The 144,179-nt window shown below is 40.4% G+C and overlaps 2 protein-coding genes across 7 annotated transcripts; one reads left to right on the top strand and one right to left on the bottom strand.

The window, feature by feature from the left end:
• Positions 1 to 32,282: 32,282 nt before the first annotated feature.
• On the bottom strand, positions 32,283 to 87,086 carry GMPS (guanine monophosphate synthase). 4 transcript variants are annotated; one of them, XM_023621172.2, is made up of 16 exons: positions 86,469 to 87,086; positions 68,921 to 69,102; positions 65,747 to 65,861; positions 58,912 to 59,009; positions 56,303 to 56,406; positions 49,035 to 49,228; positions 48,373 to 48,538; positions 46,027 to 46,178; positions 45,409 to 45,582; positions 43,728 to 43,833; positions 41,691 to 41,806; positions 39,195 to 39,320; positions 37,514 to 37,629; positions 34,559 to 34,689; positions 33,482 to 33,654; positions 32,283 to 32,405 (listed from the first exon to the last, which is right to left on the bottom strand). In XM_023621172.2, exons 1-16 carry the CDS (start codon positions 86,493 to 86,495, stop codon positions 32,304 to 32,306), a joined length of 2,082 nt encoding a protein of 693 aa, XP_023476940.1. In that variant the 5' UTR covers positions 86,496 to 87,086; the 3' UTR covers positions 32,283 to 32,303. The 4 variants fall into 4 exon arrangements, with proteins under 4 accessions (XP_023476940.1, XP_023476941.1, XP_070095313.1 ...); XM_023621173.2 differs by lacking the exon at positions 86,469 to 87,086 and adding an exon at positions 85,406 to 85,902; XM_070239212.1 differs by lacking the exon at positions 65,747 to 65,861 and having other exon boundaries at positions 86,469 to 86,830.
• Positions 86,914 to 143,492, top strand: SLC33A1 (solute carrier family 33 member 1). 3 transcript variants are annotated; one of them, XM_070239213.1, is made up of 7 exons: positions 86,914 to 87,380; positions 112,401 to 115,554; positions 130,509 to 130,699; positions 134,732 to 134,916; positions 135,186 to 135,303; positions 137,352 to 137,567; positions 138,693 to 139,694. In XM_070239213.1, exons 2-7 carry the CDS (start codon positions 114,768 to 114,770, stop codon positions 138,858 to 138,860), a joined length of 1,665 nt encoding a protein of 554 aa, XP_070095314.1. In that variant the 5' UTR covers positions 86,914 to 87,380; positions 112,401 to 114,767; the 3' UTR covers positions 138,861 to 139,694. The 3 variants fall into 3 exon arrangements, with proteins under 3 accessions (XP_070095314.1, XP_023476939.1, XP_070095315.1); XM_023621171.2 differs by lacking the exon at positions 86,914 to 87,380 and adding an exon at positions 140,212 to 143,492 and having other exon boundaries at positions 114,177 to 115,554; positions 138,693 to 138,888; XM_070239214.1 differs by lacking the exons at positions 86,914 to 87,380; positions 130,509 to 130,699; positions 135,186 to 135,303 and having other exon boundaries at positions 114,361 to 115,554.
• Positions 143,493 to 144,179: the final 687 nt, after the last annotated feature.

Here is a 144,179-nt window from a genome sequence, read left to right as displayed (position 1 = left end):
ATCTCATTGTGGTTTTGATTTGCATGTCCCGAAGAGCTAATGACACAAAGAAATCTTTGTTTTCTTCTAAACATTTTCAAATTTTAACTCTTACATTGAGGTTTATGATCCATTTTGAGTTGGTTTTTGTGTATGATAAAAGGTAAGGTCTAAGTTCACTTTGTTGGGGTTTTTTAATTATAAATAACCAACAATCCTAGCACCATTTGTTGGAAAGACTATTATTTCTCCATTGAATTATCACGGCACCTTTGTCAAATATCAATTGACTCTAAATTAAGGATTTTTTCCCCATTGGTCTGTATGTCTATTCTTATGTCAGTGTTGTGCTATTTCATTATTCCAGTTTGTAGTAAATCTGAAAATCAGGAAAGGTAAGTCATCCAACTTTTTTGTTCTTTTTTCAAGATTGTTTTAACAATTTGGGGTCCTTTCCATTTCCATATGAATTTTAGGATCAGATCATCAATTTCTAAAACAAAAGGCTTGAATTTTGATAGGGATTTTGTTAAATCCATAGATCGATTTGGGAAATGTTGCCATATTAATAATATTAGGTTCATGTGTCAAAAGACCCAGATCATCTTCAAGGGCTCTGCATTTGCCTTAAGATAAAATCTATACACAACAGGCCTTACGAGGTCCATCTGGATCCAGCCCCTAGTTAACTAACCAGCTTCCTCTTTTGCAGCATCCCCTCCCATCGTCAACTCAAAGCACACCACCAGCCACAGAAACCTGCCATCATTTCCTTAAGCACACGATGCTCTCTTCCATCCAGGTCTTTCCTCGCTCACATATGCACCACATTCCCTGTGTCCCACACCTGATTCACTTCTTTTCCATCATATATCAGCTTACTTTTCACTTCCTCTGAGACTCATATCCTGAGATGCTCAACCCCCCACAATCTTCCTTATTTACCTTTCGTTGCACTTACATGGCAGACTTTAGGTTATTTGTGAAAAACAGGGTAGTCAAGACCTCAAAGTGGTTGAAATGTCTGACACCACTGGTCCCTATTTTAAGCAGTATTAGAAATGTTTGCAGTTTTACAACCGTCCATATGTCTTAAAATATTTTATTACTTTTCATACAATTTTCAGGATTTTTTTTCCTAACATTTCTTCCACACTATTCTACCTGCTCATACTATTTATAAGGGTTGTTATTGACTGAGTGATGCCCCCTCAAGGTGTGCATATCTTAATCCCTGGAACCTGGGAATATGTTAGACTATATGGCAAAAGGGACCTCACAGATGTAATTAGGTTAAGGACCTCAAGATGGGAGACGATCCTGGGTTAACCAGGCAGGCCCAGGATGTCATCCCAGTGTTCTCATGAGAGGAAAGGAGAGCGAGACTCCACAGAAGAGAAGGTAAGACAGCAAGAGCAGGGACTAGAGCTCTGGCAGCCTCCTCCCCATGGAGCCCCTGGAAGGAGCCAGCCCTGCTGGCATCTCGACGTTAGCCCAGGGAACGTGGTTTCAGATTCCTGACCTCTGGAACTGTAAGAGAATAAATTTGTGTTGTTTTAAGCCACTAAATCTGTCGTAATATGTTACAGCAGCAATAGGTAATACAATAGTAATGACTTAGAAATAACCTAATATCCAACTAAAGGGACTGGTTGGAAACAACCTGGATCTCCAATAAGAGGGGTTAGTTGGAAACAACCTAAATGTGTACAGGATGGAATTGGTTATATAAATTCTGATAATTTTCAAACGAATAGGTGTGATCTGATCATTTTTTTAAAAAGTATTTAAAATTATCTGGAACGCTATCTACCAAGTTATTAAAGTATATAGAATAATGGGTATTCTTTATTCTAATCTTTTTGGGTTTTTTATCTGCAATGGGCTTAAGGCTGCATTGTTTTTGTAATAACAAGGGAGAAAAAGCAATAAAATAAACTTAAGCAATGAAAGAAACAGGAAGATAAAAGGAAAGGATTTGGAAATTTTTTTCTGAGGAAGACTGGCCCTGAGCTAACATCTGTTGCCAATCTTCCTCTTTTTGCATGAGGAAGACTGTTGCTGGGCTAAAATCTGGGCCCATCTTCCTCTATTTTATGTGGGATGCTGCCACAGCATGGCTTGATGAGCGGTGCTAGGTCCACGTCTGGGATCCAAACCTGCAAACCCCGGGCAGAGGAGCTCAACCGCTTCACCACCAGCCTGGCCCCTGTATTTGGCATTTCTAGGAGCTTGATTGGATTTGATTTCTTAATCCCTAAGTTATATGCCTCCAGCTTTTCCTGTGTTATTTGTTCAGTACTGTTTTCAAGAACTTTTCCATCTTGTCAAGCTTAGCATCTTAGCAACCTCAGCATATATTATTTTCTCTCCTTGTTAAGTTGAGAACTTTCACTTGTCACATAAAGGAAGCACTTTACGGCTTCTTTGGTAACTTCAGATTGCTGGCATCACTACTCCTGCACTTTGGGGCCATTATTAAGTACAATAAGGGTTACTTGAACACAAGCACTGTGATACCATGACAGTCAATCTGATAACTGAGACGGCTACTAAGTGACTAACGGACGGGTGGTGTGTACAGCGGATCTGCTGGACAAAGGGATGACTCATGTCCAGGCAAGATGGAGCAGGACAGCGCACAATTCCATCACACCACGCAGAACAGCATGCAACTTAAAACTATGAATTGTTTATTTTTGGAATTTTCCATTTAATAATTTCAGGCCATGATTGACTGTGGGTAACTGAAACTATGGAAAGTGAAACTGCAGATAAGGGGGAACAACTATACATACCCCTAGAGATGGACATCTAGGTTATTCCTGACCTTTGTCTGTTAGAACAAGGAAGACTGCCATGAACATTCTCATATGTCTTTCTGAGGACTTTTTTTTTTTTTTTTTTGGTGAGGAAGATTAGCCCTGAGCTAACATCTGTGCCAGTCTTCCACCACTTTGTATATACGTCACCACTTCAGCATGGCTGATGAATGGAATAGGTCCGCTCCTGAGTGTGAACCTGCAAACCAGAGCTGCCAAAGCTGAGGGCATGGAACCTTAACCACTCGGCCACAGGGACGGCCCCCAAACTGAGGGCGTCTTTTTGCAAAACTCTATGCCAGTGGTTCTCTGGATGTCAAAATTTCTCTGGGCATAGAATTTCTAGGCATTGTATACACAGCCTCTTAATTTTGCTCTGGACTGACAAGATAGCCCACTGGAATAGCTGTTTATACCTCCACCAGCAATATATGGGAATTCTCATATCCCCACATCTTTAGCCAGTATTTGATGTTAATGACTTCGTAATTTTTGCCAACTAGATTGTTGGAAAATGGAGTCATTTTACTTTAAATTGTATTTTTCTGATTATATTCATTTAAGATATTTAATAATTATACGTTTCCCTTTCTATTAATTACTTATTAACAGTCTGTGTTTTCTGACTTTTCTTGCTATGAGTTAAAATAATCTTAATGAATTCCTTGAAAGTTCTAGATATTAATTTCTCATTGGTTTTATACACTGAAAATAGCTTTTTCAAGCTCTTTTCCTGTACGTTGCTTGTCTATGATCACCTTTGTTGACTAAGAATCTTTAATTTTGATAAAGATAAATTTTTATGTATAGTGTCGACTATTTGGAGTCTTGTTTAAGAAATCTGTGTCCTCAAACTGCAGGACCAAGATCTTCTCCTGCCTTTTCTTCCGTAAACTTTAAAGTTTCATTTACCATGTTAAGGTCTTTAATCCACCCAGATTCCGGGTGGAGCACTGGAGATTCCTGCTGTCTCCCGAGAAGACGAAAGCAACACAGCTCCACCAACTTGGCCAAATCCAGGAATGTTGGCAAAAATTGACAAATCTTTCCATTTCTCAAGAGAAGCCAGAAATCTGGATTTTTTTTTTCTATGTAACATTTCCTGACATTTAAAATATAGTATTGCCCCCCCAAAAATACATATGGCCCAGACTCTTCCTTGTGAGCTGCCAGCTGTGACCTTTGAGTCACAGAATTTCCCTTTAACATTTGGACCCGATTTCTGATGCCTTGTACTGTAGTTGTGGTCAGAACAACCATTTTCGCCTTCACTGCTTTACCTTTATCTACCCGTTTATTTAACACAGCTCAGCTCTCCCTAATCAGCTGCCAATCCTGCCCATTCAGTCATTTTCTCCCCGTCTCTGTACAGATGAAATAACTGACCTTCACCCAGTCAGCACATCTCCTTATCACTTCACAGATGCAACCTGATGGCAACAGGGGTGTCTGCCACCTGCTTCTCAGAACCAAACTCTGATGGAAGGGACTCAGTCTCAAAGTAGGTTGGAGGTGGCCAATAAAAACTCTGCAATCACAAAATAATAGTAATCATATTCCTGGAGCGACTTAGATAAAAGAATTCTAAATACCCAATACACAATAAACTAAGAGGAACTTGGTAGAACCATGTTAAAAATACAGTAGGCCCCAAACAGAGTTGCTTATGCTAAGCCCCACGTCACCAACTGAGACTTAATTACAACTTCAGCTCTCCCAGAAATGGAAGCTCAGACCAGTCCATCGGGAACCGTCTGACCAGCGCAGGTTAGCTGATCTGCCTGACGGACCCCTGCAGCCCGTGGAGGAAAGTGAGTCTGCAGTAATCAACCTGCTCTCTGGCCTAGCGTACCTTACCTGTCCCCGCTCCCCTCTGCCCACAAAACTCTTCCACTTTGTGCTGCTCCTCGGGGCTCCTTCCTCTGCTGGATGGGATGCTGCCCAATTCAAGAATCACTGAACAAAGCCAATGAGATCTTTAAAATTTACTCAGTGGAATTTTATTTTTTTAACAACCTATATGGTAAATTGTATTAATATTCAGCATATTTGATACCCCTTTCTGCAGGTGGACTGCGCCCACAACAGTGATGTCCTGCGTGGCCATGGAGCCCCACTGCTGGACTCTGAGCAGCATGCGGCGAGGTTTGAGAAGTGTGAACACAGGTGCTGTGGGCCTCTTCTGAACAATCACTCCTCTTCTTCTCTGACAGGCACATCCCAGAGAGAGCCACGCCTGCAGCCTGAGACCAGAATAAGGTGGCGTGGCGCCCCCGAGGGCACGTGGCCTGAGGAAAAGCAGCCCTCTCCCGTCACAGCCGCGAGACCTGGGCTGTCTGCTGTCACAGCACATCTTAGCACGGGCAACACTCGCTGCGGCAAACTCACAATACTTTGCATTTTAGACACTTTCCCTCCAAACAATTCATAGTGCTTAATGTTCTCTCGCTGTCTCTTAAAAGCAGTCAGTGATTTTGCCTTGTTTGTGTTGAAATCGTCTTTTAATAAAAACGGTCACTATTACCTTGCCTCTGCCTCCCAACACAAGCACTCTTGTCACAGGACCGCCAAGCACCGCTCGATGCCCAGAAAGTGCTTTGCCAACTCAGGGGTGAGTTAAATGCCAAGTCTTAATTTTAAAGAGCTCTATGAAGTCCTGCTTTCAGTTTCTGATCCGGCTTCTAAGCTGCTTAGAAGCTGCCACCCCATCCTAACAAGGAAACAGCTGGACAAACGGAAAAACCAACAACTCTTCCTGGATCCATCAGAAAAGAGGGGTCACAGGGCAAACTGCTGCCCCAACTGTGGAGACAGGCAGGCAGACACAGAGAGTGGCGACTTGGACCTTTCCTCTTTTCCTTCAGGAACATATGCCTTCCAACGTTGTCCCGCACCTGTGACAGTTCCAGGTCTCTCTGGAGGAGACAGGACATTTGGAGCATGACTGATCCTTTTAAAGGAAAAGAGGGGCAGGGAGGCACACCCAGAGGTGAGTGACCATCTCCACAAGCGGAATATGCTACTAGAACAAGCCAGACCTGCTCCCTGCACAGTGAAAGCAAAGCTCAGCCAACAGAAGTGCATGGGAACCAGCACAGGGCAGGAAAAACCTGAACTGCAGCTGACGAATGGCTGGAGGCTCCCGGGGACCATCTGAGAGTTAAAACCCTGGGCCACCAAAGTGGAATGTGCAAACTTAACCACTATGCCACGAGGCTGGTTCCTGTACAACTATTTTTATATCAGCATTGGTTATGATAGCAAAAAACTGGGAACACCCAACTGCACCACTGACAACGGATAAGTCACGTGGTGTATTCACAGAATGGAATACTATCCAGCATTGAAAACGAATGGATCACAGCTACATGTAACATGAATGATTCTTGGAAACACAAAGTTGACTGAAAAAAAAGTTTTAAAAGACTAGATGCAGTACAAAAACAATTGTATAAAGCACAAAAATAAAATATGTTAGTGATACCTATGTATATGATAAAACTATTTTTTTAAAAGCAAGGGAACAATAAATCCAAAATGTAGGATAATGTCTGCCTCTGGTGGGAAAGGCACAGGGATAGAAGAGAGGAAAACACCTATGGTATAAATGGCATCGCGAAGTTCCAGCTCTTACACTGGATTGCAGATTCATCAGTGTTCATTTTATTATTATCCCTTTTAACTTACATCTGTGTCCTATACGTTTGTATATAAGTAAACTATAAAATAATTCTTTAAAATATTAAACTGATTTCTGATTGGCAGTCATCTGGGCTCAGGAAAATTCAGGCTGAAGCTGAGTTCTGGAAGATCCCCATGAAGTAGGGCAGCTCCTTGGTCTTTCTTTACACAAGACTCTAAGAGCTTTGACTCTCAAACATGTTTTATATAAGACATGTCGCCTGCCACCTGCAATCTGAATCTTGATTGCTGAGGGTGTTAAGATCTACTGCTAAGGTAAGAAGTTTAATTTTTTTCTTTGAAAATTCTATTTTACTTGGTGTTTTTATGGATAGAGGGTGACTTGTTGGCCTCTTTGTTTCTGTGTTTGGAGGATTTTAATACATCTGTTTCACATGGGCCGGTGGCCCATCACACATGTGTTCCTGCTCTGAGAACATAGTTTGATCTGTTTGATTAGAGGCTCACTCAGGTTTTTGCTTTTCCATGAGAAAAGTTGTCTTAAAATGTAGTTTTCAGATCCCTGGGAGGACCACGACCCTTTCAAGATTTCATGAGGTCAAAACAGCTTTCACAACAAGCTGGAACACTGCTTGCGCTCTGAAGTGTGCGGACGCGCGGACTCTGGCTCGCAGGGCTGGGCCTGGGGGGTCTCCTTGAGAGTGCCCTTGAGAACCGTGAGAGTGGCGACAGTCAGTGACACTTACTGCCCTGCTCCTGGAGGCCCAGCCCGTGCTGTGGCACCCGTGGGCTGTGCATGGGTCCCAGAGCCGCTGGGTGGCTGCGCTGCCTCCCACAGAGAATCCGTTTTTACTTGAAGGAACGGCTGGGAAAGAAACTAGGTTGTTCAGATCTGGGTTTGGTAGACAGACATTTTCTCAAAAGTGAAGAAAGTGAGCCTGTCGCTTCAGGAAAACAACTGACAGTGTTTGTTGCTAGTAATAAAATTTAAGTTTTAAGGGTGAAATTAGAAGTTTTGAAAACTTGTGCTCAACACCACACACTTGAGAGTTTGCTGGTCCTCAAGCCTTTTCTGAGGAGATCAGTGGGATATTAGCACGTGATTTACTTTACTCCATAATGAAACGAGCCACATGTGGAAGCTGTGTATAACAGCAAGCCTGTATTTTCCAAATGACCAGTGCATGACATTGTAAAATTATGTGTGGGTAAAGGTCAATTCAAATTGCAAAATAGATTATTGAATTTTAAAGTGACAGAACAGGAAAATTAACAAGCTTGTGAATATTATCAAATTATCCCTTACCAAATCAGATTTTTTTTTCCCTAAGGGAGATTAGCCCTGAGCTAACATCTGTGCCAATCTTCCCCCACTTTATATGGGAGTCACCTCCACGGCTTGGCTGACGAGTGGTGTAGGTCTGCACCCAAGATCCGAACCTGTGAACCGGGCCCGCTGAAGTGGATCATGCTGAACCCAACCATTACACCACAGGGTCGGCCCCCTACATCAGATTGTTTTAACAAATTTAACAAAAAGTTCTCTCTCCTCTTTATAACTCTCGGGGAGAGGGACATTCTCTGCTCCTCTTTTGCAGACTCCTTTGGTTAATAATGAAGACTTATTTTTTTTAGGGATCTTAGCACTTATAAACCCAAACCAGGCCTGTAAGAAAACCACAGTGACAAAGAGCAGATCAGCAGCTGCCTGGCCCTGGGGTGTGACGGGCCAGGAGGAACTTCGCAGGATAAAGACCTGCTCCATGTCTACATTATGGTGACGGTTACATGATTTTGTACAACCACCAAAAGTCATCAAAATAATGCCTTAATAAACAATGAGGGGGGAACAGGCCTATAGAGCTCAACTTTACTACAGAAGTGGAGAAGGAGATGAATAGGTTTACTTAATACACATGAAATAAGGAGCACACAGCATTTTTCTTCCAGAGCTGGCTGGTCTATCCTGGAGGTGGTCTGCAGAGTGGTTAGAACTTCAGACGCAGGAGTCAGACAGTCCTGAGCTTGAAAAGTGGTGTTGCCACATGCTCCCTGTGTGGCCTTGGGAGCCTCTAAGCCTCACTCTCTTCATCTGTGAAATGGGGATCAACTCAGCACCTACTTCGTTATTTTAAAAAGTAAGTAAAATAATGTGTGCAAGGTGCCCGGCCCCTAGTAGATGCTCAGTAACATTTGTAATCACTTCACTGAACCATTCAGACACTGACTGCTGCGTGCACATCCCTTAGATGCTGTTAGGGTTGCACTGTATCCCCCAAAAGACATTGAAGTCCTGACTCTCAGAACATAACCTGATTTGGAAAGAGAATTTTTACAGAGGTAATCAAGCTGAAATGAGGTTATTTTAGGGGTAGGCCCTAATCCAATATGACTGGTATTTTTATAAAAAGGAGAAATTTAGGGGAGCCAGCATGGTGGCACAGTGGTTAAGTTCACACACTCCACTTTGGCAGCCCAGGGTTCCCAGGTTTGGATCCCAGGCGCAGACCTACACACCGCTTGTCAAGCCATGCTGTGTCGGTGTCCCATGTACAAAATAGAGGAAGACTGGGCACAGATGTTAATTCAGGGTCAATCTTCCTCACCAAAAGAAATGGGGGGGGGGGGCGGAAATTTGGACACAGATACAGACACACAAAACAGGAGATGCCATGTGAGGACTGTCTCCCCACGCCAGGTGGGCACCACTTTCCCTCACTGCCTCACAATCAAAGCTGCTGCTCTGTGCCACCATGCTGGGTGCCCGTGGCTCCAGGAGGTACCTAGCCCTGCCCCCAGCCACAGCACCTCCAGGCCTACCCACCCTCTTCTCCCCAAGCCCAAGGCCCTCTCCTTCCCAGACACAGCACAGTTGGTCCTCCAGACACTAGTGGGCAATGCAGATCTTAAATCCAGTCCTGTCCAGAGCAGTTCCATTTCTGCCACAAGCCTGATTACCCTAAACCGAAACAGTGCAGCCCCGCTGGTGTAACAGACGTTCACAGGGTGCCTGGGCACCCTCTCAATCTTCAGGGCTGTGACGGTGGACACGCCAGGCACTGCTGCTGGGGCTTAGTCTGTTCGCGACCAGAGGGCAGGTTTCAGGCAGGCTTCACTTTGCTAGAAGAGGGCACTGGGGACACTCACCCTGAGAAGCTCACCCCCAGTCAGCTGCCAGAGAGCACTCAGAAATGGGCATTTACTGCACGTGGTCCCGGGGCCCTGCATTAACATGGCCTCGGCTACTTCTCTGTCCGACTCCTGGAGTCTCCGCATCCTCCTTGCCTGGGACCGGCCCTCCCAAGACACGCGCGACTCTCGTCCTTCACTTCATTTCAGGTCCTGGCTCGCACACCACCCAACCAGAGAGGCCTTGTCTGGCCAGCCTATAAAAACGGCAGCTTCCTAGCCCCTCACTCCACTTTAGTTTTCTTCACAGCAAGACATCTCCACTGTGAATTTTTTCATTTGCTTATTGCCAATCTCTCACTACTAAGATGTAGGACCTTTGTTTCCTCACTGCTCACTGAGGTGAAGACAGAATAATGCCCCAAAGATGCCCACGGCCTAGTCCCTGGAACTGTGAATGTGTCACCTCACAGGACAAAGAGACTCTGCACGTGTGGTTCAATGCCACGAGACGGGAGGTAAATCCGGATTAATGTGATCACAGAGCTCCTTACACGTGAAGGAGGAGGCGGAAGAATGAGAAAGGAGATGTGACGACAGAAGCCAAGGTCAGAGGGATGTGACAGAAGAAGGATTCAACCGGCCGTTGCTAGCTGAGAACGCGGAGGAAGGGCCAGAGCTGAGGAATGCAGGTGCTAGAAGCTGGAACAGGCCCAGGGATCGGTCTCCCCCAGGAACTCCAGAGACAACACAGCCTGACAATGCCTTCATTTTTGCCCAGTAAAACCCATTTTGGACTTCTGATCTCCAGAACTGTAAGAGAACAAATCTGTGTTGTTTTGAGCCACTAAACCTGCAGTAATCCACTACAGCAGCAATGGAAAATGTCTCCACTAATACCCCAGCAGCTAGAGCCAAAGCACGAATAAGAGTTTGAAAGTGGCTGGGGGAAGACTTTCCAGGCAGAGGGAGAAGCGTGTGTAAAGCCATGGAAATGAGAGAATGTCGTGCTTTCAAAGGAAGTAAAGGGCGTACATGACACGGCGTGGCTTACAGCGCACTTTCACGTGCAGTTTCTCATTTCTTCTTCCAGGCTCATCTTCTCCATTGAATAGATAAAAGCAAGTTATGGCAAGTTTGAATTCCTTGCTCTAGAACCCAGAGGAAGTTAAAAGCAGCCAAAGAACCCTTCTACAACCAGAAAAGCCTGAGTTCAATGGCATATTTGCAAGCATGGAAAGTCGTGGGATCTCACAATGAGTTTCTGAGGAAGGGCTCATTATACAACTGGGGCTTGGGCTGGCGTGTGGGGGAAGATTCGGTGAGCATGATTTGTTCTGGATCAGGTGCCGTCAGGCAGCGGGGGCAACTCCATACCTGGATACCTTGATATTTGCATCCGGTAGACAGGAGGAGCCTAGCAGGCTGGTGCTACAGCTGGTAGAGAAGGGCTCGCGAGAGCCAGGGTGATATCTGGCACCTTTGCACTTTGCACCGTGTGCTTATTTTGTCTGTGCTCAGATGTGATCAGAGTGGTCTTGTTCTTGTCTCCCTCCACTGAGGACACAGAAGGACCTTGTCAGATACTGACGCTTTGTGACACTGTTTACTTCTACAGGAGGCACCCAGCCTGCCAGCGAGCGCCAGGTCCACTCCCGGTCCACAACTCCCAGGGGCTGCTCTCTTCTTTCTCACTCAGCCGGGGCTCAAGTTCCCATCTCCTGGTGGCAGGTCCTGTGCCCTCCTCCTTCTCGGCTCGGTCGCCAGGTCCCCCCGGTCTGTAGAGTCGCAGCAGTTCCAAGGCCTCATCTGGCAGTTCTAATCTCCTTTCCTTCTGTTCCAATTCCTTCTCTCAGTTTCTTTCATTTTATTTTCTGATTATATTGTATGTTTTGCATAACTCAATGAAAACTGTAATCACAAAGGGAAAACAAATTTGTTCAATAGAATCACGTACGAAGCCGCCTCCCAACACAGCACATGGCTCAGGTTTGTATTCCCTTCCAGATCTGGTCTGCAAGTACCCACGTTTTTATCCAGGCATGATGACAGAGTAAATATAATTTTGTATTTTGCTTTCATCATTTAATGCCATACAAGAACCTTGTTTCCTCTATTATGAAATTACATAGCATAATGAAGAATACCTTTGAGTAACAGTGTGTCCTTTCAAAGTATCCACTCGCTTTAGGTGGCTGTCAGTGGGTTCCATACCCAGGATGAAAAAATGAGAGGAGAGGAAACAGGTCTAGTGAGTGGGCTGAGCAGAGCTGGCGACTGACTGAACGACCTCCACATTCCCACACTTTGGAGATCCCAGGACTCCATAACTGTTTTCCTGAGCACTATCCTATGGACCCCGGAGCACCTCTTTGGGAAAATGAGAGGCTCCTAGAGGCAAGGTTAACCTGGGGATCTTGTCTCCTGGCTTAGAGAACAGCAAAAGGGAAGCTTAAACATGACTGCTCCCCTAACACCAATCAGAAGAGACTGAACAGACCCTGAAGGAGCCTGGAGTAGGACCTCTGCTAGGGACTCCGCAGGAGTGGCCTGGCGGGTGAAGGTGAAGTGGAACAGAGTCGTGGGGTCTGCCGGAACCCAGGAGCCAGAGGAACTGCACCCTGGGAACTGAAGGCCTGCATTTTAGAAGCCAGCTTTTCAAGAAAGTCCTCCCAGAGGGCACTGTGAGGTGTGTGGGGGCTGATGCCACGCCTCACGATCATCTCCAGAACCGCGCTTGGTACCGTCCCCCTGTGTTTGCTGCATGAACGAAACTGAGCAGCTGGCTGAGGAAAGCAGCGACTAGAGGCAGCACCAAAAAGGCTTCTGACGAGTGAGCTGAGCTCCCTTCGGACTCGGACAGGAAGCCTGGAGCCTCTGCCTGGGAGCTCTGGAAACCCCTGACAGGCAGCTTACACTCTGCTCAGAAGCCAGGAACGGTGGACAGAAACTATAGGGTGGGGACTGACGCAGCGCAGTGCTGGGTGTCTCTGGAGAGCTTCCCAGTTGCATTTCTAGGAAATATGGGAAAACAGAAGGGGTAGAGATTACTGAATTCTTTCTAATCAACAGATGATGACGACAAGGGAGGCAGCACATCCAGGAAATGTTACGGGGTTTGGGCTGATAAAGGTGGTTGGAACCGGATGCAACGTGGCTGACCCAGACCCACAGGGTGCAATGAAGACTGTTTCAGAGGGAAAGAGATTCACGGAAAATACTGAATTCATTGCAAAGTATTCTAATGTTAATTCACTCCGTAATCCATGTGTCTATGTAACCGTCAACTCCTTAACTACTGCTTTGTCTCTGGCTGCAGTAAAAGATACTTACCTCAGAGATCTAAGATTTCCAGGTGCCTCTTCTCTATGCGGGAAAGAAAAATTCTGAGGGCTGAGCTGGGTATTGAGAGAGAAAGAAAAATGAGACACTCCACATGGAGTAAAGTAGCTCCTCCCTCCCGAGGAGGAAAAGTGTTACCAGCCTTAGGGCAGGGCACAGAGGACTAAGGCTCCAGAATCTTAGTTTCTCCTCAAGAAGGCAGAGCTTCTCAAGAGTCTGAGGCAGCTTTGTGGAATGGAAGGGCCACAGGATAACCGCAATGCCCTGGCAGGGGGCTGGGTCAGGAGGAGAGACGGAATGTCTTTGCTTTTTCGTTGCTCGTGATAAAGAGAAGGTAAGGGGCAGGGTGGGGTGTGGAAAAAGGCACATGACTATCAAAACCGTAAGAAATAGTTGAAGCACAAAGCAGCCCAAGACTAACTTTTGGAGAGCTGCCACTTCTTTCTAAGGCTGGAATCAGAGCATCAGGAACCGTCCTGGAGCTGTAGGAGAGCAGCCTCGCTTTGCTCTCGTGGGAGGGATTCCCTGGCGTCACTTCTCCACCTGTGTAGACCACAGAGGAGGAGGTGACAGTGCCAGAAAGCAAGGAGATCAGAGGGTACACAGAAAGAGAGAAGCTGCCAGATGGGGGCGCTCAGCAAGACTCTAGTGCTGCCCCTTACTGAGTGTCACCTCTGGGGCTACCAGGAGGACATCCAGCAGTCTGGAGTCCAAGCCAAATCTAGGAACACTGGACTGACCATTGTCAACACTGGCGGGGTTATTTCTGAGCATGGAATGCGTAGGATTATAAGAACAGAGGCTGTGCTGTTGGACAGGGAGTCCTCTCCAGCATGTAGAGAACGTGGATCTCAACTGGGCAAAGAACAGGATCCTGGAGTTGCCTCTTTATAAGAGTGGGCTTGAACCCAGAGAGCCAGGTGAGGCCCACACTAGTGAAAATGTTGGCTCTCCTGCTAATGATAATGCATAAGAGACTATAAAGGAGCATAAAAGAGCATAAGAGAGACTATAAAGGACGTGGAGTGAAATTGTGGCAGGACAAAACTTGTGTGACCAATCTTTGTTAATAGGGACAAGCCAGACAGGGATCACATGGGGTGAGGAGCTGGTGCTAGAGAGTTACCTCTTTGCGTATGGTATCGGAAGAGCTTTACAACGCCTACTGAGGAGCCTCAGTGAAGTATCTGGTAAGAAAAAACAGCCAATTTTTATTCATAGGGACAATCCTGGTCATGTTCACATTGAATGAGGAATAGAGCACCAGAAAACCTTGGTTCCTTTGTAGATGGTAATTGGAAGAGCTTTAGGGTGACTACAGAGTAGCTTAGGGAGAAACTGGGTTAGGTGAAACCTAGATGGCTAAGTTGGATTCAAAGGACAAGGTTGGAAAAGAACTAATTTCTTAAATCTATTGGGTCAGTGAGCCCTGCCCTGGGGAGGGGTTAAATGAAGAGGCTTCCCATGAGGTCTGATTCTTATAGTTAAAAAAAATTTCTTTTTAAGATAAGAGGGTGAGACGGACCAAGAGTCTGTCACACAGTAAGAGGAAGCTCCAAACAAAAAGAGTTGAAGTCGACATTGAGAATAAAAAGAAAGAAATACAGATATAGGGAGAGAGAAGAAAAAGGCATACCAGGATAAATACAGGTGGCATTGAATCACAATGGGAAGGGCAAGGACGCAAGAGACAAGCATAGCGTTAGATCCTCTATTTTCCTAATTTTCAATGAAAAAATAGTTCTGTGGACTAGAGAAAATGGTTTCTCAGATTTTAGGAACCAGAAGTTTAATTTCATAGAATATACCCTTGTCCTGCAATCCCCTAAATTCTAGACTGTTGTTACAAAACACTTTGGAAGTACATTTTTGTCTACACACGAGGGCCAGCTCATGTTGAGCCAAGGTGGAGAACAGATGGGGACAGTCTACCCCCAGCTCCCGCAGTCCTAGTCACCAAGCTTGGAATCCCTTCACGACTGTTTACCAAGGACGTGCACCATCGAGTGATCAACAACAACTGAGGGTCTGAATGTAATGACTAGTCTGGTAAAGAACTTGACATTAATCATCTTTGATTCCTCAGAGGCTGGAAGATTCACAACAGACAAGGTCACAGACACAGTATGGTCCTTCAGTGCTCCTTTTAGTGGATGCATTTAACTCTTATCTAGAACTTTCTATAGCCCAGGCTCTGTTCTAAGGGCTTTGCACTCTGCCTGTTCCCTGTCTATACACTTCAGGTAATAATAACAACACTTACTTCATAGAGTTGTCACGGGGTTACATGAGGTTAAGTGGCCCCTCCGAGGCCACATATCTAATACCACACTTCGCCTCCTTGACAACTGGGTCAGCTCTGCTTCCCGTCACTGCTGGCTTGTTCATTCTCCCAACTGACTGCAAAGTGGTGAGGTGAGGTGTGACCTAAAAGTCCTATTCAACACCCTTTTTACTCATCTGCAAGTTTTTCAGCACTTGTTCTTAATGAGTACTCAGTTGAAATTTATGATAGAGAAAAATATTTTTATATATTCACTTAAATATTGATTTAAAATCTCATAAATACAAAACCCAAATGAAAAAGAAACTAATGCATTTTTAAATAATTTTGAGAAATTATGAAAGCTTCCTCCCTTTTCTTTAACTCTTAATCGGACAATAAAATTAGGCTTAGGTTGATTTGGATCCATTGAAAACAGCTTGTTTTTCTAAATAAACTTCATGGGTGAGGGCAACTATTAACCACATGTTAATTAGTGACAGTGATCCAATATTAAAACTCAGGAAACAAAGATAAAACAATGCATGTCAAAGCATGAGATTATGTAAGCCCCACATTCATTCCTCCTCATGTGCACCTGCAAGAGCCACTGTTTACCTTCTGTGGACCAGCCTGAGCCATGTCCCACAGGCAGGTAACTCGTGTTCCCTCTCAACCAGGCCCCTCACTGTGTAGCTTCTCGCTACAGACTGACATTTGAACAAGATAAAAACATGGAGCTCATGTCACCTCACAAGGCCTCCGGCTCCTGGGCACACAGTTTCAAAGACCCAGCTGACAAGGGCATCAGGTCTTGACTACAGGCTGGGGTTCCTGTTAGGCAACTGCTTTTCTGTAATTATTTTCACTTCTTGGGCTTTCAGGGAAGGCACGCTCCCTTGCCAAGTATCAAAAAGTTTTGCTTTCACAAGACTTGTCCTTTCCCACAGTCCCCCAGGTCTGAAAACCACTTCTAATCCACTTATTTAATTTAAAAGCGTATTCCTGGTTTCTTCAGCTAATGGTTAAGCAAATTTATGGTCTAATTAAAGAACTGTTACCCTTCTTGTCAGAGGAGTATTTACTTTTGGGGAGAATTTTTTCTTACTGTGCAAGTAGCACGTGTTAGAAAATTCAAACAAAAAAGGGAGAAATTTAGAATTCCCTCTAATCTCATCATCCTGAGTTAACACACCCAATAACATTTTGGTGAATATCCTTACAATTTTTCCATATGCATAATGGGCTCATTGAGTACATAATATTTTGTATACAAAAAATATGTCATGATTGCAATTTTCCATAACATTAATTTTAATGATCATATGGATGTGCTTTAGTTCATTTAACCAATATGCTGTTGTCCTCCGGTTACCAGAGCCTGAGGACTTGCACCAGAAGAGAATGGACCCACCCAGGGACCCAGAGAACGAGGCCCCGCGTGTGATGGGAGCTGTCTTCTGTGGGGATGGTGAGAGTGCATGTGTGGTTACATGCGGGACAGGTTATCAATATCAGCAGAGGATTCCTGGGCACTGCTTCCATTTATAAAACAATGGTTCTGTCTTGCGCTAAGAAGCTATGGTGTTTAAACACTAAACTTCTCCTGAGGTGTCTGCCCATCTCACAGTGTATTTCTTTAAAATTGATCTTACTTCAGAGTGATGTTTAGCATTAGATACAGAAACATACCAAAATAGTCACAGACACGTATGTATGCATGGGCTAATTCACACACATATATTTCCTAGCTTTGTCCCCTGAGAGAGCCTAGAAACAGTGACACACACCCTGGTAGCAGCGAGCACACAAGGCATCCAGATCTTGGTTTCTAAGATAGCATGCGCCAACAAAAGAAACCAGCCTCCTTGGCAATGGCTGATCCTAGAGCTGGAGCAGGGAATACTACAAGATGAGCCATGAACATCTTATCATGCCAGAAAGAAAAGGCTTGGGGGGAGTGGGGGTGGCATGTCAACGAGACACAAACAGGAGCCAACCTTAAAGAGCTGGAACACTCAGCAACAAATCACACATCCCCAAAATATAAAATATCCAAAGTATAAAATAAATATACTGATATAAATTTATGACTGAATAGGAGAAAAGAGCCAAATCTCCTATACAGAACTTCAAATAATTTGTGTAAATACTCCCCCCTTGCATTCCCCACCCCTACCCCAACTGCTTCCTCAGAGTAGGGTATAGAAAGGAGAGGAAAAGTAACCTCACAGTGAGAAACCTGGCAGACACAGCCTTGGCCAGGTGCCCGAGGTCAGGATCACCAGTGATAAGTCACACAGACAGCATATGCTCCTGGATGTGTTATCATGAGGCACTTCACCTCTATGATCTTCCTCAAAAGAACCCATAACTCCATTCTAAGTAGAAGAAAAACATCAGACAAATTCAAATTAAGGGAATATTATTCAGCCATAAAAAGGAATGAAGGATGAACACACCCTGCAACACTGATGACCCCTGAAAACACTATGCTAAGTGAAAGAAGGCAGTCGTGAAAACATAGTCTGTGATTCCAGTTATGTGAAATGTCCAGAAGGGCAAATCCGCAGAGACAGGAAGCAGACTAGTCGTCAGTTGGGGCAGGGGTGTTTAGTTACAGTAACGCACAGCGTCAGCTCCTGTGTGGTCAACACAGCTCACAGTGATGCACTTGGGTCTGAATCCACAGTCCATGTCTGAACAGTCAACGCCCTGCTCCTCTCAGAGCCCCACCTGTGGCAGCTGGGCCTTGTTCCCACTCAGCTGCTGCAGTCTGGCATCACCTTCCCACACTGAGGCCTGGACTCACAGACACGTAGGGATTGGGAACGGTCCTTACCCCTGCCCTGTCTCATCCAGGCCTACTACTGAGATTCCAGAGGTCCTCATCAAAAAGCTGCATGAATTTAAAAAATAAACGTCACTACCTTCATAGCTCCATCTAGAGACAGATTAAAACATAAAGCAGAATCAAAGCATTGGAGAACCATGCTATGGTTCTCTTCTGTTTAAATGTCATGAGATGCTTTGAGCATGGAGTGGGCATGCAAATGTTGACTGAATAAATTATTAAATGAATTCGCTTTTGAAGGCATTAAATCTTTTCTTCAAACACTTAAAAAGTTAAATTCTGCTTTCCACAGACCTCTAAAGATTGAAAAATTAGTCTATCTGATCTCATACAAATTAGCTTGAGTTAAAGACTTTGCAGGTCATGGTTCTCGCCTGCTAAAAGGCCCCTGGTCCTGCTTGCAAGAAGGAAGCAGGATGGGTTTCTTAAACTAAACTTGACAGGGAGGCCCAAAGGATGCTTCAGTGACCCAAGGCATAGACCCTTGCTCTCAGGTATGGTGGTAGGGGCTGGGAGGTGACCATTGGGATCTGAGGGGCTGACAGACAATCTGATAGAGATTAGCGCTCCCTGGATCGAGTGCTTGGCGCAGCTCCACCTCTAACCAGCTGGGCATCTTCCCATCACTGGAGCTTGAGTTGCCCTTTGGGATAAAAAACAACTGCATTTCCAGGTCTTTCTCAATCCCCATCCTTCTATAAGTCAGAATGACCTAGAGAGAAGCGTTGAATAAACTTGAGGCCAGTACTATTCCTCCCCCACTAAACTTCTTTATAGGCTGAAGTTATCAAGAAAGGATTAACTAGTTTGTATTTCTATGCCATTGATCAAGATGACAAGTGGTGAAAAGACAGGGAGCCAAGGGTGTGAATAATGAGGCCTGCATAGCTGAGGGATGGAGAGGTATCAAGAAGCATTTTACGCTTAACTTATAATTGGATCAAGTCACACTATATTAAATCCAACAGCCTGCGCCCACCAATTTGTATACCCGATTTGTGGTTTTCCTAGAAGCCAAAAGGCTCCAGAAGATAAATGATAATTGTTTAAAACAAAGAAAAACTGAATTCACATCGGTTTTTTTCCAGACATCTGGTTGCAGACATATTTTCAATTGAGAAAGGCTGACTTCTGGATGAAAAGGAAAAGGGATCAATTAGAACAGGAACTCTTTTCCAGGATGAATGAGAAACTAAGCGGGAAGGAGTTCTATGCCTTTGTCTGGGTGGGGCAGGGAGAGGGGAGCTGGCGATTGGGGGAGTGCTTAGCCCTTGTTGTGCAAAGAGGACTCAGACAAACCTTAACATTATTTCTGAACTATTAAACCAGGATGGATGGATTAGCCCAGAGTTTCCCTGCCTAAACAGCAAAACTGAATTAAATTTTTTTTCCCTTTGTTGCTCAAATATTCAACACTTGCAGCATCATTTTGATCATTTAAGTTTAGCTGCAAATTGTATAATCTGTGGACCCCTGCTCTCTGGCTCACTTGAGTCCTAGTGCCAAGCTCCTGTCCATAACTGTCCAGGGAACTACCAGCTCTGGTGCCCCAAGCGACCACAGTTGAGCCTCCCGGGGAGAACAAAGATGCTCCTGTCGTGACTCCCCAGTCACCCAGAGTCCTTGGGGCAGCTGGACCTGGAGATCACATTGCAGACAACTGCTTCGGTAACTCCGTCTGGAGAAGCAAACCAGGCGTCAACTCTGCAGACTCTGCGTGAGCCTGCCCGGCCAGCCGGACAGTCACAGCCCTGAGAGAGGAGGGAAGAGCAGCAAAGCCTGTACACCACACAATGCCACCTCTTGATGCCACCTCTTCCGTCTTCTGTGGCAGGATGCTGAGGGCCACTCATACCTTCTGGACAACTACTAAGAGATACTAAGAACTGAGTCCACCATCTCTCTCTCTCTACCTACCTCTATCTCTACCTCCAACTCTCCATCTCTCCCCCTGTCGCCTTCTTCCCCTGTCTCCATCTCTCCCTATCCTCCTCCCCACAGTACCCCTGCCTTTTCTGTGCATCTCTTCTGTTCTGACTTAACCACCTTCCCTTGCTTACTCAACACCTCACCTTGCACAGGGCCAACACAGCCTCTCAGGACCCAACTCTCATTTACCTTTAGTTCCCACACTCCTACATAATTCAATCTTCCAGAATCCCCTAGTTTAAACTCCCAAGGCAGGAGCAATGACCAACTCTATCTGGGAGAAGCCCTTCATGCCAGGCCATGTCTCAGGCCACTGGCCAATCCTGAACAGGCTACCCTTGTCTGCTCCTGTCAGTTGAAGCTACAAGTGTGTAGGGTCACACAGAACAAAACCAGCCACCTGAGCAGCACAGGCTACAGGCAGAGCAGCGGCGCGTGCAAACGACCGCCTGTGCTGAGACACTGTTCCACGGCAGCATTGCGCTAGGGCTACATCTAAGATAAAAGTTTTTATTAAAAAAAATTTAGTCCTTACAACAATCTGAGTAGGCAGGTAATACTTTCATCCCATTACAAGGGAGGAAAAAGGCTCAGAAAGATTAAAAGTAACTTGTCCAAGTTACCCAGCTGGGAGGCGATGAAGCTGGAGAAACCACCTCAAGGAACCCATATCCCCACCCAACGTGACGTCCACTCTGCTGATCTGCTCGTCACGCACAAACCACCTTCACCTTCCTCCCCAACCCCTATGAGTCTGGGTGATGAGTCCACCTTCCCCTTGAAGCACTGACACTGGTAATTTATGGAAACAGTTTACCGACCAAAAGGCAAGCAATTAAAAACACACATAAAGCACAGAACTCAACACTGACAGGCATTTGCCAAGCACCTGGTGCAGGACAAGCACTATTATGGTGTCAATGGGACACAAAAATCAAGGCTCATTCTCCCTCCCTGCAAAGTTCACAACCGAGAATGGAAAGCAGGCAGAGAGCTGCAAAGCGAGGCAGAGGAGGAAATGCTGTCAGACAGGTGCACGTCACGTGCCACAGGAACGGAGGAGTGAGTCACTGGCTTGAAGGAGCGGAGGGAGGTTTCCAGGAGAGAACTGAGCGAGGCCTAGAGCTTCCTAGCATTGGGTGCCACACCAGCCGAAGAGAGCACAGCCTGGACACACAGCAGGGGCAGAAAGATGCCTCAAGTTTGAGCAGATGCAGTGGCTGGAGGAGAGTCTTAGAAGATGAAGCTGGAAGAATATAACTATGTGAGTAGTCTGGGCTTTAGTCCACAGATGTAGGAGGTTATTGATGGGTTTTGAGCAGAATAAGGTGACCAGAACTTTCTATGAGTCCATGAGCTTGAAGAGGGAAGAAAGCTGGAGCAGAGAAAACCCCTGGGTTGCCACTGCAGTGAGATAGCCGAGGGTCCGGACTGTGGTGGAAGCTGGGACTAGAAAGGAGCAGACTGAAGAGACATCTTGAACGGAGGAGCAGTCGTTAAGAACACACGGGATATCCATGTGGAGGGCTGGGATCAACTACATGAGCTCCTCCAGGCCTAGAGCCTTGTTCCCTGGGGTCCAGCTCAGTGCCAGGCACAGAGCAGGTGCTCAGCCAACAGCTACTGCCAGGAATGAACTCGAGTGCATGGGGTGATGAATGTCCTTCCACGCACCTTCCCCTTACGAATAAACACAAAGTGCTCAAAGCAATTGTGATGATAGGTAATACATCTCTCTGGCTCTCCTACCATCAAACCACAAAACAAATGCAGCCTATGGCTGCCTCACATCCACCGGGCCACTCAGTAGCATATTAGTCTTCAAAAGTAAACCTCATAAGATAAACACTACTTCATGTGGAACTAAAGAGAGTTCCCCACAGGCAAAGAAGCTAAAAACAACATTGAAACACTCACTGAGATTTAACTGCCAAACCCGCTCTCCTGAAACTCTGCTTTGTCTCTGTGAGCGTGCTCACCAGATGTCCAGACAGGAGCAGCTTCTACAGGAGACTGCACTGCCCACAGGGAAGTCCAGCCATCAGCAACACAGCACCGTTCAGACCTCCTCAGGTCAGCACCACCACCCCACTGCTTGGAATTCTGTGGTTTTCTGCTTCCCAGACAGGGAGGCCCTTAACCACCCAACCTCATTAAAAGACTGGGCAAACCACCAATAACCGCATGCTATGTATGTTCCATTCATATTTTAATTTACGATTCAAACAGAATTTGCCAAAGAACCAGACTGTCTGCCTAGCATTAAAAAAAAAAAACTAATTTAAAACACACAGCCCTGCACTTAGGGCTGTAAAAGGCAGAAGCCACACAGATGGTGAGTCCCAGTGTGGAAAGGAGGGCACAGGCCCGGTCTCCTGCCTGGGCTTAGCTTCTTCACTTCAGCGTCAGACACTTGGAATTCTACAATTAGACATTTATTCTTTTGAAGTAAGCTTTGTCCTCTTCTTGCAGGTCTTTTTAAAAAAGCATTCCATTTTTACATTTTATGAACCAGGCTCCGAGTTAAAAGATGAGCAAATCATTGGCCCTGCTTCGACAAGTTTAGTCTGGTTGAAGAAAATATAAACAAGTAAAACAGAAATAAGACAAATAGAAGAGATGGTCACAGGACTCCTCCACACGCAGTGGGAGCTTAGAGAGAACACTTACTCTACAGACACGAGGATGGACTGCGACGTTTTCAGAGGTGGTCCTCACAACGAGCACTGAAAGCCAACAGTTTGCAGAGGGAACAAGGGCCCTGCGCTGGCACTCCAGGCAGGGGTGAAGGGCAAAGGAGAAGTGGAACAGCAAGGAGCATGGAGACCACAGGTGGACCCCACTGGCTGCATAGGCAGCGGTAGCCAGACCACTGGGTGAGAGTTAGGCTGCAGGGAGCCTCTGAAGCCGTACTAAATGCTTTTCTCAAACATACAGCATGTCCCTGAACCACATAAACAGCAGGGGAAAGTCCACGTGACTGACAGGCTGTGCTGCTCAGAGACCTTACTGCAGCAAGAAGGGCTGTCCCCCTTCTCACACGGCCACCACAGGGCAGAGTTCTCCAGCTCTGTGGGCTCACCTAGCACCCAGTACCCACTCTCAACCAACACAGTGCAGTCCCTGGCTGAACCACAGCCCTCCACAGCCCTCCTTTTGCACCAACTACCCTCAAACAACCCAGGCTGGTCAGTTTATTCACTTCTAGTTCCTTCTGGCCTCCACCCATCTGGACTATTCTGCACTTTCTACCTCTCCAGTCTGCTTCCAGACTCGGCTCCAGTCCAAGGGGTGACATAAAGCACATGAACACCATGTGAGCTTGAGGTGTTTCCCTCCCCTCAACATTTTATGGAAAGTGTTACCTGAATATTCTATTCCACAACTGCTTGCATGCTGATTTACCACATCTATTACGGTCCCAAACTTTGTCCCCAACTATGAGACTGGTAGAGAGAACAATGTTCCATTATTATACACACTAGTAGAATCAGAACAGAAAGGAAACTGGACAATTTCTAATTTTTGTACTTTGCAAGTGCAAGGTTGGAGTCAAGAAGACAGGAACCAGTTGAGCTCTGTTCCCTGTTGGGATTAATATCGTGTGCCGTAAATTTCATCAAGATGCATACACAGGCCTTGAATGGCTGAAAGCAAGTTATCCCACCCACCCGCAACATTTGGAGATCTGGCATACAGTGAATTCCTCTGTATTGTCCCAGCTAATGGAGCACAATGGGGCTATGAATCCCACATCAGCTATTTCATCTGCCCTGCCATCTGTTTTAAATAAGAGCTTATGCTTACAACAGCATTTTACAGAGTATATTTTTGTAATGCAATCATTTCCACACATTCTTTCCCTTGACCCACACAGGTAGTATTCTTCTTGCGTTACACGGAGGAGGCTGGTGCCTCGCCCAAGGTAACAGAGCCACATGGAGTCAGAGTCAGAAATCATCAAGTTTACTAGATTTCAGGCTGATGTTGTATCAACAAAATCAGAAACAAATACTATTTCTAAGTTACATTCCCAACATTACACCCAACAACTGAACTACGAATCCTAAGATTTCATGGTAGATTCTTATTCCTGTTTCTCAGAAAATTTTTACGTTTTCTACAACGGTTCTCCTCTGAGATTCAGGGTAAAGAAACCACACATAGGTGAAGCGATATACGAGACAGCCGTGCTCCATTAGTTTCACGTTCAATTTATTCCCAAACTAATGTCAGCAGTGCTGAACGAGGTCTCTAAACTCCACACACACATTCAAGGCATGGCCGTCACTGTCCACTTCACAGAAAGGTTTTCGAGTGTGTGTGCTGAGACTGTTTCCCCTTGTTTTATGTAGAGAAATCAATACAGTAACAAATGTGTAGACGGTACATTTGGCATTTTGTAAATACAGTAAGTTTTCACTTCTGTAGTAGAGGTCTAAAATGTATGGGATGGTTTTAAGCCTCTGTAGAAACAACAGTCACCTGACAAAGCAGCTCCAACGTGAAGGAAAGTGGATCTAGGCACATTTTGTACACCTACAGGCAGACGCCACACCACAACATTCAGTCTGTGATGGACTACACATGACAGGGGTCCCCTAAGATTAGCACCAGAGAGCCCATGTGAGTAGAACACCATCTAGGTCTGCGTAAGCACACTCGATGACGTTTGCACAACAATGAAATCCCCTAAGAATGCATTTCTCAGAACGTGTCCCCACTGTCAGGCGGAACATAAGACTACGTGCTTTATGTAATATACGGCATATCTGTTACTCCATGCCTAGGAAGATGCATTGAGATTTTTAAATATCTATATTTTTGCAAAATATTCCAACTCTTAAATGTCAAAACCAAGAAAGATAACTCGTTCAATATAAAAGACACAGATGTATTTCAGACGTATCCTTCAAAGTTAAGACAACTAAATTGAGAAGGAAAAAAAAAATCAAAATACTCAGACACCATGGTTCTCAAACTGTTCTCTGAGGCACCCCAAGCCCTGCAGCAAACTCACACAGACACAAGGTGAACTACGAGCTTGTGGTGGGTCAGTTTCAACAATGGATCATGCTAGATTCCTTTCAATGATGTCCTAAAGTTGAGTTTTCAGTGGCTGCTGTGATAAACAGTACTGTGCAAAAATCAGCACAGAACAGGAAAATAGGATGGCATTGTTCAATCTATTCCAATGTTTGATAAGTTGTGCAGTGCCCAATAGCTGCATCCATCCCATTGGTAATTAACTCTAGCCATTTAAGAATGAAATAAGTTTTTTCGTTCAATGTATATATATTTTTTCAAACAGCTACTACATTGTTAGGACATAAATACTTTTTAAGTTGTTTGAACATTACTGTCACTTAGTAAATGGAACTATTAGATACTTATTTTGACCTAGGGTAGCTATAAAATAAAATTACTAATGGAATTGTGGAAGGAGAAAGTTTGGGAACCTCTGTACTAAATTCACATCAAAGGCTGACCACAGAAGGGAAAAAAAAAGTAAAAATGTTTTCTACTCAATGATAAATAGTTTCTCTTCAAGCAAAAATCTGACAGAAAACAGGCTAGGACAGCAGCATAAACACTGAATTACTTAAGGAAAAAATACTCTACGATGTCTCACTTATTTAAAAATCTCTGGGGGCCGACCCTGTGGCCGAGTGGTTAAGTTCGTGCACTCTACTTCGTAGCCCAGGGTTTCGCCAGTTCGGATCCTGGGTGTGGATATGGCACTGCTCATCACACCATGCTGAGGCAGCGTCCCACATGCCACAACTAGAAGGACCCACAACTAAAAATATGCAACTATGTACCGGGGGGCTTTGGGGAGAAAAAAGGAAAAATTTAAAAATCTTAAAAAAAAATCTCTGGGTACTTATTCCCAACTTCTGGGAAATCCCAACTACATGCCACATGGCTATTCTGTCATGAAGGAGAAGGGCTGCCCAGATGCTGGAATCTGAGTTAACAGGGACACGGACAGGTGCTGGCTGCACAATTCTACTTTTGTGTTTGCTTGAAAAATGTAAGGAGATTGTTGAACATACAACAGTCATGATCTATATAATTCTTGGTACTTTTTTCCCCCAAAATAAAACAAGTTCTGTAAACAAGAAGTTCAATTCATTACATCCTCACCGCCCAACACCGTACAGAAGTTGCTTTCCAAAAGAATCACAAGACGGAGTTTTCTTGAACTCAGTTAAATACTTCTTTAATCCATTGAAACCTTTTTCTTATTTAGAGCAAATACCAATCATCCTAACACAATCGTAACACAATCTTGACAAAAGGCTCTCATGTTCCTTACTATTTACTGTAGCCACATTAAGTGGAAATTTTTTAAATATAGTCTTCTCTATGGTGTTAACTTTTTAAGAAAAGAATGTGTTGGCAGGTTACGTATTGTCTAAAAGAACAGAAATACAAAGCTGCATAAGGAATAGCATTCTGAAATATGAAAAAAGCATTTAAATAGAATTTGACACAGTATTTTGACAACAGTGGGGTTAAAGTGGGATTCCTTGCTGCTTTTCTTAGTATCTAATGTATACAACTCATTAGAATAACTCACTAACAATCTACCAAAAACAAAATTAGCTACGGTGTGAAATATAGCTTTTGATGAAAGTAGTATTTTTAAGAAAGGCAGAATGACAGATTTTTGAGAGTCCAAGATAAAAACTATTTTTTTGTTTGTTTTAAAACAGTAATAAAACTACAAAATACATTTTCAGGTAGCAGAAGTCCAGACCACGTCACGGGTCTGAATGGAAACATACCAGAGCAATGAAGCTACCTGAAAGTAACTCCTGAATTCAGTTTCTGTACATAGTTATCGCCTCTAATCTTCACACTGGTAACTCACTAATACAAACATTTATTTTGATGTATTCCATCAACTCGGATAACATAGTTCCAAACAATGTAAAGAATCCAACTTTTCTATCAAACTAATAAAGGTAATTTATATTTTAAGAAATTGAGAACAGATTTGACCAAATATAAATACGTAAGAAGTCAGGTAAGTATGTGTATATAATTTTAGTGTGCGTGTGACTTTAACTTTTGAAACACACACCCCTTTGGCTAATCACTTAAATAAGCTACCCAGTTATTTTATGTCTATGCACAAAACACTGACGCCTCCTATAGACTTAAGGGAGAGAGATTCAGTTTATTATCCAAAAACCCGACAGCGCATGCAATTTCTTATTCCCACGTCCTGGCAGGTCTGTCCTCCTTGCTCTTGCTTCTCTGACTTTCTCACAAACACCGAGGCTGTATGAAAAATTATGAAAGTCATCATTTCCTCCTTTATGAAGTACATTAAAGACAAAAGGCATTAAAGTCACTTCACACTAATTTAGCAAAACTATTTTATGCCAACATTACCTTAACAGACATTTCAATAGAACATGAACAATTACAGTGATTTCACAACTACTTACTCCAATTAACAAAATATTGTATAAAAACTTGTTCAAAAGGTTACATTCACTTCCTCATTTTGATATCACGTGGTTTTAACAATGGTTCCAACAGATTCAGAGACAGAAAATTACTTACCTCAAACATGTATATTCTCCAAAGGCATACACCTGACTTGGATTACTCAGGGCTCAGGTTCCCTAACAACTCAGAGGATTTGGGAGCTTAGTATACCCAAACTTCCCAAAAAGGCTCATGATTTTACTCATCAAGGGGCCCTTAACAAGGTGAGAAGATGCCACAGGATGCACCAGCGAACAAAGGCCCTAGAGGGTCAATTAACATTCTCAGTCAGGGAACTCAGGCAGGTCCTCTCTCCTGTCTAGGGCATGTCCACTGACACGGCTCCAGAAGGATCTCCCAGTGGGTGCCGTCACAGCTCAGTCTGCTTCATGATCTGGCTTGGGTTGGATTTGAAGCGCTGGCTACACAGGGGTAGATTTTTTCCTTTGTGATGCAAAGCAAAAGGACGACGAAGAAGCAGGGTGAAACAGAGATGCCCATGTAGTTGCTGCAGAGACTTTCACAGGGGCAACATCTGGGTTAGCTGCCCCAAATCACCCAACAGGCCTGAGTGTCTGACCTAAAACACAGTAGCAGCAGAATCAGTTCCAGTCTGGTCCTCGCTCTGAACAATTCAGCTCTGAGATCTTTGGCAAGACAGCATCCACAGCCTTCTCTTTTCACCTACGGGTTTGACTACGATTTTCAGCAATAACTAGATAGGTTAATAACAATTTACTCCAGCTGAGATTTAAAACTGTCAATGATAGAGCCCCAGCAAGATTCTTAATTTATGTGATGTGACTGTGGGGTCTGGGTGTCATACAGACTTAACTCCTCAGGCAGTGACACGGGCATCCATGTTCACAAAGTGAGAGGTGGGTGGAGTACCTGGGACTCTTCAATATCTAAGACCAGGGTGGGAGCTGGCACTCTGGCACTCTTGGAGGCATTCCAAGGCTCTGGTCATTAAGTGAAATGTTCAGGAATCTAAGAGCCAAGGATGCCATCACTACTGCTGTCAAAGCCCCACAGTGGTGAGAAAGGTACCCTTGTTCCCTCCATCACCTGTGTGGCTCAGTGAGGACTAAGGGGGGCTTTCCAAGGGTGGAGACATCCCACGTGTACTCAGTTCCCTTACACATTCTGAATTTGGGCCAATGAAGAAAGCATGCATTAAGGTAATAGCTATGGTGTATCCTCACCACATCCCAAGGAGAGTTCAGGAGATGGGGAAGGGCTGTGGGGAGCAGTGTGAGGAGGCAGGAAAAAACGGGTACAACACTGGGCATGAGAGTCAGATAAGTTCTGGAAGACAGTACTATCTCCAGAAACTGGTCATTCGGCTGTTGTTAAGGAAGGAGATGACTGATGCTCTGGACGTGCATTTATCCCTGATGGTCCTGACGCACTGAGAACTCCCCGTCAAGCTGTGCCACGAGGGCCAGAGCATTACCACTCCAGGGTGGGGAGCAGGAGGCCTGGATCCAGCTCCAGGTCTGTCAACAACCAGCTGTACCTAACTGTTTATGGGAGGCTTTTCATTAGTCCCAAAGCCAAAGCAGACTCTTTGTCAACTTTTCCAAAAACACATAGCAGAGACTGCCACCGGGAACACATCGGTGGGTCTTTTCCATACCAAGTATCATAGTCACAACAGAAGGATTCTCAAGTGGCCTAACCTTGCCTATCTACACCAGTTTTGAAAGAAAGGTAATTAATATTTGATTTCACAATGTATTGCGATGTTTACCTTTGGGTCATATCCGATGTTAAAAGAACTTAAAAAAAAAAAAATTATCCCATTTCTCCATTCTGTCTCACGCTATGCCTTTTATTGCTACTTGTAAGGTAATTCAGGGCTGAATTTAATGTTGCAAATTTAATCCGACTGCATCATCTTACAGATATGGAAAGAGAACTGACTTGACCAGTTCACACAGCTGTCTACAGCAGGACAAAGCACTGAAGATGGACAGCCCCCTACCTAATGTGAATGCCCTCATTCTCTCTCGGTCTCTGACAAGTTCTTCAGGACAACAGGCCATTGGGAGGGAAGTGTCAACACAGCAAGGACGCAGGCTTTCGTGGCACCTGCTTGGCTACATGCACGCAGCTATCTCAGGGAGAAGGGGCAGCAGAGACGGGGACAACTGTGGCCCTGCCTCCCAGACTCACTCCAAGACCTGCCCTCAAAATGACCTGGCTGCTACTTCTCACACAGCTGACGACGATGGATGGGCCCACTCCAGGGGACTGGTTATTTGTTCACGAAAATTCTGTCATGCCTGCCAATCCCATGAACAAATGCCATCTTCACTCATCCGCCTTCCTCCTCCCAAAAGGTAGAAGAAACTAAATACAGGTAATTAGACAGCCAGGCGTCCAGGCAGGCGGTGAGTGATGAGAGCACAGTCATCATCCACCAAGGATTATGCGTAATTCTGGAACTCGTTAGGAAATCATGACAAAGTGAGCCTGTTTCCTTAACTGTAAAATGGGACATGACTCCCCTCAGCTGCTCGGATGGAACACTGTGAAGCTATAGACTAATACTGTATGGCACAAAGTGCTTTGCAAAGGAACAGAGGGCACTAAACATTAGGGAATTTCTGAATTCCGTTTTAAAAAAATTTTTTTACTATATCACGTCAAGGTGTGTTTTGGAGAAACCATTTCCCCAGTATTAAGATGGATTATATAAAAAGGGGTTTAGTGGACAACTATCAGGAAAATATTAGGTTAAAAACAGTTTTAACAGGGCTGGCCCATTAAGTTCATAGCGGTTAGGTTCTCGCACTCTGCTTCAGCACCCGGGATTGGCAGGTGTGAGTCCTAGGGGTGGACCGACCCACTGCTCTGTGACGGTGTCCCACATACGAAACAGAGGAAGACCAGCACAGACGTTAGCTCAGGGACAATCTTCCTCACACACACACAGAAAAGTTCTCACAATCGTTTTTAAACTTAAAATTCCTCACAGCTTTGAACATAACGTATACTGTACATCTCCAAGGTGGAAAGACAAGTGAGCAGCACTTTCCAGACTTCCACGACCACCCAGCCCTTTTCACGTGGGCCATCTCGGTGGAGCAGTGTTCTACAGAACATACGTTAGGGAAAAACACAATATATATTCTCCCTAGATTCCTATTATTTGCTTGAATACAAAATCGTAAGACACTTTTGCTAGAAGAGGAATTTCTTCACATAAACAATGTTTATCAGCCTTTTATAAGTCACCTGTCCCAGCTCTAAAGTAGCTCCAAACCTGTTAAGGCCAGATCACTAACATACCCTCTTTCCAAGACCATTACGAACACTTCATCATCAGGACAGAGAACGGACCCTTCGAGTTTTGTAGAAGTCAAACACGCCTTTGTCTCGGGCAAAGGTGTCTGTTGCAACAGACAGCAGCTCTTCCCTTGCTGGTCCAGCAACACAGTCTTCTTGTCCTCTGGGCCAGCCAGAAGAAAGGGAAGCCTTCTGCCACGAGTAATTTAATTGTTTACCTAACACTGAATTCCAAACAAAATTCTGTACCTGATTCATACAAAATATTTTGAAAATAAGAGGCAGCAACCTGAGACGGAGTTGGTATGAGAAAAACATGGACACCTGAAACTAATACGGTATTATGGCACTCACACCTCAATAAAAAAAAGAAAAAAAACATGGTACTGTGCTTAAATAGCAACATCAACTAAAATATTGAAAGAGATGGCTGTAAAATTTAGTCTAATGGTACCTATTTTTATGGTGTTGACTGTTACAAAGAATCTGGTAGGAACTGGTGGCAATGCAGTGAGTCCTACACCAGCTCCTGAATCTTCTCTTACAGCTGGTAGAAGCATTACAAGGTTTGGCAACACCTTGGCACGGACCAAGATGGGTCAGTCTTCTCAACAGTGGGCAAGAAAGCTATCTACAGATTATGTCTAAGAGTTTACTTTACAGCCCTTCACTAGATGATACAAGCTGCAGAACCCACAGTCGCTTCTGTGATCCCAGAGCTGCCCCTGTGCCACATGACGTGAGATGCTCAAACTCTGTCTCTGCTGCACCAGAGACGGTCTCTTCTGGGGAGAACAGACACCTCTCTGCAGGCTGTGGGAGCTGGCACTGTGAGGCAGGGAAGACAAAGCTCCTCACTAGTGAACAGGCTGACAGTGAGCCACATGGCATCTACATGGACACGACGTGAAAACATTATACACCGAGACCACTCAGTTTCTTCCTCCCGTGGCTGTGAAGCATAAAATTCTAAAGTACTTCAACAAATTCCTGGTGCTTGCCATCTTCAGGTAGCTGACATTTTACCACCCCGACTCCCTGTAACAGTGGCTGGGAGGGCCCACCTGGCCCTCCATCTGATGGTTCATCCCTTCCCCCAACCTTTGTAGGAATAAGGCTACTTAGAGGGAAACTCAGATTCTCCAAAAGGAGCACACTCTAAGTCGCACTGGTAAATGACGGCGTTTTCCAGCAGCTCTCAGAAACTGGCAAGGGACAGAGCCCATTACCACCCCCACACTCGCCCACCTTCACACGTCTTGCTGACAGGGACACGGCTGGCAACAGTGAGTGTACACACAAGAACAAGTGATCAGGCGTGGATCTGCGTGAGTGCTGGCCGTGGAGCTGACTCTACTGCACAGGCTCTTCAGGCCCTGTCAGCTCTCCCCAGCTCAGCCCTTACGCCGTCGATTTCTGCTGCAGAGAACTCAGATGTGATGTAGCTGCTCCAGGAACTCTTTTTCACAGGACTGCATGTCAGTACTGGGGATGGTTTCTAATCAATTTAAACTGCACACAGGACTTTAACAGAACAAGAAGTTTATTACTCCCACTCAGTAGTTCCTGGGGGCTTTGAAGTTAAGTCATACATAATTCGAGAAATACCAGGAATCTTCTTAATCTCAGCGACCATCTTTAACACCACCTGTTATAAAACAAACATTATAAATATAAGAGCCAGGACCCACTGCATGTCCAACAGGCCTAGAGGGCTTGCATTTGCAACTCGAAATTAAAATGTGACCTATTTTTACGATTGTCCTCTATGTAAATGGGATAATCTCTGATGACTTTTATGTAGTGAACCCATTTCCCCCTGTTTTTTAAGTGACAAACTCAGTATTACTCAAAGTGCAGCCTGCAAACAGGGCCAGTCTGCAAGTTGTCTGTCACTGGTCTATAGCAAGTGTTTAGAACATTTACAGCAATCTGTCACTGCTGTGCATCCAAGCATGTGACCTTATGAGTTTAAGCCAACACTTCACAAATTATCTGTGGCTTAAACACACAACTCTGAGGCCACCAAGGTGACGCATAATGCACTGTAATAATAACCACTACCAAGTGTACAGGAGGAGAGGGAGGCCTGGTCACTTGACTGGACAGATTTTGGCAAATTTGAGCCTAAGGGGAAACTGACTCTAAGCCACATTCCCCACCTTAGCCATGCAGCTATGACCAGAGCCCTGTGTCAGAGTACTGGAGCAGGGGTCCAACTAACACAGTCTCACTTTGATTTTCATTTGCTGTTACGAAAACAGCTCCTTTGGTGAAGAGTTAACAGGAGAGGGAGACGCTGATCAAAGATGGAACCGGTAGTAAGCAGAGCATTAAGCAATTCATGGGTATCTGGCCGTAATGCCATCAAATTTCATCTTTATTTCTAATAAACTCTTCTCCACTCCTAGGGTTTTCTTCTTTACTTGGAGAACGCTGTTTGCCAAGTAAGAGCTGGCAACGTTAGACACAATTATAGCTCAGAGCTGGTTGCTCCCCACACAGCAATCAGACATCTGGAGGGTGTAGCCAATTTAAGGCCTTTTTCTACTACAGTGCATTAAACAATCAATCATGTGGAGATAAAAAAAAAAAAATAAGAGCCTATCTTATGAACAGAACACCAACCCCAGAAATGTCAACATTGTCACAGCCTGTTCCAGTCACCAAATTATAAAATGTATGGTACTGAAAATGTACATTAGAAAAAAACACCCAAATTACCTCTACAGGGATCTCACTGCCAGGTGTTGCAGGTACACCAGTCATGAAATCACTTGTAATAAAGGTTCGGATAACCACAGATCTCTGGCACGAAGGCTGCTTCTGAAGTGGGTCTCGATCAAAATGTAACGGTGTTAGAATCACAGGCATCTGGCTGATCTTCCCAGCATACCCTGGAGAAAGGAGGTCACCACACTCAGCTCAGGTAAACCCTCCCAGACAACATCCCCGATCACCCACGCACACCACAGTCTGGACCGTGGCCGTGCGCTGTGTCCACCCCTCTCAAGGCACTGTAAGTGAACTCAGCCAGACACAAATAACAGAATTTGAGGACTACAGCGATATGTCACAGTGACGTGAGACAGTGAGTCGATTCCTGCTGTTAATGGCAGTTACTCCACAAGCAGACACTGAATGAGCGAGCACTGAGCCACCGGCCCAAGTGAATCACGGGGTTAGGGTCCCCTGAGCCTCTGCTCACATTTTCACCAACCCATCAATACAGAACCTTGTTTTGTGTGTTTCTGTTTAAAGACACCTCATTTAATATTCACTGTAGCTTCATTAACACTGAACTCATGGCCAATAGTCCTGTAACTCATCCCCGAACGACTTCCCGTCTGACTCACGTATTTTCTCCACAAGGCACATCAGCCTCCCTGCGCTTAGGAGCCTGGACAGCACCTCAGCACCATGCTTGGGGGACATTTTAAACAGTGAAATGACCAAGAAAAAGCACAAAAACAAAAACCACAGCACAGAATAGACTCTCAAAAGGACACTTCTTTACAGCACAAGAGCTAAACAAGGAGGCAGGGCATGGCCTTGTTCAACCTCAGCTGGGAACGTGCAAGTCAGGCAACTCAAACTTCTGCCATTCTGCACATCCAACAATGACCACGAAGGTGAAAAAATGTAATACAGAAGGCAGTATCATGGAACTAGCCATAGAAATGAGTAATAAAAATGAAAGCACCTAAAAATTAGAAGTTGCATCCTCCCACTAGAAATCGTCATGCCAGGCTTCCACACTCTAGTTAGAGCATGCAGTGACACACAAAATGAGCAACTTACCAGACTCCCTGAGAATGTTATGGGCCTCAAAATCAGCTTGGCGTAGAGTACTGAGCACCCCTGTTGTCAGGAAAGTGGGAGTGACATCCGTAGGAGGTTCCTTAACTGGCGGGCCAAATATATAGACCACTCTACGAGGACGGAGGCGAAAATCCCAGAGAAATTACTTTTGAGCATAAGAAGCAAGTCACACAGATGAACGCTCTTTTTGTTTCTTCTTAGGCCCCTCTCCTGCCCACTCCAAACCCCAACATGGGTAGGACACAATACAAGATTATAGAGGGGTCTACAGTCTGTGTACCTTCCTCAGAGCATATTCTCTGGAATACTAGTATCTCAATGTGCAAAGATACTACGATTATCACAATCCTCTTTTCATGGTATGTACTAGGTTAAAGAGTGTGCCCCAAACTTCATGTCCACCTAGAACCTTTGGGTGACAACAGGGTCTCTCTCTGCAGGTGTAATCAAGTTAAGACAAAGTCATAACGGATCAGGGCGGGCATTAACCCAATGACTGGTGTCCTCCTAAGAAGAGGGAAATCTGGAAACACAGACATACACAGAGGGGTGAGGCCATGTGAAGATGGAGACAGAGATTGGAGGTACCCTGCCGCACGCCAAGGACTGCCAGCAGATACCAGAAACCAGGGAGGGGCGGCAAGGACCCTCCCTGAGAGGTTCACGGAGCATGGCCCTGCCCACACCCTGATTTCAGCTTTCCAGCCTCCAGAACTGTGAGAAAATAAACTTCTGCTATTTTAAGCCTCCCAGTTTGTGAGGATGTTATGGCAGCCCTTGGAACTAACACACACAAGCCTGGGGAGACAGTGAATTGAACAAATAAATAGGGTGTTTTATGACAAAACATCACGAACTATAATATGCACCAGAAACCTCCTAGATGAGGCTACAGAGGATTTCCCGAACTTACCCGACCACTCAATCTTGTTTTTTCACTTTAGGAAACATGGATCTGAAAGGCAGATTCTCATTTCCACTTTATTAAATATGTCACCAAAATAGAACTTGGTGTCCTTCTATTTCCTTCCAGAAGGAATGACTCACGACTGCTTTAAGTGAATACCTATTTGAAAGCTATCAAGATACAGGACAGGTGTTGCTAAGGGTTCAGAACAGAGCCTGAGGAAGCTGGGGTCAGGTCACGACACCTCCAGGGGAGCCCCCACTGGGTGGAGGCTCTGTTCACAACCTTCACCCAGAGAACAAGAAGCCATCAAGGCCGAGACGAGGGCCACCTGCTTCTCCCCACTCCAACTCCAGCCAGAAGGCAACTGTCCTTTTTCCTTGGCCCTGTCTTCAGCAACGAAAATAATCTCCCTTATTAAACTTCACCATGGTAGTTGCTAATGTTCTTTTTTCTTACTATGTACTTAGAATAAAACATAAAGGAAAAAAAACAGCATCAGATCAAAACCACCACTACTACCAACGACTTCACTGCCTCCTTCCAAACAGACGGTAAGAGGAAGAAGGTTTTTTGTCCTGTAGAAAGGAAACCACGCTTCTAAACAACATAGTTCCTAGAGCTCCTTAACGACTCAGAGGAAAAAGCAACCAGGCAAGAGATTCCCACGAACTTGCTCTTTTTGTTTTATTTCTTACAACCAAGAGTGAGCACAGCAGGCACAGGGATAGGCAGTCTTCCACATGGCAGAGAAGAGTGAAACTGGAGCAGTGCCTCTCTATACAAAGATTCCATCATGGAAATTAGGGGGAAAAACTTGCAAAGATGGAACTTTTTTTATTGTTTAAATTCCAATTCCCAAAAGGACCTGGAAAGAAATCTAAAATGTATCAAGACTCTTCCAAGGGCTTACTAGGTTCCTATTTAAAAATCTAGCTTTTTTGTTTGTTGGTTATTGGACTTTTCATTTTGGGGGGGAGGGAGGAAGGGTTAGGAGAGGAGGGAGAGACATATGGAAGTGAAAAAGAGAAGACAGAGAAACCAGGATATAAAAGGACAGAGATAAAATTTACACAAGGGTGAGTGCCCTTCAGCAAAGAAAGAGAGATGGAACTGTAAGAATGTTGTGAAATGAAAACATAATAATTACACAGTAAAAGCAGTGGAGTCAAACTGGGGAAAGGGGATTCTCTGTGTGACCTACATAGTTTATTTAGGTATTAGCTAAATTACGAACCATTGTTTTAACCAAGATAATTATCTCCATTCAAAACAGGAAATTAGAAATTTAGCATTATTTATTAATAATTCACTTTTTTCGGTGTTTTAAAGGTGCTCCTGTATTTGGGGGCCTTAGGTTCAGCTGAGAAAGCCTTTCAACGGGAACGTTCCCATCAGTAAAATCAGGTTCCCCATGACTCTTCTCAAAGGCCACACCAGCAGGCAGTCACACACCCACATAAAGACACTGCCGAGCGAACACCAGCAGGCAGGTTTCTAATTTCTGCAGCAAATGAGAGTAAACTGAAACCTCAAGTAATTCTTTTTAGCTGTTAACTGTCTAGTACCCATGAAGAAAATAGAAAAGAGTGAACAATTGTGAAATAGAGCATTTAATTAACAATTAGTAAGAAAGTGAGGTGGTGGTGTTTCCTGATGAGAGAGATTGGCCCTGAGCTAACATCTGTGCCAATCTTCCTCTATTTTATGTGGGACCCCGCCACAGCGTGGCCCAACAAGTGGTGCTAGGTCCACGCCCAAGATCCAAACCTGTGAACCTTGGGCCACCAAAGTGGAGCGCGAGAACTTAACCACTACACCACTGGGCTGGCCCCAGAATAATTTTCTTACATAAGTAGATGATGGCACTGTGACGAAGGAACAATCCAAGGTATCATTAAATGTCTGCCTACCTGTGGCCTGAGTGCACACCTCTATCTACACTTGAGCCTTTGGCCTCTCAATAGTGGGAAGACCTTAAAAACACATCCTTCTGTTAAGCTCACCCCTGCCCCTGGAGAACATACCTGTTAATGTTGTGACACATGCGCGGTATAAGCCTGGCCAGGAAAATAAGAGACTCCCAGTCAGGCTCATCTCTACTGGAGATTCCACACACGTAACTGTAGGAACGACAGTCACCCTGAAAATAAACATACAAATGATAATTTTTAATGGTTTCATACAAAGTCAAAAGATGAACTGGAAACTATTTCATGCATGGTGACACCATTAATAGTAACTTTTTCCTGTTTTTTTGAACAAAAACATATTTGAATAAAAGTATATATAAATACTTTTTTAATGATAACAAAAAAATCCTACATTAAAATCACATATTAAATTGTACATAAATCAGTTCAGACATAAAGTGTTAAGGTAATTTCAAGAATTTTTTCAACACATGCCAGAGGCCCATTGGAATTTCATTCCAAACACCTGCCCAACTGTGGCGGCCAGCACACTTAATTTGGCAGGCAAGAGCTGTCCATGTTTATCAGGTGGATAAAGGGTTCTCAAGTTGGAGATAAAAATAATTTCATGAACATTTACTTATTAATTTCTTTAAGCTAAAAAAGTTAACTTAAAAATAAGTTAATGAAACTAGTAATAGATTCCCTTTCCCTTTTATCCTGTTTAATACATGTAATTTGCTTTTTAAAAAAAAATCAAACTAAACCAAAAAGCAATTTAAAAAGGTTCACCAGATAACTAGTGAGGAGGAAAGAGTTCTTGACCTAACAGCTGGCCCTACCATTTCCATGAACCAAAATATTTCAGTTTAGTTTAAAAGTAAAAATGAAATTTTTATCATCTTATTTATAGACAGAGCTATACGAATCCAGAAGGAGGAATTTAAACTGATGGCTCAGATTCATATATTTAGAAAAAAGAGTACATTTATTAAGTTCTAGATAAATAATCTCTAAAACAGAGTCAACTTCTTTCCATACATAATTCTACTAAAAGAAGCCATTACAAACACATCAACCCAATAACTGGCAGTCATACCATTTTGAGTTCAATTACTGACACCTTTTCTCATTGTCATTTACCTGCACACCTTAAATAACAGAAAAGAAACCCTCCTCTTCCGTACTCTCCCAAGCTTTCTTTCCCCAGAAACTCACATGAGGTTCATATGAATAAAGGGTGACTTAAAATAATCTATTTATGAATAGCATTTGAAAAGTGAGAACTATATTATCCTCACATGCTTTTACAACTGGAGAGACAGAACAATAAATACAAAAGATGTTAGCTGTACACATTCACAGCTGGAAGAGAGAAGCCATGCTGAAGAGCAGAGAGCGCTGGCTTAATACGCCAGCTGAGACGAGAGCTAAACGGTGTAACATGCTCATTTGAGGGCTTCCTGCCATTAAAGACTTCTAAAGCCACAGGATATGTCACACCAAGAAGGATAAATGAGGACACGACCTCCTGGGATCTGCCCTCAAGGCAGAAGCAGAATCAAGCCAACCCTGAGCATAACATCCTTTCAACTTTTACTTTTGGTTGGAGATGACAGTTATTCCGAAACTACAATCTCAGCCTGAATGTTTCACCCCATAAGCATTCTATAAAACATTGCCTTCTTCATTTCTAAACTTGGTATATACTTTCGCACTTCATTTTCCTAAGTCATCCCCATATCACTACTAGAGGAAAGAGCTAACCCCAGGGCAGTGACTTCACATGGCTCACCTGCACCCCCACAGTTTTGATGGGCAGCAGGAAGGCACTCAACGAATGCAGGCTGGTGATTTGCATCAGCTTCTCCTGATCCTCTTCCGTCGTGCAGGCTTTGACTCTCTGTAACAGTGTATGCGGCTGAGAAGATCAAAGAGACATTTATGTTTCTCAAGGTTTCAAGAAATGTTATCTACTCTTTTGGTACTTATTACCACCTTACATATACAGCAATAGATCCTATTTGGTACTTCTCTTTGACTTGTGTGTGCTATGCAGTAAGTCAGACTTCCGTTCCTGAGGGCTAGGGCTATGAGAAGTTAAATATCTTAAGATAAGAAATGCAGATTAGATTTACACACATCCAGGATTTAATACAGTCACCAGCAAGGTGACACACCTCACATGAGTCAAACCTTCTCCTTATCTGAAATAAAAACTTTTCCCATAAAGTCAACTGTGTCTCAAATTAATATATCTCCACCTATTTGCTTTTGGTTCACTTGCCTGGTACATGTTTTTCCGTTTTTCACTTTCACTCCTTCTATCCCTAAGAGACTATAAACAGACTATAGTTAGATTTTACTTTTTCATCTAGTTTGACAATCTGTCTTAACTAGAGATATCAGTCCTTTTAATTAATTGTGGGTTAATGATATGGTTGGATTTCATTCTACCATTTTATTTAGTAGTTTCTATTTGTTCCACTTTTTACATTTCTTTCTCCTTTCTTACATTCTTCTCAACCAATGATTTCTCCCAGTTCATTTATTTCCTCTTTACTGGTTTTGAAGTTAAACTTTCTATTTTTATTCTTTGGCAGTTCTTCTTAAGTGTTAACATAGATATTTAAAAGAAAGCAATCTCTGTCCTCCTGGCAAACAACACAAGCATTTCCAAATGCTTTTTAACGCCAATCTCCCTTGTGGCTTGTACGCTATTTTAGCTACACATTACTACAATATTTGTTTAATAAACACCAAAAATTAGAGATTATTTTTATTATACAGTCTATGTTTGTTTCAATTTTACCCATTTACCATTTTCTTTGCTTATCATTCCTTTCTGTCTCTCAGTCAGTGGGTTAAAACAGTGATTCTTCACCCTAGCTGCACATTCAAATTACACGGTAAATAATAAATTCTAAAAGAGGCCCAAGCACAGCATACTTCAGAAGCTCACCCAGATGAAGCTAATACACAGCCAGGGCTGAGAACTACTGCCTCTAGTTCCTTAAGTAATGGGCCACCGGTAGTAAATTCTGCTTATCTGACAATGTCTTTATTTCGCCCTGGTGCTCGAAAGACAGTTTAACTATTCACTACTATTCACGATTAGTCTCTCTCGGCACTTGAAGTGCTTTTGCTCTTACTGTTGCTTTCAGTCTAACAGTCTTTGCTGTGCAGCGTCTTCAGTCTGCTCTGCAGCTGCTTGGTCTCTGGCAGTCTGCAGGTCTGTGCAGTACACCTCCTGGGGTCACATTCTTGTCCTTTATCCCGATGGACGTGTTATGTTTTCCTGAACCTGAGGCCTGGTATCTTTCCCCAGTGTGGAGAGACTCAACTCCTTTTGACTATCACCTCCTTCTGGACACATGTTAAAGCTGACCTTCCCATTCTACCTTAACCTCTCCTATCCGTATTTTCTCTTGGATGCTTTGTTCCCATTTCTGGATAATTTCTTAACATCTGTCTTTGACTTCACTAATTCTCTCTTTAGCTGTTTTTAATTTCAGTTATTATTTTCATTTCTAGAACTTAAGTTTTTTTTCAAAGCTGCCAAAACATTTTTGATAGTCTCTCATCCTATACCTTATTCTTATTGTCAATTGCTTCTTTTAATTCTATGTACTTTATATTGTCTGTCTGCTAATTCCAGTATCTGAAGTATCTGAGGGTCTTCTTTGGCTAGTTGTTTCCACAAGCTCATGGTAACTTACTTCTATACACATTCTGTAGTTTTTTAGTGTAAGCTCATATCTGCTGGAACTCTTATCTATGGGAATTTTTGATGGTTGGTGGAAGATACTCCAAAGAGAATTTACACTGCTTCTTGCCTGACATCTGGAAGCACTACCAACCAAGGTCCACTTTAAATGAGAACTCTTAGCTTGTGGTTTTTCAGACCACACAGATTATGAATTTAGGCACCAATCTACAAAAGAACTGAGAGACTTTTCCACTCATCCTCAATTGGGACCTAAAATGGTTTCCTTTACTTTCTTGCAATATACCTAAAGTATTTTAAAACACCATTTCATATCTAGCATTTTTTGGGACACAGGGTACCCAATCTGTCTATGGCTGGAAAGAGAAGTCTGCATTTAAGAGTCTCTGTAGAATATTTTCTTCAGTCACTTCAAAGGTTAAATTACTCTGAATTTTCAAATAACGAAACCCTAAGAAATTCATTGTAAATACGTAGTACAACAAGAATCCATTCAATTCCTTGTACTGATTAGCTGTGTCTATTTAAAGCTCCTATAGTATACAATTTAATGCAAATTATTACCTTTTTAACACTTGCAGAAAAATCAGCTACTATTTTCAAAATATTATTGGTTTCAGGAAAGTCCTTACAAATATAAGGTTCTTCAGCACATATTACTCTGATTGCCAGACCAGGACCTAAAAAGAAGAGTAACCGTGGTATTTAACATAAATTTTATGTTTAATATAAAAATGGCACTATTCACAAAATATGAAACCCTTCCAAAAATTGAAATCCATCTGCAATAGTAAGTTTTTTCCAGTTTTATTGAGATAATTTACATATAACCACTGTAAGTTTTTTAAAGCTTCATGTCAAATGTAGCTATTTTTCCACCCATCATTTTTTAGAGTGCTTCAATGCTCTTTACATCAATGATTTCTGTTCTATTTTTTGGTAATCAATATATTAAGTGTCACAAAATTCTCCAATAAAGTATTTTTAACTCACAGTATATGTGCCAATCTATTTACATTTTTTTCTTACAGGAATTTTCAAACATACACAAAAGATGACAGTATGATGAACCATCTTATTATTCATTACTCAGGATCAACTACCAATCTAATTTTAGGAAGAAGAGTATGCTATGAAAAAAAAAATCAAACATATAACAAAAGAGAGTTCAGGGGCCAGCCTGGTGGCACAGCAGTCAAGTTCGCACGTTCCACTTCGGCAGCCCAGGGTTCGCCGGTTCAGATCCCGGGTGCGGACATGGCACCACTTGGTAAGCCATGCTGTGGTAGGTGTCCCACATATAAAAAGTAGAGGAAGATGGGCACGGATGTTAGGTCGGGGCCAGTCTTCCTCAGCAAAAAGAGGAGGACTCGCGGCAGATGTTAGCTCAGGGCTAATCTTCCTCAAAAAAAAAATAGTTTTTTTAAAGCAACAAAATCCCTTTTACCAATGAAATCTTACATAAGAGAAAACCCAACATATAAAATAGACTTTTAAAAAGTCCAGTGAATCTAACTGAAATGATGACCAAGGACACAGGACCACTTGGCCTCCTTCCATTACATTCACACACAAGCCTTTGCCAACACGTGAGGCAGGGACCGAACATCCTAAAAGACTAGCCGTGTGGTTTCCTGATGTACACAGTGCTGATCACCACATGGTGGCACCTTGTAACTCTTATGGAGGCAATGTGGTACTCAAGGTACAAGCTCTGAGGGGGGATTACGGGGGCTAGGATCCTGGCCCCAAAGCTCATCTGAATGACTTTTGGCAAATTAGCCTCTGTCCCTAAATGTCCTCATCTGTAAAACAGGATAACAGTAGTTTCCCATTGTGAGGATCCAATAAGACAACATGTATAATGCCTATAGCAGAATGCCTAGCACATACTAGCACTTAAGAAATGTTAACCATAACTACATTTTTTATTTAATTAGAACATTCTCTCAACTCATCACTTAATGACTATTAGAGAACTAGAAACTGAGGTGTAACATTTGCCCAAGCTCAGGAACTCATAGCAAAAATAGGTTAAGACTTTCGGTTCTAACTTTAAACAAACACCATATTTAATTATGTTTCTAATATGACAGCAAATGACTATTTAAACTGATATTTTTCATTTGTTCATGAATTAGTTACATAATGCATTGTGCAAAGAAGTGGTTCATCCATTCATACCAGTCAGCCTGGGATAATGATTTCAGAGAACAGATTTTTAAGCCTGGCTTCCATGGACTATATCATGGTATAGTAGAAACAACAAGCAAATCCCAGCTCTAACACCAATAACTGTGTGGTAATGTCATTAAAATCTCTGTACGCCTTGGTTTTCTCACCTGATGATAACATGATATGCCAGATCATAGGGATGGTATAATGTTTAAATATAAATACAATGAAAAATGAGTTTTTAATAAAATGAAGTATATACAGTAGGTACGAAAAAGAACTTGTTTATTCACCCCCCCCACCCTTTCATTCTCTCAAGTTACAAATTCCCTGAGAAAATAAATTATGTCAAAATTGTCTGAACTGATTTTTCTTTACCATAAAGGCCTAATGACAAATCAAATATAATTCAATTCTATTTCTTACCTGGAAATGGATGCCTGGAAACTATCTCTTCTGGAAGTCCAAGTTCTCTGCCTAAAATTCTTACTTCATCTTTATGAAAATCTTTCAGAGGTTCTATTACTTTTCCCTACAGGGGGGAAAAGCTAATTAATACAAATTAGTAACCAAAGTGACAGAAAACAAAGAGCAACAAAGTACTGGCTCTTCCTGTAATCTTCTACCTTAGAGTAAACAATCATTTTTTAAAACTCCATCTTCTCAAGTATTTCCTCCTATGTGCTTATAAGTAATTAGATGAATATTTCAGTGATCTTATTTCTCTTTGAAACACATTTTAAACACAAACTTTTTAAGTATAAATAAATCAGAGCAAACCTACCCACCATTCTCTGATCCAGTTCTTATTAGAATACAAGGCAATTAGAAAATATCATATTGGTATATCAAAATTAAAACTCTCCAAAATAAAATACCATCAAGAAAGTAAAAAGACAACCCACAAAAGACAAATCATATATCTGATAAAGGACTTGTAACTAGAATATATAAAGAACACTTACAATTCAATAATAAAAAGATAAACAAACCAATTAGAAAATGGGCAAAAGAGCCAAATAGATATTTCTCCAAAGAAGAAACACAAATGGCCAATAAGCACATGAAAAGATGCTCAACATCATCAGCTATTAGGGAAATGTAAATCAAAACCACAATGAGGGGCAGGCCCTGTGCCCAAGTGGTTAAGTTCCCGCACTCCACTTCAGGGGCCCAGGGTTTCGCTGGTTCAGATCCTGGGTGCGAACATCACACCACTCATCAGGCCATGCTGAGGTGGTGTCCCATATGCCACAACTAGAAGGACCCACAACTAAACTATACAACTATGTACTGAGGGGATTTGGGGAGAAAAAGCGGGGGTGGGGGGGGGAAGATTGGCAACAGTTGTTAGCTCAGGTACCAATCTTTAAAAAAAAACCCACGATGAGATACCATTTCACATCCACGAGATACTTAAAATAAAAAGAGAGATAATTCACACCAATTAGGATGGCTATTACTGAAAAAATGAAATAGAAAGTGTTGGCAAGGTGTGGAGAAATTGGAACCCTTGTGCATTGTTGGTGGGATTGTAATATGGTATAACTGCTATGGAAACATTAAGGACATGCCTCAAAAAATTAAAAAGAGAACCACTATATAATCCAGCAATCTCATTTCTTGGTATATATCCAAAAGAAGTGAAAGCAGAGTCTCCAAGAGATATTTGCAAACTCATGTTCTTAGCAACATTATTCACAATAGTCAAATGGTGGAAGCAACCTAAATGTCCATACATGGATAAATGGATAAACAAAATGTGTATATACATACAATAGAGTATTATTCAGCCTTAAAAAGGAAGGAAATCCTGTCGCACGCTACAACATGGACAAACCTTGAGGACCTATGCTAAGTGAAATAAGCCAGTCACAAAAAGACACATACTATATGACCCTCATTTATAGGCGATACCTGAAACAGTCAAATCCATAAGAACAGAAAGCAGAGTGGTGGTTAGCAGGGGCTGAGGACTGGGAGAAGAGGGCAGCTGTTGTTCACTGGGAACAGACAATGCAAATACACTCAACACTACTGAACTGCACATTTAAAAACGGCCGAGGGAGGGAGGGAAGCTGTATGGACAAGTTCTCGTAAGCTTTACCTCTTCTCTCAACTTCCTGATAAGCTCTGTGTCATTGTGATGGGTTTTGATGAGTTCAGCTTTGCCACTTGCAACCAGGGATGCACTTTCAATTAGGTCAGGCCGTAAAGTGCCTTGGGCAAGGAAAACCTCCTCTGGTTTCAGGTTCATTTCTCCAATTACTTCATTAGCTATCTATAACCAACAGGAATAAAACAACCTTTTTAGAGACGAATCTTTAAAAATGACAGCAAAACTTCATACTTTCAGCAAAATTTCTCAGAGTCCTTTTACAATATTGACCAGGAGAGGAAACCCACCAATTCCCAAAATAAACTCCTTTAAGATCATACGCTTTAACACAATTCAAAAATGTATGCAAACATTCCCTTCAAGAGACCGAAAACTAGCCACTGAAATACGCAAAGAACTACAGTCTATTATCAAGTGAAAATACCCATTCTTAAACAGTTCCAACAATAGCCTGGCAATGTTAAGTATACATGTTTTTTAAAACATAGAACAGTTTCTACTGGTCAGTGTAACAGCAACATGCAGTAAAACTCTTAGCCAAAAAAACCAAATATGTACTACAATTCATATCAAAAATAGTACACATTGAGGATATTAAAAAGGTACCTTAACAAAAGTATCCCCAATGATTTTTCTCTTCTCCTCAGGACTTGTAGTCATATTTAACGTTTTGCTAATTCTTTTTCGTGGAGTTCTGTCTTCATCTGATATTGGCAGAGTTGTTGTTCCATTGTAGAAAGAATGAGCAGCATTTATCACTGGGGAAGAGAGAAGTACGTTTTAAACTAATATTTATGATTTTTTTAAAAATCTCCTAACAGGTCAAATTATAGAAAGAAAATCTAGATGGATTCTTTGATCTGCCCTTAATTTGCCTACATATTCCAGAACTACCCATAAACTACGACTAACTAGTCCAGACACAGGCTCTCGCTGACTTGCTCTGAGAATCCCGTGGCGCTTACTGAGCTCCAGCCACAATGCCGTAAATCAGCTGACTGCTTTCCCTCTTCTCTGCTCCAGCAGAGCAACAAGCAAAAGCTGCCATTAAGAAGCTCAGCCCCAAGGGAGTTGAAAGCAGCAGTTGACACACAGGGATCAAAGCCCTCAGAACTGCACATGACTAGTCTCTTGAAAAACTGATGTTTATGAACCTATATTTAGCGATCCTTGGCTATCCTTTTATATTTAAGATCAAGGTACTTAAAGACTGACTAAGATCTCTATTTGGTGGGCTTCACCGTAAGATGACAAGGCAGCTGGCTTTTTCACTGGGGGACCACCAGTGAATCTATAGGTCTTTCTCTTAGGTTGCTCAATTTCCTGAGAGAAGACACCACCAATCTCCTGCCTATCAGCACTCTGGTAGTTGAACGGAGGAAGTGGCAGGAGGGAGAGAGTCACCATTCAAGTACACAGATTTTTACTTAATCCTACTGTTTTTAATGTAAAATCCTACTTCCACCCTCAACTATGCCTGGTACTGGTACATTCAAGTCCAAAACCTCTCCATCTACCCTCTCTAGAAAATAAAGCCACAGTCTTCTGGTGGGGAAGGAGAGTGGTAGTTTGTTCCTGGGTTAAGGAAAAGGATCTGCTTCCCAGATTTTCAACTGATTTGTTTTAGGCTCACCCAGACAACCACGCCCCACAGGGAAGCCAACGCTTCCAATTCCCAAGCCCCCAGAACTCTTGCTCTCTGTTGCCTTCCTCCCCTCACCCCCACCCTAAGGTGTGGAGTCCTCCATTCTACTATGTCAGTTACCAGGGACAGAGGCTTTTGTGGGGTTGAAACTTACAATTTGGAGGCCCCCTTCCAGAAAACAGTAACAAATTTGGTTTTTAAAAATCACAATACTAGGATGGCTAACATGAACTTAACTCTACACAGAAATGACTGCAAATCACATGTATACCACTAAAGGTATCCCCAACTCAACTTCTTCTCAGCCTAATTCCAAAATGCCCATGGCCCTCTCAATATCACCCAACAGAGAGCAAGTGAGAATGAAAAGACAGTGAACTTCATTAACTACAAATTATTCAAGTATCTGACTTGCAAGTTTCATAAAAATATGTGACCGTGTGAAGACACTACTAGGGTCCTCCCAGGATTTTAGAAAAGGCTTGGCTAGTGAGGAGTCCTGAAACTTAAGCTGCATTAGCTTATCAGAAAAGATCTGCTCTATCCAGCTGCTTCCCCTTCCAACATCTTGCTGAAACCATCAGAGTGCTGTTACCTCCTCTATGCCCTGTCTTTGTGGCATCACACTTGTTACACCTGTACTGTTACTCTAGAGATGTTTCAAAAGGAGAAACAAACAGATTCGTCTTCACTTCATGTTTAACTACAAACGTTCGTTTTATACTCAACCTTTTGGCATCAATTCCAATTAATTCAATAATATGTATGGTTTGCATCACTAAACTACTGACTTGATTTCACTAAAACTACTGATTACACCTTTTTTTTTCACAAAGTTTAAAAGATATCCAGAAATGTAAATGCAGTGAAGGTCTAAGAAGTTTACTAGTGGCCTTAAAAATAAAAAAAGGACTAAAGACTCTTCACCCCTCTCCTCTGCATAAGCCTTTCTGTCTGTGAAATAATCTGTCTAGCTGCACCTGTTGTAGGAAAGGCTTGGATAGTCTCATGTATAAGTAATATGAAAGGTGGGGAAAACATAACTTAAAAAAAGAGAATGAGTAGAAGAGAATTAGAATGGTAACTTACTGATCTATAAATGACATTAGGAGTAATCAACAGTTTTAAAACTCATACTGGGATCACTCTTGAACCAGAAGTAATTATAATGTAGAAATAGAAACCAACGATGAGCTCTTTGGGAAAACTGTACTTGGTTAAGGCAGTGTGCTCACTTAAGCCCTAAGGCCAGATTTGATTAAACATCTCCTGACGTGTAAATTAACTTTTCTGGGGTTCATCAATACCTTTGACTTGAATTCCAAGCTTTTTGAGGGCCTCCTCTACAGACTGGCTTTCTCGTTTTCTCATAAAGCCATTATCAATGTGCACAGCAATGACTTGATCTTGGTTCAAAGCACGATTCAGCAAAGCTGTACAAACTGTGGAGTCTACTCCACCACTGAGTAAAACCTACAGGGCGAGATGAGAAGAAAAATCAAGCTGAGTACAATAAGCAAGAAGAAAATAAAAACTATCAGCTTAGGGGCTGGCCCCGTGGCCGAGTGGTTAAGTCCGCACGCTCCGCTGCAGGCAGCCCAGTGTTTCGTTGGTTCGAATCCTGGGCGTGGACATAGCACTGCTCATCAGACCACGCTGAGGCAGCGTCCCACATGCCACAACTAGAAGAACCCACAATGAAGAATATACAACTATGTACTGGGGGGCTTTGGGGAGAAAAAGGAAATAATAAAATCTTTAAAAAAAAAAAAAAAAACTATCAGCTTAAACCATTACCTAAAAACACTGTCTGTATCAAGGTATGTATGCTAACTGAAAGACACTCTGAAACAGCACAAGCCACAAGGCACACAGCCGCCCAGAACTGTCTGGTGGCTGTTGAGGAAGCCAGCTCTGATTCTAACATTATTGACATCAACTTGTAGACTTTCCAGTGGAGACTGCTTACCAACACTTTGGATGTGCCCACTCTCTCTCGGATCTCTCGAATGCACTCAAGCTCTCTGTTCTGCACGGTGAAGGTCCCACTGCACCCAGCTATATCATACAGGAAATTCTTCAGTATTACTTTCCCATTTTCTGTGAGGCCAACTTCAGGGTGGAACTGTGCTCCATATAATTTTTTAGATTCATTTGCTATACCTTTATAGAGAAAACAATCACAAATTAAAGTTTCTTCATGTTGAAAAGACTCAACCACAGTAACTCCTCACAATTTCTTCTTCTATAAACGTGAAAACTGATGTGAATTAGTGGATTTTTAGCTAAAGGAAAAAAAACACCTATTACAAATAAAAGCTACACTGCCATGAACTTTCTTTGTAAAGGTCTTTCTTCATGTAGCAATTAATGAACTATATGAAGTGAAATAAACCCTACAGAGATTACTTCATAGTACCCTCACTTTCCACCCAGTCTACTTCAACTATCTCATCTATCTAATTCAATGAAAACTCAATTTTGTTTCTTGATCCCACACGGCTTTCACCTGAAATGTGCAGCTTCCAGTTTTCTGTATTAGAAGAACCCCATACATTACACCGGTCAGAATATCCTAAGTGTTTCTTAGAACTCACTGGCTTGACTAATATGGTTCTGAGAAATTACTGATTATCTACTGAGCAGCAGATGCTGGGCTAGATGTTTTACACGTGCAACTGTTACTCTGTTCAAGGCTCTGAGATATCAAGAATCCTGCCTGAACTGGCAGCTAGTTCAGGAGTTAAATCAGGCCTGTCAGGCTCCCAAACCCACACCCATTCTACTACACCAGGGAACCTCACACTTTCTTACTTGGCTTCTAAGACATCAGTCTCATTTCATTTCTTATTTCATTGTCTGCTCCTTCTGAATCAGCTTTGTCGGTTCCTCCTCCTATTATCCATCTCTACATATGAAAAGTCACTCAGTATTCAGTAATTAAATCTCTTCTCTATACATCACGAGTCATCTCAAATTCTCATGACCTTAAATTTTACCCATATGTTGATAACCCTCAAATTTGTACCTCCAGCCCAGTTTTCTCCTCTACATCCCTGGTTCACACATATAATCGCCCACTCACACCTTCATTTCAATGTTTAATAAGGCACCATCAATTTAATATGCAAACCCAGACTCCTGCATTCTTTCCCATCAGGTAAACAGAAACTTCATCCTTCTGGTTACCTGGGCCAAAACACTCAGGAGTTAAAACTTGATTCTATTCTCTCTTCCCCACTCCACATGCAATCCAATAGTCAATCCCTTGTCTCTCCCTTCAAAACATATCAGAATCCAACCTAACCTCGGTTTCCCATCCAGCACTGGATTGGAAGGAAGCTGGGACATCACCCTGCCCTAACAACAAGTGAAAGCTGACCACTGCCCTTGGAGAGACCAACAGGTGAACACAGAGAACCCCAACTCTCCGGAGCAGAGACCCATGAGGACAAACCTCCATAGAAACACTGCTGAGGCAGGAAAGCCTGAACTTTAAGTGACAAATTGCTGGAGGCTCAGTATGGACCAATCTGAGAGACAAAAACTCCAGGAGGACACAGGCATCAGGGGCACCCACCCTTTTATGAATTTTATCTCCAGTAGCCTGACCAAGTTCTCCCAGTGAATACTAGAGAAAAATCCCCTCATGGTTCCAACAGGTGGAGGGTTAGGGTTAGGAACCGTTCTGAAATACACTAGACCATTCTGTTCTTCTTAACAAGGTGTCCTCATGAGAGAAACTATTTAACCAGCCTAACTGACCTAGGAGAAGTGCAATAGCCAACTTCAGCCCACTCTAGTCATCCTGTCCCATCTAACGGGGGGAAAAAGCTGAGGAGCACTTGTGAAGTCCATAGCCCAGGGCCCCAGGCTCACGAAGACACTGAGCCCTACTCATAAGACTATGGAACACTGCCCCCACACACACCCCTCACCATCACATACTTAAAGGCCTATTTACAGCAATTCCTTTTACCCACTACATCATGTCTGGATACCAACAAAAAACTATGAGGCATACCAAAAGGCAAAAAATACCATCTGAAGAGAGAGAGCAAGCATCAGAACCAGACTCTGATATAACAGGGATGTGGGAATTATCAGACCAGGAATTTAAAACAACTGTGATCAAGGAGCCAAGGGCTCTAATGGACAAAGCAGACAGCATGCAAGAACAGATGGGGAGAGTGAGCAGAGAACTGGAAACCCTAAGAGGCACCAAAAAGAAATGCTAGCATCACAAACAGTGTAACAGAAATGAAGAGTGCCTTTCATGGACTTAGTAGTAGACTGGACGTGGACAAGGAAATAATCTCTAAGCTAGAGGATATCTCAATAGAAATGGCCAAAACTGAAAATGAAAAAGGAAAAAACAGAATATCAAAGAATTGTGGGACAAGTACAAAACGTGTAACATATGCATAATGGAAATTCCAGATGGAGAAGAAAGAGAAAGGAACAGAAGAAATATTTGAAACAATAATAAATGAGAATTTTCCCAAATTAATGTCAGACACCAAACCACAGATCCAGAATCTTAGAAAACACTGAGTAGAATAAATACAAAAAAAATTACACCTAGGCATATCATTTTCAAACTACAGAAAATCAAAGATAAAGAAAAATCTTGAAAGAAGCAAGAGGAAATAAACACCTTACCTATAGAGGAGCGAGGATAAGAATTATATCCGGCTTCTCAGAAACCATGGAAAGCAGAAGAGAATGTAGTGAAATATTTAAAATGTTGAGAGAAATAAACATTCTTCTTAAGCGTACATGGAACATTCTCCAGAATAAATCATAACGTTCGGCCACAAAACAAATTTAAGAAGATTAAAATCATATCAAGCACCTTTTCCAAGCACAATGTTATGAAACTAGAAATCAATTACAAGAAGAAAACTGGAAAATTCACAAATAGGTGGATATTAAGCAACATGCTCATGAAAAACCAATGGGTCACAGAAGAAATCAAAAGAAACTTAAAAAATCTTGAGATAAATAAAAATGGAAATAACCAAAACTCATGGGATGCAGCAAAAGCCATTCTAAGAAGGAAGGCTATAGTGATAAACGCCTGCATCAAGAAAAAAGATCTCAAACAACCTAACTTTATACTTCAAGGAACCAGAAAAAGAACAAACTAAGCCCAAAGTTGATACAAGGAAGAAAATTAAAAAGATCAGAGCACAAATAAACGAAAGAGACTAAAAAGACAAAAGAAAAAATCAATGGCACTAAGAGCTGGGTTTTGAAAAGATAAACAAAATAGACAAAACTTTAGCCAGATTTACCAAGGAAAAAAAGGAGAGGACTCAAGTAAATAAAATTATAAATGAAAGGAAACATTACAACTTGTACCACACAAATATGAAGGATCGTAAGAGACTACTATGAACTATTATTTGCCAACAAAATGGACAACCTAGAAGAAATGTGATAAATTCCTAGAAACACGTAACCTACCAGGACTAAATCATGAAGAAATAGAAAATCTGAATGGACTAATTACAAGTAAGGAGACTGAATCAGTAATCAAAAACCCTGCAACAAAATAAAGTGCAACACCAGATCGCTTCACTGGCAAATTCTACAAAACATTTAAAAAAGAACGAACACCAACCCTTACTGAACTCTTCCAAAAAACAGAAGAGGAGGGAACACTTCCAAACCCATTCTATGTGGTCAGCAAGCCTGATACCCAAGTGAGACAAGGACACTACAAGAAAACAAAGTTACAGGGGCCGGCCCCATGGCTGAGTGGTCGAGTTTGCACCCTCCACTTAAGAGGCCCAGGGTTTTGCTGGTTTGGATCCTGGGCATAGACATGGTACTGCTCATCAGGACATGCTGGGGTGGCATCCCACATAGCACAGCCAAAAGGACCTACAACTAGAATATACAACTATGTACTGGGGGCTTTGGGGAGAAGAAGAGAAAAAACATTGGCAACAGATGTTAGCTCAGGTGCCAATCTAAAAACAAAAGAAAACAAAACAGTTACAAGCCAATATCCCTGATGAACACAGACACAAAAATCCTTAACAAAATATTAACAAACAGAATTCAACAATACATTAAAAGGATCATATACCATGACCAAGTAGAGCTTATAACAGGGATGAGAAGATGGTTCAACATCCACAAATCAATGTACACCACATTAACAAAATGAAGGGTAAAAATTGTATGCTCATCTCAATAGATGCAGACAAAGCATTAGAGAAAATTCAACATCCATTCATGATCAAAACTCTCACCAAAGTGGGTACAGAGGGAACATATTTCAACATCATAAAGGCCATACAGGACTAACCCACAGTTAACATCATATTCAATGGTCAAGAGCTCTAAGATCAGGAACAAGACAAGGATGCCCACTCTGGCTACTTTTATCCAACATAGTACTGGAAATCCTAGTCACAGCAATCAGGCAAGGAAAAGAAAAGAAAGGTCTCCAAGTCAGAAAATAAGAAGTAAAATTGTCTCTATTTGCAGATGACATGATATCATATAGAAAACCCTAAAGGCTCCACCAAAAAAACTTAACTAACAAATGATTTCAGTAAGGTTGCAGGACAGAAAAATCAACATACAGAAATCAGTTGTGTTTTTATATACCAAAAACGAACTATTAGAAAGAGAAATTAAGAAAACATTCCCATTTACAATAGCATGAAAAAGAATAAAATACTTAGGAATAAATTTAACCAAGGAGGTAAAAGACTTGTACACTGAAAACTATGATACTGATGAAAGAAACTGAAGAAGGCACAAATAAACAGAAAGATATTCCACGTTCATGGATGGAAGAATTAATATTGTTAAAATGTCCCTTCTACCCAAAGCAATCTACAGTATCAATTCAACTCTATCAAATTTCAATGGCTTTTTCAGAGAAAGAGAAACAACTCTAAAATTGCTTGGAACCACAAAAGCTCCCAAATAACCAAAGCAATCTTGAGAAAGAACAAAGCTGGAGGCATCACACTTCCTGATTTCAAAGCTATATTATGAAGCTATAGTAATCAAAACAGTATGGTACTGACACAAAAACAGACACATGGTCCAATGGAATAGAACTGAGAGCCCAGAAAATAAGCCCACGCATATATGATCAATTAATTTACAACAAAGGAGCCAGGAAAATACAATAGGGAAAGAACAGTCTCTTCAATAAATGGTGTTGGGAAAGCTGGACAGCCACATGCAAAAGAATGAAACTGGATCCCTACATTACACCATATACAAAATTCAACTCAGAATGGATTAAATACTAAAACGTAAAACCTTGAAATCATAAAACTCCTAGAAAAGTTCCTTGACAATGGCCTTGGCAATGATTTTTTGGATTTGACACCAAAAGCAAAGGCAACAAAAGCAGAACTGAACTAAAAAGTTTCTGCACATCAAAGAATACCATCAACAAAAAGAAAAGACAACCTATGGATTGGGAGAAAATATTTGCAAACTACAGAGCCAAGAAGAGGTTAATAGCCAATATATACAAGGAATTCATATAACTCAACAGCAAAAAACACAAATAACTCAATTAAAAAATGGGCAAAGTACCTGAATAGACATTTTTCCAAAGACCTACAAATGGCCAACAGGTACATAAAAAGGTGATCAACATCACTAATCATCAGGCAAATGCAAATCAAACTCACAATGACATACCACCTCACAGCTACTAGGACTTCTATTATCAAAAAGACAAGATAACAGGACCCAGGCCAGTGGCTTAGTGGTTAAGTTTGCACACTCCACTTTGGTGGCCTGGGGTTCACAGGTTCAGTTCCGGGCTGAGCACCTACATACTGCTCATCAAGCCGTGCTGAGGAGGCATCCCAAAGAGAAGAACTAGAATGACTTACAACTAGGATATACAACTATGTAATAGGGTTTTGGGGAGAAAAAAAGAAAAAAAAAGAGGAAAATTGGCAACAGATGCTAGCTCAGGGCCAATCTTCCAAAAAGAAAAAAGAAGAAAGAAACTAGCCACTGATTTGAAAAACCTGTGATTGTTTAAAAAGAAAAAACATAAGCCCATCTACCACTGTCGATGTTTTATATAAAGTAAAAACTTTTCAATATGAAAACCATTCTTGATAATTCCTGTGCTAATGTATTAGTCTGTTAAGTAATTGCAGGCAGATTATTCAATTCAGTTTATCCATGACAAATCTTTTTCAACTTATTATTTAGGTGTGGCATTTCAAACAAGAACTTTATTGATAAATCCACTTTTTTCCTTTACTGATTTCCAGGATTAATGTTGCTTATATACATTACAATTATTTAAGCAAACAAGCCAAAATCACAAACTGCAAGAAAATCAGGGGCCACCCTGTGGCCGAGTGGTTAAGTTGCCACGCTACACTTCGGCAGCCCAGGGTTTTTGCTAGTTCAGATCCTGGACACGGACATGGCACCACTCATCAAGCCATGCTGAGGCAGCATCCCACATAGGACAACCAGAAGGATCTACAACTAAAATATACAACTATGTACTGGGGGGCTTTGGAGAGAAAAGAAAGAAAAGAAAAAAAAAAGATTGGCAACAGATGTTAGCTCAAGGTGCCAATCTTAAAAAAAAAAAAAACATCAATTCCTCTTCCTCAAAACAGTAGAGAACAAAACAATTTAGAGCATAGATTGGCAAACTTCCTAAAAAGGCCTAGAAAGTAAAAATTTTAGGCTTTGTGGGGCACATACACAGTCTCTGTCTTTTATTATAACCCTTGAATAATGTAAGTATCATTCTTAGTTCCTGCACATGAAAAAACAGGCTACAGGCTGGGTGCAAGCCACAGGCCAGAGTTTGCCAATCCAGAATCAGAGAGGTGTCCTGGGGTCTCAGTCTGGTGTTCTGCAGGTGTCCCAAGACACCTGCCCATATTCACCCAAGAAAGGAAGAAAAGGCAACCATAAATACGGCATGCGAGAAAGACAGACAGTTCTCAAATTTTTCTTCAGTTGTAGTAGCTGTATTTTATGTCTGAAAAACTTACATTAGAGAGAATATTTTAGAAAGTATTTTAGAGCAAACTATTCAGTGACTTCTAGATAATCCTAATATTAAATTCTCTTCATAAATTAATGGTTGAGCCTATCACATTTACAATATCTTTAAAAAATAAGTCAAAAACAGTACCTCATACAGAAACATATGCTTAGACTCTTCAGATACACATTCAAAAACGAAATCTGCAGAAGTTTTAGAATTTTCACCTGCCACAATGTTCCCAGAACGTGCCACAACCTTGAATCCATCGGCTACTTTGTCTACGCTATCTCCATGGGTAAGCAAAACAATCTCTTCCTTCTGAAGGCCCCTAAACATACAAAAAAATAAAACACAACACACAGATCTCTTAATTAAACACACGATTAATGGATTCTTTTGCTTCTTATCCCCAGCTTAATGAGCTATAACTGACATATAACATGGTGTGAGTTTAAGGTGTACAACATGATCTGATACACGTATATATTGTGAAATGATTATCACAAGAAGGTTTGTTCAGCACTTCCATCACCTCACACAGTTACACATTTTTGGTGTGGTGAGAACATTGAACATCCACTCTCTCAGCAACTTTCAAGTACACAATCCACTGGGGTCACCAGGCTGTACATTAGATCCCCAGGACTTATTCCTCCTATAATTGGACATTTGTTCTTTTGCTTTAGATACACTAGCTCGTCATATGTGTAGATCAAGAAAACAGAAACAGCATGTAATAGTGCAACACTGCTGGAATTTATATTTGCTCTATCCATTATAAAGCCACTGAAAGAATATTAAATCTCAAAAAAGGCAATCCATAAAAACTGAAAACAAATATATAAAGTTGGTAGTATAACCACACACACAAATATAATTTCAAGAGGCTATAAAATTTCAACATTATATCTTTATTAGGATTCATCTTAAGAACAGAAGAAATTAATGGCATCGATGCAAACATATTTAAGTAACATTAATCAAATGCAACATGTGGACTTTCTCTCAACCCTGATTCAAACAAATCAACCATAAAAAGACATTTTTACATTATGGGAAAATCTGAATGAGCACTTGATATTAAATAATATTAAGAAATAAAAAATTAAAAATAAAGCAAGAAGATAAAGTACATTAAAGCCAAAAGGATGTTTTGGGGTTCTTGCTGTCATCACTGCTATTTAGGATTAGTGTAGGGTATGAGTGAGTCCCAAACTTTTAGAACTAGAAAGACAGAAAACTTTAAATCTCAACCAGATCTCGCAGCAGCACATACCACCAGCAAGGTTCCTGAAGCAGTTCTCAAGAGCAGTCACCTGAGACACAGACGAACGTGCACAACAGCTCTCCCTCAGGAGGTGGAGCAAGCACTGGACTGCAAACACTACTGGGCTTCAGTTCATAGAAGTATTTTGAGCAACTGTGGCTTTTTAAATTAATCTCCATTGAAAAATGAGAATATTTGAACACAGATACACTTATCTTTACTCTTCCTCAATAAAGCCAGCCACAGCCACTTTTGTGTAAAAACTGGGATTATAACTCCTTTTTAGATAAAAATAAGTTCATAACTTGGATTTTTAAATTTATGATCTGTTCAATTTGGAGAAAACTATTCATTAAGAATTAATTTAGGGGCCAGCCCCAGTTGCCTAGTGGTTAAATTCAGCAGGCTCCACTCCAGTGGCCTGGGTTCAGCTCCCAGCTGCAGACCTACACCCAACTCTGTTAGCAGCCATGCTGCGCTGACAGCCCACAGAGTTTAAAAAAAAAAAAAAAGAGGAAGATTGGCATGGATGGATGTTTGCTCAGGGCAAATCTTTCTCAGCAAAAAAAAAAAAAATAATAATTTAGGCATAAGTCAATGAAGCCTTTAAGAATACGTGTTAATAAACAAAACAAACCTGCAACTAAAAATAGCAGTTAAAAGGAATAATAAAAATAATCACACATGCTCATTAGTTGACATCACCCTGCATTTTACAGATTTAACACAGTTAGGGTGAAATGTGATTTTAAAATAAAAACAACATTTTGGTCAAAATGAAGCAAGTAAGTAACTCTACCAATAGTCCACCAAAATGGGCTCTATCCAAAACAGGGGAAAACTACCCCCCAAAACGCAAATAATCAAAACATAAGTTTTCTGGTCTTCCCGAAAAACGAATGAAAATTCAGGGATTTTTTTTTTTTTTTTCAGTAACACAGAAGATAAACAATTCTAGGAAGCTACTGAACAGCTCATTCACCAATTTTTAAACAGATTACAGCTACAGCACCAAATCTACTGTCATCCAGAAACAAAATTAATCAATACATTCACTGTTAAAGACCGTGCTCCAGCTACCATCACGCTCAGGTACAGCAGAGGAAGTGAGGAGGAGGGAAATACAACACATACTCAGTAATGAATCCAACAGATGGGCAGCAAGATGTGGTGGGGGAAGAGGAAGACAATGCATCTGGTAGATGCAGGACAGTTTAAAACACTGTCCATTTCCCACATCTGGCACACTAACATTTAGAATCACACACCACCCAAGAGTGAAAAGGGGAAAGCAGAAAGGCTGGCATCACAATGTGCAATTCCACAGAAGACTGCACAGGTGCTTTCAAATGATGTCCCAAGTGCTTTCCTCACTCCTAACTAGTGTCACTACCTTCCTCTGCTGTCCTGACACTCAAATGGAAGACAAATATGACAATTACACCCTTGGCCACTGTGGCCTTAATTTTGTCTAAGAATTACAGATTCTCCAATATTGAAGACCAACAGTCCCAACTTTAAATTGGTCTACTACTATTCGTATTCATTTAAAAATATCTATAATACCTGAATAATGAACATGTGTTATCCACACTAATACTGAAGACTCCATCTTCTCTAACACTTTTTTTGTGCACAGTACCTCCAAATACCTTATTCATCATCTGTTCAAAGAGAAAATAAATTGATGTTAACATAAATCAAAATAAAATTATCCAATTATTTTCTTATGCTAATTTAACAATTTACATTCCTCGTTTTTCAAGATATGTTATGTCTATGCCCCCAAAAGGGGGGGAGTTAGATAAATGTAGCTAACTTGATATTATTATATACAATTACAGTTATTAAGAGGGACAGTCATAAAACAAAACTATATTAGAAATCTGACCTGATTTTAATTTCTTTTAAACACTGGCAGATTTTCCATTTAGTGTACTTTAATTAATTCATTTGTTAAAAAGACATTTCTTTAATACTTACATCTGAGTTTAATCTACAAGAATTTTAAAAGGTACCTTGAGCTTAGAAAGAGCTGGAGTAGACAACAAGAACAGCTGTGATATTAAAACTAGACAGGTATAAATTCTTCCACACTATTTAATCTTTGGCCCCCAAAGGAATAGTCGAAAGCCTGCAGAGGGCTGTGCTGTGGAAACAGGATGAGCAAGGAAATCTGGTTCCTTCAATTAAACTTGTTTGTTCAAATCCCATATACATACAGACTCTCATTCCAAATGGTCTGTTCATTCTGCTCCTCCTTCTGTCAATCAATCATCATTTCCTATTTATCATTTACATATGCCCAAACCCTCTGCAACATCAAATACATACCCACAAGATTTTTACAAACATTAAATCTGCGGGGGGTTTGGGCATATGTAAATGATAAATAGGAAAAGATGATTGGGGACAGCCCAGTGGCACAGCATTTAAGTGCGCACGTTCCGTTTCGGAGGCCTGGGGTTCACCAGTTCGGATCCCAGGTGCGGACATGGCACCACATGGCAAGCCACGTTGTGGTAGGCATCCCACATATAAAGTAGAGGAAGATGGGCATTGATGTTAGCTCAGGGCCAGTCTTCCTCAGCAAAAAGAGGATTGGCAGCAGATGTTAGCTCAAGGCTAATCCTCCTCAAAACAAACAAAAAATATAATAAAATGAAATAAATAAATAAAATAAATCTGCACAGATACTACAACTCATCTCAGTATGTCTGTTCTACGACAGGTGTCATAAGGTATCTGCCATAACAATGCATGATGCAGGTTGACCTAGCCTCCAACAGAAAAGCAGGCAGAAGGCCAGATAAATGTTCATTCATGTGCAGTGGCATTTTCTTCAAAACCATCAGCAAATGCTGCCCTCTACATTCTCCTCTTAGACATTCACAATAAACCTACCAGAAATAAAGGTCTGTGTTACATTCAGCAGGAAAGAAACTTGCTAACCCTTGTTTGACCCAGTATTTCCCAAGCTAAAGACTCAGACATACGACACTTTCTGCAGCAGGTAACTGACATGCAGTTTGGGAAACACTGCATGATAAGGAGTCCCCTTGCCTCTGGTCTTGCCCAGCCTGCAGCCTATATGCTAGAGATCCATGAATGCCAGCTATGAAAACATAAACAGGCCAGTGTTAGTGAGTGATTAAACCCTTCAATGGCTCTCTGGCACCTACAGCAAGGGTTGGTAAATTTTTTCTGTAAACGGCTGAAGAGTAATTATTTTAGCCTTTGCAGGTCCCACCATCTTTGGAGCAACTATTCAACTCTTGCCAATGTAGCACAAAATCATCCAGAGATAATACTTGAATGGATGTGGTGGTGTTCCAATAAAAAACTTTATGGACTCTGAAATTTGAATTTCATTTCATTTTCACGTCATAAAATATAATTCTTTAAAAAAATTCTTTCCAACTTTAACCATTTAAAAGAGTAAAAACTATTCTTAGCCTACAGGCCATACAAAAAGAGGCAGCAGACCATGGTTTGCCGACACCTTGTCTATACGATAAAGCCCAAGTCCCTTATACTGAACAAAAACTCTGTCTAATTTCACTTCTCACCTCCCCCTCATGCTCTACTCCAGCCATTCAAGTTTGTGGGTAATCACAAACCGACCACATTCTCTTCTCGTCTTCAGGTCTCTTTAGCCCCAGGGGCCTAAGAAAGTATGTGACCCAGAGCAGTCATTCAAATTCGCTGAATGAAAAATGAATGTTCTCCTCTAGTATATGAAGTATATACCTAGCATATACATGAAGCCTGTGCAACTCTGCCTCCCCTAATTTGCAGTTCTTAATCAGAAGACAGCTGAATGATCAAGACAACCAAAGCTGTTGGGACTCTATACAATTTCAAAGTCCACAAAGTCTAAATCAAAGGCTTTTACAAGGCCAAGAGCTTGCAGTAAAATTTAAAGCTATCTCACCTGTTCAGAAAGCTTTCCCGCTTCTATTCAGTTCCTGACTATGCTGCAATCAGCTAAGTGTGTGTTTGTGGAAAGAGGGGATAAGTTCACATGTAATAAAACAGTTTACTTTGTTGAATTCTTGTTTTAATATTCTATTTGACTTAAGGAAATGGTTTTCATTATGGATTCCCGATAACCCCAAGGTCCTAAAAGCCTCAAAGAAACCCACGCAGCACTCCCAGTCCACCATCCCAACCAGATCAGCTCCTCCTCCATCTGTCTTATATGCCAAGGTTTTATAATAGGTTTAGATTTGGGAAGGAGAACAGGAAAGAAAGTATGCCAATAAAAATAATTTGACAAAACCTTGTGGGAGTAGATAGAGAAACCAAACATTTGTAATAAAGATGTTTCTTAGGATGCTAAAGAGCAAAGAGACAAGTCACAATCTAGAAGGTTATCTGCAATACATATAAACTGACAAAAGTTTAGTATCCAGCATACATAAACGCAATAAAAAAAAAAATACAAGGGCCAGCCCAGTGACGTAGTGGTTAGGTATGAGTACTCTGCTTCAGCAGTTTGGGGTTCGCAGGTTCAAATCCCAAGGACGGACCTACACACCACTCATCAAGCCATGCTGTGGTGGCATCCCACATAAAAAGTAGAGGAAGATTGGCAACAGATGTTAGCTCAGGACCAATCTTCCTCACCAACAAAAAATAAAAATAAATTTAAAAAATTTCAATACAAAAATGAGCAAAAATCACAAGCAAGCTTTTAAAGTAAAGAAGACACTAATGGCAAATAAATATACAAACCTTCCAATTATAAGAAAAATGACCATCAAGATTACAGTGTGATCCCATTTAACACCTCTTCAGAAAGACAAAAAAAGAAGAAAAATCTCACCATGTCAATACTTCACAGGGATACAGAGCAGAGGGAATTTTTATATACTGCTGTTGGAATGTAGATTGGGGGTAAATATCATCACTTAGTGAAGTTGAGATACAGCATTTTAAACCATGGTTACCCAAGAAAAAAGTCTGTGTATGTACAACACGAGAAGACAAGTACAAAAATAATTGTAGCAGTATTATCTGTAACAGCAAAAAAACTGGAGAAAGACCAGCAATACCAACAATGGAATGTATAATTAATTTGTGCTATATTCAAACAATAAAATTCAGTAGTGAAAATGAATAACTTACAATTAAATGTATTAACATGAATGAATCTCAAAACCAAAGCTGAAATTAATACACACAGTATGATTTTATTTATATAAAGATCAATGAGCAAAACTAAATAACATTATTTAGGAATATAAACATACATATAAAGCTATAAAGAAAAGAAAGGGAATAAACAACAAAATTCAGAAAAAGTGTTAGCCCAAGAATCTGAGCAAAGAAAAATATAAAGAGAGTTTCAAAAGTTGTAATATCCTACTTCTTATGCTGAATTGGGGGTAAATCAGTGAGAGAACAGGAGCAGTGAGCAGGACAGACTTTTTTCTTCTAGGGCAAAGAACTACCAGGAAGCAGTTAGAAAGGCTCTGACAAGAGAGACCACTTCTCAGAGAAAGATGGCACGTAGACACTGAAATTACCGAAATTTCAGGACACCAGAGGGGGCAAAGGCACATCCTCAAGTGAGACCTTTAGTGCCAAAATTACCCAACTAATCATCACTAAGAAGTGGCAGTCCTTCACCAATAGCAATACTTTATGGAAAGACAATAATTTCTACCCAAAGGACCAAGATCAGCCTATTCTGTTATCCTACTATGAAAGTTCAGATGGCACAAAGGCAAAATTTTTTATGCATTTCACATGAGCAGGCCCGCCTCTGGCTACCATAAGATCCCTATTCAATGACAGAAAAATCTGGCCTTACAATTATACAGGGGACCAACATAATGGTCAAGCAGCCACTATCACTTAAATTAAGGAAGCATCTTCCAGATCTATTGCACTATAAGTGGGTCCTAAAAAATACCCTTGTGAGACTCTTCCTTAGAGAATGTTATATAGTGCTTCACAATACACTAAAAACCATTCAACTTAAACTTCTGCTATAGGATTAATACTGACTACTCTGGTTAAGAGTCAATAAATTACATAAATACATTACATTCTGGGAAAAAGGTATATTTAAAAAAAAAGTCAGACAATTTCCAATGTTCACCTCAATTGGGATGCAGGCTCTTCTAAGAAAATACATTCGTTAGAATACGCAGTGGAAAAAGTCTAAAAGTAAGTTACTATCCAAGTCAAATTCACAATCACCATTTGGCTTTTTGGAGAACACTAACAGGGGGAAAAGACCCTTTTACTATAAAATGCTTGTTTCTAGATAAGAAAATATCCCTTGTTGTAGATTTTGTACTTTACATATTTTTAGTGACCAGTATTTCCTCTAAATCAAAGTGGAAAACAACAATCAATTAGCAAGAAATGAAATCAGATAGAGCTGTTTTACACACGAGTGATTTCTAATATTCTGCTCTTGTATCAAGAAAAGGAATAATAAAAATATTCGCATTCTTATGTGAACACTGATTGATATTTCTTGCCTTCACTGAAAGCTCCCGAGTCAGCTGGAAGAAAATCTATTGGTCCGTTCACTTTCTACCTTTCAAACAGCTTCCCTCTGTGCAATACTCCTATTAAAGCACAATAGTTTCAACCAGGTTGTTTAAAAAAGAAAGAAACTCATTCTGTTTTGCCCACTTACCAAAATTTTAAATTATCCCCAATCCAAAGACTTAAAACAACTCAGTCAGTGGGAGAAAGAATGCAACATCTTTACTATTAAGCCATACGTGCAAGAAATTGAAAATTAACAGGTAATTCTCAATAAAAATTAGGGAGGACCAGAATATCACGAGGGAATTAAAAAGCTGATATTTTAGTTAACACAATTCCATTTTGGCTAATTAGGATCTCACACATCAATTTCACTTGTATTCTGACCCTGTCTTCCCTTTCACTTCAGTACGTGCTAAAGTCAAACAGGAGGCAGAAGGGAAAAAGAGTTCAAGCTAACGCACAAACATGCGAATCCACAGCACTACATTTATCTGGCTATTCCTATCATGGCAGAAAATTCTGAGTTTATAAAAAAAAAAGTATCCTGCTTCCGACACTAGAAAAGGCAAAATACTGTAACATATCAGTTAATAATATTATTATATTACTCAGGGAATACTTCCCAGCTAACCCAATTTTCAGGTGATCTGGTTAAATAAGATAAATTGTTAAAAATTTTCTCAACTAGAAAATCATTTTGCTTACAATCACCATGGATAACTTTCCTTAAATTTTTACTCATATCCCCACCTCCTTAGTAAATAGATCTTAGTGAATAAATCATTCTTTCATAAGTGAGAATTTAGCATTTATTGGCTCAGTATTATCTTTCTATCATCTATTCAATAATCACATTCTACTTGTCTGGTAAACCTACACTACTTAAAAATAAAGTAAGCACAACAGCCAAAATAGATTTCTAAACATTTAACTCATAGAAGAAGAGCTCAACTCAAGACCTCAGTTAGTCCCTATTTATTCTTGCTTTTGATATAACTCCAAGATACATACTTATTAACAAACATTACCATGGAGACACCTCGCAGACACCACCTTAACCAAATGATCAATATAAACATCACATATCATGGCACAAATCAACACTGTGTGCTCCCTAACAAGGAACTCTGAAAACAGCTCAGCAGCACTTCCGTCCTCCTGCCAGAAACACAGAACCGGAACCTAAGAATGAGGGAACATCAAACCAACCAAAACTGAGCAATGTTCCACAATGTAAATGACATGTACTTTTTTTTTAACTGTCAAGGTCATGAAAGGGAAGGAAAGATTAAGGAATGGTTCCAAACCAAAGGAATCTAAACAGACAAGAAAACTAAATACAACACATGGTCCTGGATCGGATCTAGGACTTAGAAAGGACATTAACGAGACAAACAATGAAAAGCGCACAGTCTGTGGACAGATGCTAACACTGAATCAATGCTAACTTCCCGATTTTGACAGTTGTACTATGGTTATGCAGGAGAGAGTCCTAGTACTTAGGTAATACAACAAGCAATAGGACACCATATCTGCAACTTACCCTCAAACAGTTAAAAATGCCAAGACTCAGGAAACTGAATAAAAGTACACAGGAGCTCTGCATAGTATTTCTGTACCTTTATGTAAATGTGAATGTCTAAATTTTTTTTAAATGGACAATGTGTTGTTGAATACAGTAATAACATAGTTACTTTTCTGAAAATAGGTTCCTACTCAGGTCAGTTCTGCCATACTAGTGTAGCATTTCATAAATAGTTGCAATACACACAAATGATCTCATACAACTAAATATCCTAAATACTCCAAAAACAGAAAATACTAACACAGTAGGAGTCACAAACAGAATAAAATTAAGTCAACTCTTAAGGCCAATTCACGGATGTACCTGCATGCCATAGCAAATCCCAAGAACAGGCTTGCCAATAGTGAATATCGCTGGGTCAAACCAGGGTGCATCTTCCGCATACACAGAATTAGGTCCTCCAGAAATGATAATAGCACTGTGGATTTAAGAAAGTGGGTCAGTGAAGAACCCCTAACTGCTCATTTTTACTCAAAGTCTATGCCCTCTCTCCCTTGTTCCACTGAGGGAGACTCAATACAGATTCAGAGACTGTTACGTGTTCGGTATATTGGAGCAGACTCAGATTCTATCACAGCTAGTTAATATCCTTCTACACAGCTTCATTATCTTTACTTTATTGCAATACGTGGAAGTCTACCAATTCAACATTCACTTGTAAATAAGCACAAACTTTCAAATATATAAATACCAATGTTTCTACCTGTGAAGGTTAGCATGCATTTGTTTCAACTGTTTTCTTCATCAATGGAAGAAGCAAATGAGAATTCTAAAGGGAGATGGAGAAAATATAGGTCTTCTGGGAGACAAGGAGTAAAGCAGGTCACAGGACAACTGAAGGTATTATGAAGGTCCTGGATGACTCCGAGCAAAACGCTCTACAACAAAGGATGGCAGACTGTGAAGAATTACCTAACTTTGCCTGTTTAAAACCTGTCCAACATTCCCAACAGTTTTACCTGAGACCCAGGAAAGGGAGCTAACATCTTTTGCCCCATACGCCCTGCTCTCAGAACCAGGTCTATATTATAACTTAGCATGTTACAGCTTACAGAGCCTTCTATGGATTCATTTGGGAGTCAAATATTATTATAAAGAAAGCAGCAAACTCAGGCCTATTCTATGTTCCTCATCTGACCACTGATAGGTCTAATTTGGCCCTCAGTATTCACTCAAAAAAATTTAGAACACTTTAATATTATGAATCTTACATAAAAATTCAGATTTCTGGTCTTTAGGAAAAAGCAGAAAAAAATCTGTCATCCTGGGCCTTCACCGTGGCATGGCCACAAGTAACTGGAGCCATGGGCAGACCTGCACCTTCAGACTCCACGTGCTCTCCACCCTGACACACAGGCCCACCTGCAGAGCACAGGCAAACTCAAGCCCCTCACTCGATTTAAAGTACCCTCAAATTCATTTTAAGTTTGAGTTTTCAGGAGGATTACAATTTACTTTATAATTAGTGGCTGCCTGCCATGTAAAAACATACAAACTAAAATGCTAAGCTTATACTACATCCAGAAGAATAACATAACAAAAGTCAAATTCATAAAAATTGCTCTGCAAGCGAGGGCACTTTAAAAAATATATAACAATATTTAAGTGAGCTCAAAAGCCCCACTCTTTCAACTCTGTATCGGGAACATGAATTATGGTATATATTATGTCTGTTAGCCTATCTCCTACAAAAGAGCCTGAAGACAACCACTCAGATGATCAATGTGACAGCTTTTAGATAAAAATTCTAAAGGGATGAGGGGTTAGCCCAAAGGATAGCTATGTAACGTAGCTCCTTAAAAATGCAGAAGCTAAAATTCTGTAAAACACATTTAATAAAACAATCAAGACCTCTAGAATTGTAGTATGTTATCTTTAGTTGTATAAAGGATAACCACCATGGGGCCCCAGCATCCCTCAATAATCTGCTAAACAACTCAAGGCTGTAAGATTCTTAATACTATTAGAAAGAAAAGGCAGTAGACTCAGGCAAGGATAAAACTTAAGCAGCACTTAAACCAATTACAAAAATTCTTATCTCAGTAAGTCTTTAGAAGAGCTAATCACTCATCCTGAGTCTGCTATTTCTACCCTGCTATTATTCTGAAACTAACTTGCAATCGCAAGGCCCAATAAGCCATACGCATTCCAGATACCAATTTTAGGTATGAGGCAGATTAAGGTTCTAAAAAGAGGTAGGTTAAGATGTCTCTCATATCATTAAAACTAATCCTTATTCTAGAAACACGGTGGTCAAACACGTGTCTCAGCAGAAAGGATTATAGGAATGAAAGCTACAACCTGTAGTTCCCACTCTACACAGAAAAGAACCTCTAGGCACAAGCGGAACAGGAACTGTTTAGGGTCAGGGGACAGGAAAAACAATCAAGACTTTTATTTCCAAGCATTTGGCGACCCTATTCTAAACATTTAGTCTGGGTTAGTTTGCTGGGGAATTTCTGTTTGTTTTGGGTGGGAGAATGCAGCATGGATCTCACAGAGCCATTCGGATTTCTCAAACAGTTTTCTGATTCCCCTAAAACTGGTTCTCACTGGCCATCAAGATAGCTGAATTAGATAAACTCAAAGGTCCTTTCTGACTCTAAAAGTCTACAGTTTAAAAAAACAGCTGTTTTCAATCTGCATCCTGAGACTAGAACAGGGTTAAATTTAAACCTGCCCTTTATGGGGCAGGTTTTTTTCCAATTCATTCTATTTCAGAAACAAGAATCCCAGGATAATATATACAGGTCTACGAAGTCTTTAAAAGTTAGCCACTTTTCTAATGGAAAAAAATTATGTTTTTAAGAAAAATTAAACACATATTTTGGAAGAAACATAGCATTAAGGTTTAAGAGCCAATTAAGGATATAACCTGCAGTTGCTTGCTTCTGGATAAGGGTCAATAAAAAAAGGACATCAATTCCATGAGAAAAGGCATAGTATTAACCAGAAACTGTTGTTAAAAGGAAGAAACTAAATATATAAGTTGTCTGTCATTTTGACTAGTTCTAAGAGTACAAGCTGTGGAATTAGCACTTATATTAAGAAATCTTAAGACTTAAGAAATCTTCATACTTTAGAAACCAGCCTCTTGCGATAGGAAGCAAAAAAGACTCATTGTACACAGAATCCTTCTCATTTAGGTATTCTAGCCACTGCACATATTCCTTTGATCAAATGCTCTGGAATATGGATGAATGAATGACCATAACAGCCAAATCTAGGCCTGATCCAGACATCCTATAAAATATAAAATACTCAACTAAGTTCTTATACCCATGCAATCAAAATCTTTTCCTTTAATTTTTTAAAATTTTCCCCTATTTTTTTTTAATCAAAGTCATGGGAAATTTCTTGTAAAACCATTCCATGTCTTATCTTCACAAAAAAATGTAGTGCCCAAGCAAATTAATAATAAAGTATCTCACAGTCTAAGCTCAGCCTCCTCAGAAAAACATAAGTGAAAAGTGTTACCGGAATCCTTGCTCTTTTATGGCAAATGCTGGTGTTTCCAAGGGGAAGATTTCAGACTGCACAAACAGTTCCCTCACTCTTCGGTCTATGACTTTCCCATACTGAGCACCAGCATCCAGAATGACAACAGCTCCTTCGCAGTGGCGGCGGCCATCCTTAAGGTCTCCTCCAGCATTCTCCAGCTGCAAGTATTAACACAAATGTCTTCTTAATCATGAAAATTAGAGCTACTCTGAAAAACAGTGGTCATTGTCAGCTCCAAAAACACAGTGAAACAAAAACTGTTAACTTAGGACTTTCTGAGTTACCAATTCAAAACGCTTCTTTTAAAGGGAAGAGTCTTACACATATCCATATAGAGGCATACATAAACACTTTCATAAAAGCCACCATTTACTTACTACACGATACAGTCACCACATATGACGCATCTTGTGTGCATTATCTAATATCATAGGGTGAGTATACAACACAGCTGTGCCAAAATATGGTCCTGGTAGATGCCTGTTATATTGGCATTATTATTAATGGTGCCTCCTTCGAATCTCAAAAGCATCCCAATTTGGACAATAAATTATATGGTCACCCTACCCAACAGTCACAGTACTCCTAGGAGGGATATACAGATGAGGAACTGAAAGTTTGCTGCCAGAGTATAAGCTTGCCCAAATCCATCTTATTAATATTTTTTGTATTACCTGAGGAAAATGACATATATGCATATAACCTACACATTAAAATTTTTAAAAAGCTTTTTACTGTTATCTCTGCCAAGTGTACACTGATAACACACTTTTCTAGAAAGCAATTCGGCAAAATGTAAAATTTTTAACTATGCGTGCTGAAATATTTACCTGGAACTGGCTTCAAACAATGCAAGAGTGGGTGGGTGTGGATGGAACACAACTGCCAATGCAGTAAAATCACTGGAGCGGGGTGACAGGCACACTGAGCTTGTTTTAGTTCAGCCTGTATTCTGTTTATATTTTACATAAGAAAAAGCTTTAAAAATTTGTATGTGCCTTGGAAATCCACTTGGAGGACACGTACACAATACAATCCCATTTTAAAATATTTTGTGTAAAAGTGCAAGAGTGTTGTGCATGTAAGAAAAAGAAACATTTGTACAGATATACACCAAAATATTGAGAGGTTATATCGGAATGATGGGATTACAGGTGATTTTAAATCAATCTTTCTTTACACTCCAATATTTCCTAAATGTTTACAATAAACATATTTTTGGACTTTTTCCCCTCCAGTTGTAAAATTTGCACATAAAAAAATTTAAACCAGTCCTCTAGGCCCGCGTGTAACCCTGTCTATCCCTCTTCCCTCTCTATTTACATGAAAGAGTAAATGCAGACCTCACACCGCCACTAACACTGCTGCTGCAGTAGTGAGAAGCCACCTAGAGGGGCTCTGTGGGAGGGACCTCACCACAGGCCAGGATCACCGAGATCACGAAAATGAAGGTTTTAATCATATCAATATCGAATATAGAAAAGTCAAATCACAGAGAGCGAAGTTTATAGAATATTAGTGCAAGAAAGGCTAAAACTTTCTCCTTTTAAACCTTTGCCCTTAGTCTTAGTGCACGCGCGAACGCACAAGCACCACGCGCGCGCGCACACACACACACACACACTCCCTTCTAAGGAATTTACCTAGTTTCTTAATCTTTTTTTGTAAAGAACAGTTAAAGTATTTTCGAAAGACACTGTTACAGTGTAAATTTCTCAGATTCAGTCTCATTATCACCTTCACACTTTTTACCAAATCCAAGTGCATCCAGTTTATTTTCACAGGACAGTCAGAGTTCTCACTTTGCATGACTTTGATATGCACACATTTCAGTGACCACTGTTTATACCAAGGCTTAGTTAACTAACACCAGTCCCCAACAGCATGGCTCAGTCACCATTTATTAAATGTGAGTAATTACATCAAGTACAAACTCGCTGCCAGCTCTTCAGTCCACAATCATCACATAAATAACAGAAGCGCATCATAATCAGTGACCAATCACAGCCCTTCTTTCAAGGCTGCTGGTGATTAGTCACCACACAACAGCCAAGAAGAGTGTGATTGTGTTGCCTCCTTGTCACCCAGTGAGAAATCCACACAACATCTTACACATATGGATAATCCAAAAAGGGGTCTAACCAACAAAGGTGAAAGTGCAGCAAACAAATGAGAAGTGACGCGCTGGAAGAGAAATTTGAGACCCATATAAGTGCAGTTACAGAAGAAATAGTGGGCCACGGCAATGCTGACCCTGCTGCACTTGGAGCAGCTCTAGATGTGCAGCCAGAGGAGCCGCGAAGGAGAACTCAGGGATGTTAGGGAGGAAAGCGGCTGCAATGAAAAGGATGAGAGTATCCCAGAGGAAGTAGCTCCAGGAAAAAGACTTCAAATTAAAGAAACTCTTGGAGATGTTTTAAAGCGCAAAGGAGAGAATACTGAAAGCCACAAAAGCCCAGGGAAGACACAAAGGGAAGCACTGTTCAAATTACTCTTGTAAGTTTTTTAACAAAGAAATAAACAATTCTCAATGTTTCTAATGTTTTAAGTTATACTTAATTTAAACAGAAGAGGGAGCACTATAAAGTTCTAAAAGTTATCTGAACCAAGATTCCTTCTAAAAATTCAGGAAAATTAAAATCACATAAAAGAAAAACAAAAGGTAGAGAAGTTAAATTCCATACAAAGTTACCAAAAGTTAAAAAAAAAAAAAAAGAGTAAGGAATAGAATAACATCTCCACAAGAGACCAAGGCAGAAAGACAATCAACAGATCGATACTAGAAGGAATTATTTCTAAATGAGCTAAAAAATATTAAGAAAATTATACAAGGAAGATAAGAAATAAGTGTTGGCGAAGATGTGGAGAAAAAGGGACCCTCGCGCACTGCTGGTGGGAATGCAAACTGATGCAGCCACAGTGGAAAACAGTATGGACGTTCCTCAAAAAGTTAAAAATATAACTGCCATATGATCCAGCAATTCCACTTTTAGGTATTTATCCAAAGAAAACAAAAACACTAACTCAAAAAGATACATGCACCCATGTTCACTGCAGCACTATTTACAGTAGCCAAGGCTTTGGAAACAACGCAAGCGCCCAGCAGTAGATGAATGGATAAAGGTGAATGGATGAAGACTCAGACACTACGTCACCTGCCTGAGGACACCGGCAAAAGCCGGACTAAAATGTGAGTCTTTTCTAACTCCAAAACAATTAGCACTACAGAAGGAAAGTGCATAAATATGCATTATATTTTTGCAAGACTATCTTCAAAATTATTTTATATTATTTTACTACTTAAAAGGGGTAAGCTTTATTACTTTAGAAAGTTTGCTTACTTGAGTGAAATAATGTTCTGTTGATGTCTGAGAAAATTATCATTATACTATATAAATGATACCAGAAACTGAATGTCATCAATACTAAACTCAAGTTGTTGCCCTTTAAAAAGACCTTTCACTTTTTTTCTTTTTTTTTTGAGGAAGATTAGCCCTGAGCTAAGTGCTGCCAATCCTCCTCTTTTTGCTGAGGAAGACTCATCCTGAGCTAACATCCATGCCTTTCTTCCTCTTTTTTTTTGTATATGTGAGACACCTACCACAGCATGGCTTGCCAAGTGGTGCCATGTCCGCACCCGGGATCCGAACCGGTAAACTCCAGCAGCCAAAGCGGAACGTGCGCACTTAACTGCTGCGCCACTAAGCCAGCCCCTCACTTTTTCTTTTTGAGGAAGACTGGCCCTGAGCTAACATCCATGCCCATCTTCCTCTACTTTATATGTGGGACACCTATTATAGCACAGCTTGAGAAGTGGTGCCATGTCCGCACCCAGGATCTTCACCGGTGAATCCCGGGCCACCAAATCGGAGCATGAGAACTTAACACTGTGCCACCAGGTCGACCCCTAAAAAGACCTTTCACTTTAGAAGTCTTCAATTGTCAAAATAAAATTAAAAGTTTAGGGTTAAAAGAGATTTTTAAAACACACATTTTAGTGATCTGGGATACTCAATTACCCAGAATAGTCTGTTCACTATCAAGATACTCAAAGTTTGACCACATTTACTTATCTAATCTCACCACACCTAACAACTCTGGAAAAGCAGTACAATTTCTTCACAAAATGATCCAACACCTCCAGTACTTTAGAAATTTCAATTGACTTCAAAGGTTTTTCATAAGAGACCCTCATCTCACATCAGAGGCTGAATGAAGCAGGTGCCCACAACTAAAGGGGAGGCTCCCTAGCTCCTGACTTTACCAAAGACTTGTTCTATCCTCTTCTTTTTTCGTTTAGAAAAATGTTAAACCTGCATAAAAGTTGAAAGTATGGTACAACGAACACCACCCTCCAACTAAATTAAACAATTAGTAATATTCTGCCACACCTGCTTTATTTCTATTTATATATACTTTTTCCTCTAAACTACTGGAAAGTAAATTGTAGATATTTCGCTCCCCCCAAAATTTTCGGCACACACCTCCTACGAACAGGGACATTCTCCTACGTAACTACAATACCATTATCAAATCCAAGAAATTTAACACTGATAGTATCTACAAACGAATTTCCCCAAATGTCACAAATAATGTCCTTTATGGATTTCTTAAAAATTCCAGGGGCTGGCCCAGTGGTGTAGTGGTTAAGTTTGCATGCTCTGCTTCACTGACCCAGGGTTCCCAGGTTCAGATCCTGGGCACGGCACCAACCTACCCACTGCTGGTCAAGCCATGCTGTGGCAGCATCCCACATACAAAATAGAGGAAGACTGGCACAGATGTTAGCTCAGCACAATTTTCCTCAAGCAAAAAGAGGAAGACTGGCAAGAGATGTTGGCTCAGGGCCAATCTTCCTCACCCCCCCAAAAAAAAAAATTTCTGGAACCCTATCAAGGACCACACACTTGGCACATGCACTGTCATGTCACTGTCTCCTTTAATCTAGAAGTACTTACCTGTTCACCTTTTTATGGTCTCTCATGACACTGAAATTTTTTAAAAGTTCAGACCAGCTTTTTGTACAATGTCCCACAACCAGGGTCTGTTTGCTGGCTTATTTAGAACAATTAGATTCCAGATAAACACTTTTTGCCAACAATTTTACATTGGTGATGTTATCACGTCTCTGACGTGATACAATGACAAGGACACAATGTCATTTTGTTCCACTCTGGTGACGACTGACTCTGATCACTTTTAAAACATGCCTGTGTGCTCAAAAGAAAAAAAAATCTGATTCAAGCCCTCTCCCCTGCTTAAAACCCTACAGTGACTTCCCCCTAGAATAAAGTTCAACAAAGTCCAAAACACTTTCCAAGCCCTATGAGACCACGGCCTACTCTTGTAGCCTAAACTGCTCTTTAAACTCTGCACAGTCCCACAGAGAGGCATGTTGTCTTCTCTGGCTGAAAAATCCCAACATGGATGAATCAATCTCAAACATGCTAACTGAAAGAAGCCAGACACCTGTGAAGTCACACTATTTCTCAAATTTCCCATTAGCCCAGTGACACGGCTGCCACTGTCATGGTCACAGTCATATACAATTTGATATAAAATCTCTTAAGGGTAAGAGATTCCCAAATTTCTCAGGAAATTTCCCTTAGAAGAGAAAGATGCACCAAGGGTTCAGGGAAAGAACTATAGGTGAACTTGGCTGAAAGTCACCTAGAACAGACGCTGGAGCTTTACGTAGCTCACCAGGCGTACCACTTCTCTATGCATTCCACGAACAGTTGAGCCAGGTCCCTGGAAAGTGCAGCGTCTTGTTACTCCTAGTGGTATGATTAGACAAGGCCTTAACATTTCAGTCAGCTAAACGTTTAAAGCCATCTGAAGGAGGACTCAGTTCTGGTTATTACCTGAAAAACTTCCACTGACATCTTCTGCTTAGATCAAGAAAGTGCTAGTATCAAAACCTGCAGAATGAGTTGTCAGTGGCCTGGGAAAAAAATTCTAGAAGTAACTGAGCACTCTCAAGAAATGCCAAATCATCAAAATTCTGGATGGTGTAGAAGGATATGTGGAAAAGCAGGACCTGGACAATTCAAGTCAAAAAGTAATTCAGAAGAGTCAGACTGAAAGCAAACAAAGTTTAGAAATACCAAAACTAATTTATTTCATATATACATGTCTGTGTATATACGTATACACACACACACGTGTCTTTTATCTATATATAAGTGGCATATGACTCAAAAAAAGTCTAAGTCTCTTACAACACACATAAAAAAATTTTAGGTGCAAGTACTGAATACAGGTGACAATTAGACAGTTGTTCATTTTATGTAACAAATGCATAAAATACCTTTAAGAAATGGTATTCTACCTCAGAAAAATCTAGCAGTCAGGAAACATCCTCTGATGCAGTAATACATAATACTGGACACGTTTAGCTGTATAAGCATGCTTACCAATCATCAACTGTTTCATGTTGCCTAAATTATCATCACTAACTTTTGTTCCATTTGCCTTATAATATTCAGCACTGTAAACAAAAATGTTGATGAATCAATTCTTCTGAGTTCATTTTTCTCTCTCTCCTTTAATCCGAGCATGCAACAGAACCCTACTGGCTTCTATTGGAATCCTTCAATCAATCACGTATAAGTTTTCAGTGTCCAGATACAAGTGCCCAGTGACGCACGTGTTGTCTCAGCTTTTCACTGCTGTTGGTTAGTCAATGACTTCACACACTGAGAAAACTCCTTTCTCTCACGAGATTTCAAACTAGTATTCATCACTCCTATTTGTTTCCACATGTTATCTGGGACCAAGCAACCATCATCTCGATATCGTTTTTAACTTAGTTATTTTTTCTCCTTTACTGAACCAATTTGTCCTTCTGATTAGAACGTGACCTTCTTTTGAATAACCATCTATTTCTCAATTCCAAATCCTCTTCTACCCTATCTATAAGGGGTCAACAGCTCCTTGCAAGTCCAAGTGGGCACCACTCCTGAGTATAATGAACAGTCTGAATGTACTATCTACACCAATGAATTAAAACAGTCAAGCTTAGACTCAGATACTCCTTCCAGCACCCACATAAAGATGGCCAGACTCCCACATAGACAAACTCTAACTGTGGAAGTGGTGTTGTACCTGAGAAAGATCTAGCAGTCAGACATCCCCTGATACCTCATGGTTGAGGAATCTTACCTTCTCAGATAAATTAAAAGCAGTTCTAATGGATTAAATTTATACATATGAACACTGGGTAAGAAAATAAAACCACAATACTGTATTATCTTTCTCCTCTAACTTGAGGCAAAATAAAGACTTAGTCCAGTGTCACAATTTATAACACCAATTTTTAAACTTTTTGAAACCAACAATCTCTTTTTTCCTTGGATTTCAATTACCCTAAAAGAGGTCTTTCCAAAAAGTTATGGCAATGTTATTTAGTTGACAAACTGTATTTATGCAGCCAGTTCCAAATTAAATAAGAAAACTTGGCACTGTTGGCTAAAATCAAAGTACAATATTCTTTACCTGATGATTTTTAAACCCTTAAAAATTTTATTATAGCTACTTTTCTATTCAGTGGTAAGCATTAGCCAACTGAGGAACATGGTTATCTCAGATAAATCTAAACCACTATCAATCAGCCCAAAGCAACCTGCTTATTTCTAAAAGTTGGCAGGCTAAACACACGTACATACATACACACACACACACACACACACAGACACTATTTCGTGACAACTATTGTCATAATACTACTAAAATACTGGAAGGAAAAGTTCTGCACTGTGTTCAGTCTGATTATCTTTGTTCAGTCACACTGCTCACAGGTTTTTTCTTTACGTTGACCTTCAGTTTTCCCAATTGACTTTGCGACTGACTCAGATTTATTACTTTAACAGAAAACACTTCTTCGGAAGGTGATTTCAAGTGTATGTATATGTGTAGCCTGTTCACATGAACAAGGACCAAAGGTTCTTTGCAAAAAAGTAAACAAAGAAATAGAAATAATACCTATTTATATCCGAACTTCACTGTCTCTCTTCAGTTCATGTCCCCATATCATCAGTATACTAAGACCTCAAGATGACATTTTTCACGCAGAAATAAAAGTTTATGAAAGGGCTATCTCTTCCTAAATATACTGAGTTTGTGAACAGACTCAATTTTGGCTCTCATATAATCACTATTCCTAAAATACTTTTAAGAAGTAATTTTAGCTTACAAGAGATCTATATGTTTTTTTCCTAACAAATAAAATTGTAAAGTTTAAGCAGTAGAATGTCACAGTTTCACAGGTATTTAACACACGGTCCATTTTTCAAAATGCTACTATCATACTTCATAAACCCAGTCTCATTTCTACATGTGGCCCTGTCTACTAGTCTGGAAACACTATTAACAAAATTGGTAAAAGGAAAGGAATCAAGCACGCATTCTGCCTTTCCAGTATGAACCCTACAACAAGTAACTACAGAATTAACGAGAGAAAGTTCTTTACAAAAGAAACCCAGAAAGAACAGAATTAGAATACCACCATTTTGCCATCCCTAGTAAAATAATGGAATCTAAGCTACTGTGATCCACAAAACGACCAGTGCTGGCCTGCAAACTGTTACCAGTTCATAACATGAAAAGGTACATAAATTTTTTTTTTTTAAAGATTTTATTTTTTCCTTTTTCTCCCCAAAGCCCCCCAGTACATAGTTGTATATTCTTCGTTGTGGGTCCTTCTGGTTGTAGCATGTGGGACGCTGCCTCAGCATGGTTTGATGAGCAGTGCCATGTCTGTGCCCAGGATTCGAACCAACGAAACACTGGGCCGCCTGCAGCAGAGCGCACAGACTTAACCACTCGGCCACGGGGCCAGCCCCCATAAATTTTATATATGGGATCATAAACTCATATAAGAAGTTGAAAGAGTAATTTTATTTCTGTTGAATCTGCAATAAAAATTTAAGGCTTTCATTTTCTATGTCTTAAATTTTTAAATTTCATTTGTCTAAAAACGTATTGTAGTTTACAAAAATATAAGTAATCAGTGGATTAGAAATTTTTAAAAAACTGGTTATTTACTGCAGATCTGTGAGAAGCACTGAACAACGGTGCATTTTTTAAAAACTCAGCCTTGTTAAATCCAGAGTGCTTCTAATTCTATTTATTCTCAACAGCTTTACTATTATTTTTGAACTCAAAATTCAGATTGCTACTATCAAATAAAATGGTTCATTTCTACACTTACAGTTTTTAAGTTTATAAAAGTAGCCTGTTTGCCCACAAACCACAAACTATTTCCATTAAAATACAGCTGAATACAGTACCTTTAAAAATATCCTTAAGGATAAAATACTATCATGTGATTTTTTTAAAGTGTGTTTTACTATAGCAAGGTTTCTCTCTTCCTGGCATCAAGTAGCCTATTATTACACCCTAAATATTCCAAACTGTAGAAAATGGGAAATACCAAAAATCTATTAGGGGCATCATCTGACCCAGCAATTCCACTCTTAGGTATTTATCTAAGAGAAACAAACACCTATATCCATATAAAACTAGAAACAATCCAAATGGCCGTCAATGTGTCAAAGGATAAATAAATTCTGGTATATCCATATAGTGGAATACTATGCAACAGTAAAAATGAACACACTACTGATACACACAACAACATGGATAAATATCAAAAACATTATGTTGAGTAAAAGAAGCCAGAATCACTGTATGATTCCATTTAAAAGTTCAAAAACAGAGAAAACTAAAATACATATGGTTATAGAAATCACAACAGTGATTCTGCTGCTGGAGAAGTGGAGAGATGGGCTGCTAAGGGGCATGAGGGAACTCGGAGAGTGATGGAAATGTTCTATATCTTGACTGGGGTAGTGGGTACATGGGTATACACATTTGCCAAAACTCAAAGGATCTGTGCACTTCACTACGTGTACAATTTACCTCAATAAAAACAAGCGAAATAAATCACCTGTTAGTGACCTTTTTCAAACTGCCATTTCTCTCCACAAACTGAGAGACACACTACAATAAGCAACTGTTACCCTCCGCATGCAGGGGCACTGGATGGACAAGCTCTACTATGGTGTCCATTAACAAGGCCAACACTCACTCAAATCTAAGAGTCACTCAGTTACAAAACCAAAAATCTATCAGGTTAAATCCACTTAAGTGGATTAATCATCCATTAAAAGTTTATACTTTTGCCCCTAAAAATTTTCACTCTAACTCAAACTATATCCACTCAAACTATACCAATTACCTTTAAAATAGTCTAACGCTGTAAGTGTTGGGCCTCATTTCACCTAATCAGATGTTGGAATTGGGAAGAACATACCTCACAGTCCATTACAATAATGTAACAGTATGAAAATGGCCCACCAAAATATAACACAGGGTCTCACACCAAAAACTGATCACATAAAGCAAGTACAGTAAAAACGTGAATGGTATCCAAATCATTCCATGAGGCCACTATCATCCCGATACCAAAACCAAAGACACCACAAGAAAACTACAAATCATTCTCTCTTATCAATATAGATGCAAAACTCAACAAAATTGTTAACAAACCAAATCCAGCAACATATAAAACAGGATTATACACCATGACCAAGTAAGATTTGTCCCAGGAAAGCAAGTTTGGCTTAACATAAAAAATAAATTAATCTAGGGGCCGGCCCCTGGCCTAGTGGTTAAGTTCAGCACACTCCGCTTTGGCAGCCCAGGTTCATGGGGTTCAGATCCCAGGCGCAAACCTACACTACTCATTAGCCATGCTGTGGCAGCAGCCCACATATAAAGTGGAGGAAGACTAGCACGATGTTAGCTCAGGGCAAATCTTCCTCAGAAGAAAAAATCTAATACACCATATCAACAGAATAAAGAACAAAAACCATATCATCATCTGAACATATGTAGAAAAAGCATATGTCAAAATCCAACATCTTCTCATAATAAAAACATTCCATACAGTAGGAATAATAGAGAACTCCCTCAACCTGATAAAGAACATCTATGAAAAACCCACAGCCAACATCATAGTTAATGGTGAAAAACTAAATGCTCTCCTCCTATAATCAGGAACAAGGAGTTATGCCCAAACCACTCCTATTCAAAATTGTAGGTGAGGTATTAGCCAGGGCAATTAAGCAAGAAAAGGAAATTAAAAGCATTCATAGTGAAAAGGAAAAAGTAAAACTATCTCTATTTACAGATGACATGATGTTATATAAAGAAAACCTTCAAGGTTCCACTAAAATACTAGTAGGACAAGTAAGTTCAGTAAGGGTGTAGGATACAAGATAAATGTATAAAAATCAACTGTGTCTCTACACACTTGCAATGAACAATTCAAACACGTAATTAAGACAATTCCATTTACAATAGCATCAAAAAGAATAAAATAACTAAGGAAGTGCAAAACTTATACCTGAAAAGCCATGTAACACTGTCCAAATAGTAAAGACAACTTAAATGGGAAAACATCCTACGTGTGGGTCAGAAAACTTAATATTGTTAAGACAGTACCACTCCCTATACTGATCCATGTATTCAACACAATCTCTATCAAAATCCTAGCTGGCTTCTTGGCAGCAACTGATAAGCTTATTCTGAAATTCATATAGAATTTCAAGGGACTCAGAATAGCCAAAACTACTTGGAAAAAAAAAGAACAAAGTTGGAGGACTCACATGTCCCAATTTAAAAACTTATTACAAAGTTACAAAATCAAGACAATGTGATATTGGCATAAGGACAGACATACAGATCAATGGAACAGAATTGAGAATCCAAAAATACACAGTCAATTACTTCCAACAAGGACATTCAAAAGAGAAAGAATAGTTTTTTCAAAAAGTGGTACTGAACAGTCACAAACAAAAGAATGAAAACTGGTACCTAACCTTACAGCATATACAAAAATTATCTCCAAATGGATCAAAGATCTAAACATAAGAGCTAAAACTATGAAACTTTTAGAAGCAATATAGGCAATTATACAAATCTTCATAATCTTGAATTAGGAAATGTTTCTTAGATGACACTGAAAGCACAAGCAACAAGAGAATAAATAAACTGAACTTCATCAAAATTAAAAGCTTTTATACATCAGAGAACATCATTAAGAAAGTAAAAAGAACCCCACAGAATGGCAGAAAATATCTGCAAATCATATTTCTCTTAAGAGACTTGTCACTAAATAACTCTTACAAACGCAATAAAAAAGACAAACCACCTTCAAAATGGGTGATCTGAACAGACATTTCTCCAAGAAAATATAAAAATGGCCAATAAGCACAGGAAAAGATGCTCATTACCATCGTCATTAGGGAAATGCAAGTCAAAACCACAATGAGAGACCATTTTGCATCCATTACGACAGCTATAATCAAAAATACAAGTGTCGACAAGGATGCCGAGAAACTGGAACCTCACACACTGTTGACGGAAATGCAATACTGCAGCCACTTTGAAAAACAGTCCCCACAGTTCACCAAAAGGCTAACACAGAATCACTACACGACCCAGCAATTCCACTCCTAGGCACGTACCCAAGAAAAACGAAAACTTAAGTCTACGCAAAAACTTGTACAGGAATATTCACAGCAGCATTATCTATAATATCCAAAGATCACCAACAACCCAACGGCCATCAACTGATGAACAGATAAATAAAACGTGGTATATGCATACAAGGGAATATTATTTGACAGTAAAAAGAAATAAAAAGGAATAAGGTACTTAAACATGCTACAAGATGAAAGAAATTTGAAAGTATTATGCTAAATAAGCCAGTCACAAAAGACTACATATTTTAAGATTCTAGTGATAAAAAATGACCAAAATAGGCAAATCTATAGAGAAAGAAAATAGATTAGTGGTTGCCTACAGTTGAGGGAGAGGCAGCTGGGAGGAAATGAGAACTGATTGCTAAAGGACTTCTTTTGGGGGTGATGAGAATGTTCTAAAACAGACTGTACAAATCTGTGAATATACAAAAAACCATTGAACTATGCTCTTTAAATGGACAAATTTTACAGTATGTGAATTATATCAATGTTATAAAAATAATTTATAAGAAAAGTGAATGGCAGTCTACGTAGTGAACACAGATGTCGACTAAAATTTCTTCCAACGTCTGTCTGAAAACTTTCATAAAATTTTCAATCGGGGAAAAAAATCAGCACAAAAGAGTTCCACTATTACCAATAATATATCAAAACAATGATGTATCTACAAGTATTTTTATTCATATAAAATTTCCCCAATTAGTTAGAGACTGTTCACCCAAAATTTGCCTAAAGCAGAATTTTACAATTCTGGAGTCCTACATTTACATTCATAATGAGACTCAGAGAAAAACAATTACTAAAACTAATCACAAATAACAGACACAGTGAAGGTGATTTTAAATTTACATAGATCTCCATGAGTTCTGAGGGATAAAAAGATTCTGTTCTAGTGACAAACAGGAGTAACAGGGAATTTTACACGGTCAGGCAGCTTTAAAGGTTTGGGAAACATCCTCTGCAAACGTTACAGCAGATTAGAACAGATTATTTTACCTTTCCATCAGTTTCAACACTGCTGATTCTCAACTTTTAGAAAACAAGTAATCTGACACTCAATTTTTAAGAATTTTAGAATAACTCTCGGCACAGTTATTAACTTAGAAAAAATTATTCTATCATATACATCTTAGACTTGAATTTTAGTCAATTTTGAATACGTCACTAGAGAAATCAAGATCCAAACTCAGGACAATATGTGCTCTATAATTAGACTGACAATATGGCCCAGTTTTCCCAGGATTGTCCTAATTTACACCTGTTGTGTCCACATCCCATCTAGCTCAACGTTAGTCTCATGTTTCTCCTTTTTTAACATATCATAAGTAACTGCATTCAAGTCAGCTAGGATGGGCTTGTTACACTTTCACTTTCTCCCTCCATCTTCTGCCATGGCTTTGTCCACTGCTGTGTGAAATGCAGGTGCCACGAACACAGTTCTCACTTTAGCTTCTGGTTCAATCTGAAAGCCAACCACTGACAACCCACCTCTCTTTCCTGACCCTTTCCTGATAAATGAAGTACACGGGCAACTAGGGGCAGCTAACTCTATCCAGCCTTGGGTGTTGACAGGAGAAATGTCTGAAGCTACTGCCCCTGCCAGCCACTTGGTATGCCTGCCAGTTGTGCAGAGCCATGCCTCAGCTTGCAAGATGCACAAAACCTCCAGTCAGCTGGGTCAGTGGGAAACTAAGTAAGGTGTTTGTGAAATATATGCAGGAAAAAGATGCTGTATGTTCCTGTGCATAATGCACAGAGAGTAATTTGAACACTCATGCTACTGGAGTTTTGCTATTTATTTACTGTATTGTGTAAATCCACAACTGTTTTGTTTTCAAAATTTTATTTTATAGCAATTATTATAAATTTAAGTTATTTTAGCACTTGCTTTTATGCTCAAGTGCTCCACTTTAGACAGAGAACATATGGTCACACGACTATAACTAAACACCTTATTCCCTAACACATTATAATGGGCTACATTAGGGAGCATCTCCCAGGTCCTCAAAACTATGAATCTGAAGTGATGGCAAGGGTCCACCAACGAGAAACTAATATGACATTATTACTACAGTAAAGCCATTTTTTGAACCATTGTGATTCTTGAGCAAATACAGAAACGTCTCTGTTCCACAATAAGCAAAGAAAAAAAATATTTTACATAACCCAGAACTATATCTGCTATATAAATATTCAAAATTCTATGAAGCAATTACTTTCTTGTTGATTCACAAAGTGCTTCAGAATTATCTATTAACCCTGAGGACTTCATTCATTTTGAGCATCTAAACAGAGTTCAGGTTAGAAGGATGCATGAAAACAGTTCAAGTACCATAACAAAGGAAAGCGTTATTGTGGAGAGCAAATAATTCTTCTTTACTTCAAACAGCATCCCTTGGAATATAATTCATTAAAGAGCAAACACATTTGAAAAGGAATAGGACACGTCTATACTTTTTAAAAATGCTTAAAAGACAATTATTTTTCTTAAGTGACAAGTTGGCCCAAGCTAAAGGCAAAGTCATTCCTGGAGGACTTTCAAAACCTTCCAAGTCTAAAAACGGAAAACAATAAAAACCATTCCTTCTGTCTGCAACAGCTCTTCCATCTCAGATGAGTATCTTAAAAGGTGGAACACAATCTGAAGTAAAAAAAATAACCCATTTTTGATTTTTGAACAACAAGGTACTACAGGGTTATCTTTTTTTTGAGCAAGATTAGCTCTGAGCTAACTGCTGCCAATCTCCCTCTTTTTGCTGAGGAAGACTGGGCTAAGTCTACTTTCCTCTACTTTATATGGGGGACACCTACCACAGCATGGCTTGCCAAGCAGTGCCATGTGCACACCGGAGATCCGAACCGGCGAACCCCGGGGCCGCCAAAGCAGAACGTGTGCACTTAACCGCTGCACCACCGGGCCAGGCCCCAGGGTTATCTTTTTAATGATAGTCATTTAATTCTCAATGCATCAATGATAAAAACCTCAGGATATCTTTCCATTCAATTCAAAAACTTAAATTTAAAAATGGCAAATTTAAATTTTTAACTTTTGATGTCATTAAAGATTCTATATCACAGAATAATCAGTAAACTTTTATCAAACAATTTCAACCTAAGAATGATATACCCTGGTCAACATCTCAGCAAAGGTGGTGGGACAGGTCCCGTTCCTACTCCAACAAAGTCTGAAGCTTAGGGCCAAAGAGGAAAACTTGACAAGGAGCCCAAAGAACATTACTCTGATAATCCTCAATAAAAGTGGAAAATGTAACTATGTCTAAAACTTGACATATACACATACTATTTATAACACAACACTCAACAGCTGAAAAAAGTTTTTAAAGAAAAGTTGACTGCCTATGCTCATTTATATGAAATAAGATCTTAACTAAATAGTCTACCAGATCCTTAACTAAGGAAACCACCTTTGCCATGGATGGTGAACCAAAGTAGCCCTGAAGAAAAAGAAAGCCGGGTCCTAATCCCAGCTACGTTTTTTCAGTTTAGGAAGCTACAACACAAAGGTCCCTTCCAACTCTAACATTATATTCTAGGGCTAAAACTAATGAAAATAGCCCAAATGTTTTTACAGGTTTTAGGCCTCTCCCTAATTTCTATCATGGAAAAATGTTCTTTTAGAAAATCCTGACAAAAATAGAAATACACCAGAATAGGAATCAAAATCAGCTCTTTGCCCTCTCTAACTCACGACCGGGGCTTCCGCACAACTGTCAGGCCCCACAGACGGCGAAGCGGGCTGGGTCCGGCACGTGTCCTCCAGGCGGAGGCAGCGCAGGGTCAGCGGCAGGCTACGGAAACAGACACCTGCTCAGATCTCGGGGGGACCTCCTGAAAACACCTATGTCACCTACTTCATTACGCATGTTCCTCCATACCTAAACATGTTTACCTGAAAAGTTTCCTATGATCAAGGACACATCAGGGTTTAACTGTAGGGTTTCTTCCTCCGTAAGAGTACACGAAATAATCAGAGTTGACGAAATAACGTTGCTTCCCTGGCTTGCTCCTCTTGAAAATGCTTCCAATTCGGTCCACATCTACTTCTCAGTCTAGTCTCTCACACACACACAACATACTTACGCTATGAAACATAAAGCACCTTGAAATAAAAATAAGTTAATGAGAATTCACCTGAGGCTCAAACATACCAAACGATCAAGATTCTCTTTAAAAGCCAAGTTGAACAAAACAAAAAACACTAGCTAAGGAAAAACGTGTATGTTGTACGCTTGTAAAACAGCTGGGGAACCGAATCTAGAACCCGATCGCTTAACTCTCCTCGAACCACCACCCACCCCAGCCTGCGGCCTAGGCCCGAGGCCCGAGGGCGCAGTCGCCCCTCCGCCGGCCCGGGAGGCGCGGGCCCGGGGACGGAAAGCCGCGCTCTGCGCTCCCGGCGGGGGCGCCCCGGCCGCGCCTCGGGCCTCGCCCTCGTGACCACCGGCCCCGCGGCCGCCGCCTGAGCGCGCCGGGGGCTCCGAGACCCGCTCCCAGGAGACGCCGCCGGACGCGGCCCGCGTCTGCGCCCCCGGCCGAGGAGCCGCGCTCCCGGCTGCGAGCAGAGCCTCTTCCCAGGCGCAGAGGCCAGAGCCGACCCGGGACGCCCAGACAGGGCGCGGCCGGCGGGGACCGACCCAAGCGAGCGCCAAGGCGGGCTCGGAGCGGCCGGCAGCAGCGCCGGCGACCCGCCACCGCCGGGCGGCCCCGCGCGGGGAGGGGCGGGGCGCGGCACCCTCGGGCCGCCGGGGGTGCTAACGGGGACGGGGGGGAAGGCGCGCCGAGAGCAGGCGGGAAGCGGCGCGGCGGGAAGACGAGGCCGGCCCGCGGAGGCCGGGGAGGCCGCGGACGCCCGTCCCGACGCCGGAGAGCTGGCGCGGGCCCGACACGAGCACGGTCAACAAAGCAGCCGCGCGGCGGCGGGGCCCGAGCCGCGCCCGCCCGCGGAGACTGACCTTGGAGTCTCCGTTGCACAGGGCCATCGCGCCGGGCCGCGCGGCCGCGGGGACACGGGCGGGGCGACGAGGAGGCCGGGGCGGGCAGCGGGCGGGGAGCGGACGCGCGGAGAGGAGAGCAGGGCGCCTCGCGAAGCCGAGTCCAGCCGCAGCCGCGCAGCGCGGGAGAGCAGGCCGGCAGCGCGCACGCGGCCGCCGCCTCCCGCTTCCGCCCCGGGCGGCCGCTGGGCGGAGCCAGAGCTGTGCGGCGAGGCAGCCGAGCTGTGGACGCCACCGCGCCCAGTACACCGCCTCGGGGTGGGGCCCGCTGCCGGCCCCGCCCCGCCGCCCAGCCCGGTCCCGCGAGAGGAGGAGCCCGCAGCGCCCGGCCCCGCCCCCGCCGCCGGTCGGCCCCGCCCCGGTCCCGCGAGAGGAGGAGCCCGGTCCCGCGAGAGGAGGAGCCCACGGCGCCCGGCCCCGCCCCCGCCCCGTTCGGCCCGCCCACGGGAAGAGGCGCTCTCTCCCCGGAGCAGAACGCAGGCCCCGGCCAGCTTGCGGTCGGGCGGGCGGCCTGCATCTTCTGGCGGCTGCGGCAGGCAGCGGCGCCCAGGGCGAGGTCTCCGAAAGCTGGGCTGTGGGGACGTCTCAGGCGCGGGCGCGGCCTCGTGCCGGGCTGCGGGACACGGGCTAGGCGAGGCTGCCGTGAGGAGTGTCGCGGTGACAGACGTCAGTGCGATTTGATCGCTCGGGTCCCTCGGAAGTCCTGCCGCGGGCGCAGAGTCCCCGGAAGGCGTGGGTCGGGAGGGCAGTCTGGAAGCGGGTCGCGGGACTGGTGGTGCCGCTCTGTGTGCACAGCAGACTGTGTTTGTTCGGATTGTTTGTGGGGAGGGGCCGCACTCCTGGCAGCTGCTCCTTGGCCCCGGTGGAGACGAGGTATTACTTTGAGCTTGGTCACCTGGGGGCCTGAGTCGGGTTGGGGAATAAATAACACTTGGAACGGCTTCCACTTAACAGCTTTTTAACCAATGTTCAGTTACTGCCGTGAAGCCCACGTCTGCTGAGCCCGCGCTGGGACTCAGGCGCTAGTCCAACCCTGTCTGCCAGCAACTCATTTGCTCTGACCCATCCCCTGAAAGTACTGATGCAGTGTCGATGTTCTTACCCATGTGGATGCAAATAATCGATAGCCAACCTATAAATCAAAATCGGGCTGAGTTTATTATGAGCCAGAGTGAGGATTATAACCCAGGAAGGCCTTGGAAGGCGGTCCGGAGAAGCGTGGGTTCCAGTATAGTCGCATATCTTTTTAGAACAAAGAAGATACATTAAACGCACCCGGAAGATATTTTCAAGTATTCAGTTGGAAACTGACAGGTCAACGACCATGGTGTTGGGAAAGGGACTAATCTGGGCATTACCAATAGGGCATAGGGGGATAACTATGCATTCTTTTAAGAGTGCATTCTTTACTTTCATGGTTAAGCAGATGTACAATGTATGTTTGATAGGCTGTAACCCAGGCTTTTTAGTTCAAGCCCAATCAGTTTTGAACTTGAATAGTTACCCCGTATACCTCAATATGTGAAAATCTCTTGTCACCTACTTTCTACTAATGGGAAAATTGAGGCTCTGAGAGGTAATGTGCCTCTGGCCCTCAGTTTACCAGGTGAGGGATACCTGCTCTGGGAAAGCATAGATAGTTTATTGTTGAAATACAGGAACAAAAGTTCCTAGTGGGCTTCTGACTCATCGAAAGTATTTCACTTAGCCTTTTTTGAGCTGAAAAATGGGTGCATGAAATTTCTAAAGCCATGGATACTGAGTTCTCTTGGTAGTTCTGTATGAACAACCCAGAGAACAGTGTAGTAACCGATAAATAAATGATGAGCAATAGGATATATATTGGACTATATGAGGAAGCCATTTGGTGTAAAACTAGTTTGGCCTGAACTTGTTTTTTCAAAATGGCCTGACATGGCTGTTCAGCATGGAGTGTATATCTACTTTAAGTATTTACCATGTCCCAAAGACAAGAACAATGCCCCTAAAGATAAGGATGTAACTTCCCCTACATTGGCATTTCCTTAAGATAAGCCTCTCTCCCTAGGCTAGGGATTGATTGCCGACCTGCTGTGTTCACCCAGCTTGAGACCTCTTTCACGGAAATGCTGTGCCAGCCAAGCAATCTCCTGACTATTGTAAAAGGGACATTCCAATCATATGTGAGACATGCTCTTCCACGATATATAACCACTCCGGACACCTCACTTGTTTAGTGTTCCCTTCCTTTGTGAAAGAACTCTTCTGGGTTATATGGTCCTGAGACCTGGCTCTTAATAGATTCAACCCAATTTTGATTTATACATTGGTTATCAATTATTTGCGTCGACATAACCAATAGGAGAGCCTCAGCTTGGATCAACATCCACCTGTAATGCAATGGAATGGAATGTTCCAGCATTAAGGACTGGCTGAACCACATCTCTATTAGATAACGCCTAGTTTAAATATATTCTAGTGGTCACTTGTGGTTATGGCTAAAAATATCAGCATGTACCTGAATCCTTATACCTTATCTTCTTCTGCAAGCTTTGACTCTACTGACTCCTCCTTTTTGAAACTGGATTTCCCTTACAGTACATCATAGAGGTGTCTTTTCACTTCTAGGATTGTTCTTGGTCACCTTTTCTCGCCTCTTTCTAAATCTGTCCTACAGGAGGAGGCTTAAGTATTGGTTTTCTTCAGTATTTCCATTCCTAACCCTCTTCTCATCTTACTCTTTACCTATATTTCCCTGGGGCACATGTTTAAAAATACCCTTAATAGGCTCTAGGTCCTGACAGCTCTCTTCTGAGCTCCAGATCCATATTACTCTGTACATCCCCAGTTAGATGTTCAATGGTGTATTGGACCAAATCAACAAGTCCAAAACAAAACTTCCCAAATTTCTGTGTCCAGTCTTACTAGTGAGAGGGAGAGGGAAAACATTGTCTTCCACTCATAAGCTGTAGGTCTTTCGTAGATGCCATTTATCAAGTTGAGGAAGTTCCCTTCTATTACTATTTTGCTGACAGTTTTTATCAGGAATGGATGTTGCCAAATGCTTTTTCTGTGTCTGTTGAGATTATTGTATGGTTTTTCTTTTCTCAGTTTGTTAATGTGGTAAATTACATTGATTTTTGTGTGTTAAACCAGCCTTGAATTCTTGGGATAAACTTAAAGTAATAATGATGTATTTTCCTTTTTATGTGTTGGATTTGCTAAAATATTGGTTTTGAATTTTAGCGTCTATGTTCATGAGGAATATTAGTTTGTAGTTTTCTTGTAATGTCTTTGACTGGTTTTGGTATGCAGGTAATGCTGGCCTCAAAGAATAAAGTTAAGAGTTTGTGTAGAAGTATTATTTATAGATTTCTTTTAATGTCTTATACTTTGCAGTGTATAGGTCTTTCATCTGCTTGGTTAAATTTATTCCTAGATATTTTATTCTTTTTGTTGCAATTATAAATGGGATTATATTCTTGACCTCTCTTTCTGATACTTTGTTATTAGTGTATAGAAATGCAACTGATTTTTCTAAGTTCACTTTGTACCCTGCAACTTTACTGTAGTTGTTGATTATTTCTAATAGCTTTCAGGTGGATTCTTTAGGGTTTTCTATATATAGAATCATATGTCCACAAACAGCCAGAGTTTCAATTCTTCCTTTCCAACTTGGATTCCTTTTATTTCTTTTTCTTGCCTAGTTGCTCTGGCCAAAACCTCCAGTACTATGTTGAATAGGAGTGGCGAGAGTGGGCACTCTTCTCTTGTTCCTGTTCTTAAAGGGATGGTTTTCAGTTTTTCACTGTTACATATGATGTTGCCTGTGGGTTTGTCATATATGGCCTTTATTATGTTGAGGCATTTTCCTTCTATACCCATTTTATTCAGAGTTTTTATCATAAATGGGTACTGAATCTTGCCAAATGCTTTCACTGCAACTATTGAGATGATCATGTGATTTTTCTTCCTCATTTTTTTCATCTGGTGTATCACATTGGTTGATTTGTGGATGTGAAACCATCTCTGCATCCCTGGTATAAATCCCACTTAATCCTGCTCTATGATCCTTTTAACATATTATTCTATTTGATCTGCCAATATTTTGTTGAGGATTTTTGCATCTGTGTTCATCAATGATATTGGCCTGTAATTTTCCTTCTTTGAGTTGTCCTTGTCTGGTCTTGGTGTCAGGATAATGTAGGCCTCATAGAAGGAGTTAGAAAATGTCTCATCATCTTGAACTTTTTTGAATAGTTTGAGAAGGATGAATATTAAATCTTCTTTGAATATTTGGTAGCATATTCCAGAGAAGCTATCTAATCCTGGACTTTTGGTTTTTGAGAAGTTTTTGATTACTGTTTCAATCTCTTTACTTGTGATTGGTCTATTCAGATTCTCCATTTCTTCATCTTCTTTTTTTTTTTTTTTTTTGAGGAAGATTAGCCCTGAGCTAACATCTACCGCCAATCCTCCTCTTTTTGCTGAGGAAGACTGGCCCTGAGCTAACATCTGTGCCCATCTTCCTCTACTTTATTTGTGGGATGCCTACCACAGCATGGCTTGACAAGCGGTGTCATGTCCACACCTGGGATCCGAACCGGCAAACCCCGGGCTGCCAAAGTGGAACATGTGAACTTAACCGCTGTGCCACTTGGCCGGCCCCTCTCATTGTGTTTTTTTTTTGTTTTTTTTTTTATTTTAAAGATTTTTATTTTTTCCTTTTTCTCCCCAAAGCCCCCTGGTACATAGTTGTGTATTCTTCGTTGTGGGTTCTTCTAGTTGTGGCATGTGGGACGCCGCCTCAGCGTGGTCTGACGAGCAGTGCCATGTCCGCACCCAGGATCCGAACCAACGAAACACTGGGCCGCCTGCAGCGGAGCACGTGAACTCAACCACTCGGCCATGGGGCCAGCCCCTCTCATTGTGTTTTTTATCTTGAAGTCTGCTTTGTCTGATATAAAGTGTGTCAACACCTGCTTTCTTTTGTTCTTCATTTGCTTGGAAAATTGTCTTCCATCCCTTTGCCCTGAGCTTATGTTTATCTTTAGAGCTGAGATGTGTTTCCTGGAGGCAGCATGTTGTTGGGTCTTGTTTTTCAATCCATCCAGCTACTCTGTGTCTTTTGATTGGAGAATTCAATACATTTATAGTTAGAGTGATTATTGATATATGTGGGCTCAATACTGCCACTTATTTCTTGCTTTCTGGTTGTTCGGTATTTCCATTGTTTCTCTTCCCTTGTATTTCTGATGGCCATTTCAGTTTGTTGGTTTTCTGTGATGCTTATCTCAGTTTTCTCTCTATTTATGAATTGTGGCTCTGATTTTTTCTATAGTGATTACCATAGGGTTTGTATAAAAGACCTTGTAGATGAGATAGTCCATTTTACTGATAGCCTCTTATCTCCATTGGCCTAAGCAGGTTCCATCCGCAACCTCTTCCCCTTCTGAGTTATTGTTGTCACAAATTACTCAGTATTGTATTGTGAGTTTGTGACTAAATTGAAGTGTGTACACTTATTTTTGATGCTTCCTTCCCTTTATCTTTTATGTTATAATTAAGTGTTTGCTAACCTGTTCTGATAGAGAGCTGCAATTTTCTGATTTTGTCTATTTATCTCCTTGCTCAAAGCTTTGTAAACCTTTGCCTTTTTGTTTCAGGTATGAGGGCATCCTTCTTGATCATTTTTTGTAAGGGAGGTGTGGTGTGATTAACTCCCTCAGCTTTTATCTGGGAAAGCTTTTATTTCTCTGTCATATCTGAAGGGTAGTTTCACTGGATAGTGTATTCTTGGCTGAAAGTTTTTCTCTTTCAATATTTTGAATATATCATTCCATTTTCTCCTAGCCTGTAAGGTTTCTGGTGAGAAATCTGCTGAAAGCCTGATGGGGGTTCCTTTGTAGGTTATTTTCTTTGCCTTGCTGCCCTTAATATTTTTTCATTGTCATTTACTTTTGACAGTTTTACTATTATATGCCTTGGAGATCTTTTTGCACTGATGCAGTTAGGAGTTCTATTGGCTTCATGTATTTGTAAGTCCCGTTCATTCCCCAGGTTTGGGAATTTCTCAGCTATTATTTCTTTGAACAAGCTCTCTGTTCCTTTCTCCCTCACTTCTCCTTCTGGAATACCTGTAATCCTTATGTTGCTTCTCCTGATTGAGTTGGATATTTCTCAAAGAATTTCTTGATTTTTTAAAAAAGTCTTAGTTCTCTCTCCTCCTCCACCTGAAGCATTTCTATATTTATATCCTGTAAATCACTAATTCTGTCCTCCATAACATCAGCTTTATTATTTAAGGATTCTAGATTATTTTTATCTCACTAATTGTGTTCATCACCTCCAGAATTTGTTTGATTTTTTTTTTAGAGTTTCAATCTCTTTGGTGAAGTTTTCCTTCTGCTCATTAAATTTATTCCTAAGCTCATTGAAGTGTCTTTCTGAGTTTTCTTTTATCCCATTGAGTTTCTTTATGGCAAGTATTTTGAATTCTCTGTCATTTAGATTCTAAATTTCTGTGACTTCAGGATTGGTTTCTGGAGACGTGCCATTTTTCTTCTGCTCTGAAATGTGTTACTCTAGTTTTTCATGGTTTCTGATGAACTGATCCTTTGCTGGGGCATTTATAGTAGTATCACATTGCAGATTCTAACTGCCACCTCTGGGCAGGGGCCAGAGCTGTGTTTTCTGAACCTGCTGCATCTGCTGTAACTTGTACCAGTAGGGCTCATCTGTATTTTCCTGCCGGGGTCCCGCCCCGGCGGAGTCCAGGTTCCTGAGGGATGGACGGCGTTGGCGCGATGAGGGGAAAATAAGGGGGACGTGAGACTTGGGTTGGTGTTAGCAAGTCCGACTTTACTGTGCACAAGTGTCGTTTATATATTTTTCAGGATTAGTACAGAAATAGTTCTACAAATATTCTCAGAGAGATAGGGAAGTAAAAAACGAGCACAAGAATATTTATTAGCATTCTATTCTATAGAGCATAAGGTTAATGGTAGTCTTCTCCGCAATTAACTAGTGTTTGTTGTCTCTAAGCTAAAGGAGATAGGTACCTAGGCGTCTGTTGTGATTCATGGTAAAGTTAAATCAAAGAGAGAAGGTCCAGGCCTCTGGACAGGACAGCAGTCCGTCTGGTTACATCCTGGTGGAGCCATCCCTGCCTCCCTCAATCATTTACACCATTAGTGTAGATGGTTAATGGGAACAAAAGGCGACTCCAGGGTGTCTTATCCCCAGGGCTATCTGCATTCTCAGTGGGCAGTTAAACATCTTTACTTTTTCGCACCCTTTAGGGGGTGGAAGCATTCCTTTGTCTTTTAGATTTTAGAGCTAACAGTCCCTTAAGTACACTGCTGGAGAAAGTATCATTTTGTTAGTAAAGTAAAGGGCTGAAAAGCTAAGCTAAACTATATATCTTCAAGAATAAAAAACAGAAATAAGTATAGACATAACCTTGATAGAAAGCATGCATATAATTCAGAAAATATCAGGGGTGTCGGCCAGCCATTCTTCACCGAGGGGCATCCCTGCACCCCTCGGCCCTTCTACTCATCAATTATTTATTATTTATTGCTTTTAGGAGAAAACCTCTATAACATTTTAACAGAAAGCAGAAGGTCAAGAATAATATATAGATACTTCTTGATCATCCAATTAACCAACAAACTTAGAAGGACGATGCATATATATATTTAGACAAAGAGCTGGAGGGAGAAGGAAACATTAACCAGATGGAGGCCATAAACCTAATTCGATATCTTATCTGGGCAGGATTCCTTTCTGCTTGTCTCAAATGGGACTGTGTGCTCCTCCATTAATTAACTGAAAAATATCTTGAAAGTTACCTGCAGGTGGTCACATTCTCTTACTGTATCTAATTTTCCCAGGAGGTAGTGCCTCCCAAGCAGCCACCCAAAGGAGTGAAAACTGGAGGTTAAGAAAGGAAAAGGAATGAAGGGCAATTAGAAGCAGCACAGGTTTCAGAACTATGTGAGGGGCTGGCCGGTTATTCTTCACCAAGGGGCGACCCTGCACCCCTCGGCGATAATCGGCTGGACCCTGTCAAACAGCCGATCAAATGATGTAGCCACGGCTCCCAGCATTTTCCCACTGGCTGAAGCCACTTAGTGGGTCACACACACACGCTTAGGCACTTGAGTGCAGGACTCCTGCCTTGGCAGAGGATTGGGCAAGGTGGTGTACTAGGCAGGAGGGGAGGGGCACTTTCTTTCATAAGTGAGAACCAGCTCTGTGCTCTTGGACAGTTTGCCTGAGCTGCTGCACTTAGTGGGGGCTCCTTCAGGGGGCTGAGCCGTGCCATTCAGTGGAGAGCATTCCCATGGGCAGGACTGCCATGGCACAGTGGCTGCTCCCACAGCTGAGTTGCAACTACCAAAGCAAAAATGTTAGCACACGGGCTTGGCTGTCCCCCACCTCATCTTATAGTCATGCACCAGGTGCTGTGTGACCTAGATGGCTGCCGCTGGGGAGGAGAAGGGATCCATTCATCTCTTTCCACTGCTTCCTGGGGATCCAGTCCCCCTGCCTTCAGATGTATGGCTGCATGGATCTCTCAGACGTCCTATTGTGCTTTGTAGGGAATCCTCTGTTGGTTGATGAATGTCCATTTAGTTGTAATTTAGGGGGAAGAGACTAAGGGAAAACTCACCTTGCCATGATGCTGACATCACTCTCCCTGGTAATATTCTTTATTCTGACATTTACTTTGTCCAGTATTAAAAATGCATGCTTGCTTCCTTGACTGGTTCTTGACATGATATATCCTTTGCAACCCTTTAACCTGTTTGTGTCTTTATGTTTAAAGTGTTTCTTGTAGGCAGCAAATAATTGGGTCTTGCTATTGTGTCTAACCTGCCAATTTCTGTCTTTTAGTTGGAGTGATTAGACCATTTACATTTAATGTGATTATTGATATGGTTAGGTTTATGTCTATAATCTGGAAATTCTCAAGGCAATAAGCTTGGGCAACTGAAAGGCTCATCTCTTTTGTTTCCTTCCTCTCAGGGGTCACAGTCCTTTGATGCTTGATATAAGTATCTTGAAATGATTGTTTCATATATTTTGTCCAAGTTTTTGGTTGTTTCAGGTGGGAGGGTCAATCCAGTTCCTGTTACTCCATCTTCAGCAGAAGTGGAGGTCTGGAAATATCTTTTAATGATTAGTTGGAGCATCTTTAACCTATAATGTCTTCCTTCCTTTACCTATCTTATACATAGTTTTGTGAAGGGTGAAGATTGCCCTGAGTTCAGAACAATTTAGGCAACATAGAATAGTGATGCTGATTCTTATGAATGTAATTGTGTGGCTTGGGGACTGATACATTTTTCAAGAAACATCTGATAAAATCCAGATAGAAATTTTATGTGACTTTTCAGATATGGTGAGTATCACATTGTAAAATATTTCAAGTATAACCCATGGTCATCTTATTTCATCTTTCAAAATGTTTACTATTTTAAATCTCCCATTAACAAAAAAATTAACTTTTAAACTTATTAAGGATATTAGATGTTAAGTTAAAATGTATAAAGAAGTACATAGTTTTTCAAAATCCTTTAAGGATGTTATGTGAGTTAAAAAAACACTGAAGACAACTGTTATAAAGTAATTTTTGATCATCGATCGCTTGCTAAGAATCTTCTTAATGGCTCTTCATTGCTCTCAGGATAAACTTTAAACTTCTAACATTGCCTATTAGGTACTTGGAGATTTGGCCAGCCCTTGTCACCTGCTCTTTTACCACTGCCCACCTCACTCTATTCTCTGGTCATGTTAAACTGCTTTAGCTCCTTAAACATGGTGTGTTCTCTCTTGACTTGGGCCTTTTTCACAGAAATATCTTCTGTCTAGAATACTTCTGTTCTCCTCCCACAACTCTCAAGTCTTGGGTTAGATGCCTCTTCCTCTTTTGTGCTCCCATAACCCTTTCTTTCATTAGTGTTCACCACCCTCTACTAGATTTACCTGTTACTTGTCTTTGTCCACAGAAGGACCCTGGAAACTATTATCCCAGCAGCAATGAGCAAACCTAGCACCCAGATGCTGCTTTCTCAATACCATTCCCCAGCAAGAGAAACCAGAACTTTTTGGAGAAATGGCTGATTTCAGGACTGAGGCAGGGACAAGGTGACCAGGAACACCTTCTTGTGCCAGGAAGAAGGTGCTCAGAGAATGATGGGGACATATCAGAGGAACACAGAAATCAGTTTCAAAGGATGTTACTGGCCAAATCTGGGACAATATATCAAAATAAATAATGATGGTAAACAGACTCTATCCAGTGATTAAATTAGGAATCCATCAGTTTATGATTATATAAACAAATTAGTGGTTAAATGGAGATAAAACTCTTACTTATAATAGAATGTCAACTAATGAAGGTCAAAGGAATAACTGAATTAGAAAATCAATTATTTTTTGCAACTATCATAGAAATAATTCAGGCAGGAAACATCAATCGTGGTAAAACTCATGGATGAAAGTTGGATCAAGAACAGGTTTTATTTACATTGTCTCAAAGTATCTCTCTACAAAAAAAAATTAATTATACAAGGGAAAAGAGTAACTTTACCTGATGACACCTCCTTACTCCCACGATCAAAATTAACATCACTATTAATAGAACAAATCAACACCATGTATCACCTAATGGATGCCATGAACCAAGTACAGTATTACTTCCATGGTGTCTTGCCTAAAATGCATAACCTAATCATGAATAAACGTCAGACAAACCCACATGAAGGCACATTCCCACAAAATAATGGGTCTGTAATTGTTCCAGTTATCTATTGTTTTGTAATTAACACTCTAAAACCTAGTGGCTTAAGAAACATTATTTATTTTGCTACAATTTAGACAAGGTTCAGCAGGGGCAGCTCTTCTCTGCCCTAATGTGTCAGCAGGTACAGCCCAGCTAGAGTGGCTCAAAGGCTGGGAGCTGGAGTTATCTGAAAGCTATCCCACTCACATCTCTGACACCTGAGCTGGGTGATTCAAACAGCTGAGGGCTGGAACAGCTGCAGCCCATCTGGCCTCCATGTGGTCTCTCCATCACCATGGCTTCAGGGTAACTGGATTTCCTATATATCAGCTCAGGACTCTCAGGGAGTGTGTGTGTGTGTGTGTGACAGAGAGAGAGAGAGAGTGCCAGGAAGAGGCTATGTGGCCTTTTCTAACCTATCCATAGAAGTCGCACAGGTTTATTTCTCTGTGTTCTATTCATGGAGTGAGTCATAAGGGTTGTTCAGATTCAAGGAGAGGGTTCTGGAAGAGCATATGGAACTGGAAATTCGGGGCAATGCTTGGAAAATACAGTTAGGCACAGTAATCTTTAAAAATTGAAGGTCGGGGCGGGCCCCATGGTGGCGTGATTAAGTTCGCACACTCCACTTCCGTGGCCCAGGGTTTCACTGGTTCGAATCCTGGGTGCAGACATGGCACCATTTGTCAGGCCACGTTGAGGCGGCATCCCACATGCCACAACTAGAAGGACTCACAACTAAAAAAAATACACAACTATGTACTGGGGGACTTGGGGGAGAAAGAGGAAAAATAAAGTATTTTTTAAAAAAATTGAAGGTCAGCCAAGGACTGAGGAATGGTTCTAGATTGAAGAATAAAGAGACGTGACAGCCAGGTGAAATACATGCTCCTGGATTGAAACCTTTTGCCATAAAGAATATTATTGGGATAGTTGGCAAAACTGAATGCCCTTTCTAAGTGAAGGTTATATGGGGGCTCTCTGTGCTGTTATTGTAACTTCCCTGTAAGTCTGAAATCAATTCAAAATTTTTAAAAATGCACCATAAAATCTCACTGTTTAAAAACCTTATGGTTAATCCTTTCATAAAGCAATAGATGATTATGTAATAAAAATAATTGCCAAGTTCCAAATATGATACATTCATATTTTTGAATATTATGTTTTATTAAAACAGGAGACCATTGAATGTTATTAGCACTATTATATTTTCATCAATTACTCTCAAATTTTGGTCACTTTCTCTTAGAGCCAAACTGACATCTGCTTGATGAGAACTGATTCAGCTAAATCCTGTCCTTTCTCCATCTCTAAGAAAAAGAGGGATACAACTGTGGGTGTCTTGTCTTTGGAAAGTTTCTGAAACTGCTGATGCAAAAACCCTGTAATAATAATAATCCTAGCAGTAGTAGTTGTTATTATTGTAGCGGTGGTGGTGGTGGTGGTGTAAACCTTAATAATGTAGTAGTAGTAATGTAGTAATATAATGGTAGTAAACCTTAGCACTGTGTCAAGACACTATTCTAAATTCCTTACGTATATTAACTCACTTACTCCTCACAACAGTCCTGTGAGATGGGTACTATTATCCCCTTGTCACCTTTTTATGATTGAGAAAACTGAGAGAGATTAAATGGCTTAAGGTTGTATAGCCAGTAAACCACAGAACCGAGATTCAAACCAGGCTACTGGCTCTAGCCTTCTTATTGTTTATTAAACATTCAAATTAACTTTGGCAAATCATCTTTAAAGCCACAAGTATCACTGAGCACATTTTAAAGCAGAGCAATGGCACTGTGACCACTAATTGTTTCTTACATCTGTTTGCAGTGCTATGATGCTGATGGATTTTTGAATTGGTTATCCTTGACAAAATTTATGGCACAAATTTACTGAGTGTTTATATAATACAATTAATTGTGGTAAAAAATACATAATATAAAATTTACCATCTTAACCATTTTTAAGTGCACAGTTCAGTAGTGCTAAGTATATTCACACTGTTGTGCAACGGATCTCCATAGCTTTTCCATTTTGCAACTAAACTACATCCCTGGAACAACTCCCCATTTCCTGTCCTCTCAGCCTTGGCCACCACTGCTCTATCTTCTGTTTCTATGAATGTGACTACTTCAGACACCTTATGTGAGTGAGGTCATACAGTATTTGTCTTTCTGCGACAGGCTAATTTCACTTAGCATAGGTCCTCAGGGTTCATCCATTTTGTGGCATGTGACAGGATTTCCTTCCTTTTTAAGGCTGAATATATTCACATCTTGTTTTCCATTCATCTGTTGATGGACATTGGGGTTGCTGCTATCTCTCGGCTATTGTGGATAATGCTGCTATTGGAGTCTTCATATATATTAAAAACAGAAAATATAAGAATGAAACATGGTAACGTAAAACAGCGAGGGTGAAGAAAATGAAACTCCAGGTTTTGAAATGTAGTAAGCTTTCTGTTCTTGTATAAATAATGATAGCACTGACACCGAACCTGAAGTGAGTTCGCTCACCCGTTGTGCAACAAGCCAATCTCTGACACTGGGTGTGGTGGAAGAAAGTAGAAATTTTATTTTTGCACAGCACTGAGCAAGGAGAGAGGGCAGCTAATGCTGAAATCCCAAACTCCCCGAAAAGCTAAAAGGAAGGGTTTTTATTTGGGGTTTTAGGTAGGGGAGGGGGAGCATATGGCCTTGCTGGTCGGAGCTTTCCCACCAGCCTGTCTTTGGCCTTGAGACACTTGCGGAGAGGAGGGAGCCTGTGACCTTGCTGGTCAGCAGCTTTCCCGCCAGCCTGTATCTCTTTGCAGGGAGGAGATAATCCAGGTGCATGTCCTTGGTGGTGTCTGTCTCCATGGAGGATAATGGATTTTGGAGCCAGGAAGCCAGAGAGTAAGCAGGGAATGAGTGTTTTGGTTTTAACCCCATATACGCTGGGTTTAATGCGGGGAAACTGATATCAGGGTCGATATCAACACTTTACATGGAATTTTTAAACTTAGGGCTTTGAGCTATTTTCACACATGTATTAAAGCAGCAAATATATTTTTATTATTTATATATCATTTATTATATATTTATATATTATTTATTTTACATATATTTATATTAAATATATTTGAGTAGCAAAAAATGCTTAATGGTATAACCACTTTAGAAACATTTTGGCTGTTTTTTTTTTTAAAGATTGGCAGCTGAGCTAACAACTGTTGCCAATCTTCTTTTTTTTTCTTTTTTTCCGCTTTTTGTCCCCAAATCCCACAGGTACATAGTTGTATATTTTAGTTGTAGGTCCTCCTAGGTGTGGCATGTGGGATGCTGCCTCAACATGATCTAATGAGTGGTGCCATGTCCACGCCCAGGATCCGAACCTGCGAAACCCTGGGACACCGAAGCAGAGCACGTGAACTTAACCACTTGGCCACGGGGCCGGCCCCTGGCTGTTTCTTATAAAGTAAAATATACACATACCATCTGACTCAGCCACCATATCCTAGGTAATTGCCCAAGAGAAATGAAAACTTATGTTTACACCAAAACCTGTATGCAAGTATTTATGGTGACTTTATTCATAATCACCAAAAACTGGAAATAATCCAAATGTCCTTGAACTGGTGAATGGATAAACACACATTGGTACATCCACGTGATGAAATACTACTCAGTCAAAAACCGTAAAAGGAGGGTGGGGTAGAGAGGGGATTGCATCTCAATGCATCCTGCTGACTGAAAGAAGCCAGATTCCATCTATATGACATTTTGGAAAAGGCAAAGCTGTAGGGAGAGAAAACAGATCAGTGGTTGCCTGGAGCTGGGGGATGGGTGGAGAGCGTTGCTTCAAATGCGCATAAGGGAATTTTTTGGAGTGATAAAACTGGTTTATTTCTTGATTGAGGTGGTGGTTACACAACTATTTGTCAAAATAGTTGGTATTTGTCAAAATTCATAGAACTGTACAATAAAATTTTACTGTATGTAAGTTATACCTCAGTAAATCTGACTCTCCTCCAAAAAAGCAATTAAAATTCTGAGGTTGATAATGAACTGGAAAAGCAGGCAAGAAATCTGCAGCCACACTTGGTATAGGAAGGAGCCACTAAGTAGTGGTATTAATTTTTGTAATATAGCCCAGGAAAAAATTAATGCTCAGAGATCACAGGCTTAGGAGTGGAGCAGGTTTTCTGGAAAATTTCTTGTAAATCCATAGCTGTAACACTTGCTGTCTAGCCTTGAGCTAAATTGGTTTCTGTGTTCTTGCTAAGTCAGGTCTCCCAGCCTTTCACTGATTGTGGGAGGCCATAAATATCCTTCCAGTAAAATTATGTCTCTCTGCTTTTTTTGTTGTTTCCTGAAACAGACTGAATAGCAGAATAACGGCTGTCCACAATTTGTTTTTGTTTTGCTTTTCGTCTTTTCATCATGGAGAATTTTGAACATATACAGAATAAACAGAATGGTATAATGAACCCCCAATGCACTATCACCAAGCTTCAATAATCATTGATAATCTGCCATTCTTAGTTCATCAAACCTCCACCACCCCAACACCCATGCAAATAGTTTTCTACAATAATTTTTTTTTTTTTTTTTGAGGAAGATTAGCCCTGAGCCAACATCTGTTGCCAATCCTCCTCTTTTTGCTGAGGCAGACTGGCCCTGAGCTAGCATCTGTGCCCGTCTTCCTCCACTTTATATGTGGGACGCCTGCTACAGTGTGGCTTGACAAGCAATGCATAGGTCCACACCCGGGATCTGAACCAGCAAAACCTGGGCTGCTGAAGCAGAAGGTTCGAACTTAAGCACTGCACCACCTGGCTGGCTCTACAATCATTTTTTTAATGAGATAAAATTAACATATTTTTAAATGCACAGATTTTTAAAAAGTAGATTTACTTTTTTAAAGCAGTTTTAGGTTCACAGCAAAATTGAGCAGAAAATACATACAGAGATTTCCTATATACCTCATGTCCCCACTCATGCATAGCCTCCCCCATTATCAACACCCCCCACTGGAGTGGTACACTTGTTACAATTGATGACCCTACATTGACACATAATCACAGAGTCTGTAGTTTACATTAGGGTTCACTCTTCATGTTGTACCTTCTATGGGTTTGGACAAAAATATAATGACAGATAACTACCATTATAGTACCATACAGAGTAGTTTCATCCCCCTAAACCTTTTATGGGTTCCACCTATTCATCCATCCCTGCCCCTAATCCCTGGTGAAATGCACAAATTTTAACTGTACAACTCCAATTTGTTTTTGAAAGACCTAGTTTAGAAGTTTCCAATAACATAGAGCAAAAGAAAAAGGAAAGTTATGAGAGAAAATTTTAAAGATAAATCCAGTAAACAAGCTAAAAGTTTACTAGGAATTCCAGGAGAAGTTAATGAAGAGGAAAAAAAGTCAACTTAAAAAGCAAATTCATGGGGCCGGCCCCATGGTGCAGCAGCAGTTAAGTGTGCACGTTCCACTTTGGTGGCCGGGGGTTTGCCAGTTTGGATCCTGGGTGCACACACAGCACCGCTTGGCAAGCCATGCTGCAGTAGGCATCCCACATGTAAAGTAGAGGAAGATGGGCACAGATGTTAGCTCAGGGCCAGTCTTCCTCAGCAAAAAGAGGAGGATTGGCAGCAGTTAACTCAGGGCTAATCTTCCTCAAAAAAAAAAAAAAAAGAAAAGAAAGCAAATTTCCCTGTTATTTTATCCTCTAAACAAATTTATTCAGGAATAGCCAAAAGAATTGTAATTTGGGAAGTGCATGCTATGGTGAACCATAGGCAAATCCAGAAAATAAATAATGGGGCAGCTTTTATAAAGAAAAACAGGAACTGTGAGGAGCTGTTCTAAAGGAAAGCCCACTGTGGGAGAGTAACAGTTCAGGGCAGCAACAGCTCCTCAAAGGCTGATCTGCAGTGTTTTTCATCAGCTGAGCTGGAGCCTTTCTCATTGGCTGAGCTGCAGTGTTTCTCATCGGCTGAGCTGGAGCCTTTCTCATTGACTGAGCTGGAGCATTTCTCATTGGCTGAGCTGCAGCATTTCTCATTGGCTGAGCTGGAGCCTTTCTCATTGGCTGAGCTGCAGTGTTTCTCATTGGCTGAGCTGCAGCATTTCTCATTGGCTAAGCTGGAGCACTTCTCATTGGCTGAGCTGGAGCCTTTCTCATTGGCTGAGCTGCAGTGTTTCTCATTGGCTGAGCTGCAGCATTTCTCATTGGCTAAGCTGGAGCACTTCTCATTGGCTGAGCTGGAGCCTTTCTCATTGGCTGAGCTGCAGCATTTCTCACTGTCTGGGCTGCTGCTGGGTGGGGAGAGAAGTCTTCCTTCAATGGTAAAGTAGCTTTACTTCCAGTCTGAGATGCAAGCTTCTCTCTCTTACTGTTTGGTGTAACTGACCATGTGTGATGGGGGTGAGAGCTCCTAGTGCAGGCCTTCTCTAGTCCAGGTTAGTTGGGGGTTTCTTTCACTAATTTCCACAGCCACCACCTGTAGGGTTTTGTGTTTGGCAGTTTCACCAGCTTCACAAGAACACATCAGTCAGGGGAGACCAGTTTCCCAAAGGAGAGGGAGAATGATATTAACAGAAGTGAGGGCACTGAGTGTACAAAATGAACAGCTGTTCCTGACTATACTTGCTGAAGGTCCCATGAAGCACCGGTCTTGTTCTCAGTGGTGGGGACAGCTCCTGCACGTTGGCTGAGGGACCCTGAGGGCCTGGGGGAGCACCCCAGTTTGCAGAGGAGTGTCTCATTCGGCCCCACAGACTACCATGAGGGCTCCTGAAGAGGAACCGGGACTTTGGTTCATGGTGGCTCAGCCATGGAGGCTTGTCTCTGCTCTGCTGGCATCAGCAAGGGTAGCTCAACTTGGGCCTGGAGGACTCACTTCCAAGACGGCTCAAACACACAGCTAGTGCTGCTGACTGGGAGCTCAGCCAGTGCTGAGAGCCACAGGCTTTAGCTCCTTGCCCAGTGGTACCTTCGTGAACAGGACTCAGATCAAAGAGCAACTGTCTCAAGAGTCAGGAAGTGGAGACTGCCAGCTTCATCAGACTGGGGCCTGGAATTACTCCAGCATCACCCCAGCTGTGTTCCATTGGTCAGTCATCAAGAGAAGGGACACAGACTCCACCTCTCAAAGGACAAAGTGATAAAGAATTTGGAAGCTAAGTTTTAAAACTGTACGTCAGTTTCAGGGAAAGCAACTTCAGTTACCTATGGATCCTCTAAAAGGCCTTGAGAGTTTAGATGTGGAGTATGCCTGATGGATGACCAGCTGGCATCACACTACATTGCCACCTACACCTTAGTGTAGTTAAACCAAGAATGCACCATATTCTCATCAGAATTTCCTGACCCTTCCCACACCCCCAATCTGCTTTTTTGGTCAAAATTCAGCTCCCAGGTGAGGGGTGGGCGGAGCAAGATGGTGGAGTGAGCCGACCTGGGACTCTCTCCCTTCCAAACTACAACAAAGGATTGGAAGAAAACTGAATTTCAGCTAATAAACCTAATGCCAGGACATCAGAGACCTACGGTACCAAAAAGACAAAGGACGGATACCTTGCAGCTGTTCTCGGAGGAACTGGAATGGGGTAGGAGAGAACTTCGCTCCCTCCCCTAGAGACTGGGATCGCTGCCCCAGGTGCAGGAAGGAGCAGGGGAGGGGCTGCGTGACCGGGGGATCGTCCAGCACTCCCGCCACTGGTACAGTGGAAACCCGCTGACTGTGGAAAGCTTCCATCCGTGGGGACCCCATAAACCCAGGGCCCCAGGAGGCCAGAGAACAGAGCTGATCCAAACCCAGATAGGCACCAAGAAAAACAGCCCCTTCCCCCAGCAAACCGGCTGGGTGCGGCCATCTTGCCTGAGGGCAGAGAGCTCAGAACACGCAGCTCTCGACCCCCATCTAGTGGCGACAGGCTGTAACTGCAACCGAATTCTACCACCATGCAAAAAAACCGCTCCTCTACCATCCAGCAATTTATAAAAGCCCCAGACCAGAAGGAAAACAATAAAAACATAGAATTAAGTCCTGAGGACTTGGATATAGGTAAACTAAGTGAAAATGAGTTCAGAGTAGCTATAATCAAAAAACTCAATGAGGTAGAGAGAAAGATAGGGAAACAAGCCGAGTTCTGGAGTTACTTCACAAAAGAGATTGAAATCATAAAGAAGAATCAAACAGAATTACTTGAGATGAAAAACACAATGGACCAGAGAAAACAGAATATGGATTCCCTGAATGCCCGTGTAGACACCACAGAGGAGCAAATTAGCATAATCGAAGATAGACAGTCTGAACGGCTCCAGACAGAGGAAGAAAGAGAACTAAGAATTTAAAAAAATGAGGAAAATCTCCAAGAGACAGCGATTCAATGAGGAGAAAGAATTTAAGGATCATAGGAATTCCCGAGAATGTGGAAAAGGAAAATGGAGCAGAAAGTGTGCTTAATGAAATTATAGAAGAGAACTTCCCAAATCTAGGGATTGAGAGAGAAATGTGTGTAGAGGAAGCTTTCAGATCTCCTAGATTTGTCAATGTAAAAAGACCTACTGCAAGGCATATAGTAGTACAAATGGCAAAAATGAAAGACAAAGAAAGAATACTCAGGGCAGCAAGACAGAAGAAAATAACCTACAAAGGAACTCCTATCAGACTTTCAGCAGATTTCTCTACAGAAACCTTACAAGCTAGGAGAGAATAGAGTGACATATTCAAAACTTTAAAAGATAAAAACCTTCAGCCAAGAATACTCTATCCAGCAAGAATATCCTTCAGATACGAGGGAGAAATTAAATCTTTTCCAGACAAACAAAAGTTAAGGGAATTAGTAACCAAACGTCCTCCACTACAAGAAATCATCAAGAAGGCTCTCGTACCTGAAAAAAGAAAAAAGGGAGAAAGGGGGTCACAAACCACAGAGTAGGGAGACAGACAGATAGAACCAGAATAGGATAGCAAATATTCAACTATAGCATTAGGATAAAGGTAAGGAAACTACCAAAGCAAAGACAATCTTATCACTCTAACTACAAACTCATAACACAAGTTGGAATAAGAAATTAAAATAATAATTTAGGAGGGGAAGAGCAAAGGGACTAAATCAGTCTAGGCCAAGTAAGTAAGAGACCACCAGAGAACAGACTATATTATACATGAGATTCTAAATACAAACTTCAGGGTAGTCGCTAAACTAAAAAACAGAACAGAGCCACAAAACATAAATAAGCAAAAATCTAAGAAACCCAGCATAAGAAATTGCAGTATTAAATGGGTAGGCTAAAGCACACAGGAAAAGAAATGCAGGAAATCCAGATAACGAGTGACAGATTGACAACATTAAGTCCACATGCATCAATAACCACTCTCAATGTGAACGGATTGAACTCTCCAATAAAAAGACACAGAGTCGCAAAATGGATTAAAGAACAAGATCCAACAATTTGTTGCCTCCAGGAAACACACCTCAGCCCCAAGGACAAACACAGACTCAGGGTGAAGGGGTGGAGGACAATACTTCAAGATAATAGCAAGCAGAAAAAAGCAGGTGTTGCAATTCTTATATCAGACAAAGCGGATTTCAAAATAAGATAGGTTAAGAGAGACACAGAGGGACAGTATATAATGATCAAAGGGACACTTCATCAAGAAGAAATAACACTTATAAATATCTATGCACCCAACATAGTAGCACCAAGGTTCATAAAGCAACAATTAACAGACCTAAAGGAAGATGTTAAAAACAACACAATAATAGTAGGGGACCTCAACACCCCACTCACATCAATTGACAGATCATCCACACAGAAAATCAACAAGGAAATAGTGGAGCTAAATGAAAAACTAAAACAATTGGACTTAATAGACATATATAGATCACCTCACCCTAAAACAGCAGAATACACATTCTTCTCAAGTGCACATGGAACATTCTCAAGGATAGACCATTTGTTGGGAAACAAGGGAAGCCTCTACAAATTTAAAAAAATTGAAATAACAACAAGTATCTTCTCTGATCATAATGCTATAAGGCTAGAAATTAATTACAAGAAAAAGGCTGAGAAAGGCACAAAGATGTGGAGACTAAACAATACGCTACTGAACAAGCAATGGATCATTGAAGAAATTAAAGAAGAAATGAAAAAATACCTGGAAACAAATGAAAATGATAACATGCCATACCAACTCATATGGGATACAGCAAAAGCTGTATTAAGAGGAAAATTCATCGCAATACAGGCACATCTTAACAAACAAGAAAAACCGCAAATAAGCAATCTTAAACTACACCTAACTGAACTAGAGAAAAAAGAACAAATAAAGCCCAAAGTCAGCAGAAGGAGAGAAATAATAAAAATCAGAGCAGAAATAAATACTACTGAAACGAAAAAGGCGGTAGAAAGGATCAATGAAACAAAGAGCTGGTTCTCTGAGAAGATAAATAAAATTGACAAACCCCTAGCCAGACTTACAAAGAAAAAAAGGGAGAAAGCTCAAATAAACAAAATCAGAAATGAAAAAGGAGAAATAACAACAGACTCTGCAGAAATACAACGGATTATAAGAGAATACTACGAAAAACTATATGCCAACAGAATGGATAACCTAGAGGAAATGGATAAATTCCTGGACTCCTACAATCTCCCAAAGCTCACTCAAGAAGAGGCAGACAATTTGAACAGACCAATCACAAGGAAAGAGATTGAAACAGCAATCAAAAACATCCCAAAGAATAAAACCCCAGGACCAGATGGCTTTCCTGGGGAATTCTACCAAACGTTCAGAGAGGATTTAATACCTATCCTTTTCAAGCTATTCCAAAAATTAGAGAAGATGGAACACTTCCTAACACATTCTATGAGGCCAACATCACACTGATACCAAAACCTGACAAGGACACCACGAAAAAAGAGAACTACAGGCCAATATCACTGATGAACATAGATGCAAAAATTCTCAACAAAATTTTGGCAACCAGAATTCAGCAATTCATCAAAAGGATCATACATCATGATCAGGTGGGATTCATACCAGGGACACAGGGATGGTTCAACATCCGCAAATCAATCAACATGATACACCACATCAACAAACTGAGGGATAAAAACCACATGATCATCTCAATAGATGCAGAGAAAGCGTTTGACAAGATCCAACAGCCATTTATGATAAAAACTCTGAACAAAATGGGCATAGAAGGGAACTACCTCAACATAATAAAGGCCATATATGACAAACCCACAGCCAACATCATACAGAATGGGCAAAAACTGAACGCCATCCCCTGAAAACAGGAAGGAGACAAGGATGCCCTCTATCACCACTCTTATTTAACATAGTACTGGAGGTCCTGGCCAGAGCAATCAGGCAAGAAAAAGGAATAAAAGGAATCCAAATAGGGAGGGAAGAAGTGAAACTCTCGCTGTTTGCAGATGACATGATCTTATATATAGAAAACCCCAAAGAATCCATTGGAAAACTCTTAGAAGTAATCAACAACTACAGCAAAGTTGCAGGGTATAAAATCAATTTGCAGAAATCAGTAGCATTTGTATATTCTAATAACGAACTAACAGAAAAAGAACTCAAGAACACAATACCATTCACAATCGCAACAAAAAGAACAAAATACCTTGGGGTAAATTTCACTAAGGAAGTGAAGGACATATATAATAAAAATTACAAGGGCTTTCTGAGAGAATTGGATGACAACATAAGGAGATGGAAAGACATTCCATGTACATGGATTGGAAGAATAAACATAGTTAAAATGTCCGTTCTACCTAAAGCAATCTACAGATTCAACGTCATCCCAATCAGAATCCCAATGACATTCTTTACAGAATTAGAACAAAGAATCCTAAAATTCACATGGGGCAACAAAAGACCCCGAATTGCTAAGGCAATCCTGAGAAAAAAGAACAAAACGGGAGGCATCATAATCCCTGACTTCAAAACATACTACAAAGCTACAGTAATCAAAACAGCATGGTACCGGTACAAAAACAGGTGCACAGATCAATGGAACAGAATTGAAAGCCCAGAAATAAAACCACACATCTATGGACAGGTTATCTTTGACAAAGGAGCTGAGGGCATACAATGGAGAAAAGAAAGTCTTTTCAACAAATGGTGCTGGGAAAACTGGAAAGCCACATGTAAAAGAATGAAAATTGACCATTCTTTTTCACCATTCACCAAAATAAACTCAAAATGGATCAAAGACCTAAAGGTGAGACCTGAAACCATAAGGCTTCTAGAAGAAGACGTAGGCAGTACACTCTTTGACATCCATATTAAGAGGACCCTTTTGGACACCATGTCTTCTCAGAGAAGGGAAACAATAGAAAGAATAAACAAATGGGACTTCATCAGACTAAAGAGCTTCTCCAAGGCAAATGAAAACAGGATTGAAACAAAAAAACAACCCACTAACTGGGAAAAAATATTTGCAAGTCATATATCTGACAAAGGCTTAATATCCATAATATATAAAGAACTCTCACAACTCAACAACAAAAAAAAATCAAACAACCCGATCAAAAAATGGGCTGGAGACATGAACAGACATTTCTCCAAAGAAGATATACAGATGGCCAATAGGCACATGAAAAGATGCTCATCATTGCTGATCATCAGGGAAATGCAAATCAAAACTACACTAAGATATCACCTTACACCCATTAGAATGACAAAAATATCTACATCTAATACTAAGAAATGTTGGAGAGGTTGTGGAGAGAATGGAACCCTCATACACTGCTGGTGGGAATGCAAACTGGTGCAGCCACTATGGAAAACAGTATGGAGATCCCTCAAAAAATTAAAAATAGAACTACCATACGATCCAGCCATTCCACTACTGGGTATCTATCCAAAGAGCTTGAAGTCAGCAATTCTGAAAGTCCTATGCACCCCAATGTTCATTGCACCATTATTTACACTAGCCAAGACATGGAAGCAACCTAAGTGCCCATCAACAGACGAATGGATAAAGAAGATGTGGTACATATATACAATGGAATACTACTCAGCTGCAAAACAGAACAAAATCATCCCATTTGCAACAACATGGATGGACCTTGAGGGAATTATGTTAAGTGAAATAAGCCAGCGAGAGAAGGATAATCTCTGTATGACTCCACTCATATGAGGAATTTAAAAATGTGGACAAAGAGAACAGATTAGTGGATACCAGGGGAAAGGTGGGGTGGGGGGTGGGCACAAAGGGTGAAGTGGTGCACCTACAACATGACTGACAAACATTAATGTACAATTGAAATTTCACAAGATTGTAACCTATCGTTAACTCAATAAAAAAAAAAAATTCAGCTCCCAAGGAGAGGACTTGAACAAGAGGGACTTGGTCTCTTTTGATGCAGTATCGTCAGTTGAACATCAGCTCTGGAGAGCCGTGTAGAAACATTTAAACCTCTGGCAGATGGTGGAGAAAGGCATAATGAGGACAATCATAAATATGAGACATTTGGAAACTATTTTATATTTAATTTTTTAGTCAGCCTACGCTTAACCAGAATAAATATCAAGGATCAGTTTGATTAACCTTAGTAAACCAAGCAGCCTTTAAAAAAAAAAACAAATTGTTTCATCTTTTTTTGGTGGGTACAAGATGTATTAGGTATTGCACAGACTTTCTTGGCTGGCCTGTAAATAGTTGAGGGTGAATTGTATTATTTTGGATGATTTTAGACAACAAATTTAGTCTGTTGAATTTCTTGTTTTGTTATTTGTATCACAGTCACTGTGACCATATTTTAGTTTAGAAACTTCTGGCCAGGGGACAGCTGTGTGGCTCAGTGGTTAAGTTCATGCACTTTGCTGGGCTTCAGTGGCCCAAGAATTCACTGGTTTGGATCCTGGGTGCAGACCCAGCACCACTCACAAGCCATGCTGAGGCAGCATCCCACACAGCAGAACCAGAAGGACCCACAACTAGAATATACAACTATGTACTGGGGGGCTTTGGGGAGAAGAAGAAAAAAAAAAGAAGATTGGCAACAGATGTTAGCTCAGGTGCCAATCTTTAAAAAAAAGAAAAAAAGAAAGAAAGAAACTTCTAGCTAGTGTAGACTCCCGTGTCCCGGACTCCTCCTGGTAAGTTAACTGGGCTTTTAAAAACTATTAATTACTGGAAGGTTTGTTTCAAATACTCGGAAAAGCAGGATGACCTGTCCAAAGTACAGGTCATGGGTGATGTGGGAAGTACACAAACGTCATCTGAATACACAAGAATAGCCCTGAGGGTTTACACTAAGGAGACCCAAATTTTTTGTTTACAGTAATCCATGGGTACCAATTACTGTATGAATTTAGTTGGTGTGGGTGGACTTAAATATATTTTGTTATAAATTTTAGTATTTGTATTTAATTTTTTAGTATTTAGTTGTTATAGTTTTCTGAACACCTAAGAAAATAATTCCACTATAGTTTATTTCATTAGTCCATGATCCTTTTTATCCTTGATGTCCCTAGAGTTTCTTTGAGGTTCTAAGAAACATCAGTAACAGTAACCATATCATTATCAGAGTCCAGAGATACCCAGTGTAGGGGCTAGGAATATTAACTATAATAACATAACTATAGTTATAAATTGATATATAATTATATAATACATACAACTATAGTTAATATTAACTATAATAGTAACCTACAGGGTTTAGGTGATAAATACAACAGCTTTGGTAATTCAAAAGATTTATACCAGTATCCTTCCATTGGCACCTTCACCTAAGTTAAGCCAGAAGAGCACCACTTCCTTCATGAAAATTCTTCAATTTTAAAAAAACTCTTAAAAAAAATCTTCAGATAAATGATTACATATAATTTTTAAAATACAAGAAAACTTCCCTGGAGAAAGATTTTTATCTTCGGATTGAAATGATTCACTGATTCCCAGTGTGGTTTTAAAACATGTCTACAATCCTTTGATACACCTCCCCTTGAGATGGAGCTTTATTCTCTTTCCCTTGAGCGTAGGCTGGACTTAGTGACTTGCTTCTGAAGAACAGAATATGGTGAAAGTGACAGTATGTGACTTTTGAGACTGTGTTGTAAAAACATTATAACTTCCTCTTTGCTCTTTCTCTTAGACCACTTGCTCTGGGACTAGCCCACTGCCACGTCAGAAGGACATCCAAGCAGCTCTAGTCAGGCAAGGAACGCAGGCTGCCTGCCAACAGCCATGTGAGTGTGACATTTGCAAGTGACTCCTCCAACCCCAGTCAAGCGTTCAGAGGACTGAAGCCCCAGCTGACTTCACTGCAACCTCCTGAGAGATACTGAGCCAGAACCATTCAGCCAAGCCATTTCTGAATTCCTAACCAACAGCAACTGTGAGATAAAATGTCTACTGTTTTAAGGTGCTAAGCTTTGGAGTAATATGTAACCCAGCAATCGATAATGAATACACCCAGGAAGAATGAAGATTTTTTTTTTTAAAAAAGCACATCTAGAAATTAAGAAGAATTCTTACAAGCATCAGACAGAAAGAACAAGCTTCTTACAAAAGAAACAAAAGTAGATGAATATTTCTTTCTTATCAGTGATAGTGGAAGCTGGAAGTGAACAACTACAATTTTTGGACAGGCAAAGATTCCGTTTACCTATGGCACCCTATTTTCAAAAATAATGGAAGAAATTCTCCAACCTTTTAAGAATGGAATAGAATTTAACCACGACTACACCAAGATTTTAGGAGTAAGAAAAAGAGTACACAAAAAGCTATTTTGCAATATTTAAGTTGTCTAAATGAACAGAGACAGTGTGAATGAGAATCTGTAATATATGTTGTAAAATTAGTCTTGAAATAATTTCCACATATATAGCTTAGTATTAAACTTCCTAATATACATAATTCATCGTTCAACTATTTACTTGTAACTTACTATGCATATTTACTTAAAAAAATTTTCAGCAAGTTCATTGACCTTTGATGCACACAAATAGAACTTCTAAGTTAGAACTACCATTCCTTAAGGAGTTGCAAAAAATTTCCTGAAATATTGCATAAAACTAGCTTTCAGAAATGTGCTATTTGTATAGTTTGGTTTCCTGTCTAAACTCTAGGTTACATTTAACAAATGTGTAACTTTTTGTATTCAAATTTTAATGTCCATCTTCATGAAACCAATCTTTTTTTTCAATGATTTTGAGATGGAGAACAGTTATTTCAATATTTGTATTTGTGAGAGGCCGGCAATAACGTGTTTTCTCTCTTAAATGGCGTGAGGCTTGGCAGGTTTAAGTACAGGTTTTTGGTTTTTAGTATTTAGGTATCCAGTGCAAATCAATATACATATTACACATACACTGACATATATACACACAGCTTTTTACAGGTATTTTGCATACACCACACACAATGCTTTCGGTTCCCCACGGTTATTATATTTCAATAACGCCCGCCTACTGAGTTAACATGGCCTAAAACCTTACTACCCGATTCTTACAAGACCTCTTACAGCAGCTCACAAGCAGAGGGAGGTAACGAGCCAATGCTCCTCCGACCCATGGAGCCCAACCAGCGCCCCCGACCCCGGGCCCGGCCCCCATGCGCCTGCCCGGGACGCGGACCGCAGAGAGACCTCCCTCCCGAGCGCGCCGTCCCGTCCGCGCCGCGCGCTGCCCAGCCGAGCCAGGCCCCTGCCTCCCTCACGGGCACACGGCGCCCTGGCGCCGACACGGCCGGCTCGCACGCGTGAGGACTCATCTTCCGGAGTTGGCCGGCCGCCCACAGCAACGCGCAACACCGCGCCCGCGCCCCACCGCCCCGCTGAGCACTTGCCGCGCAGGCCCGGCCAACCGCCTCACGTGGCCACGCCGGCCCAATGAGCGAGGCCCACGCCGGACAGACGGGCGCATGCGCTGACAGAGCCCGCGTCGCGCGGTGCGCCCGCGTTAATCCTCCCGGGAGATCCCAGCGGCTAGTCATGTGGGTTCCTGTGGCGAGTCGTCTCCGAACTCGGCCATGGGAACCTGTCCTGATTGGCTCCCTCTGGAAGCGGGGAGAGGACTCATTTGAGCCTGGACCACTTCCTGAAGAGCGAGGCAGGAAGTTATCCGGTCTCTCCGGAGTCTTCTGGAGCAAGTGCTGTCGGCCGCGCTGGTGGCGGCGGCAGCGCGGTGCTGGGAAGCTGGCCCTCCGGCCTTGCCGCCGCTAGGGGCCGTTCCCCGCGCAGCACCACGGCCCCGCGAGCCCCGAGCCCGACGCGGCGGCGCCGGGCTGCCTCAGGCTCCTTCACGCCGCTGCCGGGGGCACCTGCCGGGGCATCGCCCGGACCTCCAGCCGAGGCGCTGGCTCCCGGCCCCGGCGCTCCGGGCCGAAGCGAGGAGCGCGCTGGTGGCCCCGCGCTGCCGCCTCCCTGAACCCTCGAGGCCCTGGTCCAGAGCGACAGCCTTGGGCCGGGCTAGACGCAGCCAAGACGCTCAGCCCCGGCCGCCCGCAGGCGGGGCTCTGCATGGTCTCTGAGATGTCGCCCACCGTCTCGCACAAGGACAGCAGTCGGCAGCGCCGCCCGGGGACTTTCACCCACGCGCTGGATATGAGGAGCGGGCCTCTGCCGCCGGGCACCTGGGATGACAGTCCCCCGGACCTGGCGGGCGGGGAAGGGGACAAAGAAGCTCTTCTGCAGGACGCCGGCACTGGGGACTTCTCGAAGCCCTCCCGGAGCTGCCGGGCCGAACTAAGCAGCATTCTGCTGCTGCTTTTTCTTTACGTGCTTCAGGGCATTCCGCTGGGCCTGGCGGGGAGCATCCCCCTCATCTTGCAGAGTAAAAACGTTAGCTATACCGATCAAGCCTTCTTCAGTTTTGTCTTTTGGCCCTTCAGTCTCAAGTTGCTCTGGGCCCCTTTGGTTGATGCAGTTTACTTTAGGAACTTTGGTCGCCGCAAATCTTGGCTTGTCCCGACCCAGTATGTTCTGGGACTCTTCATGATATATTTGTCCACTCAGGTGGACCGTTTGCTCGGGAATACTGATGGCAGAACCCCCGATGTGTTTACTCTCACTGTGGCGTTCTTTTTGTTTGAATTCCTGGCCGCCACTCAGGACATCGCTGTGGACGGCTGGGCGTTAACTATGTTATCCCGGGAAAACGTGGGTTATGCTTCTACTTGCAATTCAGTGGGCCAAACAGCTGGCTACTTTTTGGGCAATGTTTTGTTTTTGGCCCTGGAATCTGCTGACTTTTGTAACAAATATTTGCGGTTTCAGCCTCAACCCAGGGGAATCGTTACTCTTTCAGGTAGTGTATTTAAACTATTATACTGTTAGATTTCTTTTACGTTTGTGACTCCTTTCATCTAAGTGTGTGACGTTGGAAGGAAGCTCACTGTTTACTACAAATCATTTTAGGGAAGATGATCCGAGGTAAGTTTTCCATTCGCTAAAATGAACTTCAACCGGAATGACTGCATTGGAGCAATCGTAATGGGTCAGCACTCAGCAGTGAGCAGGGAGAGGCAGCCATCCAGTGACATTGTCGTGTAGGGGCACGCAAAACTCAGGGGTCGCTTGGTACTTGCCTAATACTCATATGCACATTTTTACAAGCCTGGCTAGTGTGAAGACATGAACACAGCCTGACTCCTGTGGTTTACGTTTTCCTTTTGTCTTTTGTTGAATTGAGATGTCTAGCTCCATCATTCTGGTCCATTTCTGCCTCTAATACTAAGAGTCCTCATCTAGCCTTTTGGTGAATAGAACACGGTTAATTCATTCAAACATTAATGAGTTGACTAAGTGACAGAGTTCTAAGGGACCCCTGTATATAAAGCAGAGTCTGGCCCACAAGGAATGGGAGAGATGCACATTTTAAGGGAGCTCAGTGTTGCCAGCCATCAACTGGTTGTGAGAGTCAGGTAACATTTGACCTTGTTGAATTATAAGATTCCCTCAAGTGGATAAGTGGCATTCCAGATTGCAAAACGCCAGGTGAAAATGCATGGAGGCAGCCAAGTACAGAAAGATACGGACAGTGCCTAGAGGCCCAAAGTGCCTGAAGCCGTAACTGTGGGGACTGAGTTTGGGAAATGGTCTGAAAGAAAAGTTGTGGCCAAATTAGTGAGATTTTCTTGTAATTGCTGTGAAAAAGAGTCTGAAGTTTATCAAGTGGGAAATTGAGTGTAAGTTCTACAAAATTTCCCCTTTTTCTGCGTGAGTAAAATACATGCCCCTGTAAGGTGTTCCAAGGGTATTTTTTTTTTTTAACTTTCCTAACAACTAGGTCACAGAAGTAAAATCGCCAATAACAGGAATAACCAACATCAGGAATATAGTAGAATTCTTCATTCTGGTAGTGATGATGAATTTAGGTGGTTCTCCTTGGAAATTTAAACAGCTAAAATTTCTCTCATCTTCCCAGTACTAGGAGAGTCCCAACAGGGTAAATGTGAAGGGTAGATGTGTGATGAGGGAAGTGTAAGGGTTATATCATAATCTTCGGAAAGTGGAGGGGAAACTCACAACTGTGCTACTCGTCTTGTGAAATCTTACATACCCCCTGCGTACCCCTGCACCCTGTAAGGGACCCCCATTCTACCTCTTCAAACTGCTGGTGAGCCACTGCTACAGGTAGAAATGATGATTATGCTTTTCCACAGTTGGTTTGAGGCCGCAAATGGTTGAGAGATACTGCTTTACCCCTAGACAGATTTGTCTCTGAGTGTTCTGGGGTCCCACTTCTGCTCTGTGGATAATTCTCTGCCTGAAATGCTTTGTGCGTGTATCATATCAGCATGTTGTTGCTTCTTAGGTGTTTTGCTTTTCATTTTGTACTGGGACTGTTCATATCAAGTAAGGACTAATGAAATAGGGTCTTACGTAACATGGGAAATTCTCAGTAGAGAATCAAGATTTAAGAGCCTATGGAAATTAAATTACTAAGTAAATTAGAGTTTTCTTTTAAGTATGATGTAAGAGTGATTGAAAAAATATCATTCTAGGGAATGCCGTTATGCATTCAGGAGCCAGTATAATTATATTCTCCCTTAGCAACAACTGTTCCCCAAGGGGAAGATCAAAATTGTGCCATTGGAGTTTTATTTACACTGATTTCTTGTTTTGAATAGCTGTACATTAAGAGTAGAAGAGTTCTAACGTTTTCATTCACCTTTTTATGACTGCAGATATCACATTTATAGCCTTATACTTTCTGGAACTTAGTAAGAGTATAACTAAGAAACATCAGCAGTTCCAAGGAATTTAAAGAGCACAGGAAGAATCATAAAGGAAGTATAATTACTTAGGTAATAAAAGAGCCAAACACTGAGACAGATGTTTAGAAAATCAGAAAATTAAAAAGAAGCATATTTATTTTTTAAAATTCTGAAATATGTTCTTGTGATTAACACTTTGTTTTTAGTGTTACAGATACATGGAGATGGAATATATTGAGAAAGAGCAATTTTTACCCTTCAGAAAGCATTAATACAGATAGTAAATTTAGAACAGGAAGAATAGGATGAGAATAGAATCCCTTAGAAACAAAACCTTGATTACACTAAGGTTGGCTTTCTGGTACCTTTGGGGATCCAGGACCATCCTGAACTCAGAAGTGGGCTTTTTCTGTCCTGCCTCCTTTGGTTTTCAAGCCTCTTTAGTAGCAAAAAGAGATGCAAGAAATGATGAAAGTAACCCAGGAGAACATAGAGATTAGAACATAAAGAACATAAACTTGAAAACATATGTTTCAGCTCCTTCATTCTTACAGATGAGGAAACTGAGGTCAAGAGGCTAGTTAGAGGTAGAGACATACCTACAACTTAGGTTTCCTGACTCCTTATCTGATGTTTTTCCTGCAGTTGGCAGGAAATACCTCAAGGAAAACCTTAAAACCTTAGTATAATATGTGCTGATTGGGCTTTTCTACCAGGGAAAAGTAGCACTCTGATTGCTGATGTCTAAAAACACCAGCCCGCTCCTGGAATGCCCGATGCCCAGAAGTGACAGACTAAAGGTCTTTTGTTTTTTTGAGTGACTCATATCATTCATTTGCTTAGCACTGAGTGCCTGTTTGGTGGTAGGCATGTGATTGGTGTTCTAATTTGATGTATAAGACCTGGGAATTCTCTGCTCCCAAGGAATTTATAGTCTGTATGGAAGTGTGCAAACCAAAATGATGGAGGGGTGGATAATGTAAAAGAGTCAAGTGAGCTGGTCCAAGACTCTAGGGATTGGAAAGGTAGAGATGACCTAAAAAACCCATACCCATCTAAAGGTGGGGAGATTCAATTCCGGTACATTGTTGTCTTGTGGCAATAGGATACCAGGATTGCTAGATCTTACGAGTATTCAAGAGAAGCTGGAAATTCCTTTTTTGTTTATTTTCTAATTTTGAAAACATGTATTAGCTCATAAAATGTATCTTTAGGTCAAATCCAGCCTGTGAACTGGTAGTTGAGGCCCACTTCTCTAGAAGCAACGGTAACAATAGTGAACAGAAGTCACTGAGATGGGAGGCCGGCTCCTTGGCATAGTAGTTAAGTTCAGCGCTCTCTGCTTCAGAGAGGCCCTGGTTCAGGGCCTCAGATCCCAAGTGCAGACCTACACCACTCATCAGCCATGCTGTGGTGGTGACCCACATATAAAGTGGAGGATGATTGGCACGGATGTTAGCTCAGGCTTAATCTTCCTCAGCAACAACAACAACAAAGTGACTGGGGTGGGTGCAGGATCTTTGGGTTTGGGGACAGGAAGCAGGATAGTCTGATGCTAGAGAAGAGAGCTGAACATCTGAGGGCTTATGAATCAGTTTGTTTATAGAAAAGCATACACTTAACGGGAGTCACTTGGAGAAAAGGCAAGTGTTGCTTTGGAAAAACAGATGGCCTAAGTATGAACTAATCAAACTATGATAATAGTTTAAAAACAGTATTTGTAAGACATTCATGCTTTGAGCTAGGAAGAGAGCAGGACCATTAATTCTGACTTAGTGACTAATTTTTTTGTCTTGCTTTCTAAAGCAGTACTCATTAATACATTTTATGTCACTACCAGAAATGCGACTTGGAATTTGGACAGGACTAAGTGACCCATTTCTAGATAGACCAGTTATTCTTATATAGGCAGTAGTACATTCCTTAGCATCTACATTTAGGCTTAAACAGTCCCGTTACATTCTTGGAAGATAAAACTATAGAGATGGAGACCAGATCGGTAGTTGGGGGTTGTGGGTGAGGGAAGGTTAGGGTTAGCATGAGGGAGTTTGGGAGGTGATAGAGGTGTTCTGTATCTTGATTATGGTGGTGGTGATTTGAAATTCGTACATGTGTTAAAATTCATAGAGCTGTACACCAAAAAAATTTAGTGTTACTGAATAATAATTTTAAAAGTAAGACTTATAAAAATAAAAATTACCTTAAAAGCTAATCTCTGGGTAAATATACAAAGATTCTGATGTAAAATCCTTGAGTTTAGCTCCCCTTTTGCCTTGAGTGGAACAAGTTTGTAAATCTGGTGGATCTTGCATCTCAATATAGACAAATGGAGCAAATTTGAACTTGTTTTCAAATGTTGGGTCCTAGTAGTAAAGTGAAACACGTGGAGGACAAGTTGGGCTAGTAACTTCAGGAGGAATTAGGTATCAAAAACTGCAGCCCACACCCTCCCGAAGGAAGGTCATAAAGTCTTTTTTCTTTTTTAAAACAAAGCAAAGGAGAAATGGTACTGTGTACTTTCCTTGTCCAGTAAAGAACTGCAGAATTGCATTTGTGTGGAAAAGTCAATTTATAAACTACATTGTAAACCAAAAAAATTATTTGATTTTATTTGGCATATTTCTTACCCTGAATTTTACTTCTAATTTTTGAAATTTATTTAGAGGCCTATTGAATTAGCCTTCACTGTGTAAATACCAATGAAAAAATCAGAGAGCCTCACTAATTACAAGCAGTCTCCTACTTTCATTTATAGCGTTCTTGAAAACTATATTTAATTTGAGAATGCAGAATAGATTTATCTCATACAAGGAGATGTTCTGTTCCTAGAAGATTAAAAATGAAAAATATAAAACCTCTGATTTCACCTGTTCTTTTAAACATAATTTTGGATAAATCTTGCATGTTATACATGTTCTTTAATTTCATTCTTTTTTTAAAAGCAGTTCATAAATTTTAATTTTGGGTTTATATTTTACAATGTATACATATATGTTACTATAGGAGGTCACAAATATGTAATTTATATGTGAGAGTGCATGCTGAAACATTTTTAAGGATGAGATGCATATTTAAAAAGCAAGATGTTCTTACCTTCCACCATCTCTTCCTTGGTTTCGTGTCATTTAAGAATTTTTTTTTTTAATTTCATTCTTTCCCTTCACTTTTCAACACACTCCTGACTGGCTGAAGACCGGTGGTCATCAATTAAATCTAGAATATGTGATTTCAGCACACCTAAAGATTTCTCTTTTTTGATTGTTTTATATTGTCTTGTATTTGAGATTTGCACTTCTGATTTCTAGCACAGTCTTAGAACTGTTGCATTCTTAAATTTCCCATTAATTTTTTTTAACTTTTTATTTTAAAGTAATTGTAGATTCACGTGGGGTTGCAAAGAAATGTTTAGGGAAGTCCCATGCACCCTTCCCCCAGCCTCCGCCATTGTTAACAATATCAAAACCAAGAAATTAATATTGATGCATTCCATACAGCTTATTCAGATTTCACCAATTATACATGTACTTATTTGTGTGTGCACATATGTAGCTCTATGCAGTTTCATCACAAGTGTAGCCTTGCATAGACAGCACCACCACAATCAAAACACTCAACGGCCCCATCACCACAAGACTCTTTTGTGTTGCCTCTTTATTGCTGTACCCATTTCCTCCTCTCCATCCCTAACCTGTAGCAGTTACTAATCTCTTTTCTGTCTTTATAATTATGTTATTCCAGAAATGATACATAAATGAAATCATGTAGTGTGTATCCTGTGGACATTGGCTCATTTCATTCAGCATAATTTCTTTGAGGTTCATCCAAGCTGTTTCATATATCAATGATTTGTTTCTTTTTATTGCTGAAAAGTATTCCATTGTTAGACATACCACAACTTATTTTACCACTCATCCACTGAAGGAGATTTGAGTAGTTTCCAGTTTGGGGTACTTGCTACGTGAAAATAAGTATTTCTCTGAGATAAATGCCCAAGACTGCAAATGCTGGTTTATAGTAAAGTCTACTTTTGGTTTTGAAAGGAGTTGCCAAACTTTCTTCCAGAGTGGCTATACCATTTTATCTTCTTACCAGCAATATATGAGTAATTCAGTTTCTCTGCATCTTTGCTAGCATTTGATGTTATCATATTTCATTTTATGTACTACTTTGTTATTGGTGAATTGTTACTTGCTCTTAATCTTTGCATTCATGGGAGTACTAAGTAAGATCTGGTAGCCACTTCAGAATATTTAGTCTGTCTGACAAGCCTTTGCTCTAAAAATCATGTTTATGAAACTTCACCATTAACTTTGACATCTTGATCATACACGTACAGCATAATGCTTTTATAGATAAATTATATAAATTAAAATTAACCACATGTTAATAATGAAACATTTAGATTATTTCAGTAATGATATCTTTATAGTAGTTCGTATATCAGTCTATGGATGTTCTCTAGCATAAAAGCAATGTTAATAAACAATAGCCAGTAGTCTAAAGGTCAGTTTTATGTTAATTGCATTCATAAAACTTGTGAATATATTTTGTGGTAGTGGCTAAGCCTCTCTTTTTGCACTTGGCTTCATTCTTGTCCTTGTGAGCTATGGAAAGCCTTTGAATTAGAGTTCTGAATGATGCATTGTCACTGCTTCGTTCTTTCATGTGTACTGTTACGTTATCCTCAAAGCACAAGCAAACTAGAAATAATCTGCAAACAATACTGAAACCTGTTTAACTTGTTCTTATTCTTTTTTTCTCCTGGTATTGGTATCAAGAACTTTAAATTCTAGATGAAGATTATGTTCATTAAATTTGGGAGAATATACTAAGCAAATTTAAATTTTTTTTTTTTTTTGCTTAGAGAACTGGAACCCTTAAAGTAGTATGTAACTGAAAACTTTTAATTTTTACTGAACGTTTATATAGAGACCATTAATTGAAAATTTCTGGTGACAGTAAAAGTAATATAGTTTTTTTCAGATTTTTTAAACAGCAGATTGAAATCAAATGATAAACAAAAGCTTTCTCAATGAGAACAATATTCTAGATGAAATTCTGTAAACAAGCCATTATTTGTCACATTTCACAGATGAAATTAAGAATGCAAAAATAACATTAGCCTCATAAGAATAATCTTAAATTGTTATATTAACATTAGAAATTATGTTATGATGGTATTTTGATGAACTTTAATCGTGAGACTTGTATATATTACTGTATTTTAAAATGGATACCTTTGCATTTGAGAATGTTTCATGTTTTTCTTCTGATATCTAAAATTGATTATAAATTTCCCTTGGTGGAGAAAAGAATTCACCTAGAATACAAATTTCCATTTATGTTTAAAAGCATTTAGGCTTTTTGAATTTGCATAATTTGAATAGCAGAACCTTGCTTTTGGTCAGGCTTATGGAGGCTAAATAATTAGCCAGTCTAGTAGATTCTTGTTTCAACATTAATTAAAATAAAACTCTAGATAGGCAGTGTAAAATAATGGAAAGAGTATGAACCCCAAATTCAGAAGATTTAGGTTCAGGGGCTGGCCCCGTGGCCGAGTGGTTGGGTTCTCGCGCTCTGCTTCGGCGGCCCACGGTTTTGCCAGTTTGAATCCTGGGCGTGGACATGGCACGGCTCTTGTTTCTCTCTTTGGGAGAAAAAAGGAAAAAAAAAAATTTTTTTAATTAAAAAAATTAAAAAGATTTAGGTTCAAGTTCTGCTTCTTAATAATTTAACATTTGGCAAAGATTTAAATATCCTGAGCTGCTTTTCCTCGTCTCTATGTAGTAATAATGTCTTTTTTGCCTGCCTTACAAGTTTGCTATGAAAATCAAATGAGATGACATATAAGAGAGGAGCATTTAAATACTAAGGTGAAATTGGTCTATACACGAGTGAAACTAGTCTGAACAAATCATGCTATATGCCTCTATCGTAAATGAGGTTCGAGCTGTAGTCATCAGCTCCAGCCAGCAGAGCAGCAGAGCAAGACCAAACACAAAGGAAAATCCTGACTGAGGAACGTTCTGACTGAAGAACTTGTTTCTGACAAAAGGTGACTAGGCTCCATGAACAGTTGTGCTAGATGAGCAATAAAATAAAAAGTAAACACATATAAAACTGAGTACAATTCTAGAATGTTAAAGCTAAAAAGCGTCTGGGATTTTCTAGCCAACTCTTCTTATTTTACAAGTGGAGAAACTGAGGCAGGGTTATCCAGTAAGTTTTGCAGTGGCGAACTAAGATGCATTTCTCAATGGTTAAGGATCCAGATTTTAAAATTAGTTGAATTAGGCGTCAAATCACAGTTTTACCACTGACTTAAAATGTAGCTTCAGTCAAGGTAACCTCTCTAAGCCTGTTTCTTCATCTGTGAATTGGGGCTAGAAATAACCTGGTCTATTGGGTTGTTGTAGTAAAGGAGCTGATGAATGTAAAATGCTTAGCACACTGATGGCACATGGTATGCCTTCAATAAATGGTGTCTCTGTTATCTCTTATTTTTAGCTATTATGCAGAATTTTCCAGCACATTATTGACTTCCCTGGCTTAATTTGTTCGAAATTATGGCTAGTGGCCCAGCTATGTTTCACTGAAACAACCCAAACAGTACTCTTGTTGTGTCCCTATTCTGCACCTACGTGTATGAGGAAATTGCTTCTGTGTCACCGTATTGAAAAGAAAAGGCTATTCTTAGATTAAAAGCATTAGTAAGTTTAGAAATAAAAGTTAGAAAGTTAGAATGATCATCTATTTGTTGTGTAAGCTGTCATAATAAAGAACTGAAATGGCTTAGGTGCTTAAGAAATAGGACTAATGGATCTTATGGGATATGAAAAGCATCTCCCACTCCTAGCACTTTCCTTGAATAAATGACGTGATAGACTTGTGTCCTTCAACCGATTCATTCCTCTCAATTCATTCACACAGACTTAATGTCTGTAACCCTTGTCTTTTCCTTGTTAAACATCCCTCTCTATTTTGGGTCTATGTAGTGTGTGTTTCATAGAGCCAGGACTGTCTTGTTTATCTGCTGTGCCTGGTACGGTGCCTTGAACATGATAGTCACCTAAGTGTTGATTTTTTTTCTTTTTTCCTTTATTGAGGTCATAATGCTTTATAACATTGTGAAATTTCAGTTGTACTTTATTATTTATTATTTGTCATATATATGTGCCCCTTTACCCCTTATGCCCACCCCCCAACCCCCTTCCCCCTGGTAACCACTAGTCTGTTTTTGTCCATGTATTTGTTTATCTTCCACATATGAGTGAAATCATACAGTGTTTGTCTTTCTCTGGCTTATTTTGCTTAAATAATACCCCAAGTTTCATCCATGTTGCTGTGAATAGAACAATATATGTAAAGGTTTAATACCTATCCTTTTCAAACTATTCCAAACAGTTGAAGAAGATGGAACACTTCCTAACACATTTTACAAGGCCAACATCACCCTGATCCCAAAGCCAGACAATTTTCACAAATAAGGAAAATTACAGGCCAATATCACTGATGAACATTGCTGCAAAAATCCTAAACAAAATATTTGCAAACCAAATACAGCAATACATTAAAAGGATCATACACCATGATCAGGTGGGATTTATACCAGGGACACAGGGATGGTTCAACATCATCCTCAATGGTGCAAAACTGAAAGCCACCCCTCTGAGAACAGGAACAAAGACAAGGATGCCCACAATTACCACTCTTATTCAACACAGTACTAGAGGTTTTGGCCAGAGCAATTAGGCAAGAAAAAGGTATAAAAGGAATCCAAATAGGCAATGAAGAAGTGAAACTTTGTCATCTGCAAACACTGAGAGTTTCACTTCTTCATTGCCTATTTGGAGTCCTTTTATTTCTCTTTCTTGCCTAATTGCCCTGGTCGAAATCTCCAGTACTCTGTTGAGTAAGAGTGGTGAGAGGGGGCACCCTTGTCTTGTTGCTGTTCTCAGAGGAATGACTTTCAGTTTTTCCCCATTGAGTATGATGTTGGCTGTAGGTTTCTCATATATGGTGTCTGTTATGTTGAGGTACTTTCCTTCTATACCCATTTTATTGAGTGTTCGTATCATAAATGGACGTTGGATCTCATCAAATGCTTTCTCTGCATCTATTGAGATGATTCTGAAGTTTTTGTTCCTCATTTTGTTAATTTGGTGTATCACATTGATTGACTTGCAGATGTTGAACCATCTCTGTCTCTGGTATAAATCCCACTTGATCATGTTGTATGATCTTTTTAATGTATTGCTGTATTTGGTTTGCAAATATTTTGTTTAGGACTTTTGCAGCAATGTTCATCAGCGATATTGGCCTGTAGTTTTCCTTCTTTGTGTTGTCCTTGTCTGGCTTTGGGATCAGGGTGATGTTGGCCTTGTAGAATGTATTGGGAATTGTACCATCTTCCTCAATTTTCTGGTATAGTTTCAGAAGGATAGGTATTAAATCTTCTTTGAATGTTTGATAGAATTCTCCAGAGAAGCCAGCTGGTCCAAGACTTTTATTTGGGGGGAGATTTTTGGTTACTGTTTCAATCTCTTTACTTGTGATTCGTCTATTCAGATTCTCTATTTCTTCTTGATTCAGTTTTGGGAGTTTGTATGGGTCTAAGAATTTACCCATTTCTTCTAGATTGTCTAGTGTGTTGGCATTTAGTTTTTCATAGTATTCTCTTATAATCTTTTGTATTTCTGTGACATCTGTTGTAATTTCTCCTCTTTTGTTTCTAATTTTATTTATTTGAGGCTTCTCTCCTTTTTTCTTAGTAAGTCTGGCTAAGGGTTTGCCAACTGTATCTTCTCAAAGAACCAGCTCTTAGTTTCATTGATTCTTTCTACTGTCGTTTTTGGTTTCTATTTCATTTCTTTCTTTTTTTTGAAGATTGGCACCTGAGCTAACAACTGTTGCCAATCTTCTTTTATTTCTTTTTCTTCTTCTTCTCCCCAAACCGCGCCCCCCCCCCAGTACATAGTTGTATATTTTAGTTGTGGGTCCTTCTAGTTGTGGCATGTGGGACGCTGCCTCAGCATGGCCTGATGAGCAGTGCCGTATCTGCGCCAGGATCCGAACCAGTGAGACCCTTGGCCACTGAAGCGGAGCGTGCAAACTTAACCACTCGGCCACAGGGCTGGTCCCTTTATTTGTTTTTTGTCTGCTCTAATTTTTATTATTTTGCTCCTTTTGCTGACTTTGAGCTTTGTTTGTTGTTCTTTTTCTGCTCCTGTTAAATTTGGTTTAAGATTACTTATTTGAGATTATTATTCTTTGTTAAGGTGGGCCTGTATTGCTATGAATTTCCCTCTTAGGACTGCTTTTGCTGCATCCCACGAGAATTGGTATGTTGTATTTTTATTTTCATTTGTCTCCAGGTATTTTTTAGTTTCTCCTTTGACTTCTTCATTAATTCAATGATTGTTGAGTAGTGTGTTGTTTAGTCTCCACACATTTGTCTGTTTCCCAGCTTGTTTCTTGTAGTTGATTTCCAGTTTTGTAGCATTGTGGTTGGGAAAGATGCTTGATATGGTTTCAATGTTCTTAAATTTATTGAGGCTTGCTTTGTTTCCCAACATATGATCTATCTTTGAGAATGTTCCGCGTGCACTTCAGAAGAATGTGTATTCTCCTGTTATTGGATGGAGTGTTCTATATATATTTACTAAGTCAATCTGGTCTACTTTCTCACTTAATTCCATTATTTCCTTGTTGACTTTCTGTCCAAATGATCTATCCATTGATGTAAGCGGGGTGTTAAGATCCTGTACTGTTATTGTGTCATTAATATCTCCTTTTAGGTCAGTTAAGAATTGCTTTATGTGTTTTGATGTTCCTGTGTTGGGTGCATATATATTTATAAGTGTTATGTCCTCTTGATGGAGTGTCCCTTTCATCATTATATAGTGCCCCTCTTTGTCCCTCATTGTCTTTTTTATCTTGAAGTCTACTTTGTCTGCTATAAGTTTGTCAATACCTGCTTTCTTTTCTTGGAGTTTAGCTTGGAGTACCATCTTCCATCCCTTCACTCTGAGCCTGTGTTTGTCTTTAGAACTGAGATGTGTTTTCTGGAGGCAGCATATTGTTGGGTCTTGTTTTTGAATCCATCCAGCTACTCTATGTCTTTTGATTGTTGAATTCAGTCCATTTATATTTAGAGTGATTATTGATGTATGAGGGCTTAATGCTCCCATTTTATCACTCATTTTCTGGTTTCTGTATTTCCCTTGTTTCTCATCCTGTGTATTTTGGACTGCTAATTCGGTTTGGTTCCTCTCTATGATGGTTTTCTCAGTTTTCTCCTTATTTATCATTTATGTGTTTGTTCTGATTTTTTGTTTAGTGGTTATTGTGAGGTTTTTATAAAAGATCTTGTAGGTGCTGGCCCCATGCCGAGTGGTTAAGTTTGAGCACTCTACTTCAGCAGCCTGGGGTTCACAAGTTAGGATCCTGGGCACATATCTACACACCACTCATCAAGCTGTGCTGTGGAGGCATCCCACATAGAAGAACTACAATGACCTACAACTAGGATATACAGCTGTGTACTGGGGCTTTGGGGAGGAAAAAAAAGCAATATTGGCATCAGATGTTAAGCTCAGGGCCAGTCTTCTTCACCAAAAAGAAAAAGAAAGTTTGAAACCCCGTCCCACCACTCTGTGTCTTTTGATTGGAGAATTCAATCCATTTACATTTAAAGTGATTATTAATATTTGAGGGTTTAATACTGCCACTTTATTTCTTGTTTTCTGGTTGTTCTGTATTTCCATTGTTTCTCTTCCCTTGTATTTATGAGTGCCATTTCAGTTTGGTGGTTGTTTTTTGTGATGTTTATCTGAGTTTTCTCTTTATTTATGAATTGTGGCTCTGCTCTGATTTTTTGTTTAGTGATTACTTTGAGGCTTGTATAAAAGATCTCGTAGATGATATAGTCCATTTTCCTGATAGCCTCTGATCTCCATTGGCCTAAGCAGGTTCCATCCCTTTCCTCTTCCTCTTCTGAGTTATTGTTGTGATAAGTTATTCTGTTTTTTGTTGTGAGTTTGTGACTAAATTGAAGTGTTTATAGTTATTTTTGATGCTTTCCTTCCTCTTATCTTTTATGTTGTAATTGTTTCCTGACCTGTTCTCATAGAAAGTTGCAGTTTTCTGAGTTTTTCTGCCTATTTACCTGTTTGCTTAAGGCTTTGTAAACGCTTTTTTCTTTCAGGTGTGAGGGCCTTCTTGATCATTTCTTGCAGGAGGAGTCTTATGATGGATTCCCTCAGCTTTTGTTTGTCTGGGAAAGTTTTTATTTCTCCATCATATCTGAAGGATATTTTCACTAGATAGAGTATTCTTGGCTGAAAGTTTTTGTCTTTCAGAATTTTGAATATATCATTCCATTCTCTGCTAGCTTGTAAGGTTTCTGCTGAAAAATCCACTGAAAGCCTGATAGGGGTTTCTTGTAGGTTATTTTCTTCTTTCTTGTTGCCCTTAATATTTTTCCTTTGTCATTTACTTTTGCCCATTTTACTAATATATGCCTTGGAGAAGGTCTTTTTACATTGATGTAAATAGGAATTCTATTAGCTTTATTTACATGTAATTCTAGCTCCTTCCCCAGGTTTGGGAAGTTCCCCTGTCTTATTTCTTTGAACAAGCTCTCTGCTCCTTTCTTACTCTCTTCTCCCTCTGGAATAACTATAATGCATATGTTGCATTTACTGATTGAGTTAGATATTTCTCAGAGAATTTCTTCATTTCTTTTTAGTCTTAATCGTCTCTCCTCCTCCACCTGGAGCATTTCTATTTTTGTGTCCTCCAGGCTGTTAATCCTGTCCTCCATAATATCAGCTCTGTTTAAGCACTGCAGATTTTTCTGTATCTTGTTCATTGTGTTTTTCCTCTCTAGCATTTCTTATGGTTTTTCAACCTCTTTTGTGAAGAATTCTCTTTGTTCATTAATTTTATTCCTGATTTCATTGGACTGTGTTTCTGAGTTTTCTTGTAACACATTGAGTTTTTTTTATGATAGCTATTTTGAATTCTCTGTCATTTAGATTGTAAATTTCTGTGTCTTCAGGTTTGATTTCTGGGTGTTTTTCTTTCTCCTTGGGGTCTGGATTATTAACATACCTCTTCATACTATTTAATGGTACTGATTTATGCCTTTGAATAGTGATAGCATCTGCTCGCAGATTCCACCTGCCGCCACTAGGGAGGAGGGCAGGAGCTGTGTGTTCTGAGCCTGCTGTGGTCACTGGAAGCTGTGCCTGTCCGAACCTGGGCCACTCCTTGGGACCACAGCTGCCCTGTGGGCTCTCCCACCAAATGGGAAAGCGATCATGGGCGGGGCTCAGGGCTGCTGCTGCCTGCTCCCACAGTCCCGGCAAACCATGCTCCTACCTTTGAGGCTGCAGCAGTACTATGGGTGTTCTCAGCAGCTGGGAACTTGTTCACCTGAGTGCACAGATCCACCATTGTCTCTTCCTAGGCAGCACCGGCCATTGTGCTTGGTAGGGGATGCCTCCCCACTGCATCTGAGCCTGAGCCACTCCTTGGGACTGTGGCGGCACTGTGTGCTCTCCCACCAAGTGGGAAAGTGGCCATGCAGGGGCTCAGGGCTGCCGGCACCTGTTCCCACAGTCATGCCAAGGCACTCTCCCACCCTCGGGGCCACAGTGGTGCTAGGGGCACTCCAGCAAGGAGAGCAGTTGCATGTTTGCACAGGGCTGCCAGGGGGCCAGAGAGTGCTCACCTATCTCCACCTTCTCCCGGGGGTAGTCCATCCACCTTCAGATGTATAGCTGCACGGGTCTCTCTCGCCTCCTGTTGTGCTGCGTGGGTATCTTCCGTTGATCAGTGAATGTCCATTTAGTTATATTTCGAAGGGGGAGAGATAAAGGAAACAGCTCACTCCACCATGTTGTTGATGTCACCACCAAGAAAATATTTTTTTTCTTTTCACAAATTTTACTTGAGTGAAAGTTATATACAGAATTACTTAGTATCAATGAAGATATGTCATTTCAAAAGTTACAGATTTAATCATTTGTAATTTCAGATTTCCTTTTTTTCTGGGGAACTGTATTTTTGATAACAACAACTTTAGTTGCTCTTCTGAAGAAAGAAAACAAAGAATTATCTGTTGAAAAAGAAGAAACCCAGGGGATCTCAGATACTTACAAGCTACTATTTGCAATTGTAAAAATGCCAGCAGTTCTGACATTTTGCCTTCTAATTCTAACTTCAAAGGTAAGAGATTTATAAAGCAAATTTAGCGTTCTGTTATAATTACCAATATCAGGGGAAACTTTCCTTGCCTTTTCATATTATAAGTCCCTTCCCACTACTATTAGAATTTAACAATAAAAACCAGTATTTTCAGTTTATTAAATGTGTTTTAAAGGTGTGATGATATCAGATATAATTTCAAAATTAGCTTAATGTCTTGGTGTCTTGAAAAGAATTGTGCCAACTTGAAGTACTTCTAATAAATCTGAATTTTATTTAATGAATGCTATTAATGCTTGGTATGGAAATGAATGCCTTGAAAAAATAATAGCTCTCTATTGTTATAATAAGTATTCATTTAATGTCAGAGGTAGTAAAATTATTTACTTAGAATGTGATTTACAAAAATATGAAAATTTGTGAATGTTAGAAGTCTATTTAAAAATCAGTTGAATTATTTTTTCAAATGTTGGAAGGAAATATATCAGAAATAAACAAAGATTTTGGTGATATTTATTTTGTTCTGTATGTTTTCTGTATTAAGATGTCCTAATTTTATAGTTCTAAAACATTTTAAAGACATTATACTAGAAGGAAGGTAAGTATATTCTGGTATAGTGAGCTGTTGCTAGTGTTGGAATTAATATTCCTAAAATCTGAAATCATTTACAAGATTTTCATATTACATATTGACCCTATCTATATAAACACTTTACGTCTGTCTTTTGACAACCCTGAAGTAAAAGTCGTAGCTTCATTTTTGCAGTAGTGAGATTTTCCTCCTCTCTAGTGATAGAGAGGATCAAACTTTAAAAAAAACGTGAGGAAGGTTTAAACTTAGGAACTTAAGATTCAAGTTTATGAAATGCTAAAAGGTTCAAGGAAGATAATATCTAATTACATCCTTTAGAGGTAGCCACTGGTAACATTTTTGGTGTATTTCCTTCCAGCCCCCTTTATATATATGTTTGTGTGCGCATGCGTGCATGTGTGCATGCATATACTTTATATATGTAAGTATAACCAATAAATTATCAGCAAATTAATGTTAATAATATGTATTATTTATATAAACACAAATACTTTAAAAGTAGAATTAGATTAGACCATATGTAATTTTTTATCTTGTTTTTGTCTTATTTTTCCGTATTCCTGTATCATTGAATAATAGTTGAAAATATATTTTTTAATAGCTGTATAATTGTCACAGTGTATAGATGTGCCATAATTTACTCAATCATTTTCTGTTGTATGTTTAATTTGCTTATGGTTTTTAATTATAAAAATTCACTATTGAATATTTTTGTTCATGAATCTTTCTTGAATGCTCTGAATATTTCCTTCCAATAAATTATTAAATGGGCATTTAGTGGATCAATGAATATAATTGTTAAATTGTTTTCTAAAAGATTATGATAATTTATGCTATCTACAGCAACGTATAAAGAGGTGCTTCAATTTCAGAGTCTAGAATGCCGTGCTCCCCTTTTAAACCAAGCCTCACCAAAAGAAACGTCTCTCCTAACTTTTAATACCATAGATTAGTTTTCCTTCCTTTTGAGTTTTATATAAATGGAATACCCAGTATATGTTCTTATGTCTGGCTCTTGTATTTTTTCACTCAACATTATATTTGTATAATTTATCCATATTGTTATTTATAGCAATAGTTTGTTTATTGCATTGGTTATATTATTCCATTGTATGCATATGCTGCAATTTATTTATCCATTCTTTCAACAGATTTTTAGGTTATTTCTACTCTGGGACTATTATGAATAGTGCTTCTGTGAACATTCATGTACATTACTTTTGGTGAACATAGGTGCACATTTCTGATGGATAAATACCTAGGAGTACAATTGCTGGGTCATAAGAAATGCATAGTATATACTGCCAAGCAGTTTTCCAAAGTGATGTTTCAGTTTTCCCCACCATTAGCAATGTCAAAGAGTTCCAGTTGTTTCACAGCCTTGAAAACACATGTCTTTTTTTGAGGAAGATTAGCTCTGAGCTAACTACTGATAATCCTCCTCTTTTTGCTGAGGAAGACTGGCCCTGAGCTAACATCCATGCCCGTCTTCCTCTACTTTATACATGGGATGCCTACCACAGCATAGCTTTTGCCAAGTGGAGCCATGTCTGCACCTGAGATCCAAACCAGTGAACCCCAGGTCGCCGAGAAGTAGAACATGCAAACTTAACCGCTGTGCCATCAGGCCAGCCCCGAAAACACATATCTTGTCTTTTCAATTTTAGTCTTTCTAATGGGTGTGTTGTAGCATCTCATTATGGTTATAACTTGCACTTCCTGGATGACTAAAGAAGTTGAGTACCTTTTCATATGGTTATTGGCCATTTGAATGTCCTGAGTTGCCTTTTTCTTTAAATTTGTAGGATTTTTATTTTTTATATATCCTGGATATGAGTTTTTTGTTAGATATGTGTATTATAAATATCTCCCATTTTCCCACTTTTTTTTTTTTTCCCTTTTTCTCCCCAAAGCCCTCCAGTACATAGTTGTATATTCTTCGTTGTGGATCCTTCTAGTTGTGGCATGTGGGACGCTGCCTCAGCGTGGTTTGATGAGCAGTGCCATGTCCGCGCCCAGGATTCGAACCAACGAAACACTGGGCCGCCTGCAGTGGAGTGCGCGAATTTAACCACTCAGCCACAGGGCCAGCCCCCCATTTTCCCTCTTTTAAGACTAAGTAAATGTTGAAGTCAGTTTGTATATCTAATTTTTACAAAGAGAATGGGTGAAATATAAGTGAAATTCTTTTCTGGACTTAAGTAAAATATCTTTGACCTTTAACTTTTTTCTTACGGTGAAATTTGGAGCTCTTTGGCTCCATTCCAAGAAGTTAAAGTATATAGTATTTATCGTTTCTTTTTAAAAAAATTCTTTTTAACTTGATATAATTTCACAGTTACTGAAAACTGACTTATGTAGTTGAATGAATTCCCTTATGTCTTTATCCAAATTCTTTAATTGCTAACATTATCTCCACTTTCTTTATTCTGCAAATTTGTGCTCTATTACACATTTCCTCTGAAATATTTGAGAGTGATTTATCTTTAATTATAATGTACAACTTTTATAACTTTATTTTTTTCTGGCCAGGGATCCAATCCAGGATCACACATTGCATTTAGTTGGTATGAGCCTTTCTCTGTCCTTCATGACCTGTACGTGTTTAAAGAATACTGGCCAATTGTTTGGTAGAATGGCTGGCCTTCCATTTGTGTTTGTCCAATGTTTCTGTATGTTTAGGTTCAGGGTATGCATATGTGGCAGGAATACCACAGAAGTGAAATGGTGACACCTTCAGGGAATTAGGTCAGGAGCCATATCATGTCCCCTTATAGCCCATTAACTGTTATTGTTAACTTTGATTACTTTGTTCACCCATTATCAAGTTACTATTTTTCCTTTTGTAATTAAAAACTAATTTATAGGGAGACGCTTTGAGACTAAGTATTTTATTTCACCTCAAACTTTTACCCACTACTTTGAGTATCCTTACCCTTTGTTGTTATTTTTAAGTACTGATCTAACTGTACTCTTTCTTCCCCGCATTTCATTCAACTTCTCAGATACAGTGTTTTCTCAGATTTACTTTTGAAATTATCACCAGTCTGAAATCATCAAAAATGTGTATATGTGGCAGTGATTCTTCATTTTAACCAGAGTTATTTGGAGTCAAAGGCTTTTCTTTTAAACTTAAAACATACAAATCAGTAATTTTGGATTTGGACACTGTTTATCAGAACAGATTAAACTTCTCGGAATGGAAGTTTAGTTGTGATTAAAGCTGTCTGCAGTTCCTAAGAGTGCTGAATTCAGTTGTGTTCACTGAATATTGTCGGTCGATGATAGGGCAGAGTGTGCCTTCTGGAACTCAGTGGTTGCCCCAGATGTGATAATGTGACACTTACTTATAACTGGCACGGGTCAGTGATGAGATTGAGGTTCTTGAGAACTTACATGTGCTTGAGGAAAATATTTCATAAGTCACAAATTAAAATATTTTTTTTGTTTTTATATTGCAGATTGGTTTTTCAGCAGCAGATGCAGTAACAGGACTGAAATTGGTAGAAGAGGGAGTACCCAAAGAACATTTAGCCTTATTGGCAGTTCCAATGGTTCCTTTGCAGATAATATTGCCTCTGATTATCAGCAAATACACTGCAGGTCCCCAGCCACTAAACATATTTTACAAAGCCATGCCCTACAGGTAAAAACAAAATAAAGCATTACTAAATAAGAAAGGTTAAATGAGGAACGTTCATCAGTATCACTAATGTATGTAGAGTATATACGGAAAAAGGCTTGAAAAGCATCTTTAATTTCAGTGTCATTTATATGTACTTCTATCTCTGTTTAACCTCCTAACAGGTTTTAGATACAGGCTTCTTTCAGATAGTAGGCACACAGATTTCTGTTTTTGCTGTTGTTTTTTAACCTAAATGGAAGTCAATTTCATGTTTCCTTCTTTTTCTGCAGATTGTTGCTGGGATTAGAATATGCTCTGCTGGTCTGGTGGACTCCTAAAGTAGAACATCAAGGGGGATTCCCTGCGTATTACTACATTGTAGTGCTGCTGAGTTACGCATTACATCAGGTAAGCGTGCTGTGGTTTTCTCAAGAAGGAAACTATTCTATGTAAAATAAAGAAGAAACTTTTCCACAGTTGCCTTAAAATAATGATAATAAATTTTAAGATTGAAGTACTAGTCTTACACTGAAGAAATTATTTGGTGGTGAACTTTAAACCTTGTGGCTTTTGATTTCATGAGTTCTGTTTATGGGAAGAGTTCCTTCTTCATTCATTTCGTTGTTTTGGTCATTCAACAAGTATTTGTTACATTTTAGAATTTATTCCAAATCTAGTAACTCTACTCTGGCTAAGTATCCATTGGTGGATCTCTAGATTTGGGTTCTTTCTTCTATCCCTGATATTTTTTCTTTCTGAAAGTATTGAGAAATAATGATGGGTTAGAAGTCCCAGGTTTTTGGTTTAGATTCTGTATTGAAAGCTATGACTTGTCTTTGTGCTTTTGGAAGATATGTGTTAATCTGCTTTTTCTTTCTTTATTAAATATCTTCGTAATCCCTAAAAGAAGTGGATCTCCACTTTGCCCTAGCCTCGCCCAGGCCACTGTTGCAGAATGGAGTGCTGTTCTGGGGCGTGTGATTCGAGTGGATGGCAGATGCCCCGCACTAACCGTTGTTCTCAGCTGCAGTTGTTGCTAACGTGTTTCACTTTGGATGTTTCCATGGAACCTAGTTTAAACTCTTTGAAAGTTAGATTTACCAACTCCTCACTTTGTTTTTAACTGAAATGTAACAATATGGCTACCAGGTAATCTCAATAATTTTTTGCGTACAATTATATCACTTAGGAGAATTCCGTAGTGGATTATGTCTGACTAACTGTATGTTTGTAAAATTATTGAGGCTAAGGTGTCAAATATAATTTTTTCTGTTTTGCACATACTTAGTTAATGCTAGGCACCAAATAAAGTTAAAAGAAGTGCTTTAGCTTAGTAAATGCTTTACCATCTGTGTAAGTGAAGGAAAACTATGATGGAGTAGTCCAAAAATCATGAGTTTGGCTTTGGATTCCATTAGAGAATTTCCCAAAGTGTAGTCATTGAAACTCACATCACCAGATACTTTGTGAAAAAAGGTACAAGACCAACTAAATTGGAGAAATGAAACATGACATAACCCTTTTTTATGCATCATCTTGATCACTTCCTCAGCAAACATTAAGTGGACACCGATTCCAAACTAGAAACCATTCTAAGTACTAAAATATGACAGTGATAAATCATGCCCAAATCCTGCCCTTAAGGAGTTTGTATCATAGAGGCTTTCAGAAGGCCTGCAGTGAGAGGGACCTGTTTAATTTTGTGTGGCTTAGTGTTTCTGAGTCTTATTTAATGTTGGAACTCTTCTTTCTGTGACCATCAATGGAACAGTATTCAAAGGAGTGCTATTTTGGAAATATGACTTGTTTCCATGTGCCCACGGAAGGTTAATTCTTGCCTGTTAAGCACTTTTTGCCTCTGAACTGTCTCTTCAGTTTGTCACATAAATTTTGAAATGTTATTTTTCTTCTATATATGTAGAAGAAAATTATATATATAAATGTAATTATATATTCATGTTCCTTTGAATATTTATTACATGTATAATACATGCATATAAATATTTGCATACATGTGTATATGGTATATTTAAGTATAATACAAATATGGAGTTTTGCTTATTGCTATATGCATCCCTCAATGCCACTGCATCTGTCATTTTCTCTCTTGAGCCTTCCTTGACCTCTTGGGTAGAATTAACTCTCATTTATTTAGGCCCCAGTAACATGATGTGTATACTTCTATTTACAGTACTTACTGCATTTCATCATAATTATTTATTCCCTATTTTCCAAGCCTAAGAAATAAATACTTCAAGGGCCAGAGGGACTGTGTCTTACTTATCTTTGTATTGCCATGATCTGGCCTACAGTGGGTGATCAATACATGTTTGTTGACTTGAGTTTAAAAAGGGTCATGAAAATTTATTTTCAGGTTTATGATTTCCGTGTCCTTAATTCAGACTACAGCTTTACAAAGTCTCGTCACACTAAAGATGCTTCTGTTTTCCCCATAGGTTACATTGTACAGCATGTATGTTTCCATAATGGCTTTCAATGCGAAAGTTAGTGATCCACTTATTGGAGGAACATACATGACCCTTTTAAATACTGTGTCCAATCTGGGAGGAAACTGGCCTTCTACAGTAGTTCTCTGGCTGGTAGATCCCCTCACAGTGAAGGAGTGTGTAGGAGCATCCAATCAGAACTGTCGAACACCTGATGCTGTTGAGGTAAGTGCATTGTAATTTTAGACAATATTAAGATATTAATTTTCTTGTTTCACCTCTAGAATACTATATCTTTCTTTAAAAATCACATCTGCCCTTAGTTTCTAGTGTAGAAATCTACATATCTTTTCCTTTCCTATCATAACTGAGGGTTGTAACACACTCAGATCAGAAAGTGGCTCATGGGGGCCGGCTCCGTGGCCAAGTGGTTAAGTTTGTGCGTGCCGCTTTGGCAGCCCAGGGTTTTGCCGGTTTGAATCCTGGGCGCGGACATGGCACTGCTCATCAAGCCATGCTGAAGGCGACGTCCCCCATGCCACAACTAGAAGGACCCACAACTAAAAATACAAAACCATGTACTGGGGGGCTTTGGGGAGAAAAGGAAAAATAAACAAAATCTTTTTTTTAAGTAAAAAAAAGAAACAGTAGCTCACTTGAAGGTGTTTCTTAGCATAGGAGGAGCAATCTCTCCTCCACCTTGAGGGTCACTGTCCTACACCATAGGCACTTAATAAAAGCATAATTAACAGCTAAGTTTTATAATGATAGAAAAAGAGAAATTCCATTAGCTATTCATATAACAATTGTAACTAGAACCAAATGGTTGGTAGTTTGTTGATAAATTATTTCAAAGTAACATTAGCCCATCTCTAGAGTAGATTCATTGGAAACTTCTTCACATTTCCAAATATGAAAAGCTGTATCTTGAAAATGAGTATTTTGTACAGCAAGAGCTGAAAGTGGTTTTTCATCCTGTTAGTAGCATTAGAGAGATTCAGATACATTAAGATGTTTTGCCATTTGAAGTGATGAAATGTTGATTCTTTTTTCTCTTTTTTTGGTGAGGAAGAGTCTCTCTGAGCTAACTTCTGTGCCAATCTTCCTCTATTTTTTGTATGCGGGTCGATGCCACAATATGGCTTGACCTGTGGTGTTGGTCTGAACCCATGAACCTGGGCCACCAAAGCAGAGCACAGTGGACTGAACCACTCCACCACAGGGTCAGCCCCTTAAAGTGTTTGAACAAAAGTATTTTGACTAATCCTTTAAATTACAAAGTAAAAACATATAAGTTGCCGAATACTTCCATTTTGAAATTGTGGAATAATTATTATTTTACTTTTACAGCTTTGCAAAAAACTTGGTGGCTCGTGTGTTACAGCATTGGATGGTTATTATGTGGAGTCCATTATTTGTGTTTTTATTGGATTTGGTTGGTGGTTCTTTCTTGGTCCAAAATTTAAAAAGCTACAGGATGAAGGACCATCTTCGTGGAAGTGCAAAAGGAGCAATTAGTGCATTCACTGCTGGACATTCTACAAAGGTAACCATACTCTGGGTTAATTCAGAGAGCTGTAAGAGTCAGTGCACAGGAGTATAAAATATTATTTTAAACAAGGAAATTATCAATATAAAATGCCAAATGGTTAAAAAATAGAGACCTCTCTGTGTATTTGATTATACTTTTCCTTGCCTTGTTGATATATTTAAAGTTTACTTAAGGTCAGGAAATTGGTCCTAAAACAACTCTTCTGGCCTTGTTATTTGATTTATGTGTTTTTAATTTGCTGACCAAAGTATGTTTTAAGCTGCACTGCAGTCATCATGGGGGGTAACCATGCAGTCAAGTATTGTTATCAGTACCTACGTTGAGCTGTATTTGAAATTTTGGTAAAATACATTAAATGGAATAGAGCTTGATGTTCAGGTATGAGCTACAAGGAGTCTGCCCTTGTTGGCCATTAAATCTTATTTTGAATTGCAAATTGGTGAAATTCTATGTAGGCTACTGAAATGCCAGTTTAGTTATTTTTCTGACCATAACCACATTGTACTAATGAATCTGTTAAAAAGACTATTTTAAATGTATTTCCTGCTTTTGTAAGCATTAAAGATTTATAAGAAGATTATTCAGACTATTTTTTATAAAATGAAAGCTGTGATTTTTAATTTATTGATTCCCCTGCCTCCTTTCTTTTGGAAGATATTTTGATTCCTTGTTACCTTAAAGCTTACGTATGTTTTTGTCATAAGTGCTTTGTGGCACACAGACAGCTCATGAGGGATCAAATTTAGTGTGGTATGTATGTTCATGGCAAAGTTTTGAAAATAAAAAACGTTTTTCTTCAAGTAGTGTTTTTTTAATTACTGAGAAAAAAACAGTAAAGCTTTTCGATTAATTAAAATTTACATGAGTAATACCGTAATTGTAGAAACTAATGCTTTAAAGAGAGAAACAAAGACATTTTGTGCCTTTGACAAATTAAATCATGTGGTGGAAGAATGTTTCTTAATTAAGCACTTTACTAGTGAGAAAGATCTCACAATTACTTTATACCAAATCAGGTACTGTATTTCCACTTATTAAAACACAACCTTCTGTTTATAAACTATAGTTTCCAGTGGAGAATTGCTGTCCCAGGAGAATTAAGCTTTTGAGTTCTTTAGCAGCTTCCAACATGTAATGTATACCTGGTAGTAAGGTTCTTTGCATATTTTGTGTTGTGTATTACTCTGACTCTTTAGAGATTATAGAATTCCTTCAAAAGTTAGAGAAAAAGAGAGATTAAGTTGAGTCTTACTTAGTAATTTTGTCTTTGTGGGCAAATATGTACTAACTCCTGATTTTGTTAATTTTATAACATAGGTTGAATTGTAGAGTGGGGTTTTTATAAGTTATGGAGGATAAAATGGGTGGGAGGAAATGGCACAGCGTCTGAAGGAAGACGACGTGGTGGTCTCTAGCACTCACGCACTGCCCTTGGAAGGCCTCTGTGGGCGTCGGTGTCAGATCCTGAAGAATGCCCTCAAGAGTCATCCGAGAGGAGGCAGCCACACTCAGCCACAGACTGCAGTACTGTGCCACAAAGGTTGTCTATTATCTTGTGTTATAATGAAAATGTTGCTTGAATAAAAAAAAAACCCACTTAATTCTTACATGTGAAATGTATTTTGACTTTTAATTTTTGGATTAAGAAGCTCACATTGCCATAATTACCTTTTATTTCTTCCCCATTCATAATACAAATTATACATACTTTCAAATATAGTTTGAAGTCTGTAAATCTTTAATGACTTGAACTTTTAAGACATATTTTAAGCCTTTAACTATAAGATGAAAGCTCCTAGCTGCGTTTGTTCTAGAAATGAGCAGTTGTTTGAATTGTGGTCATTTGGTTATTTGGGCACATGGTTGTAATGCATGCCAAAAAGGACATGTTACTACTACGTGCAGCCACAGAGTGTCTACTGACCACTCATGGCTCCTTACAGACCGTCTGCCTGAATCTGAGAGTCTGTTCCTTGTACATCAGTAGTATCAGAAAACACTACCTATTTTTGTGTGTGTTTTCTTTACTGATAGATCCTGATAAACTCTACCCTCCAGTATAAGCATTCGCTCCTCCAGTTAAGGTATTATGTACATACTGGCTAATACCAGATGTGAACATACATCTCTTTATGTCAGTATCTCCCTGTGTACATTGGTTGCAGCCTGCATACATCTCATTTAAGTTTGAAAAGTTCTTATAAGATTAGGTAAGACTAAGACTAAAAACTCCCTCCTTTGTAAATATTTTAATTTTGCTTGATCAATCATAAAAAATGTGTTCAAGCTCTAAAATAGATTTCTCTATTTTTTATATTAAACCTTTGAAATCTAAACTACTGTTTGATTTCATCCCTTCATTGTAAGCATTTTTATTCTAAAACGATGTCAGTGAGGCCTTGACACCCCTGAATTGCTTGCAAAACTCTGGATATGTTAACTTTTTGTTTTTATGGCAAGAGCTCTTGTTAAAATCTTAAATGGGGGCCAGCCCATTGGTGCAGTGGTTAAGTTCACATGCTCCGCTTCAGTGGCCCAGCGTTCGCTGGTTCGGATCCTATACACTGCTTGTCAAGCCATGCTGTGGCAGGTGTCCCACATATAAAGTAGAGGAAGATGGGCACAGAGCAGGGCCAGTCTTCCTCAGCAAAAAGAGGAGGATTGGCGGCAGATGTTAGCGCAGGGCTAATCTTCCTCAAAAAAATAAAATAAAATCTTAAATGGACTGTGATCCAAAAAAGTGTGAAAGCCATGGCCTTATCAAATGTGGGCTGTACTGTGAATTGTAATGCACTTGAAATAACAGTTGTGAAACTAATTATTTAAAGCATCCTGAAAACAATGTTAAAAGAAAAATCTATGATGAAAACTGGACAGTCTCTGCATTTGTAGCATTGCACTTGAACCTTGAAGGGATTAGAGCAGATGAGACATTAACTGGTAGAAGAGAGACATAAGGGTGGATTATATCCTACAAAAGACATAATTTAGTCATTTAATCCTTTTTTCTGTGAATAACTTCTATTTTGCCTTGTTAACAGAAACCCAAAACAGTAGACATGGTTTTATATTAAAGGGTTGTGATCATTATTTAATAAAACAGAAGACCAGATTTGTTTTCGTATTCAGAATGAGTAAAAGTATATAACACAGACCCCGCTAAAAATAAAGAGCCAACACGTTGGGAACATTCCATGCAGATTTCCAAAATGTGTTTTACCTTAGCATTGGAAACAGAAAATAAACTTAAAAAAATTCCATTATAACTAGGATTGATATACTTAATCGCCATTTTAGTCACAGAAGGGAAGGTGATGAGGTGTATTGTAACTACAAGACTCTTTAACCAGTGTCTTTGGTAGATAGTGAGGCATAGTTATTTGATTTTCTCTTAGAAGATTTAAAGGACCGATTATAGACTTGGTTCTTTTCCACTTCAGCTTAGTCTCTGCTGGATCGGACAGTGCCAGATTTTAACGTAATCGCTGTTTAGTTTCAGCCTGAGGGCCTTTCTGTTTCCTCTCTGTCAAAACTGCTGTAGGAGTCTTCCTTTCTGAGTTGTTAGTAAGGCACAGTGGGCGTGGAGAGCGCCGTCTCCCTCCCCGAACGTTGCTTTGGTAGAGGCAGGCCCTGTGTCAGGCAGAGTGGCTCACAGACGGGACTCATGCCCTCTGCCTTGAGCAAACAGAAACTTTTGTTGACTATTGGATTATAAGGATTGCTGTTAAGGACGTCTTTTTTTTTTTATCGTGGAGGGGGCACACATTTTATAGGAAAAGATAGTTTTATGTAGCAGAATGAAAATTTTATGATTAATCATAGTTCCTCTTTAAAAAATTTTGCCAAGTTTATAACTTACAAGATCATATTAAAATATTAGCCATATTAATTTCATAGTTTAGATGAAGTCTTGAAGTGTTGAGAAGGTTGCTACATGTTTTCTATTGTCAATATAGATGTAATTTTGTAACAATTTTGTGTGAAGAATGATTAAATAGCATAACTGAAATGAACAAGGTACTAGTATAATTCTGGGGAAATTATCATAAGTCTCTAAAATTTAGTACCTTAGTCAGTTACAATTAATGTCACTATTATAAAATATAAATATTAAGGCCTCTTATTTTCATCAAAACTACCTTAAATGTTGGGAAAAGTTTACTTTTTATAGCCTAATAGTTAATGAAATTGAATTTTTTTTATCACATGCATCTATAAAATGTAGGAAAACACAAAATTGGGACAAAATTTTGATGTTTTAAAAAGTTTGGCGTATTTGATAAATTGATAGATTACCACTGTCAAGTTATATCAGTGAGTGTATATCTATTGTTGTCCTCAGATTTTGCCTTTGCAAGAATGTCTAAAATTTAAAAAAAATACTCAATGCTGAAATCTGTGATCATTGAGGTCTTTATGAAATTGTTGCACCATGTACAGTTGTGAATTAAAAATGCACAGCACAAAACCATTTCTATTATCATTTTTGGAAGATTGATAGTTTATCATTATTTAAGTCTTTTAGTAATGTGAAATGTTTATTTGGTTAGTTTATTAAAAGATGTACATTAAAGCTTGATATTTATGCAGTGTTTAAATATTTGGAGTATATTTGAAATACATTCTTCAGATTTTTATATAAAGGATTACTTAAATCCTCAAAATGATTGCTTTACAAACAATCTCTAAAAAATAAAACGTTAATGAAGTATTCTTGTTTTCATTTTTAAGTAATAGCCAAATTTACCTTCAAGTCATTCATGTTAACATTATACTAGATTGGCATTATATAATTAAAAGCAAATACAGTAATTTCAAGTTATGTACACTTACCACCAAACCCTTTTTTCCTTTTTATTGAAGCCAGCCTGAATTGTTGGTTGTGTTACTATCTTCTGTTGGTAGCCTGGGTGAAAGGAGACCAGTCAGAGGCCCATCACTGTGTTCTTCAAGAGGAGATAATGTAGGGATAGTCTGGAGTCATCAAGAATTTCACTGGGAAACTTGACTGCAAAACCTCTTATTTTTGAAACATTTGTATTTGGATATTGGCTTCTTCAGTAACAATTTTGAAGAATTTCTTTAAATTAAAGGACAGTTTGGGACTATAGAGAAAATATTTTGTTTCTCCACAAGTTTTCTGAGAAAATTTTACTGAAACTTGGGACCTGTGCTGAAAGAGAAGCCTTCAGACTTAAATTGACTGAATATAGTGGGAACCCATCCAGAGTGTATTAGTTTGCTACGGCTGCTGTAACAAAATACTGCAGACTGGGTGACTTAAA

The sequence above is a fragment of the Equus caballus genome, chromosome 16 (assembly GCF_041296265.1).
Source record: "Equus caballus isolate H_3958 breed thoroughbred chromosome 16, TB-T2T, whole genome shotgun sequence".
In the NCBI taxonomy this organism is placed as follows: domain Eukaryota; kingdom Metazoa; phylum Chordata; class Mammalia; order Perissodactyla; family Equidae; genus Equus; species Equus caballus.
This window is presented reverse-complemented; position numbering and strand designations above follow the sequence as displayed.

Bases quoted from the DNA above. Each gene is read 5' to 3' on its own strand.
- GMPS (XM_023621172.2), bottom strand. From the start codon at position 86,495: ATGGCCCTGTGCAACGGAGACTCCAAG. The intron at 56,407-58,911 runs GTATTATAGATA...TTGTATGTTTAG, and splicing joins AACACATGTTCATTATTCAG to GGGCCTTCAGAAGGAAGAGA. The intron at 48,539-49,034 runs GTAAGCAGTCTC...CTCGCCCTGTAG, and splicing joins TGGGCACATCCAAAGTGTTG to GTTTTACTCAGTGGTGGAGT.
- SLC33A1 (XM_023621171.2), top strand. From the start codon at position 114,768: ATGGTCTCTGAGATGTCGCCCACCGTCTCGCACAAGGACAGCAGTCGG. The intron at 130,700-134,731 runs GTAAGAGATTTA...TTTATATTGCAG, and splicing joins TTCTAATTCTAACTTCAAAG to ATTGGTTTTTCAGCAGCAGA. The intron at 134,917-135,185 runs GTAAAAACAAAA...CTTTTTCTGCAG, and splicing joins TACAAAGCCATGCCCTACAG to ATTGTTGCTGGGATTAGAAT.